This window comes from Dictyostelium purpureum (genome assembly GCF_000190715.1).
Source record: "Dictyostelium purpureum unplaced genomic scaffold DICPUscaffold_31, whole genome shotgun sequence".
NCBI classification, from domain to species: domain Eukaryota; phylum Evosea; class Eumycetozoa; order Dictyosteliales; family Dictyosteliaceae; genus Dictyostelium; species Dictyostelium purpureum.
In genome coordinates this window covers 1-117552 of record NW_003519368.1, presented here as the reverse complement: position 1 = coordinate 117552, position 117552 = coordinate 1, and the positions used below count along the sequence as shown (strand labels likewise).

The window sequence follows — 117552 nt, the reverse complement described above, 5'->3', positions numbered from 1 at the left end:
TAAATAAAAGAAATACAATTTTTAATAAAATTTTTTTATATATTTATAATATATTATTGTATTTTAAAAAGATTTATATATTACAAAAGTTTTTTTATTTTTTTTTAAAACTTTAAACCCATTTGTCTAATTTCGAACCAACTTTTATAGGTTTATTTATGTTATATTAATTTAAACTTTTGGGAATGAGGCCATAGTAGCAATACCACAGTTATTGTTACGGTCTAGTTAAAAAAAAATTAATATTAAAATTAGTATTGAGAGCATTGATGTTTTTTTAAAAAATAAAAATGATTTATATTTACCTTTTGACATTAAAATATAACCTTCGATACCCCAACTGGTACCCCATGAGTTTTTAACGATCCAATAGTTACCTGATGAGGCACCTTCGACAGCAAGACCTGAACCTGAACCTGAACCTGAACCTGAGCCTGAACCTGAACCTGAGGCTGAAGCACTACCTGAAGCTGAGGCTGATTGGGAACCTGATTGTGAAGCACCTGATTGTGAACCTGATTGTGAAGCACCTGATTGGGAACCTGATTGGGAACCTGATTGTGATGAACCTGATTGGGAACCTGATGATGATGATGATGATGAGGTTGATGGACCTGATGATGATGATGATTTACCTGAGGTTGATGGACCTGATGAGGATGATGATGATTTACCTGAGGTTGATGGGGCAGCACCGCTACCATAACCAACAACTAAAACACCGTGATCTAAACTGGTGGTTGAACAGGCTGGTTCATAATAGATACCTGATGAGTATAATTGGAAGGAGTTGTGTGAAGCATCAATGGCAACTGAGACTGGACCAATGTTGGCAGCTGATTCTAATGATGGTTCTGAACCTGAGGTAACATTAGAGTATGATGATAAGGTAGCACCAATGTTGGCTGGGTTGTATTTACAGGTCTTACCGTCTTTGGCGGTGTATGGGTATGAGCTTTCAGTATCAATACCTTTGTTGTTGATGATGTATTCAAAAGCTAAGGTCATTAAACCACCATTGCAACCATTGTTACCGTATGAACCTGAACAATCGATTAAATTTTGTTCTGATAATGATGGGAGGTTACCTTTGGCAATAGCGGTAGCACCTTCAGTTGAACCAGTAGTTGAGAATGACCAACAACCACCACTAATATTTAAAATTTAAAAATATTAATATTTTTTCTTTTTTTTTTTCCAACTAAAAAAAAAAAATTAAACTTACCATTGTTGTTGATTTTTAATTGGGGTGACAGCACCTTTAGTTCTCCAATCGATTGAGGCAGCTGGAGCGGCAAAGATTTTTTCGGTTTCGGTGTTGATGATAGATGAACCATCGAATGGAGTACCTAAATAGATAGATCTGAATTCTTGGTTGGTGATATCAGCAAAAGTATTTAAACCAAGGACGGTTTCACTACCTTTTGAGTTCCATTCTTGAACGTAATCCATGTTGGCTTTGAAGATGTTGTAACGGGCAGCAAATTCTTCTGAAGCATAGTGTCTTTGATTTTGGATCATCCAATTGGTGAAGGCATTTCTGTATTGTAATTCAGAGAATTGTTGTTTGGCGGTAGCAAAGCTAACTAATAATAAGCATAAAAATAATAAAACTCTCATTTTGAAAAATGTGTTTGGTGATGTTGTTGGGAAAATAAGAAAATAAAAAAAAAAGTAAAATTTATAATCGAAAAAAAAAAATAAAAAAAAAAAAACAAAAATTTTATATTTTTTAAACAAAAAAAAATAAAAAAAATAGTTTATAAAATTTGGAATTCCTACTGCTCCAACTTTTCTTTTGATAATTCTCCAACTTGAACGAATTACTTAAATCCCATTTTTATTTTTATTTAAAAATTACGCGATTCCGTTTTTTTAAAAAATTTAAAATAATTTAAAAAATAAAAAATAAAAATAAAAAAAAAATTATTTAAAAAAAAGGATTTTAAAAAAAATCTTCAAAAAAAGAAACTTAAAAGAAAAAAAAAAAAAGTGTTATTACTTTTCAGTGTAAATAAAATAAAGAAATTGAAATTGAAAATGAATTTGAAACATTTTTTTATTATTGGTTTTTTCACCCATCAAAAAAAAAAAAAAAATTTGGTTTTTGTTTTTTTTTTATCTCCTCCAAGAGAAATTTTTTTATTTTAATATCTTTTTTTATTTTATTGATATTTTTTTTTTTTATTTTTTTTTTTAAATTAATTTATTTTATATTTATTTTTTTTTTTAAACATCCTTTGATTTTTTTTTTGAAAATTATTTTCCTTTTCTTTTATTTTAATTTTTTTATTGGAAATTTTTGATATTAAATCAATAAAAATAATCTATATTTATGTTGTATTTTGCAGAGCATTCCATAAAATTATCTATTCCTACAGTTTTGGCAAATTCTCGAGCAGTTTCATAGGGAACCTCTCTCTTTGAGCTATCCGTTTCGACTAAATCTATTTTATTTTTATTATAATACTTTCTTTATAACCCATGTTCGCTTTATAACAGTCATATATTTTTATTTTAAATCCATTGCCATCATCTCGTGGATTTAACATACCATACTTGTTTTCTTTGATTGTTAATACTCCATACATGCTACTACACAAGAACCTATTTTTTTGCCAAATGTTTCTAACATTTAAACCTAATCTTTTTCAACTAATGTTCCCTGAATAAGCTGCATGAAATTCTTCTAATTCTTTTGTAATAAGTTTCTTGTCTACTAAAACTAATTTATATTTTGATGTTGGATCTAAAATAAACTAAAGCACATACTTGTTGCTTGATACCAAGTGTGTGAATATCAATAGAATAACCTTTGGATTGAAAATCCCAGTCAGGAAAGTACCTTTTTAGATTGGATGATGAATTGAAATATAAGAACACCAGAAATCTAATGTTTTTGAACAATCACTGAATGCTATTTTACTTTGAATAAAAAGACAAAGCATTTCTTCTCTCATTTCTAAATTGCAATAAAGAATTTTGATGATTAGCAGCATTAGCCAATATTCTAAATTGTTTTGGCTTTGTGCTTTCTCTTGGTGTTGGTGGTTCTACATCTATATTTGAGAGCATTGAATAAATGATAATATGCTGGTTTTAACTGGCCAACATTAAAAAAAGCTTAATCATATTTTCTAGTAATTGAAATAATTATAATTGGATTCTTTCTGGAGCTAATCAAAGGAGATCGACAAAACTTGTAGATTTTTCTTGCTATTAAACATGGCATTCCTACATCACATGTGTACATTTATAACTTAATTTTTTTATTGAACATTGGACTTACTAATACTCTAGAAAAGGTTAATTCTTCTTTTAATAATTTATATCATTTCCATGGCTTTTCTGTTTGGTTTAATCTTCGTTAGCTCTTAAAATTATTTGTAGGTTCTGAAAAGTTCTTATTAAATTTTCTATAATAGTTGGATATCACCATTGCTTCTTTTTCAAATATTTGAACATTATTTTCACCTTTCTAAACTTTTCTTAAACCGCACACATGTATTATATGTTTGTTTTGAGTCTTGATTTATAAATAATAATATCAAAAGCATAATATCTTCTGAACCTGTAGCAACAATGGAGCTATTAAATTGTAAAATGGCAAAATCGCATGATTGACCTCCAATTTAAATACATGGAACACTATTTTAACCACATTTGCTTGTAAGTGGAATAGCAGCTAATGGAACACCAATACCTTGATATGGAACAGCAACATATTCACGATTAGCAGGTGTTACTTGTACTACCATTAGCTCTAAGATTGGTATAAAATTGACTCTTTTAAGAGGCATTAGCTACTTGAACTGTTTCGCTAGTAGGTGGATCAACAACTCTATTCTTTAAATCTATACCAGAGGTAAATATTAAACTATTTAATCTACAACAATATATTTCCAGCACTTGGATTGAATGCAATGGGATCAACAGACTTTGAAGTATACATGTTTCTTGGGTACAACTAATTTCATCAACTATAATTTTTTTCTAAGTAACAGTATCTAATGGAATCTATAAAAAGACAACTACAGGCAATAAATCTAGGGACTTTTAATTATAATTATTTAAATGACTGAATATAAAGTAAAATAATATCAATTAATATATTGTTTAAAAAAATAGTGAATAAATAAAAATATTTACCTATAGAATGGGAGTTTACAATTGGCATAATGAGCCGTAATGGTACTCTGAAATGTGGGATAATAAAATATAACTGTCACTTTTAATTTTTGGTTTAATTTCTATGAAGAAACCAGTTTGGGATGCAACTGATGATAAAATTGTAATATTTGTTTTAAAGATTTCAGCTGCTGCGACTAAAGTTAAATGATCACCCCATGTACCATTTTTTGACATATTGTTGCAATATTCTTCCCAACTTGCATCATAGACAAAGTCTGATAGGGCGGCACCATTGGGAAGTTTAAATCCTCTATTGATTCTAAGCCAATTAATAATTACGTTTCTAATTAAAGTACTATGGTCCAAGTCACCATAGATTTGATCAGATAGCGAATGCATCTGGCAATTTCCATCACCTGGAATTTCCCTTCTGATCATTAAACCATATAATTGTATACGTTCATTTAAACGTATCTCTGCCATTTGTGATTCACTTAAATTACGAGGTTGAATATTTGATAACCCTCTTGAATTGACCAATGGTGAATCGATTTCCATTGGAACTAAATCATCGTTAATCATTTGTGATGAGCTATATTTTTGTTGTTGTGGTTGTTGTTGCTGATATTGTTGTTGCTGTTGGAGTCTTTGTTGTTGTTGCTGATACTGTTGTTGTTGGAATCTTTGTTGTTGCTCATACTGTTGTTGATGATATTGTTGTTGCTGGAGCCTTTGTTGCTGCTCATACTGTTGTTGCTGATACTGTTGTTGTTGTTGTTGGAATCTTTGTTGTTGCTGCTTATATAATTGTTCTTGTTGTTGTTGTTGATAGAATTGTTGTTGTTGTTGTTCAAATAGGATACGTTCTTGTTGTTGTTGATAAAGTTGCTGTTGATAAAGTTGCCATTGATTTGGTTGTTTATAATGTATCTTTTGTTGATATGCTCTATTTTTTATCTCTTCAAGTCTTTGACGTTCCTTTTGTTGCTGTTCCAAGTATTTGTCATTTGAGATACAGTAATGGCACTTTTCCCCTTTATTAGAGCATTGACAACCATGTTCAATGTTGACTTTTTTGAAAATGTATTTACCAAATAAACATAAAAAAATTACACCAGCAACAAATAAATAAATACACCAGAATAAAAATTCATCCATTTTTGTTAAAAAATAAATAATTAATTAAAATAAAATAAAATGTATATAAGTATAAAAAATAAATTTTATGATTTTATGTAAAAAAAAATTTAAGATGGATGTAAAAAAATGTGTGTGTGAATTAAAACTTTAATTTTAATAAATGAAAAAAAAAAAAAAGAAATTAAAAAATTTTAATAAATTATAAAAAAAAAAAAAAAAATTAAAATTAAAAAAAAAATAAACAATTGTTTAATATAATTATTATAATTTATATTTTATTTAATTTGTAATAGTTATATAGACATTATTTTATTTTATAGTTTTAAATTGAGAATTTTAATTAAATCTATATTTTGATTTGAAAAATTCATTAAATTCTCTTTTAAATGATATCCTGAATACCAAGTTAATTGTAAAAAAAGATTAATATTATTTCTATATTTTGTTTAATACTTTATAAGTTTTATTCTGAACATAATAATTATTTTTTTATAAAAAATATTTAGTTAATAAAAGATTGAAAATTTAATTTTAATTTACTTTAATTTTAATTTTATTATTTTATTTATTTTTGATCTTCAATTCCACCATTATTATAAAAAAATTTATATTTTTTATTAATGATTTTATTTTTTTATTAATAATAATCTAGCTATAGTTATCTTTTATATATTTATAAACAAAAATATTTATTACATATTTTTTTTTATATAAAAAATAATAAAAAAATAGTTTAAATTATATAAATAAAACATTGAGAACATTATCAGAATAATAAATTTTATTTACATATTTTATTATAAAAGAAATATTACAATCATTTATTAGATATTATTATTTTGAAATATATTAAAAAATACCCGTTTTTAATAATTACAATAATTTTTTCACCCATTTACCACTGCATACTATATATTTCTTTCATTTATAATTTAATAAAAAAACAATTTTTTCCCCTATTAGATAATAAACATCAATTACAATATTTTTTATTATTTTTTAAATAATAAAATTTTATTTTTTTTATAAATTTTTCATTATAGCAATTTTTTTTTATTTTTAATTTTTTTTTTTTTTTATTCTTTAAAAATTACACCCTTCAGTTCAATAATGTTTAAAATACTTATTTTTCAGTTATATATTTTTAAATAATACATACAACTCTTTTTACATATAATACTTCTTATTTTCTTTTTTTATGGTGTGTTCATAAATAACTCACCACATTTGTTCAATTCTATAGAAAAGAGTTCAAAATTTAAAGAAAATTTTGTAAGTGGTTCGAGTGGTGGCTCAAGCAATGATTCAAGTGGAAATTCAAGTAGTGGTTCTAGTAGTGACTCAAAAGTAGTAACAAGTGATGGTAGATATAATGGTACATCTTGTGGTAATGCAGTTAAGGCAAATTTTAATAAATAAGTAATTGTAGCACTAAATCAATTAAAATAATATCAGTTTAACAAATATTCGAACATACCCGATGAAAAGATTTAAAATAATTTCTCAAACCATATACATCTAATTATGTTTTTACAAGCTATCAGGGTTTGGATATCCGAAATTAAAAAAGTTGCAAAAAAAGAAATTTTTGGATTAGGTTTATAATTAAAAGATTCAGAATCTAAATTGATTTTGAAAAAAACAATACGATGATATGGCTAAATCATGTGAAGTATTTTTTCAAAAGCTCCAATTTGCAACAATTAGCAATCATCTAAAGTCAAGTTGTTCAAACCACTCAAATGATAATTCAACCAGTAATGGGTCAGAAAAAAGTCCCCAATTAGTTCATGCCCCTATTCAAGCTTTAATAGTTATTCATGTAGCACCTCAGTTATCCTCCTGTGCTTATATCGTTATGAAATAATTTAAGTACAGGAGGTCATTACCGATTCATCAAAATTATAGAAAATAGATAAAAATAATAAAAAAAAAAATAAAAAAAAGGAAAATAATATCTTTATAATTATAATAAATATTAAATATCCTGTAAAAACTAAATAAAATTAAAAATACAAATTTAAATGTTATTTTTAAAAATTTCTTTGTGAAATTACTTTATTTTATATTACTAATATAAAATAGTTAAAAAATTAAAATTATTTATTTTCACAGAAAGAATTTTAAAAATTAATTATTTTCACAGAAAGAATTTTAAAAATTAATTAAAATTTTTTTTTTTTTTCTTCTTTTTCATTTATAACTTTTGCCTTTGTAAAATTTGGATCAATGAAATGATTATATTTCTTTTTTACTACATCAATGTTGATCTTTCTGCGTCTATTGGTTTAAAATTTTTTTTTGTATTCAAAAAAGTTTCGATTATACCCATGTTAAATTCACTTACTGATCGGATACATTTAAGACATCTAATGACTATTTTGTGTTCTCCTACGGATCTAAGTAAAATTTTAAAACTGGAGAGTGATAATGGATAAAAATTGTAAGCTTCATCGAAACAGATTTGACCAGAGAGTTCCCAGATTAAAGTTTCTATCTTGTGATTTTTTTCCAATATGTAACTTTTATGAATTTTTTGAAGCACGTTTTCTATACTTGCAAAGATAAGAGTGCCGTTGGAAAAGTTAACTATAACTTTTGTTCCTTTTGATAAAGATTCTTGGTGGCACTTAATGAAAAATTCAAATGTTGAAACTATTTCATTTATTGGCAAATTATGGAGATGTTTAAGAAAACATACCTGGGCTTGGGAGGCAATATTATATTCTTCTTCCCTATACAACATAGATAGAAACCTATGGAGATGTTTTACACGAGAACTTGCACTGGCGTATTTGAATAGCAAAATGGTTGTTTTGATCGAGTTTTCATAAATTTTTTTGAATGCAGGATGCTCTTTATTGTGTCCCAATTTTCAAATAAGTTGAAATATAAAAAATAGTATTCTAATAAATTTAAAGCTTTTAATTTATTATTATTATTAGATTTTAAATTTAAGTAAACAAATTCCAAATGGACATTTTTGGAAGTTTGTTTACTTTCTTTTTTATTAGCACTATTTCTATAATCATTATCATTAATATTTTTATTATTATTATTTGTTGTGTTGTTATTGTTGATAATGTTAAGGCAAAAGACAAGTAAAACGAAAATGAAATATAAGAAAACTGATAAATATTCCATTTTAATTATATTAATTATATAATGGTGATTGTATTTAATCTTTATAAAATATATTTATTATTATGGAAATTTATTATTTTTAATGAAGAAAAAAAAAAAAATAATATTATTTATAATTATTATTTATTATGTGGTAAAAATTATTCAATATTTATATTTATTATTTTTTATATTGAATATATGAAACGAAAAAATGTAAATAATTTGTTGTAGAAAAAAAAATTTAAAGAAAAAAAAAAAAAAAAATTAAGAGTTGCAAAAAAAGAGAAATTAAAAAAAAAATGAATAAATAAAAAAAAATAAAAAAATTTTTCATATAAAAATGAATAAATAAAAAAAAAAATAATATATAAGTGGGATTTACCACAAAGTGCTATGAGATTTTTTTTGAACATCATAAATAGGCCAATAATAATGATTCTTTGTTTTTAGTCTTTCAATTATTATATTTTATTTTTTATTAATAAAATAATTTTGCATTGATCAAACTCAGCAATATCAAAAAATTCTTTTTTATCTCAATAAGTACTTCAAATATTCATATCTGTATAAGTATAGAAGGTCATTATGGATTTATCCAAATTTATTCAAAGATTAAAGATTTTACACCATATATCAAAAACTCATCATCAAAACATCACATCACCACCAAAAAACAACTAATAGAAGTAAAAACAATTTTTGATCATGCAGTAAAAAACCACCAATTAGATTCACTGGCAAAGCTATAGCTAAACCAATCAATATTTTAAAAACTAAATTATTTATAAATTTAATTAAATAATCACTTAATAAATAAATTTATAAAAATTAATAGTTTTAATAATTAAATTAAATAAATAAAAAAAATTATTTCATAAATATATAATTAAATAAATAAACATATAAAATTTTAATAGATTTTTTTTTAAAATGAATTTAATCTACACCTCATTTTCATTAAAAAAACAGACAAAAGAAATAAAATTCTAATACACAAACATAATAAAAATAATTTTGAATATATTACATTATGTTTTAGAAATAAATAAAATGATCTTTTTATTTTTTATTGCTATCACTGTTGCTATCTTCTTTACTACTGCTGCTGCTGCTGCTGCCACTATCACTATCACTATCTCTTTCACTATCTTTTTTAATTGATTTTATTTAATCATCTTTTCCTTTAAAATCATTTCCTCTTCTGAAAATTCTTTTTTCTTTGATAAAGAAAGTAGTATTACCTCTCTTACAATTCCATTTAGACTTTAATATGTTGTTCATTAGATAATATTGAACATTTACCTCCAAAGATAAAAAAAACAAAATCTATTGCATTATTAACTATACTATCAGTTATTGATTGGTACTAAATATTTGCTTCTTTTACATTCTTCATCCATAACCTTTTAAAATTATTACTAAATAGTTCACTATTTGGTGATACTAATGAGTATGGGGTTGGATATCTGAATGATTCTATAGAGGATGTTGTTGTTTGTGATAGATAGTTTGACTTATAAATTCTTGATTAGCCAACTATAATTGGATAATTGATACTTCCTTTTTCATATTTAATAGAATTCAGCAATAAATGGTAAATCACTATTATTATGAATCTTAAAAGAACTAATTTCACCTGGATTTTGTTTTTTAAATAATATCTTGATACAATGTGAACGAATCTATTGGTTTCTTGTGAAGCGGAATTTCATGCTGGACCATATATTCTAAAAGTTTCCAAACTAAATCAAAATCGGTAACCAAATTAAACGATCTTGAAATTCTTTCTAACCAAAAATTTAAAAATTCTGTTGATTTGTAGGTGGACCCTGGTAATATCTCCTTCATTAGTATTAAATCTCCTGGTTTAGTTTTTGATAAAAATTTAAACCAAACTTCATTATTATTTTGAATAAGCTCGTTGATTTGTTGATCTGCATTTTTTTAATTTTTGAAATGCTTCAACCTTGTTTGTTTCATGTCTAAGAAATGTTACTATTAAATATATTGCTTTTGTCATATGTATCTTTTCTTGCGTCTTCATTAAATCTGTTGTTGGTATATGCTGTGGCTGTTTTAAAACTTCTAAAAGTAATAGTGTAAATGTTTCATGTTCAATTTTTTTGAAATAATTTAGATTATCTGTTTTTTGTGAATGATGACTTTTTGATAGATAGATGTTTTAATATTAAATTATCTACTTTTAAACTTGCTGATTCTTTGGTGAGTGTTTACTATTATCATATTTACTGTTAAAATTAAAATTGTTGTTTGGTGAGGATGATGAATTTTTTTCACTATTATTTGCTACTGGAAGTGTATTTTTAATTATTCCGCTTGTTGGTTTGCTGAATCTACAAATTTTATACATATTATTTTATTGCATATTAAATTTAAAAATAAAAAATTAAAAAATTAAAAAATTTAAAAAAAAAGAAAAAAAAAAAAAAAGAAAAATATTTTGGAAAAAATAAGGCTTAAATATTTTTTAATAAAATATAATAAAATTTGATTTTTTCAAATATTTTATTTAAAATTTTTCTATTAATTGCTAACCACGAATTTTTACTTACCCCTTCAATAAGAATGGTGCAAAGGTTAACACGACTTTTATTAATTTATTTTTAGTTAATAATTTTAGTAATTTTGATTATTTAATTTTAGTTATTTAATTTTTGTTGTATAATTTTTGTTATTTAATTTTTATTTGTAATTCATCGATAGAGTTCTGTAGCTTTCCAGGTGTATCGGTATTTTCACTCTAAATATATCTGAATTCCATATCTTGCTAAACTTCTCTAACCTGTTGACTATCTTCATTTTGTGTGGTGTCGCTGACTAGCTGGATCTTGGTATTGAAGTTTCTTATATATATTTTATTTAAAATTTTATGATGTTTCTGTGTATCCTAATACTGAAAATAGATTGGTCTAAATAGAGTTGATTTGAAAGTTATTTTGTATATTATTTCTAATTAAATTAATTTTTTTCACTTTTATTTGCTACTGGGAGTTGCTTTAATTTCTAGATTTTGTTTTCTAAACCAAACTTAAATAAGGACTACAAAATAATTTTTTTCATCTATTTATATTATTTGATGTTTTACCATATTTACTTGGCCAGAGTAAATTTGAAAATGTTAATCAAATATTTCATTAGATTGAAAAATTTCATTTGAGTTCACTTGACTAATTCATTTTAAGTTGGTTTACAATTATTAATATTATTTTTTTTTTTTTTTTTTTTTTTTTTTAATTTTTTTTTTTTTTTTTTTAATTTTTTTTAAATATAATTTTTTTAAATCTAGAAGTTCTAACCAAAAGGGTTGATATAAATCAAAAGGGTTGATATAAATCTCATCCAACTTGAACAATATTTATAATAGCAATACAAATAAATGTTTCTGTGATTATTATTTGCCTTATGTGATTTATTTTGGAAATAACTAGAATTGGACCATAGGAAATTACTTGCTGGTAATAAAGCACTGTTATTTGTTACTGTAGTTGTGGATGTAGTAGTGGCGGATTCAACATAGAGAATGGTAGCGAGGGGGAAAACAATGAAGAAGAAGAAGATGGTGATGATGATCACAATGGTTATGATGATCATGATCACGATGATGCTGATGACGGTGGTGATTATGATGCTGAAGATGGTGATCACGATGATGCTGATGACGGTGGTGATGATGATGCCGATGACGATGGTGATCATGATGATCATGATGATGATGAGGGGGCTGATTATGATGATGAGAGGGCTGATCATGATCATGATGATCATAAAGGGGCTTACTTCTGTTGGCTCTACTCTACTACTATCTACTTTTCCACCACTGATGGAATTAAAAGAGTCATTACTATTATTTACCGCATCTATTAAATCTTTTCCTTTTCTATAAACACCACCCATTAAATTTAATGTGGCAAAAATGTTGCTATTGTTTTTAATTAAATAATTTGAACTTAAAATACCATCTTGGATCGATTTACAATTTGGGAAATTATTAAAACCACAATCATAATGTTGATATGTTGAAGTTTGGGTATTAATAAAAACTTCACATGTTTCCTCACCACTAGTCGAAAAATTAAAAACAAATATTATTAAAAATAATAATATAAATTTAAGCATTTTGTTTTTTTATTGATATAATATTGATAGGTTATTTTTTTATTACTGTCTCCTAAAAAAAATTATTTTTTATAAAAGATGGAAAAATAAAAAAATATAATAAAATCTAAGACTGACTATATGTAAAGGGAAAAATTAATTAGTATTTATTTTTATCACATATTATATATATATACATATAATTACCTATTTGTTTGTTAGCTTGAATTTTAATTAATATTATTTTTTATTGATTTTAAATAGAGTAATTGAAAATATTATTGAATTTAAAAAAAATATAAAAAAAATATAAAAAAAATTAAAAAAAAATTTTTATTAGTTTCTGTTTAAAATTTGGTGGTAGAGAGTTTTTTTAAAAAAAATAAAGTTTTTTTTATATAGGTAGTTCAGGTTATTACCTTTTTATTTAATTCAGCATTATATATAAAAATATTATTTAATTTGAAAATTTTCTTTTGAATGATATAAACTTTTTTTTTCTAAAACTATTTTAAAAAAAATTAATTAATTTATCATCTATATCAATAAATGATCTATAAAATTTAATTAAATTGTATAGAACATTATAGTATGATTATTAAAAAAAAATTTACATTACAACCAAAAACAAATAAAATAAAAAATAAAAGTAAAAAATAAAAGTAAAAGTATATTATAAATTTTATTAAATTATTTTTATATTGGATTAAAAACTAATTAGTTTATATCAAAAAATATTTTTTGATTTCTAATTGTTTTCTATTCTTATAATGAACTGTTTGTTCTACTTGAGATTCATATAAATTATCTTGTACTATTTGAGTAAAATAAAACCATATCTAAATTGTAATTTGTATTGATATTATAAGGCATTCTTTGTTTAAAGCAATATTTAGCAGATGAATTAAATAAATTTTTTTATTTAACATTCTATATTCATCCCATCTATCCTTTTTGCCTTTGCTTTGGATCTCTTTAATTGTTTCTTTTCGGCTGACCCCTGTCTATGGACTACCTGAACTAATGATACCTGGGCTTTGCCATTAAACTCTGATAAATAATTTGTCACTAACAATTGATAACGGTAAACAATAAACGCAAACTGATATCCACAAAAGCTTTTTTGCTGTTAATGTTCTTTTGAACGGTATAATAATGACCATTTTTACTTTACCTATCTGTAATTACGAATACACTATCGCTTTCATTTTTTTTGTTGGCAAATTCATTAAATCCATTGCCATCGTTTCATGGAAATCCAAAACTTAAGGTGGATTTAACATACCATACTTGTTTTCTTTGATTGTTGACACTCCATACATGCTACAAAAGAAGCTATTTTTTTGCCACAATGTTTCCAACATTTAATCCTAATCTTGTTCAACCAATGTTCCCTGAATGAAATTCTTCTAATTCTTTTGTAATATGTTTCTTGTCTATTAAAACTAATTTATATTTTGATGTTGTTGGATCTAAAATAAACTAAAACATATACTTGTTGCTTGACTATCATTATTACCAAGAAAGTGAATACCATTAGAGTAACATTTAATTTTAGGAAAGTACCTTTTTAGATTGGATGATAATTGAAGTGAAATATAAGAGCACCAGAAAACTAATGTTTTTGAACAATCACTAAATGCTTTTTATTTTGAATAAAAAGACAAAGCATTTCTTCTCTCATTTCCAACATTTCTATATTGTAATAAAGAATTTTTTGATGATTAGCAACGTTTGCCAATATTCTAAATTGTTTTGGCTTTGTGCTTTCTCTTAGTGTTGGTGGTTCTTGATCTATATATTTGAGAGCATTCAATAAATGATAATATGCTAATTTTAACTGGCCAACGTTAAAAAGAGCTAAATCAAGTTTTCTAGTGATTGAAATAATTTTGATTGGATCCTTTCTGGAGCTAAGGAGATCGGAAATACTTGTAGATTTTCTTGCTATTATACGTGCCTACATCACTTGTGTAGATTTGTTTTTGTTGAACATTGGACTTACTAATATTCTAACTTCTTAGTTGGATATCACCACAAAACCATGAAGTTCTTAATTGTAGTCGGTTCTGTATATAAATTTTCGATAGTTTGATACTTCTATCTGAAATTATATAAAACTTTTGTTATGTGTCTTGAATAAATAATAATATCAAAAGCATTCTATCTTCTGAACCAGTAGCAAATTTGGAGCTATTAAATTGTAAAAGATCAATATCGCATAATCGACTTCCAATTTTAATACATGGAACACAGGTTTAAAGACCTTTACTAGGAAGTGGAATATCAGCTAATTGAACACCAATACCTTGATATGGAACAGCAACATATTCACGATTAACAGGCTTTAATTTTACAACCATTAGCTTTGGATTGTATAAAATTGACTCTTTTAACACTTTGAAGACCGTCAACTACTTGAACTGATTCACCAGTACGTGGAACAACTCTATTCTAAAAATCTTTAACAAATATCAAACTAATTTATCTTGACTAACAGATGCATAATATTTACAGCACTTGGATTGAAAGCAATGGATTCAACAGATTTTGATGCATACACATTTCTTGAAGCAGCTAATTGAGCACCAATACCTTGATATGGAACAGCAACATGTTCACGATTAACAGGCTTTAATTGTACAACCATTAGCTTAAATATTTGTTTAAAATTGACTCTATTAACACCTTGAAGACCATCAACTACTTGAACTGATTGACCAGTACGCGGATCAACAACTCTATACAACTAATTTCATCAAATATAAATTTTTTTCTAAGTTACAATTACCAACGGAATCTATAAAAAGACAACAACCAGCAATAAATCTAAGGACATTTGATTATAATTATTTAAATGGCTGAATATAATGTAAAAAATATCAATTAATATATAGTTTAAAAAAATAGTGAATAAATAAAATATTTAAATATTTACCTATGGAAGGGATTTTACAATTGGCATAATGAGCCGTAATGGTACTCTGAAATGTGGGATAATAAAACATAATAGTCGCTTTTAACTTTTGGTTTAATTTCGATGAAGAAACCAGTTTGGGAAGCAACTGATGAAATAATTGTAATATTGATTTTAAAGATTTCAGCTGCTGCGACTAATGTTAAATGATCACCCCATGTACCATTTTTTGACATATTGTTGCAATATTCTTCCCAACTTGAATCATAGACAAAGTCTGATAGGGTGGCACCATTGGGAAGTTTAAATCCTCCATTGATTCTAAGCCAATTAACAATTACGGTTCTAATTAAAGTACTATGGTCCAAGTCACCATAGATTTGATCAGATAGCGAATGCATCTGGCAATTTCCATCACCTGGAATTTCCCTTCTGATCATTAAACCATATAATTGTATACGTTCATTTAAACGTATCTCTGCCATTTGTGATTGGCTCAATTTATGAGGTTGAACATTTGACAAACCTCTTGAATTTACCAATGGTGTATCGATATCCATTGGAACCATCTGGTCATTAATCATTTGTGCTGCACTCTGTTTTTGTTGTTGGAGCATTTGTTGCTGTTGGGGTCTTTGTTGTTGTTGTTGTTGTTGATATAATTGTTGTTGTTGGACTCTTTGTTGTTGTTGTTGTTGCTGATATAATTGTTGTTGTTCGAGCCTTTGTACTCTTTGTTGTTGTTGTTGTTGATAGAGTTGTTGTTGATAGAGTTGTTGTTGATAGAGTTGTTGTTGATAGAGTTGTTGTTGATAGAGTTGTTGTTGATAGAGTTGTTCCTGTTGTTGTTGGTAAAGTTGCTGTTGGTAAAGTCTCTGTTGATATGCTCTATTTTTTATCTCTTCAAGTCTTTGACGTTCTTTTTCTTGCTGTTTCAAGTATTCTATATTGTCATTGGAGATACAGTATTGGCACTTTTCCTTTTTAATAGAGCATTGGCAACTGTGTTGAATGTTGGTGTTTTTTTTGAAAATGAATGGACCAAAATAATATAAAAAAATGACACCAAAACCAATAAATAGAGAAATACATATTAATAAAAATTTATCCATTTTTGTTAAAAAATAAATAATTATTTGAAATAAAATAAAATGTATATAAGTGTAAAAATAAAAAAATAAATTTTATGATTTAATGTAAAAAAAAAATTAAGCTGGATGTAAAAAAACGAGTGTGTGAATGAAAACTTTAATTTTAATAAATGAAAAAAAATTAAAAAATTAAAAAATTTTTATAAATTATAAAAAAAAAAAAAATTAATTAAAATTTAAAAAAAAAATAAAATTGTTTAATATAGACTTTATTTTATTTTTTAGTTTTATATTGAGAATTTTAATTAAATCTATATTTTGATTTGAAAAATTCATTAAATTCTCTTTTAAATGATATCCTGAATACCAAGTTAATTGTAAAAAAAAGATTTAAAAAAAAAAAAAATATTAATTAATTTCAAATATTATTTCTATTTTGGTTTAATAATTTATAAGTTTAATTCTGAATATATAATAATTACTATTTATAAAAAATATTTAGTTAATAAAAGATTGAGAATTTATTTTTAATTTACTTTTTAGTTTTAATTTTATTTATTTTTGAACTTTAATCCCACCATTATTAAAAAAAATTTGTATGTATTATGAATAGTTTTATTTTTTTATTAATATTAATAATCTATCTATAGTTTAATTAGTTTTCCTTTATATATTTATAAACAAAAATATTTATTACATATTTTTTTTAAATAAAAAATAAATAAAAAAATAGTTTAAATTATATAAATAAAACCTAGAGAACATTATCAGAATAATAAGTTTTATTCACACATTTTATTATAAAAGAAATATTACAATCAATAATTGGATATTATTATTTTGAAATATATTAAAAATACCCGTTTTTAATAATTACAATAATTTTTTAAATTTTTTCACCCATTTTCCACTTCATACTATTTATTTCTCTCATTTATAAATTAATAAAAAAACAAATTTTTCCCATTCAAATAATAAACATCAATCACAAAATATTTATTATTTATTTTTTAAATAATAAAAAAAAATATTTTTTATATTTTTTTATTATATTAATTAAATTATATTTTTTTATTCTTTTAAATTTACACCTTTCAGTTCAATAATGTTTAAAATACTTAATTTTTCAGTTATATATATTTTTAAAAATTTATCAATTTATTTTATTTGTTTATTGGTTGATTGAAAATTATTCTTTTTGTTGTTTGAATTAGTATTAAATGAAAACCTTCTTTAGGAGTTTACCAGTTAGTCTATTCAATTCTTTTAATCTTTACATATATCAACTGTGGCATGAGTGGCACAAGTGGCTGGAGTATCTCTTGTGGGCTACTTTTTAAAACTTCTATATTTTTCATACCAATCATTTTGTCCAATAATCTCTTTTAATTTCTAACCCGATTGGAGGTAAGCTTGTGTTGCTTTTAATGGTTCATTCAAATAATCTCCACCTTTAATAAGTTTTTTTTTAATAGTTTTATTTTTTAATATTATTATTTGTTTCTGTTATTTTGAAATTATAAAGAATGATTGGAAAAAAAAAAAAAAAAAAAAAAAAATTTTGAAAAAAATTTTAAAAAAAAAAATTAAATTAAAACCCCACCACACCCTAATTTTCTTTTTATTATAAAAAAATTAATTAAAAAATAGCAAGAACTGTTTAATAAACAAATTTTTGTCTTTTTTTATAAATAAACCGAGAAGGGGTGGAATTTTAAAAATTCCATCAAAATAGCGCATGTGGTCTAGTGGTATGATGCATCCCTGCCACGGATGCGAACTGGGTTCGATTCCCAGCATGCGCAAAATTTTTTTTTAACAGAAAATTATTATCTTCCCGGAGAAGACATTACAACTGTAATGTATTATCATGTAATGTATTCATATGCATTTTAGAATTAAATGAATATTACAGTGATAATTATATCTCAACTAAATAATATATATATATTTTCCTTTATTTTAAATAATTTATTATTTAAAATTAAAAATTAAAAATAAAATAAAAATAAAAAAATTGAAAAATTTAAAAAATAAAATTTTATTTTTTAGTTTTCAGTTTTCGGTTTTAGTTTTCACAAACAAATAATTGTATACTTATTTGATTATTAGAATTATTTATATTTATTATTTATCTATAACTAAAGTAGCTCCATCTACATTACAATCATCAAAATGGCCTCAATTGGTCACTGGACATAACAAGATCAAGAAGGAATATATCAATAAAAAATATTACATACAAAATCCCAGAAGGTCGCAAATCAGATGGAAAAATAAATATGGATTACAACAACACCAGATTTCACAAATCACACTTCCAATGGAACTATAAAGCAATAGATTTCGACTTAACTAGATGTTTTGCTTACAGAAATGCCATAGCCCTGGTATTTCATCAAGTTTGGATTTGGTTATGTAAAGAATTATATGACGATCAAGAAAATACAATAAAAGAACTCGATTATAAGAATCTAACCTCAAAATGGACTAAACTAGCTACTTTAGAATACTTAAAAGGTTTAAAAAACATCAAGGAAAGACACGCTAAACAACCACAAACAATTAGCAACATCAATGAAGAATATAGAAAATTCAAAAGAAGAATAGCAAGAGCATACTTCATCAGCACCAAATCTTTACCAAATATCAACAGTTTAGAATATTTTCTTTAAAAACTTTATAAAAAAACATTAAATAAATTTTACTGATTAATTTAAAGCATTTGCTTTTAATTATCTTCACTTTTAAAAAAAAAAAAAAAAAAAAAAAATCAAAATTCAATTGATTAATTAATTATAACTTAAACAGTCATTTAATCAAACAATTATAATAATTAATAATTTTAAAAATTAAAAATAATTTAATTTAATTTAAAAAAATAAAAAAAAAATTAAATTATAAAAGTAAAAACTATAATAAAAAAAAAAACAAAAATTAAAACAAAATTTAGATTAGAGTTGTTAACAAAAAAAACATTTTCTACTTTTATTTATAATTTTAATTTAAAATATTAATTTAATATTGTCTTTATGTTCAATGATATTGTTATTATGACCAGTAACCAAAATCCTAAAATCGCAATATTTAATTAATGATTTTAATAAATTTAATAGATTTAAATCAATCAAATCATTATTTAATTTAAAAAAACAATTTAAATTTTCAAATAAACAAATAATTTGTTGAAATGAAAATATTTTTAAATTATTTTCATAATAATCAAAACCATAGTCAAAATTTTGATTTGTAATTATTTTAATATTTTTTAATAATGAATTTAATTTTTCATTTGAAAAAATTGATTTTGAAAAATAATTAAAGATTGTTTGCATAAATAAAGTTTTTTTAAAATCCCAATCAACATCATTTAAATTTAAAATAAAATTTAAAAGTTTAAACGATTTATATCTGGAAATTTTGTTTGAGATTAATAGTATATTTTCTTTAATAATTGGTAAAAATTTTTCAAAAATTAAAGCTATTTTACCGAAAGCGTTATTTGGTTGATTAATAATAAAATATTGGCATAAATTACTGATGAGAGACTTTTTAAAAAGTTCTGTATCTATAATATGTAAACCATTTAGATCTATACCTTTTAATAGAGAATAGTTTGATTTATACAACAGATCCTTTAAAAGATGAAGTGAAAAAGCGCCATTATTTATAGATATATCACCAAATAGTTGTAAATGTTGTTCAAATAATAACCTATCTTGGTGTAATAAGAATTCTGCTCCAGTAACTTGAATACCAGTAACTTTTTGATAAAAATGTATATATTTACAACATGATAAAACATCTAAATCTGGGCATAATCTTTTGATTAAACCTTGAGAAACACTTTGAGTGGTAAGCCTCTCTTTATAATTCTTTATAAGCAATTGAAAAATTGAAAACTCCAACTTCCTTCTAAAAAGGTTTGGATGGACTTTATCCAAGAACAGTTCTTTAAAAACCTTTATTAAATATTGAAGTGTTTCTGTATAACCATATTGTATTGCACTACTAAATAATTCTCCATAATTTATATTTATTTTATTTTTTTTATAAAGCTTTAAAGTTTCTACATCACCAAAAAATGCATTGTGAAATCTACTGTCTGTTGGTTTAAAATTACAAACTAATAAATGGTGTGCAATTGGAAACTTTGTATCAAAACAAATCTCTGGAATTTGAAAATTTTTTACTATTGTTGATTGTGACGAAACAAACTCTAAAAGAAATTTTAAATAATCTTGATCAAACAATGTTCTTGCAATATAAACAATGGTTCTGTATAGGTATTCATTTAATTTTTTGATTTTAAAAATTATTTTCTTTTCAACTAAATATTTAAAAGTGTCAAAATTTGTTATACTGCATAAACTTGACTCGATTTTTAATATCTCTCCTTCATTAAAATAATCAATTTTTATATTTGTATATAAACTACCTTCATTGAAAGTATTATTGTAAATACCATTATCCCAAAAATATTTTAAAACATTGAAATTTACAATTTGATCTCTAAAAGTTAATTTGAAACTATCTCTATTTATTACTAAATTGTTTTTAAGTTCTTGAATTACTTCTGAAATTTTGAAGTCATCATTAGTAAATGCTTTTCTAATTACTAATTTTTCATAATTTTCCTTTTTCTTTTGAAGTGTGGTTTTTTAAAAAAAAATTTATACAATTATATTGATTAAGATTCAATATAACCTGAAATATATCGTTCTTTAGCTTTGGGTCAAGAGGTTGCGAAAGCTTTAATAGTTCCTTTAATATATCAACTGAATCATTAATATACAAACTATTTAAAAAGGTGTAGATTTTAAAAACACTATATTCAGGCTTTGATAGGTATATAATATTATCGGATGGTTTCTCTTCTTGTTTTCCTTCTTTATTATTTTGTATTTCTGGGTTTTGTTCATTATAAAATTTTAAAAAATTATAAATTTTAATATTACCCGATGGCAAAGACCAATACAAAACATGATCTTTATTTTTTAAAAACACTGGTGTAAATTCATTAAAAAATAATGAAAATCTTTCAAACCCCAAATCTTTATAGGCCAGCAATTGTTCAAGATCCTCTCTATTTAATTCAATTTGACAATACCAATATTTATTTGTGTTATATTTTGAAATATTAAAATAAAAATTAACAATATCATCAAATAATCGATACTGTTTGGTTTTTAATACCCTTTCAATAGTTGCATCTTGATAACCATATGAATTTATAATTTGATCATATTGATCATAATTATCTTCCCAATTTTCAAATTTTACAAATGAAAATATTTTTTTAGAAATTATAATATTACCAAATATTTTTTTATAAAAAAAATAATTTGTATCCATTATTTATTTATTTATTTATTTATTTATTTATTTATTTATTTATTTATTTATTTATTTATTTATTTATTTATTTATTTATTTATTTATTTATTTTTTAAATTATTTATATAAAATATAATAAAATTAAATTAATTAAAATAAAAATTAAAAATAAAAATTTTTTAGAAAAAAATTTTTGAGAAAAAAAAAAAAATTTTAAAGGAATAAATAATTTTTATTTTTAGTTTTTAATAAAGCATAGTTTTTTTAGAAATAATAGTAACAGTTTTCGTTAAAGAAACTCATTGTTACCAATTTTGATGAAGCAATATTATTTTTTTCAAAAGTAAATGGAGAGCCTATTGTACTATTATTTGAATTTAAATAATTTGATTTGCTTTTATTTGAATAAATATTTTTTAAAGAGTCTAAAAAAAAAAAAAAAAAAAAATTAGTATTTATATAATAAATTTTATTTACATTATACAACTTACCAAGAATCATTTTATATTATTTTTATGTTTGTTATTTGTTATTTGTTTTATTGAATTTTAAAAAAATATTTTTTTTTATTTATATTTTTTAATTTAAAGTGAAAAATAAAATAATTATATTAAAATAAAATCTGATTAAATAGCATTAACAAAATTATATTTATTTAAATAATTAGTTATAAAATAGTTGAAGAGAGATAATAAGATGGTGTTCTTTAAATTAGGATTTAAATCTCGCACACAACCTATTGTTATTTTTTTTTTTTAAAATAATTATTTATAGATTTCAAAAAAAATAAAATAAAAAAGTATGTGTTGTGTGGTAATTTTCTTTAACAATCATTTTGAATTATTATAGATTATCTATATTTATATAAGTTGATGTATAAACAAATTAATTATTTTAGCATTGCACCATATTAATATAGTTATAATAAAAAAAAATAATAAAAACGATTTAAAAAATTTTTATGATTTTGTTTAATTTGAAAGAAAGAAATTTTATTTAAATTTTTTAGAAAATCAATTTGAAAAAAAAGAGATAGAATTAGAAATGACTCTGTAATAATAAAAGAAAGATTATATATTAGTATATGTGGTTAAATAATTATTTTATTTAAAAATAAATATTTATTTTATATAAAAGTTTGTTCAGTGAAAATATTAGATAACGCAAAAAAATCGTGTTTTGTTTTCAAATAAGTTCAAAAGTGTCCGATACTCATCATAGAAAACTTTTATATAATATTAATATTTCGATAGTTTAAATGATATTTACCAATTAAAATAAAGTATAGAAGATGCCATTTGGAAATCTAGCGGATCAAAGAATGATGCGAACTATTAAAAAGAAAAAAAAGAAAATTATATTAGTAAATTATTTAAAAATATTTATACAATTGTAAAAATATAATAAATGTTTTAGATTTTGTCAGAAGACTGTCGTGAGAAAACTATTGAGTAATCACAGAGATCATAGAGCTGAGTATAGATTTACTTCCATCATAAAAATCAAATACATTTATTTTTATTTTTTTATTATTATTTATAATTACCTTTTTTTTTTTTTTTGGCGCGATCCTGGCAGAAAGAGGGGATAGAAAAGAAACTCAAGTAGCACTCATATTTTTAATAGCAAAAATATGTAAATAAAACCCTATTTTAATTTAAAAAAAATATATTAATATTTTGTTTCGAATTTGAAATAATATATTATATGTATATTATTTATTTATTTTTTGTCAGAAGACTGTCGTGAGAAAACTATTGAGTAATCACAGAGATCATAGAGCTGAGTATAGATTTACTTCCATCATAAAAAAATAAATAAATAATATTCATATAAAAAAAATATTTGTTGATGCTTACTTTTACATGTTTTCGTTAATAAAAAAAAAAAAGAAAAAAAAAATTTATTTAACTTTTTTTTTTTTTACGAAAAATAAAAAAAAAAAAATAAAAAAGAAAAAAAATTAGAATTTTTTTTTTTAAAAAAACTAAAACGTTATTTCATATGAATTCGTTGACAATAAAATATAAAAAATATATTTTATGCATTATAATTTATAATTTATTATTAATTAATAAATTTTTTTAAAATTAATGAGGGATCGATAGATGCACCTGGTTGCAAAAAGTTACGACGGTAATATTCACCTTTTTCTCTATTTAGTTGATCGCCATGGCTGAAATGATTAAACCAAATACGTTTGCTATAGTCTTTGGCCAAAAGATAGCTATAATAGGAGGCACCATAGTAAAATAGATGATTAAATGAGGTTAAAAATAGATTTGTAACAGAACCTTGAATACCAATGTTTTGTTGTTGTATTTTACTTAATATTTGGGCAGGTGATATGTTTGAAGGATTACTATCGGTGGTATGGAGACTAAGATCTAATAAAGCTAAAGCGATTTGGTCTTGAGTTTCTAAACCCTCAAATAGGGTCCTGGTTTTTCTGAGATTTGTAATCATTTCATTTGAAATTGGTTTACCAGCAGGATTAATAGCAAATTGCTCGAGTAAATTTGAATTCCAAGGTAGATTTTCCATTAGGGTACTTGGTATTTCAATGAAATCGGTTGGGCCTCTAGTACCACATAAATGTTGGAAATTAGAACGACTAAGTAAAGTGTGTAAGGTGTGACCAAACTCGTGGAATAAAACTTCGACATCACAGTGTGGTAATTTTGAGTTTAATGGGTTTTTAAAATCGTTTTGAATGAATGAACATGTAATTGAACACTTTGGTACATTATATTCGTTGATATCTAAATAGTTGGAGTTTGGTTTTACATCGTCATTATTCTTGAATAGTTTTGAATGTCTTTTATAACCTAAACTGAGTGGATGATTAATACAACCTGGTGATTTTTCGTGATTCTCCCATGGATCTAGATAGAGTATACCCAAGATTCCTTCATCTTTTTTTGATAGTACTAATTTTAATACAGATGGATCCCAAGATTCACCTGGTTCCATTGGAACAATTGTTAACTCTGCACCAAATAAATTGTTTACGATAATATTGAAGCCGTTTATTACATTACCCAAAGAAAAATATTGCGATAGTTCTTCTTTATCCAAAGATTGGCTTTGATAAAAATCTTTGGTCAACAAATTCTTATAAAATGCTAAATCATATGTATATATTAGATTGTTATTTTCATTTTCTGGTTCCATTTTTTTTTTTAATTCGATAAGTTGATTTAATTCTAAATTTGATTTTAATTTATTTGCGTCCGATAGTTCCTATAGTATAAAATAATAATGTTAATAAAAATTTACCAATATATGATGGATAGGATAATCATTATTGTTATATGATCATTACATTTAAGTACTGGTAAACTTGTTGCGGTGTTTTTAATAGTTTGTTTTTTAATTCGTAATCGGCAAAAGTATTGCAACCTAAAGTTTTGGCTAATTGGTAACGCTTTTCCAACATTGCAGTAAGGTGATCAATTACAGGATCATAAGATTTTGACATTGATTGTAATGAATGGGCAGCTGATCTTATCTTTGGATCCGGTACATATTTTAATATACCATCAACTAAATAATCTGTTGGTACAAATGGTACAAAGCCATTGGGCTTTTGTGGTGAGAGTTGTGATAGATAACTTGTTGGTAAATGGTCCTTAATCTTGCTGTAAGGAATATCAATTACAAAATTTGGTGGATATTTATGTACTGTTTTTGAGGACCTCACAAATTCGTTTCCATGGTATAAAATTTCGTCTTTTAATCGCATGATATCTTCTTTTCTATGTGGTAATAGGTTGATACCATTGGTTTCAGATTCTTTAATCATTTCATTTAAAAATAGTTTATGGTCATTTGGAAGTTGGGAGTATTCTGGATGAGATCTAATTGATAGTAACAGTTCGTAAATTTGGCTATTTGCATTGAGTTGGTTAACAGTTTCCGCCATTAGTAAAAACGCCTCTTGTGATTTCTTTTTATGTTGTGGGTTTGGCACTATATTCATTGTAAATTGAGCAGGATCCATCAAATCGCATAGCTGTTGTGATATTTCGTCAACATAATAAAGTGTTTCTTTTAAGTGGTTTACATTAGATTTTATACTAATTTTATTTGGTAGGATCATTTCTTTAATCTCTTGAATTCTTTCATTCTTTTTTTCGAATAGTTCTATCCAACCATTTGGTGTTTTTAATTCTTTAATACCTAATAGACCTACAGATGATGATGATGACGATGATGAGTTGCTATTCCCATTGTTTTTATTGAAAATAAATCTTTTAATATAATTTAATTTATTTATTTCATTTTTGTTATATTTAAATAAATTAAACATATTTAGTTATTATTTATTTATAACAAAACAAATAAATAAACAATAAAAAAAAACAATAAAAAAATAAAATGTGTGGTTATAAAACCAAATATATTAATAATATAAATATAATATATTTGAACAATGATTTTATGAAAATAAAAATTAAAAAAAAAATATTTTAAATTTAAAAAAAAAAAAAAAAAAAATTAATTTAATTTTAATTTTTTTTATTTATTTATTTTTATTTTTTTTTTATTTGTATAATATATAATAATAATTACATTTTATAATAATGGCTCATAAATCAATAAGTTTAAAGCCAATGTTTTCCAATTTAGCTGGTAAAAATCATAAATAAAATATCAATATCCGAATTTGAGGAATATTATTGCAACCCAAAGAGGAGCCTAATAACATCTTCAAAAATTTAATCTTCAGTGCTCCATTAAAAATAAATAAACAAATAAATAAATAAATAAATAAAATAAACTTTAACGAAATAAAAATTAAATAATATGATTATTGATATTATAATATGTATGTTAATACATAATATTTATTTTTAAGATTATTAAATGCTTACTTTTACTATTTCTCTTAAAATATCCATCAAAAAAAAAATTAATCTCAATAGTATCCCATCATCAGCTTAGAAATATTATATAAATCATTTATTCAATATTAAATGGTTATAATTTCAAATAAATAAAAAAATTCTTCGTCATTAGAATTAACTATTCCCTTATAAAAAATTCTTTTAAATAATTTTATTTTAGATATCTTTAGAGTTAGCTCCATAGAATAGCGGCATTTAAATTAATTAAAAAAAAAAAAAAAAATTTTATATAAAATGAGTGTGTTTTTATCGCACCACTTTAAAATATTTTTTTTTTTTATTTTTTTATTTTTTAATTAATATAAATGAATAAAGTGTGATCAAAACCATTCGTTTTTTTTATATAAAACAAAAAGGAAAAAAAAAAAAAAAAAAAAAAAAAAAAATGAAATTTAATTTTTTTTTTAAAATTTTTTTTTTTTTAATTTTTTTTTTTTGATAAATACAACATAATTATCTGTTATTTTTAAATATTAAAACATAAAATAATTATCTATTATTTTTATTTTTAATTTTGACCAATAAAATATAAATTTATTTCTTTTTTTCATTTTTTTTTAAAAATTAAAATTAAAATTTTAAAATTTTAAATTAAAATTAAAATTGTATATTTTATACAAAATTATAATATTAAATTAAAAAAAACAATAATATAATATAAATAACAACAATAAAAAAATAAAAAATAAATAGAAATAATAATAAAAAATAATGGCAGCTACAAATAATGATTCCGCATTTTCAGTAAGAAATTTCATCAGATGCGGTATGGGTGGTGCATTGGGATGTTGTTTTACACATGTTATTGTTGTACCAATGGATGTTGTTAAAACACGTTTGCAAACTGATCCAATAAAATATAATAAAGGTATGGTCGATGGTATGAAAACTATCATTCGTGAAGAGGGTTCAATGATGTTATTACAAGGTTTAGGTGCAACAACAGTCGGATATGCAGTACAAGGTTTCTTTAAATTTGGATTATATGAAGTTTTTAAAAAGAAAATTTCAGCTCAATTCTCTGAAGAGGATGCTAAAGCTTATCGTATTCCAATTTGGGTAACTGCATCAGCAATCGCTGAAACTGTAGGTGATGTTGCATTATGTCCATTCGAAGCTGTTCGTATTCGTCAAGTCAGTGATCCAAAGTTTGCCAGTGGCTTCTTTACTGCATTCACTAGACTCTATCGTGAAGAAGGTTTCAAAGGTTTCTATAAAGGTTTAACACCAATCATTTTAAAACAAGTCCCATACACTGCCTCACAATTTGTAACTTATGAGTTGGCCAACGACTACTTTAATAAATACCTCTATCGTACCAGAGGTCTCACTAGAAACGACTTATCCGATACCCAAAAATTAGGTGTCATCTTGGGTACTGGTGCTATCTCTGGTGTTGTCGCCTCAGTTGCATCCCATCCAGCCGATACTATTCTCTCTAAAATCAACCAAGAAAAAACCGATGGCGGCGTCACAAAAGCCATTGGCAACATTGTCAAACGTTTGGGTGTACGTGGTTTATTCCTCGGTGTTGAAGCCCGTTGTGTAATGGTTACAACTTTGGTAACAGTACAATTTTTAATTTATGATGGTATTAAATTAATTTTTAAATAATAATAATAAATAAATAAACAAGCAAACAAAATAAAAAAAGGTCATAATAGTTAAATACTTTTAAATTAAAAGTGTAATAATAATCGAAAAATAGTTTTTTTTTTTTTTTATAAGTTATTTTTTTAATTTTCTTTATTTTATTTTTTATAGTCTATTTTAATCTTTTTCTTTCTGATACCAAAGTGTTTATTTTTTTTTATTATTATTTATAACCTAAATTATTTAAATGATTTCTAAATATCTTTCTAATTCCCATTTATGAACTTGGTGATTGAATTGTCTATATTCCCATCTTCTAGTTTCAACGAAATGATCAATGAAATCATCACCAAGATATTCTCTTGCTACACTTGATTTTGAAAGCAATTCAGTAGACTCTGCAAGAGATCTTGGTAGTCTGGTTACCATACCTTTTTTATACAAATCATATGAATTACCGACAATTGGTGGTGTCTTTAATTCCAATTTATTGATTACACCATATAAGCCGGCAGCAAATGATGCTGCAATAGCAATATATGGATTAACATCAGATCCAGTTACTCTAAACTCTGATCTTGTTGCTTTTCCACCTTTAATGATTCTAATTGCTACTGTTCTATTATCCTATTATGTGTTAAATTTATTAATACAAATATTTCAATTTATAGTTTAAATTAATTTTATAAAAATACTTACATATCCCCAGGTTGGTGTGGTTGGTGCCCAATAACCATCAACCAATCTTTTATAGCTATTAATAGTTGGTGCAAAGAATGGTAAAAACTCTGGTAACAATAATAATTGACCTGCTAAAAATGATTTGAAAATTTCTGTCATTCCATGCTCTCCTTTAGGATCTTCCGGGTTGTAAAAAAGATTTTTGTTGGTCTTTATACAATTTAAATTTTGATGCATATGGCCTGAGCAACCTGGTAAGTGTTGGAATGGTTTGGCCATAAAACTTGCTAATATACCTTGAAGTGATGCGATTTCCTTGGTTGAGTGTTTGAAGAGAATGGCACGATCTGCAGATTCTAAAGCTGTGGAGAAACGAATTGCTGCTTCATAAACACCTGGGCCTGTCTCTGTATGTAATCCTTCTAATGGAACACCAAAACCTTGAAGTTCGGCCAATGAGTTCATAAATTCAGAGTTTTGACTAGTTCTAAGTAAACTATAACCAAACATACCATTTGAAAGTGGCTCTAGATTATTAAACCTTTTCTCGATTAATGTCTTATTGTTTTCACTATAATTGTACCATTCGAATTCCATGCCCATTACTGGGTCATATCCATTATCTCTGCATTTCTTGATTACCTTTTTCAATAATTGACGTGGACATACTGGAAGTGGTGAGCCATCATTATTTACAAAATCCATTAAAAAGAAAGGTACATTATATTCCCATGGTATAATACGGAAGGTAGAAACATCTGGAACTGCGCCAATATCAGGATATCCGGTGTGATTGCCTGTAAACTTAACATTGTCGTATGCTACATCACCTGAATCCCAACCAAAAATAACACTACAAAACCCTAAACCCTTTTCAATGGATGATTCGAATTTACTCTTGTCTAAATATTTGCCACGAAGAATACCATCAATATCTGAACCTGCAACCTTGACGAATGGAGATTTTGATATTTTAATTTGATTTAATATTAAATCCTCTGGTGTCATTAATTTATCTTTCGAAGAATAACTTCTAATAAAATTATTATTTATAATTCTATTGATATTATGATTATTTTTATACATTAATTTTGAAATATTCATTTTGATATTAACTGATAATAATTATTAATTATATAAAAAGATTTGAAATTAAAAAATATTATTAAATTAAAAAAATAATTAAAAAAAAAAAAAAAAAAAAAAAGAAATAAAGAAAAAAGAAATAAATTAAAAGAAGGGTGATTATAAAAAAAAAGTGGGGTTCGACTTAACAATTAAAACAATTTTAATAGTTAACACACTTCAAATGGTTGAAAAAAACTAAAATTATATAAATAATAAAAAAAAAAGAGATAAAAAATTTATAAAATACAAATTATTTTAAAACTGGTGTGATTACAATAGAAAGAAAAAGAAAAATATATTAATATCAGAAAAAAAAAAAAAAAAAAAGGGAAAAATTAAATTAATTTTTTTTTATTATAAAATTTAATTTATTTTTTTTTCAAATTACAAATAAATCTTTTTTTTTTTATTTTTTTTTTTTTTATTTTTTTTTTTTAAAATGGGTTGTTGTTTAATCTTATTTTAGCTTTTGGTAATCAAGAGTTTTTAAATTGTTTAAATTGAATATATTAAAATGTGATGTTCATTATTATAAATAAAAAAAATAAAAAAAAAATAAAAAAAAATATTAATAATAATAATAATAATATTAATAATAAATTAAGTTACTGTTTAATTATATTTTTTTTTAATTTTTATTTTTATTTTGCTTATATATTAATTTTTAATCTGATTCAAAGGATTTATTTTTAAGTTTTTTGAAAACAAAAAAAAAATTAAAAAACTTAAAATAAAAAAAAAATTAAAAAAAAAAAAAAAAAAAAAAAAATTAAAAAATTTTTTAAGTTTTTGTCTTTTTTTTTTAAATAAATAAATATACACACACAAATTATTTTGAAAAGAATAAATATTGAAAGAAATTTTAATTAGAAATTTTAATTAGAAATAAACTTAACCTTAACTTGTTTTTTTTATAAAATTTTCAAAATTAGAAATAATTAAAATAATATACAAGAATATTAATATTATTAAACGCAAACAATGAATTTTATAAACGATTTTCATGAAATAGAACGAACATCTCACGAGGAAATAATAATGTTAATGACTGACGTTGTCGAAACCTCCAACTATGTTATTGAAACAAGTAACAGAAACTATCAACAATTTAATAACAAAATGAATATATTCACAAAATCTGTCAATAACATAATTACCGATAGTTCTCAATATAAAACACAAAAGTAAGTATTTAAATAAAATATTTCGGTATATAAATTAATCTCAACATTAAGCTCACATATTATATTTTTTTCCCTGAAAACTAAAAAAATAAAAAAATCTTTTTTTTTTTATTTTTTTTTTTTTTTAATTTTTTTAAGGATATATAAAAAAGAAAAAAATTCAACAACAATGCCAAAAAAAAGCTACCTGGGCGAAATATTTTTAAAAGTTTGGAGAAACCATTTCCTTAAATACAGAATATTTTTTTGGTTATCATACAACAGATATATGAATGAGTTTTCTTATAACCAAATTCACAACCCAAACTGGATGATTAGAAATAATCACTACTTTTTGTTGCATGACAAGTTGAAAAATAGTTCAAATAACGACTGGGTACTTCATATGAAGCTATTAAATTTAATGGATCCCTTCGTTATTAGAGAAATTGCAAAAGAACCAAGCCAAAGACCATTCTTGGTATATCTTTTAAACAAATGCCAAAGAAACATATTAATGGTACCCGACATAATAGACGCTGTAGCTGAAGGAGGTCATTTAGAAGAGCTAAAAACAATTCACAATTGGGAAGTATGCTTGAAATGGGGTAACTGGAGAACCACAACCAAAGCTGTTGACTCTGCTTCGGAAAAAGGCCACTTTGAAGTTGTGCAATTCCTTTTGGAGAATAGAACTGAAGGTTTCACTGAAAAAGCACCAATAGCCACCTCAAGAATAGGAAATTTAAAAATTTTACAATTATTATCAAGCTACGGCACCATACCTTACCACAAATGTGTAGAAGAGGCTGCAACCTATGGCCATTTAAATATTATGGTATTTATATTTTATAAAAACATTGGTTTGATGTCACAAATTGATATCGACCCAGAAACTGTCTTGATGAATAGGGACATGGGATTTTTCGATCTTGATAAATTTGAAAAAAAATACAAAAAACCATCCACTAATATTGAGGACGAAAATAAATTAAAAATAACACGCCAATTAGAAAACTTTTCAAAAGAAGAATTAATAGATTATGTTATGAATAATAATAATAATAATAATGATAATAATAACAATAATAATAATAATAATAACAATAATAATAATAATAATAATAATAATAATAATAAAAATAAAATTAGTAGATATAGTAGAACCCCCAAAACAACCGCAGCCTCATCATCATCATCATCATCATCCTCTTCATCCTCTTCATCCACAACACCCAATACTAGTTCACAACAAAAAATCACCCAACAACAAGAAACTTTAGACAGAATCAATGAATATTTAAAATCAAAACAGACAATATCAAAAAAAAATAAAAATAATATATTTTTAGATCAGAAAGTACCAGATATTGAATTATCAACAGCAAATGCAATTAACAACGCATTGGTAAATGGCCATATAGACTGTGTTATATTTTTAGAAGAGTTTTTTAATCAACCATTCGAACTAACAGACGATTTACTTACCGACATTGCAATGAGAGGCAACTTATTAATATTACAGTATCTAAAAGAACATGGTGCTGATATGTCAAGAACATTTGATCCATTATGCTACTCAAATAACTTCAATACAGTCCAGAAGATATTGGAACATCACAGAGATCAATTTTTTATCTCAACGAAATGTTTTGAATATGCCGCAAAAGGTAATCAAACTCTTATATTTATTCTGTTAAATCACTCATTGGTAGAACAAACCAAATATTTTAAACAATCAGAACTAATTTTCATGGAGGCAATGGATGTAGCTGCTAAACTTGGTAATGTTAAATTGTTGTCTTTCCTCCACGCATACTTTAGAGGTGTCACAAACTTTGCAATTTTAAATGCTGTCGAATCTGGTTGTATGGAAACATTGAAATGGGTACACAAATATCGTTTAGAACCAATTACATCACTATCATTAAATAGAGCCTTTGTTCTAAGAGATTTAGAAATGGCTAAATACCTCTTTAAAAATTCAAAATGTCAAATAAACCCATCACTCAGAACCTGGGTCAAAGTTAAAGGTAATTCAAAGCTTGAAAAGCTTTCACAACTCATATGCTTCCACAACAAGATGACTGTTGAAGTAGCACGTCCAGTATTTGTAGCATCACATGGTGTATATAGTGAAAAGTTTAACTCTGCTCTTTATAACAATAACTTTAAAACTCTCCATACATATCAACTAAATAGCGCAACTAAATTCTCAATTGATCCAACTGTTAAATTCCGTGAAGATTTAATGGGTGATCCACTCTACTGCCCAAACTTGCTATGGAAAATCACACCAGATATCTTTTATATGAATTTGTCCATGAAATCAATTGTCATTATTGATATTTATCCAATTCATCAATGCGAAACAATCGAAGAAACACACAGAAAAATAGAAAAAAAAGAAAAAAAACTTCAAGAGAAATATAAAGAATTTGTTCACTATTTAACAACAGTCCTTGAAGATTATTCTGCCGTATTTGTACCAATGGTAATGGTTTATTCACCAACAGCTCCAATGATGCCTTCAAATGAATTTAAGTCCTTAATATCAAAAACCCATTTACGAGACCCATTGGATCCACTTAAAATCAAAGCCTCTTTAGAAAAAGTTTATGGTGAGATAAAATCTGAATTACCAGATCCAAATTTCGATACAGATATAGAAAAAAATAACACCAAATTATTAATGGCACCAACTAAAATCGAAAATTATAATTACCAAGAAAACTCGATTGTTTCAGCCAAAGAAAATAATAATACTTTTGAAATAGAATTTCAATCTAGATTATCTGTGAACAAAATGGTTATAGGCAAAGATATAGAATGTGATTGTAAGGAATTTAAAAAGAAAGAAATTTGTCATCACATCACTTCACTTTTCAGCAAATTAAATATAGAATTTAATCAAATATCATCAATAGATAAAATTAAAGAACATTTCAAAAATAAAATTAACAATAAATAAAAAACTATTTTTAAAAATTTTTATAAAAAAAAAAAAAAAAAAAAATTTTAAACCCAAAATTAAGTTTTTTTAAAAAAAATTGGATTTTAAAAAATAAAAATGAATTTTAACTTTATATTTTGCTGAACTATAATCCTTTATATAAAAAATAAAATAATAAAATCTTTAAATTGATGTATTGTTGTTTTTTTAAAGTTTTTATTTAAAAATGCCTTAAGAAATTTAATCGAATAAACCCATACCCTATAATAATAAAAAAATTGTGTTAGTTTGGTGATAACTTTGTATATGTGTAGAATACAGATAATTACCATATCGTCATCGGATTCTTCTTTCTTTTCTTCTTTCTTTTCTTCTTTTTTGGCAGCTGGGGCGGCGGCAGCAGCGGCTGGAGCAGCAGCTGGGGCAGCTGAAGCTGAAACAGTTAATAATGATTCAACTGATTTTTTGCTTAAAGTTGAAGCGTAGATATCACCTAAGTATTGTGGAACAGTGATACCAGCAGCTTTGGCTAAGGCAATGATGGATGAGGCATCAATATCTTTCTAACAAAAAATTAATATCAATGGATTGATGTGGATAAATGATAGATAAATATATAAATACATACCTTAGCGTCAGATAAGATGAGGACAGCGTAATCACATGCTAATGAGGCGGACATTTTATATGATGGTTTGTGGACCTAACAAAATCTATGTGTTTTGAAAGTTGTAAAAATTTAATCCAATTCAAAAAAAAAATTTTCGCACTCTCATAATAAAAATTTTTTTAAAAATTTAAAAATTTTTTTTTTTATTTTTCAATTTTTTTTTTTCTGAACGTTGGCATTATAAATGGTTAATAAGATATATATACAGAGGAAAAAAAAATATTTTCATATTTGAATTATTATTATTTATTTAATGAATATAATTTGTAGATATTTATAACATTAATGGAAATTTTATTACATTAATTATTTTTTTTTTATTTTATAACCTCCCTCACCCATTTTTTTATTTTTTTTATTTTTTTTTATATTTTTTTTTTAATTTTTATTTGTTTTAAAATATTTGTATTTATTTCTTTTTATACAATTAATGAAGATTATAATGTAGCTTAAATGTCTATTTTATTTATGTTTTTAAAAAAAATCATTAGAATTTCATTGTATTTTATCTATAAGGAAACGATTTTTTTTTCGTTTTTTTTTAATTTTTAATTTTTTTTTTAATTTTTTTTAATTTTTTTCATTTTTTTTTGAATTGAAAATAATAATATAATATTATATAATAACTATATAATAATAACTAATTAACTAATAACAGTCATAGTTTTTTTTTCTTTTGTAGTGTATATGTTATTTTGTTAATTAGTTTATTTTTTTTTTTAATATAAAAAAAAAAAAAAAAAAAAGAAAAAGAAAAATGATTAGCAGAATAACATTCAATAATTATAAAAAAATTAGTAATAATATTAAATTGATTAGTATTAGTAATAATAATAATATTCAAATTCCATCTACTTATCATAATTCAAATTCTAAAACCAAACCAACTAAAGAGTTTTTAGAATATTATAATATTTTAAATAATGATGATTGCTCAACTAATATTAATAATAGATATTATTCAACAAGTAAAACAGAATCCATTTTAAAATTACTTAAAAAGATAATTGGTGGTCACTTTAAAACTATAGATAATAGTAATAGTAATAATAGTAATAGTAATAATAGTAATAATAAATCACCAGAAACCATTGATGAAGAGTTAATTGAAAAAACAAAAGCAATAGCATATAGGTAAATATTCAAGTTATATTTAAATTATATAGGCTATATAATTTAATATTAACATTTGTAATTTATAGAATTTTTTATTCAACAGATCCAAAGTTTTGGGAAGAATATCAACTTACAGAAAAGAAAAGTATTTTAGTAGATTTCGTCGAAGTTTTTAATAACCCAACATTTGAAACACACAGAGTTTATGGTTTTATAATCGATTATCTTTTAAAGAGAAACGAGGAAAAGGAAGCACTTTATTTTTTTAGCAAATTAAAATTACAAACCAATTCAAATGAACATTATTACTATTCTTCTTTCAACACATTCATAACCTACTATGTACAGAACCACAAGAATATAGAAGCACTCAATTTCTTTAGAGATAATATAGTATTATTTAGAGGCTATGTAGAATCAAATTATTTTTTAATGTTTTTGCAAAATTGGTTTCAAATTATCAAAGCACAATTCCAACAAATCAAAAAGACAAATACAGCTGTATCAGCTTCACAACACCAACATCAGCAACAACAAATAATACAGGAACAATATGAAAAGAATTTAGCATTATTAATAAATGAAATTGTAAAGATTATTAAAGAAAATAATTTATTAAATAGAAAGGTATATGAAAATATTATTGGATCATTAATTTACACAAAGCAATTCAAAAAAGGTTTACAAATGTACGAAAATGAATATAAAGAGTATTTATTACAAGAGCAACAGGAACAACAAGAGCAATTATCAAGTGATAATAATAACAATAATAATAAAAATGGCAATAATATTAAAAATAGTAATAATATATATAAAAACAATAATTTTGAAAATGATTTAAATTATTATTTATTTCAATCATTTATTATTAGTGACAATATGGCCAAGTGTAAAAGCCATTTTAAAGAGGTTATAGGTAAAGGTGGGGTTATAAAGCCAATAGTATTATATCATTTATTAAGCTATTCAAAAGACAAAGATAACAAGTTTTTTAAAGAATTAGAGAATTATTTTTTTTACAGGTGCATATCAAATAGAAAGTCATCAGCATTAGTATTGTATTTAGCAAAATCTTTTGAAGATCAATTTACATTTGAAGCAATTTTAAAAAGACTCAAGAGATTAATAAAGGGTGGTGGTCAAGAGCAGAAACTAGCGTTATCAGTTTTCGATTTTACAATTTTACTATTTTTAAAGGGTGCAAGATATGAAGAGGCGTTAAAGTTATATTCAATGAGATTGTTGGATTTCGGTTTAGCTCCAGATGAACATATAGTCTCATATTTTATGGCATATCATATCGAACACTATGACTTCCAATTGTACGACTACTGGGCCCAATTAGCAAAAAGCTTTAATATCGAAATAACTAAAGAGCGTTTCTTATCAGATTTCAATACCTATAGAGAGTATGGTCTTTTAGAAAATTATAACCTTGCCAAATTCTTTTTAAAACTCAGAGTACCAAAAGAAGAAGACCCAGAATATGTTAAATCTTTAGTACCACCCAATAGAGCTTTATCACAATTTAATTTTAGAAACAATTTATGGAAAAGAAAGCCTGATAGCATCGATGAAAATATTGAATCATCACAACTTAGTTTATTATTAAACGAATTAAACTTTGAAGATAGCGCAGAAGATGATGGTATTCACAGTAAAGCAGAACCATTGGGATCAAAATTAATCGATATTGTCAACAAAGTAAAGAATACAAGCGATTTTAGGTTATTTATAAATCAATTCTATGCACCTGGTACCAAATTTTTAAAATCTATAGCGTTTGACCCATTAATTTATAACAGCTTTTTAAGCCCAACAGCCCAACCCAAACTAATAGCTTTTGGATTGGATCTTCTTTACAAAGAACCACAAAGCATTTTCAATTTACCAACTACAACAATGAATATATTTAATTTATTCCTTGGTCACCAACATTTAGATATAGCAAATAGATATTTTGAAAAATTAATTTTAAATCATAATATAATGCATATCGACGATATACCAACCAACAGGGAAAACTACTTAAAAATATTGATTTCAGATAGAGTAATGTCAACTATATTGGAACATTTAAAACAAAAGAAACCATTACAAGTTTATATTTCAAACATCCTTTTAAAGAATTTATTGATCAATTACACTAAAACTCAAATACCGCTCTATGAAGTTCTCTTTTTGGATGCACTACAAAAGATTACCCATTTCAATAAAGAAACCATCATTATATATTTGGATTATTTAATTAAAAAGAAGGAGAAGCAAAACCCATCTATATCAGATTTGGAATTGGTCAAGCATGTTTTAGATATCGACTTTGTTTGGGATTTTTATGATCGTCTCAAATCAGTTCAAGATATATCCTCTGAAATTTATGATAATCAAAATAGTGAAGTTGTCGATATAGAGGGCAATAAAAATCACACAGAACCTATTCAAATTAGATTACCACCCAAAATAAATGTATTACAAGCCACAAATTTACTTAAAAAGATGGATCTCCTCCAACCTAATCAAACTATTTTAATAATCGAAGCACTCTGTCAAAATACCAAATACCTTAAAGCATTAGCTGAATATCTCAAAACTTCAGACTATGAAACCAAAGCCAGTGTATTAAAGAATTTATCTCAAGTCTCATTAAGAAATTTAATAGCTACACAAGGTATAAATAGTGAGAATACTTTATTCATTACAGAAATCTTTAATATCTACCATCAAGTAAACAAATCTAAATCATATAAAAGAGACTTAATTATGTTAATCGAATCAATCAATAGCCCAGATATAAGCTCTATTTTGGATAACATCACTTTAATTAATGAATTTATACCAATTAAATTTTTAAAAGAACCTCCTGTTTATGATGATATGGATAATAGTTTTATTTAATCAAACCAAATGAACAAATGGAAAAAAAAAAATAAAAAAAAAAAATAAAAATTTTATTGATAAATTTATAAATAACTTTTAATTGTAAAGAATTAAAATTTATTTTAAATCAAAAACAACAACAAATATTATTTTCATTCCTTTATTCATTTATTTTTTTTTCGTTTTTTTTTTTTTTTTTTTTTTTAAATTTATTTTTTTTATTTTTTATTTTTCGTTTTTCTAAATTTTTTTTTTTTTTTTTCATTTTTTTATTTTTATTTATATATTATATTTTTTTTATAGTAATAATAATAATAATTAAAAATGGTTAAATCTAAATCAGATTTAGTTAACTCAAAAAAAACAACTCAAAATATAAATAAATCAACCCCAACTGTCAAAATAGTTAATCCATTTGATAGAAAGATTAATAAAGTTAAACATGAAGTTTTAAATCGTAAGGTTAGAGGTGTTGCCACCGATATTGGTCAATCAAGATATAATGCAATTGAAAAGCGTAAAAAAACTTTATTGGTTGAAATGAATCAACAAAAAAAAACAAATAAATTTATCGATTCTCGTTATGGTGAAAATGACCCATCAATGTCAGAAGAAGATAAAATGTTAGCACGTTTCCAAAAAGAAAAAATGGTATGTTATAGCAATCAATTAATATCATTGATCAATTTATACATAAATATTCACTCACACACAAATTCTAATTAAATTTTTTTAAATTTGTTTTTTTCTTATTTTCATTATTTTAGAGAAATAAAAATTTATATAGTTTAGATGACAACGAAGAAAGTCACGAATTAACACATTTAGGTCAATCATTAGGTCAATCATTAGGTGATGGTGTAGTTGCACAAGACGATTATGTAGCATCAGATGACGAAGTTGATGAAGACAACGAATTTTTAAGTGAAAGACAAAGATTTGGTGGTGGTGAAGATGAACAAAATAAAAGAGAAACCCATAAATCAAGTAAAGAAGTTTATCAAGAAATTATAGAGAAATCAAAACAAGGTAAAGCTGAAAGAGCCAGAGAAAAATTATTAAAAGAAGCTTTCTCTAGAGAATTAGATGAGGAGTTTAATTTAATCAGAGGTGATTTAGTATTGTCAAATCAAGTTAAAAACTCTCCAGTTGAAGACGATGCTTTCTTAAAGTTCCAAGCTGAAAGCAGAGCCGCTGAACAAAAAGAAAAAGATTCTGGTTCATCTTCTAAAAAAGAAAAGCATGACGATTTCGATGAATTAATGGTTCAATTACAAGGTGAAACAAGAGCTCGTGCATCTGATCGTACCAAAACTAAAGAAGAAATAATGAAGGAAGAAATGGAACGTTTACAACAAAAAGAAAAAGAAAGACTTGAAAGAGCCAGTGGTGATTATGTCGAATTAGAAAAAGATGCTCAAGATTCTGATAAAAATTTACCAAAAAGAGTTAAAGATAGATTAAAGGAAAAAGATAATAAACCAAAGATGTTATCTGCAGATTCTTTAGATGATGGAAATGAAGTATTAAATGTTAATGGTATTGATACCGTATTTTATAATCCTCAAATTGATTCTGATGAAGAAAAGCAAAGTGGATCAGATGACGACGATGAAGACGAAGATGATGATGAAGAAGATGAAGATGAAGAAAATGAAGAAGACGGTGAGGAACAAGATGATGAAGAAGAAAATGACTCAGATTTAGAAGATGATGAAGTTATTTCAGGTGAAATCGAAGAAGATGAAGAAGAATTAGAACAAGAAAGATTAAAAAATAAGAAATCCAAAAAATCAGAAGAAGAGCCAGTTGAAACTATTCCATATACTTTTGATGTACCAAGCTCAATTGAAGAATTAAACGAATGGTTAGAAAATAGAAATGATGAAGAAAAGCAAACTATTTTAAGTCGTATTAGAGTCTGTAATCATATTTCAATTAAACCACAAAACAAAGAAAAAATGAAAGCATACCTTCCAATTCTCTACCAAAGATTTATCAATACTGCCACTGCTTCAGATGAACATTCAGTTGATTTGAAAGAACTCGATTCATTAAGTACCTATATTTTTGAAGTTTCACAAGACGTCCCAGATATTTCAGGTAGCAGTGCTAAAGAGTTAGTTAACAACACTTATAAACGTATCTGTAAGAAATTAGAAATCCAATCAAAATTAAACTATTGGCCAAATCAATCTGAATTACTTTTAATTAAACTACTTGGTAATGTTTTCCCAACATCCGATTTCCAACATCCAGTTTGTACTCCAGCAGTCGAATCATTAAACTTTTATCTCTCACATTGTCCAATTAAAAATATTAATGACATTGCTTCATCACTTTTCACCTCAAATTTATTATTCTTTTATTTATCAAGCTCAAAGAGATATTCACCAGAAATTTCATCATTATTAATCAGTTTATTATCAACCTTTGTAAATCAAAACCAAACAGTAAATTCAGATCAACAAAATAAAACAAATAATAAAAAATTAACCAAACAACAACAACAACAAGAAAAAGAATTACAATCACAAAAATCAAAACAAAATCAATGGGCTACTATTAATTCAAATATTTTAGTTCCAACTATTCTTTTACCAGAAAACTATTTAAAATTATCACCATCAACTAAATCAGAACCAATTTCATCAATCGAACCAAAGAAACTTGAATTTTCAACTTTATCAAAATCAAATATTCAATTTACAAATTCATTAAAGTATTTATTATAATTTAAATATAGTTTAAAAGTAGTTTAATTTGCTTACTAATACTTTTTATTTTTTTATTTTTATTATAGAATTAATTTATTAAATTATTTGGTTAGTTTTATTGAAAAATATATTAAATTTTATTCAGAAACACAATTTAGCGAATCATTACCAAGTTTATTCAATACTCTTTTATCAATTGTAAACAAATTAGATACCAAATTATATCATAAAGAATTAGCCAGCAAGATAGAATCACTCAGAAACACTATTGAAAAGATTAATAACGAAATTATAAATAATAGAAAACCATTAATTCTTTTAACTGGTAAACCACAACAATTACGTCAATTTAATCCAAGATTCAATACAACATCATTCTTTAATAAAGACCCAGATGCTGAAAGAGCTGAGGCTAAGAAGAAGAAGGCTTTAATCAAGAAAGAAACTAAAGGTGCTATTAGAGAAATCACCAAGGATAATCAATTCATTCAAGCCGAGAAATTCAAGAAGGCCCAAGTAGAAAGAGCTGAAAATGATAAGAAGAGAAAACACATAATGAGCGAACTCCAAAAAGAACAACAAGAGGGTAAAGCTTATAAAAAGATGAAGGATCGTTTAGATGGTCGTATTTAAATAAAATAAATCATTAAATTTAATTGTTATATAAACTATACATTTAATAAAAAATAAAAATAAAAAAGTTAAAAATAAATATATCTTTATTATTTGAAAAAAATTTTTATTTATTTATTGATTATATCTAAAAACAGTATTTTGCAAAAGCTTTAACCCCCATAAAATATAATTTAATTTTAATGATATTTTTATTTTTTAATTATATTTCCAATTTTATAATATTATTTTTTTTATCTTTAAATTTTCGATTGATTCTGGTCCGTAAACTGCCACTATAATTATAGTATTAGCCTTGTTCATAATATGCTGATCTGTTTGCTCTATTCATTTGAAAATTGATTCTTATTTAATTTGATCTTCTACCATCAAACTTTTGAAATATATGATGGTTTACTCTATATTATAAAAGTTTCCATATAAACTGTTTCCTAAAACTGTTTCCTTATAGATCAAGTAGTACGGAATCACAGTGATATTTCTTCGTGATCTATTAAGAAATATCCTAATAATGAAAAAAATAATTAAGTTTAAAACCAAATAAAATGAAACAGTTGATCAATTCGACACTAATTAATCTTTTCAAATTAAATAACTTTTTGAGGGACATATTCAAATTACTATGGTCAATCAGAAATAGTAGGACTATAGAAGAAAAATTTATTCCTAATCTCTCACAAACTTTTTTTATCATCTTAAAGAACACCTTAATTACTTCTTGCTAGTATTAAAATTAAATTGGATTTTTTACAATTTTTATAAAATTTTAATAATTTTATAAACTGACAAAATAATAATCAGATATAAATATAATTTTCATATTTAAAAATCTTTAAAATATCACAGTTTTCAAAAGGTTTAATAAAAATAAAAAGTTTTTTTATACCAATAAGAATTATAATTTTATTATTTAATTTTGTATTTGCAATAAATTTATTTTTTGTTTGTATTAAATTAAATTATATTATTAATTTAATCAATACATATATATGGGAATCCATTTGATTTTAAATCTTTTATTTTGAATGGAAGCTCTGGTCCTGAAAAATTATATTTATTTCCTACTATTATAATTGGACAATCTATTTTATTGGTTCTTTTTATCATTCTTAAATACATTGGTATATTATTAAATGATTCTATATTATTATATGAAAACATAATTATAAATGCAGTGCATTTAGAAATAGTATCTTTTTTGGTTAGTAATTCTCGGCTTTACATATTACGGTTGTATTTCCTCTGTTTTCTATGCTCATAGAACCACCTCTAAAATCATTTTGAATTGATCGAGAATTTTGAAAAACATATTCCATTGGTGGAACACGTTCACCATATACAAAAACAGTACCTTTACCACCACCTTCAACTGTAAACTCTAAATATGTTAATCCTCTTGAAGTTGTTTTCTTAAATTATATTAGTTTATTATTAAAAATTAAATATTTTAAATATAATAAATACCTACAATATTACTTTCTGATTCGTTTGGTTCTGATTAAAAAAAAAAAGAAAAGAAAAGAAAAATAAATTAGAAAAATTTCTGTAAAAATTTTAATAAAAAACAAGAATAGCATACTTATAGTCCAAGATTGGTTCACTTTTCATTTTATATAAATAAAATTAGTTTTTTTTTTTTTTTTTTTTTTTAATTTATAGAGTTTTTATAATTACTTTTTTTCTATAATTAATTTTTTTTATAGAGTTTTAATTAATATATATTTGAACTGGTATTTATATTAAATAATTTTTTTTAAATTTTTTTTTTTTATTAATTTTTTCTAAACCTCCCATAAAACACTCCGTCAACCCCTTTTTTTTTATTATTATCTTCTTTTTTTTTTACTTTTAAGTGAAACAATTTAAAAAATACCCAAACACTTCACCAACTCAATTTTTTTTAGCTTTAAATTTTATCTTCTTTTACTTGTATTTAAAATTAAATTACAATTGGTTAACACAATTTTTTTAGAGATTAAAATTTTTTGAACTTTTACATTTTTTTATTTTATAAAATGTTTACAAACAATCATCTTTATCCAAAAATAACTTTTTCCAATACCCCCTTTAATTTTTTTTAAAAAAAGATAAATAGATAATGAAAAATAAAAAAAGGATATAATGAAAATAAAAATAAAAATTAAAAATTAAAAACAACAAATAACTAATTCATCGATATTGGTAAATAACCAATTCTAATACTGTTCCAAGACCATCATTAACAAATTGATTTTTTTTATTAGAAAATAAAAAATAATAAAAAATTTTAAATAACTTTTATTATGTTTATAAACCAATATAGTATGATCTACCATTAACATTCTGAATTGGAGTAATCTGAGGGGATAATAAACACCATTCGTACCAAACTTTTGTTTTGTTATTTGTTCTCCAGAATGAACATTTAATAGTTGAGTTTTGAGGGATATAAACTGGTTCTTTTAATGGGAAGTAAATTGGGAACCAACTAAACATACCGGTTGAAAAGTTTTTAGGATTTATACTAATATGAACATTTTTATAAAGGCAGCAATCAAAGTAACCAATAAATCCATGACAAACAGTTGATTTTACAGTGGTTTGAAATTCTAGTATTTCTGTTCTAGAGTTATCGATTACTTTATCATAATTTGGATGTTTAAAAGTAAAGAGTGGTTTGGATTCTGCTAATTGATGATAGTTGTGTGGCTTTACTACATAGGGTGTTTCGTAATGTTTTAATTCGCCAAATGTTGAGACCTCATTGTAAAGTTTTGATGAACTAATTGGGGCTATATAAGATGTATACCAACATGGGATACTAATACCTTTATCTTTTTTAAGATATTTTTGTGCACCATCTAAACATTCTGGTGATAATTCGTTATCTCCAAATGAACCTAATAATTCACTAACCATAATATCTGCTCTATACTCTGTATCCCATTCTCTCATATCGCTGTCTATAATTGTTACTAAATCTTCCCAGCCTTCGAGAATAACTCTATTTCTTAAACTAATATAGAAAATAGAAAATGTTAGATAGTGTTTGATAAAATTTTAATCAATTAAATAAAACTAGTAACCTACGTAACAATTGCATTTGGATTTTTTTCAACAGCAAAAACTTTAACCTTTTTTTTAGCCTCAATAGATGCATTAATCGAGCATTTAACTAAAGGACCTCTACCAGCACCAACTACCATAATCACTATTGGGTTATCTTCGGTATAGTCTTTATCGTCTAGATCTAAAAGTGCTTCTCTAACGGCATTTTGGTATTCTCTATATTTAATTGGGTCTTTTTCAAATACTTCATAAGTTTGAGACTCTAAATTATCCATTAATGGTTGAAGTGGAGCTTGAAGGAAATCTAAATATGGCATTTCAAAGTACTCATCTTCGGTCATTGGTTTTTGATTACCATGGAGGAATTTAACATAGGTTTTATAATCTTCTAACTGTTCCATTTCATTACCAGTTACAACATATTGAATATTTAAATTGAAAAGTTTCTTTAGGAATGCTTGATGTGCTCTAGATAATGTTGGATATCCTGCGCTATTGGTTAAGAAAATTGATGTTGGGATGATTACACATTTGATTTGTTCGCCGCACCATTGTTGTAATTGCTCTTTATCTGGTAAATCTGATGTCAACTCTAAAGCTGGGAATAAATTTAAACTGTTACCACATAATGATCTAAAATTGTTCCACCATTCCCATGTGTTATCGACCTTGTCTAATTCTTCACCCTTGATGTACTCTTCTTTATTTAAAAGTTGGGATTTTGGTGATAAAAGGGGTATTCTAATCCAAACCCTCATATTGTGCAAAGAGGATAATGATTGATTAACAGCTTGAGCATAATGTATACTTGAATAGTTGGGTGATGGTAATAAAATAGCTGGTAGTGAAAGATGTGCTGCCCATGATATTTCCTGTTTTAAGGTTTTAATACTATTGACTCTGATGTGATAATCGCTTGAATCGCAATCTACCACTGATTCTGAGACTTTACCAACAACAACAGACTTCCAATAATTTGATGGTAACAATACATCTGAACGTGTAAATGGTGCTTTATTACTAAAAGAATTTCCCAACGATAATGCTGTAAAATCTCTATTAAATCTTGGATGCGAAATTGGTAATATTAAAAAATGGTAATCTAGTTGGTAAGCTCTTTCAATATCATTTAGAATATTTACTACAGTTTCTAACTCAACACCACATGAAAATTCATATTGTGCTGTATTGATTTTTGTAACCTCCATAAATTATTAATAAAACTATTGATTTATTATAAAAATTAAAAATGATCTAAAATTTAAAAAAAATTTTAAAAAAAAATTTTAAAAATTTGGGGAAAAAAAAAAAGAAATAAAAATTAAGAAAAATAAAAAAATAATAATGCATTATGTTTATACTAGATACAGCTTTATTGAATAATCAACTAGAAAAAAAACAACTATTTAAATAAATTTTTTTTTTATTTAAATTGAATTGTTAAAGTTATAAAATTTAAAATATAAAACTACCTATATATCCACATAAAATTGCTGTGACTAATGAAGATAAAAAGTTTACTTGATGATTATCCAAAATATCAGTACCTGAAATATGTCTTATTTTATCAGTTGGCATTACTTTTTTGACATCATTTAAAACTACTTTTCTGTTTATGCTAAGTAATGACAATTGTAAGGTTGCACCCATTAAAGAATCAATTAATGAACCAACCAAACCGCCAAAAGTTGCAAGTAATATAATTGAAATGGTTTGCTGTAAATAACTGAATGAAATTTGTTCCAATTCTAATGGATATCCTCTGTTAAAGAAATAGTTGCAAAAAGAAAAACTAATGCCTATGAATAAACCGCCCATTACACTTGCTATTAAACCTATTAAACTTAAACCACCATTGGTACCCTTTGGTACTTTTTTGCCTGAGGTAATTAAAATTGGTTCACCTTTACTTAAAATACCCAATTCACTTGCCCATGTATCACCATTACAACATGAATAATGACTGAAATCAAATGTGAAATAAATAAATAGAATTAGTATTTTAATTTAAATAATAATAGTAATAATAATACTATAGTTACCCTATAAATGATGATAAAATAAAGCTTGTAAAATAGTCGTATTTGTAATTTATAATTGTGGTTGATCTTGTTGTAAAGAAACTAAAAATAATAGATAAGCAAGTTGCTGTTAAACTATTTGAAAATACTTGAACATAGTTTCTTTGGCCACCAACGGCATGTCCGTCTTCAATTTTCTTTTTAATTGATGATTTATATTTGGTAAGGTATGAAGAGGAGAAATAAAATGAAAGTAAGATAAATGCAAAACTAGGGCCACAATAACATGTGATAATACCTGTGAAAAATGCTGAAATGGCACCACTTTTATTTAATGATCCTTTTCTGTACCCATGAATAGCAAATAATGACACTATTAATATTGATAGAGGTAACCTATTTATTGAGTTTTCTAATTTATTATAATATTCTATCATTCTTTATTTTTTATTGTTTGTATTTAAAATAAATATTATTTTAAAAGATATTATGGTTTATTTCAAACCTTTTTTTATTTAAAAATTAATTTTTAAAATTTTAAAAAAAATAAAATAAAATTTTAATTTAAAAAAAAAAAAAAAAAAAAAAAAATGTTTGAAAATATGGGGGTTTGTCCAATAAAATAGATTAAGCATTTATAATGTTAATAATAAAATGGGAGTTTTTTTAAATGTTTTAAAGATTATGAAATAATTTATTATTCTTTATTTTTTTTTTATCTTTTTTTTTTTTTATTAAAATAAAAAAACTATTTGGATAGAAAATAAAAGGTGGTTTGATAATAAATAATGGAAGAGGTGGTTTGGTAATAAATAATGGAAGAGGTGGTTTGATAATAAATAAGGAAGAGGTGGTGGTAATAAATATGGAAGAGGAATTGTATAATAAATAAAATTTTCTAATGGGAGAAGAAAAAACTAAAGGAAGAGGAAATAATATTGTATGAAGAGGTGGTTTGAAAAAGATAAAGAATTTGAATAATTATCATAAAATTTGAAGAGGAAATGATTATATATAATATTATAAAAAATGAATTAATTATAATACATACATAATGAGGATGGAGCTATTATAGAATATATAAATATTTTTAAATATATACATAAGAATAATAATAGAAGTGGAGGGGGGTGGAGAGAAGAGGATAATGTTGAAAGTAGTGTTTGTGTTTGTTATTTTAAATATTTTTTTCTTGTTTTTTTTTTTTAAATAATAATCGGAAGAAATTGGTAATTGAAATATAGATTGGGTTGGGTAGTTATTCACAGCAAGTGACTCTTGGGGAGTAGTTACGATAACGGCCAACTAAAATATTACCAACAATAACACCAGCAATAACGGCAAAGAATAAAGCAACGTTGAAAAGCATACAAATTAACATTAAAAGATAAGAGCATGTTAATTCTAAACCATGGAGACAACCTCTGATGATATCTCTATAAGAGAATGATGGATAGGAGCCACCTAAGAATGCTGAGTTGATAAGTAAGGCGTTATCATCTTTCTTTGGTTGCCATTTCTTTTCTAAGATAGCTCTTGCAGTTTTTTCGATTTCAAAGAGAATAGCAAAGAAAAAGATAGCAAACCATGTACCAGCAAATTGACCATTAGTTCTTGGGACCCATGATTTGAATAAAACGTATTCGATAATACCAGTGTGGAAGAACATTTTCATTATTGGAGAGGCATTTGAATTTGATTTTTCACAGAAAACACCATTGAGATCACTTTGGGCAAGATTTCCAGTGGATAAACACATTGATTGCCATGCTTTACATTGTGACATATCTGGCATTTGCATACAGAGATCGGAATATACAGTCAAAAGATCACCACAAGTCTTCATTGTTTTACCAGTGCCAACACAATTTTCACAACCATCCATTGCCATTTCAGTACAAATATCTTTAATTAAACCATAGGTAGCCATTGTTGTTGGTAAATTATCAATCATATCTACATCTTTGCATTGATTGACAACTGAACCTGTAGTATTACAAAGTGAAACAAAATTTTTGCAACCACCCATACCTGGCATATCATGGGTGCATGAATCTGCTAAAATTGAGAATGGTTGGCAAATACCAGTTGATAATTTTGCACTGTCACATGATGCTTGAACTGTACAAACTGGCATATATGACATCATTGTACAAAGATTCTTAATATCTGCTGTGGCATTTGCTGCTGGATAAACATAATTTGCGCACTCTGGAGCTGCTGGATCTGTAACACAACCATTATCTTGGCCATTGATTAAATTATTAAAATTTAATAATAAAATTATTGAAAATATTAAATAGATTTTCATTTTTTATTTTATTGGGTATCTGTAAATTATTTTTATTTTTATTTATTATTTATTGTTTAATAAAAAAAAAAAAAAAAAGAAATTTTAAAATAATTATTTTTTTTATTTTATTATTTTTATTATTATTATTTTGGTATAAATAAAAATATAATGGTGTATTGTTTACACGGTATGAATGATAGGTTTAATTGTTGAAATAAAAAATGAAAAATAAAAATAAAAAATAAAAAAACAAAAAAAATTAAAAAAAAAAAATTAAAAAAAATAAAAATTAATTTTAAATAAAATTATTTTTTTTTACTATACAACAAATAAGTGTGTATGTACACACAATAATCCTGGTTTTAAAATCTTATAATTATATTTATAGACAAATAAAGAGTTTATTTTTATAAAAATTTCTTAAACTAATTATTATAAATAATTCAAAAATTAACTCTTTAAGATTTATTAATTCTATAAAATTAGCAATATTGGGTTGAAATAAACGGAAATTATAAAGCTTTAAATGGTAAATAAAAAAATTGTTTAAAAAAAGTGTTTAAAAAAATAAATATAAAAAGAAATTAAAACAATAAAAACATAAAAACAATAAAAATAATAAAAACAATAAAAAAAGTAATAATAATAGTAATAATAGTATTAAAGATAGTTTTAATAAAATGATGACATATGATCACTTGGTTAGTGCAATTTTTTTTTTTTTTTCATTTATTTTTTTAATAAATAATTTATTATAAAAATTTTATTTTTTTTTTAATTTTTTAATTTTTTTTTATATTTTTTTTCTTTTTTCTTTTTTTTTATTTTTAATATATTTTTTTATTTCCTTTTATTTACCTTTTTATTTGTTTAATTAATTAAATCTATAATAATAAATAATAGTAAATATAAAATAGTTATAATAGTTATAGTTAAACAGAAAAAAATAAGATGAGACCAGAAGCTCAAGTGCCTCCAGCTCAAAGACAATATTATGAAGAGTTGTTTTTATTATGTGATTCCGATAAAGATGGTGTTATTGGTTTAACAGATGCTTCATTTTTCAGATATTCAATGTTACCAAATGAAATTTTAAGAGAAGTAGGTTTTTAAATATACTTTATCTATTATAAAGTATTTTATATCGATTGTACATCTAGATACTAATCTTTTTTCTTAATTTATAGGTATGGCAAATTGCAGATGTTAATAATGGTTATTTAAATATTGAGGATTTTATTGTAGCATTAAAGTTAATATCATTAGCACAAATGGGTGCACCAGTCACATTGGAAAGTGTTAAATCAATGCCAGTTGTACCACCTCCCAGATTAAGTGAAGTACCACCAATGAAGAACGATGTAATTATTTATTTTAATTTTATGTTTTTTTTTATTATAACCATATTAACATTAAATAACTATATAGTGGGCAATATCAAATAGCGATAAACAAAACTATATTGATTTATTTAATAAATATGACGATGATCAAGATGGATACATTTTAGGAAGCCAAGCAAAGAGTATATTTTCATCAAGTGGTTTACCAGCCAAAATTTTAGGACATATTTGGAATTTATCAGATTTAAATAAAGATCAAAAACTTGATTGTCAAGAATTTATTATTGCAGCATTTTTAATTAGATCTGTTCTAAAGGGATATGAATTACCAGTTAGAATTCCAGAATCATTAATTACCTCATCACATTATATTAGTTCAGCAGGTGTACCATCCCCTAAAATCCCAGAATGGATGATACCACCAACCGAAAGAATTGTTTATGAAGATCTCTTTAACAAGAATCAACAAAGTGGCTATTTTACTGGTCAACAAGCAAAGGTTTTGTTTGAAAAATCAAATCTTTCAATCCACGATTTAAAGTTAATTTGGGACTTGGCAGATTATAATCAAGAGCAATATTTAGATAAGCAAAAATTTGTCATAGCTATGTTTTTAATTAATCAAAGAAAAAAGGGAAAAGAGCTTCCACAATCACTTCCAAATATTTTAATGGAGTCTTCAAAGAGTAATTTTAATCCAGCTATGTTTTCACCAACTCATCAATCACAGGCATCTGATTCTGACTCAAAATCATCCTCTAATAAGTATAATATTAATCTCAATGACATTGTTGGTAATATTTCAAACCAATCACCAATTTCAAGTGGTGGAGGTAGTGGCAGCATAACAAACAATAACAGTGTTCAAAGTAATAGTGGTGGTTTAAATGTTTCAAATAGTTTAGTTTCGCCACCACCACAACAGTTACAACAACAATTTTCTCAACAACAACTTCAACCACCACCACAACAACAATCACCAAATATTGGCTCTACTCCACAACCACAGGCACAACCAACTTTACAAAGACAAGGCTCATTTACATTTGATAGCAATACAAATTTAATAGCCAAACCACCAGCTAAACCAGGTAGTGTAACTCGTATGAACTCCTTCTCACAAGTTTCACCACAATCATCAGTTTCAAATAGTAGCTATGTACCATCACCACAATCATCACTTAATAATAATAATAACTATGTATCATCACCACAATCATCTTATGTTCAACAACCATCACAAAATATGAATCAGTTATACAGTGATATCGATAAGGCAAAACAAATTTCAGAACAAGAAAAAATTAAACAAGAAGATCTTTCGTTTAAATTTAATCAAGAAGTACAATTAGAGGCAGAATTAAAACAACAGCTTGAAGATGAACAAAAACAATTACAGGTAGTCCAAGAAATGATTAAAACTGAAGAATCAAATCTTCAAATGAAGAAACAATCAAATTCAGAATTAAAGGAGCATATTAACACCACAAGATCCGATATTAAATCATCAAAAGTTCAATTAGAGCAAACTTTATCTTTATTAAAAGAGAAAACAGAGCTTTATGATGAACAAAGAGAACAGCTCAATCAATTAAATGATGATCTTCAAGAAAAACAACAAGAGCTCGAAAAGAATAGAAAAGAATTAGAGTTCCTTTTAGCTTCTATTGAATCAATCAAACAAAATCGTAGCGATGTTAAAAATCAATTGGCCACTATAGCAAAGCTTATCAATGAGTCAAAGGCAGAAATTAAACAATTGGCTGAAGAGCAAAAACAACAAAAACAACAACTGCAACAAGAACAACAACAATTACAACAACAACAACAACAGCAACAACAATTATCTTCCTCCAAACCCTTATCAGCAGTTAAATCTGATGATAATATTTCATTTGCAACCTCTATTGCTCCAGCTAATAATACTACCAGTTCTACCACCACCAATAATGCTACTGGCGATGAATGGGACTTTTTTGGTACGCCAACTCCATCAAGAACTTCAACCTCATTACCAACCTCACCATTTGATGATAAGTTTTCCATACCATTTACTGCTCCATCTACAACAACCAATCCAACCACAACCAATCCAATGAATACCAGTAATAATAGTGTTACTTTTTCATCATCTCCATCTTCATCATTCATTAATGCAGGTAATAATAATGCACCATCTCCAGTTAAATCAAATGTTTCACAATTAAAAACATCAAGCTCATCAGTTGGCAGAAAGTACAGTGGCGATAGCAAAACAATTCCAAATCCAACATTTTCATCAAACGCAGCCACCAATAATAGTGCAAGTGTTAGTAGCAATAATAGCTTCACCGACAACAGTGTTGACACCATGGCAAATGCATTTGGATCAGAACAGTTTTCATTTAGCTCCTATAGTACATCAAAACAAGATCCATTTGGCGAATCAGCTCCATTTGGTGAAGACACTACATCAGTTAAAGATGCTGGCTCAGAAACCTTATCCGAAGCTCATGCCCTTTTCGATAATAAAGATTCTTTATTTGAAACCAATGAATCTTTCCAAAGCTCCAAAGATCCATTTGGTCAAATTATTTTTTCAAGTTTTAATAGAGATTCATTTGTATTTGGTTCATCTAGCGAAAACCAACAAAATAACAGCAATATTATTTCAGAAAATGGTGCATTTAGTCAAACCAACGATAATGATTTCTTTTCTTCAAATAACACAGTTCCAAATAATAACAGTAATGACTTTGATGGGTTTGAAGATTTTGCTCCCCAATCACAAACATTAGATCAACAACCAATTCAACAAGAACAAGATTCACAACAACAACCCGAATTTGGTGTTAAATTTAATGATAATTTTGACTTTGGTAGCAGTAATTTTAATTCATCAAATCTCAATAATGAAAATTTATCAAATGATCCATTCAATAATAGTCTCAATGATAATAATAATAATGATAATAGTAATAATAATAATGATCCATTTTCTCAAGATAACAATGATAATTTTAATACAGCACCACAGAAAATCAAAATCATAATGACCCATTCAAAAGTTTCAGTGATTTTGGCAGCACACCATTCTCATTTAATGATAGCAAATTTAATGATGATGATGTAGTTGGGGAAAACTCACCTTCATTAGAACATATTCCAGTTGGTAATAGTAATACTTTTGGTTTTAGGAATGCTCCATCCCCATTTGATGAATAAATTTACAAAATAATAAAATAAAGAAATTAAATCAGAAAAAAAAATTTATTAATAAAAAATCATCACAAAAATTTGTGGTGTTTTTTTTTTTTTCAGTGATATTATTATATATTTATAGAAATGTAATTTTAATTAATATAATTGTTTATTATTTTTAATTTTTTTATATTATTTTAATAGGATGATTTAAATTGATGTTTTATGAAATACACAAATTTATTTATTCAATAAAAATAAAAATAAAAATTAATTTAAATAAATTAAATTATAAAAAAAAAATAAAAAGAAATTTCTCAACATGACTTTTAAGTTTTTTATATAAAACAAATAATCAAAAAAATAAATAAATAATCAAATAAATAAAAAAATAAAATTTTTTTTTTTTTTTTTTAAAATTTTTTTTTTTTTTTTTTCATATTGATACTATTGACCACCAAAAATATTTTTTGTTTAAATTAAACAGTTGGCATCATCATATTTTTTTGAATGATTCAGATTGCAATGGTTTCTAAAATTGGTATTTTTCATTTTTATTTAATTAAAAAAAATAAAAATTTATTAATTCATTTCCCAAACATATCAGCCACTTTTTATAATAATAATAAAAAAGTGTGTGGTGGGGTTATAATTAAATTTTTTTTAATTTTTTTTTATATTTTTTTAATTAAAAATAATTATTTTTTTATTTGGGTGATGTGTTTAAAAAATAAATTGATGATCACTACTTTTATGGTAGCTACAGATTAAAAATTTACTAGAATGTACAAAAAAGGGAATACCGAGTTTGGATCTAATCTATTATATTTACAAAAGGAAATTATTATAATTTTTATTATTATTAATTAAATTTTTTTTTTTTTATTATTTTTTTAAAATAAATTTCATTGCTTTATAAATTAATTTTTTTTTTCAAATTTATTTTTTTTTAAATTCAAACAATCAATCAAGTAATCATTAAAGCTTAATTTTTTAGTTTAAATTTCATATAATCATATTATTATATTTTTTTTTTAAATATTTTTATATATATATTTATTTTTTATTTAATTTATTTGTATATATTTTACCCTTTTAATTTTACAACAAGTAAATTAAAAAAAATGGGTAATATTTTTTCAAAAAAAGTAAGTATCTCTTATTTAACATTCATTATAAACAAAATAAATATTAAGTATTGTTTTATTTGTATCCAGAATAACCTCTTTGAAAAAAAAGTATGGGCTATGGAGTCCAAAATTGCTAAATTGGAGCTCCAAATAAATAACTCCAAGGCCTTTCATTATAATATTTATAAGAAAGTTTTTTTCTATTTTATTATAATTGAAATCATTTTAGCATTCAATTTATATAACATGGTTCTTTCATCTGACACTTTGTCTGAAAAGGCAAAGTGTTTTGCATTTGATTTATTATTTTCAATGATGTAAGTTGTTCATTTTTAATATATATTAATTTTTGTTTATTATTAATATTAACATTTATATTATAATTTAGAATCTTAATTTTAGTAAATTTATATAGATTTTCATTTGAAAAATTAATAAAATTCAATGAAAAAAAATTAAATGAAATGTATATTGGTCTCGATAAAATATTCGATGAAAGAAAAAAAGAAACTAATTATGACCATACCAAAAAACTTTTAGAGCAATATAAAAGTTTTAAAAATAGAGACCAAGAGGACCAACATCATCAACCACCTCCACCACAACCAACCCCACAAAAACAAGCAACCCCTCAACAACAACAACAACCATTCCCACAACTATCCCAACAACAACCATCCCAACAACAACAACAAGCAGCCCAACAACATCCAACCCAACAACAACAACAACCAACCCAACAGCCAACCACACAACATCCAACCCAACAACAACCAACCACACAACAACCAACCCCAAAACAAACAACCCAACAACAACCAACCACTCAACAACCAACCCAACATCCAACCCAACATCCAACCCAACATCCAACCCAACCAGACCAACAACAACCAGACCAACAACAACCACAACAAAAACCATTCATTTATTTAATTATTTTAAAATGGTGGTTTAAAAAAATGTATTATTGCTTATTTTCCGATACAAATTTACTCTATTTTGAAAATTGTGGACACTGTATCGGAACAATGCCAAGTGAATTCGCCCCAAAAAGTAAGTTTAATTTATATTCTTTAAAATTTTGCTTTAATACTCATACTAATTTTTTTAATAGAATTCCGTTGTATTATATGCGGATATATAAACCATTCTAGCGACATTGGCAGAAAAAAAAATAAAAAAAATAAAAAAAATAAAAAAAAATAAAAAAATAATAATTTAGATAGAGATTATAATTATAATAAATAAAAATTATAATTATAATTCTTTTAATAGTATATATTTCAGTTGTAATAATAATAATAGATAATAAAAATATTAGATAATGCTCAATAGAAATCAAAAAAGAAATAGACTTTAAAGAATTTATCATAACTGTTCAAAATCCACGGAGGTAAAGATCCAATCAGAGTACAAGACCTCTCAAGTAAATCAATACCAATGAATTTTTTCTTTCTAATCAACTATTTGATGAATATCAGACATTGTTCTGGCCAAGCAACTATGGTATCATCGAATGGTTTTAGATCAAGAAAAGATTTATTGGCTCATTAGATGAAATGATTTAGTGGTTCCTATCCGGCAGCATCCCAAAAACTTTAACAACTTAAACAAGCTCTAGTCTCAGCAAATCCGTTATGTGTGTTCAATTGATGGTTTTCCATATGATCACCCAGATTTCATTATTTAAAGAGCTGCTGCTTTTATTGTATTTTTATTTAAAATTTTTTAATCAATAAAAATAAAGATAAAGATAAATTCTTTTATAAAGTTTATTCAATAAAAGTTTGAAATTAAAATTTCACTAACATTCTTTAAAGTTTCAATAATTTTTTTATTTTATATGTTTATTTTTTTTTACATACAATATTTTACTTATAAATATGCATAATAAACTATTTTTAATTTAAAATTTTTTTTTTATATAATTTTAATTTTTGATTATCTTTATCGTTCCAATTTCTTAAACAATAAACATTTTTTTTATATAAAAGATTATCTTTTTTTAAATATTAATTTAAACAATATATTTTATTAATAGTTTTATAATAGAGAAAATTTACAAAAAAAATATTTATTAGTTTTTTTAAAAAAAAAAGTGCAGTATTTTTTTTAAAATTTTATATAAAATAAATAATTAAGTATGGCTGGTATTGGATGTATTATATTAAATTGATGATTTAAATTATTGTTTTTTTTTTTTTTATAGATATATTAGTTTAATAATAGTTTCCTTTTTGATCATTATCAATAAGATGTCTGCAAACAATTCCGAAAACACCACCACATAAATTTATAAATAATAAAATTGCCATTGGTACATAGTATGCGCCTTTACCAGTTGAACAAAGGAACGAAAAGCTGGAGTCTGATTCTTTACCACAATCGACAAGTTGGAGATTAGTTACGATAATTTGTGCAATACCAAATGCTAACATTACAATATTAATAATGGCAAACTGTATAAAAAAAAAAAAAAAAGGAGTTTGGGTTAGTCATATCGATATTTTATACTAATACAATATATATAACAAAAAATAAGCAAACTTACATATAATAAAAGAATTTTGCTCTTTTTAATTGAACCAATAAAACCAAGTATAGCAAGAATGATTAATATAACCGCACTAACAATATAAATTGCAATACCTGATGCAGATTTATCGTCGACAGCCCATTTAAGATAAATCCAATATGGAACAGTAATACCCTATAGAATGTTTAAAAATAAAATATTAATTAGTTAGTTTTATAGTCTGCTGGTTAATGGGCTATTTTAAAAAATCATCAACATACAACTAAAGCAATTGCTGTTATAATAACTAAAATTCTTAAGGGCTAATTCTCCTTTTTTACCCATTTCTATAATTTATATTTGTGTATATGTTTTTAATTTAATTTTATAGTCTGTTTTTTTTTTTTTTTTTTTTTTGATAATGATAATGAAAATAAAAAAAAAAAAAAATAATAATGGTGATGATACTAGTAAAGATTTAATAAATAAATAAACAATTTAAAATAAATAAATATAAATTTAAAATTAATTCCTTTTTTTTATTTGCTTTTTTAAAATTAAAATAATAAAATTTTTTTTTTTTTTTTTTTGTGAGCTATTTAATTTTATTTCTCACTAATCTGTGTGTGGTGGTGTGTGTTATTATAAGTGGGTTATTTTTGTGTGTTGGTGTTTTATGTGTGTGTTATGCTGAGTTGATATATAACTTGGTTGGGATCGTTATAAAATGGTATATTTTTAATTTTATTTTTTTTTTTTGTTTTTTTAAAAAAAAAAAATTTAAAAAAATTAAAATAATTTTTCAATTTTTTTGGTTACACAAGTGTATAAATCAAAAAAAAACTTATTATTTGAAAATCTTTTTTTGTACCGTGACAAAAAAAAAACTCAGTTTGTGTGAGATATTTAAATATATATAAAATGATCAAAAATTTAAAAATAAATAAAATTTTGACAGTTACTCAGAAAAAGTATTTTTATTTTTTTTAATTATTTTTATTTTATTATTTTTTAGTATTATTATTAATGTTTATAAATTATGTGATTTTTATTTAAATTGAAATTATAAAAAAAGTAAAAAAAAGTAAAAAAAATAATGGTTTTTAAATTTAAGAGGGAATAAAATAAAAAATAAAAATAAAAAATATTCTCAAAATAGATTTTATTTGAATAAAAAGTGTTTTAAGATTATTTATCTGAATTTTATGGTATTAAATATTTTTTTTTCATACCTTTTGATAATATTCGTAAATAAACCAATTATTTACTAGATTTAATAGATTTATCTATATCTAATATACTTTTTATTATTTTTTACTTTAAAAAAAGGTAATATTACATAATTCATTGTTAATATTTTAGATACATGAAACTAGATCTTTAAAGGTGGTCGAATGAATATGCAGGAAAGTTAGCCATAACCCAAACAATTTAGCAAGGATTATATAATTGAAACCATTCAACCCAAATAAATAAAAATAAAATAAAAAAATAAATAAAGAAAAGAATAAATTTTATTTAGGATTAGTCCTTTATAATATCATTATCATTGTCATTATTGTTTTTATTATTATTATTATTGTTATTATTATTATTATTTGTTTGATTATTTATTTGATTATTTATTATTGAATTGCTTATAATTTTATTTATTGAATTATTTGGATTGGCTGTTAATAAATGAGTATAAACAATTGATAAAATTTCAGCATCAACTAATGCACCATGCGTTTTTCTTAATAAGAGTTTATTAATTTTTAATTTTTGACTAACTGAATCCAAAGAATAATTTAAACCCATATACACTTTTCTGAAGTATTTCATTGTACAAAAACAAATATGGTCATTATCGAAAGGAATTTTGTAACGTACTAATTCTTGTAACAGCATTCTTTTATCAAATGATAAGTTATGGGCTATTAATGGTGAATCTCCTACCCAATCCATAAAACTACAGAGCATAACTTCTATGGGCGGTGAATATTGTAATAAATAATTGTTTAGTTGATGAATTTCTTCTGCTCTTGGATGAATTTGTGCTTTGGGTTTGGCATAGCTTTGAAATATTACACCAGTTCTACAACCATCTATCAATTCGACAGCACCAATTTCAATAATGCTATCTTCTGCACTGAATCCACTGGTCTCTAAATCGAAACAAATGACCCTTCCTTTAGTAATTGGTTGATCCACTTCCTTAAAACCCTTTAAAGACTCTAACCATTTTAAATCCTCTGCTTTTAAAAAATTCTCTTTGTTACTTCTTTTTTCTTCAAATAATTTTTCGGCTAATTTTGCATCTTCATCAAATGGATTGCTATTATTATTTTTCATCATCCAGTTTGGTAATTTTCTATCATTTTTATTATTACTATTAACACTATTATCGTTTTCAATTTTAATTGTTTTATTTATATTGGTTGAGGTGGTTTCGTTTTCTTTTTTATCAGTTTTTTCAATTACTGGAGAGTAAAATTCATTAATTATATCAGAGTCCAAATCATAATCTAGATTTGTATTATCAATACCATTATCGTTATTATTAGTACTATTATTATCATTATCATTATCATTACTATTACTATTACTATCATCGTTTTTATCTTTATTATTTAGTGAGTTACTGATGGATGATTCATTTTTAATTTTTGGAAAATATAATATTGGGTTATCATTTTCAGTTTGAATTTCTTGTGTATTATCTTGTTGAGTTTCTAATGAACTATTGCTATGGTTTAATATTTTATTATCATAACTATTAATATTGTTACTATTACTATTACTATTACTATTACTATTACTATTACTATTACTATTACTATTACTATTACTATTACTATTATTAAATGAATAAGATGGCGTATTAAATGAGTTAATTTGTTGTGCTAATAATGGAGATGGTGATGAATTTAATGTATTATTGGATATTATTTTATTGTTATCGAAACTATTATTGGCAATTTCTATTTTTGGTTTTTTAAATAACTGATCTGATGCAAAATCTAAAAGGTCGTCATTGTCACTATCCATTATCTTTTTCTTTTTTTTTTTTTAAAAAAAGTGTTTTTATTCCATTAAAAAAAAAATAAAAAAATAAAAATTCAAATATTTTTTTATTTTTTTATTTTTTTTATTTTTTTTTAATTGAAAATTAATTCTAGGTATTATTTATATTTGTGAGATACATTTTTTTATTTTGTAAAAATTTTATAAATATAAAAAATTATTTATTTTTTGAATAAAATAACAAATTTAATGTGTTTTGTTTAAGAAATTTCTTAAATAGTTTGGGGGAAAAAATTAAAAAAAAATAAAATAAAAAAAAAAAAATTTTATTTTTTTCATTTTTTTTCAAAATTATTTTATTTTTAAATTTACAATTTAATAAAAAAATGACAGATAATGATAAAAAACATTCATTAAACGAAAATGGTAGTGAAGACAAAGTTGAAAAATGGATTCCTTTAAAAGAAAGAAAATTAAATCAAATTAAATCAAAATTAAACAATTTAAATAAAGAAAAGGAAAAGGAAAAAGAAAAAGAAAGAGAGAAGGAAAGAGATAATGAAGAACAACTAAACAACAACAATAATAATAATAATAATAATAACAACAACAAAATTGTAATAGAGGAAGTTAAACCGGTTTATCAACAACAGCAAAGTTTATTAGATCAAAAATTCGAAATGATAAAAAAGCAAGAAAATAAAACACAAAGAGAGTTGCAACATGGTATCACATCAATCCCAAATGAAGAAAATCCAACCGAGGACAAGACTGTAGATGAAAAAAGAATTGAAAGAGAAGAAAATGACATTTTAAAATCATTAAAAACATTTAAACCGTTGGTTTCAGTAAAGGATCGTGCAAAAGATATCACCTACACAGAGTCGATGAAGACCTCATGGAGACCTCCGCTATACATTAGAGAAAGAGATGAAAAAGATAATCAAAAAATTAGAAATCAAATGAATATTATAGTAGATGGAGATGACACACCACCACCCATTACAACTTTTAAAGAAATGAAGATACCACGATCAATTATTCAAGTTTTAGATAAAAAAGGTATTAAAAAACCATCACCCATTCAAATGCAAGGCTTACCTGTAGTTTTATCTGGTCGTGATATGATTGGTATTGCATATACCGGTAGTGGTAAAACTTTGGTATTCACTTTGCCAATGGTTTTGTTTGCTTTGGAAGAAGAAAAGAAATTACCAATCATCCAAGGTGAAGGTCCATTTGGTCTCATTCTTTCACCATCGAGAGAGTTAGCAAGACAAACTTATGATCTCGTAAATTCATTCACCGATTCACTTGCAAAAGATGGATTTCCTAAACTTCGTACACTCTTGGCTATCGGTGGTATTGACATGCGGGAACAAGAACAGGTATTTAGAAAGGGTATTCATATGATTGTAGCAACACCAGGACGTCTTTTAGAACTATTACAGAAAAAGAAGATCAACTTTAATCTATGTAAATATTTAGGTTTGGATGAAGCAGATAGACTTATTGATTTTGGTTTTGAAGACGATATACGTTCAGTTTTAGATCATTTTACAAATCAAAGACAAACATTATTGTTTAGTGCTACAATGCCTAAAAAGATTCAAGAGTTTGCTAGAAGTGCTCTAGTATTACCAGTTGAAGTTAATGTAGGTCGTGCTGGTGCTGCCAATCTTAATGTAACACAAGAGGTAGAGTTTGTAAAACCAGAAGCCAAAATAGTATATCTTTTAGAATGTTTACAAAAGACCCCACCACCAGTATTGATTTTCTGTGAAAATAAAAAAGATGTAGATGATATTTACGAATATTTATTATTAAAACAAGTAGAAGCAGTTTCAATTCATGGTGATAAATCTCAAGAAGAAAGAGAAGGTGCAATCAAGGCATTTAGAGAAGGTAAAAAGGATGTTTTAGTAGCTACTGATGTAGCTTCAAAAGGTTTAGATTTTCCCGATATTCAACATGTTATTAATTTCGATATGCCAAGAGAAATTGAAAATTATATTCACAGAATTGGTAGAACAGGTAGACGTGGAAATAAAGGTGTAGCAACAACATTTATCAACAAAACCAATACAGAATCATTATTATTGGATCTTAAATATCTTTTAATTGAAGCCAAGCAAAAAGTACCACCAGCTTTATTAGAAATACCCGACGATAATCAATATCTTCAAAAATTACAGGATCGTAACGATGCAGGCTCCGATGATAGTACCAAAACCATGTGAATATTGTGATGGTCGTGGTCACAGATTAGTAAATTGTCCAAAATTAAAGAAAACAAGCAGGTCCAAAAAGAGAAATTTTTCGGTTCTGGGTGGTGGCGATTGGGTAAAAAACAAATATGTATATTTTTTAAATCATATATAAAATTAAAATTTTAAGATAAAATAAAAATAAAATAAAAGTTTTTTTTGTTTTTTTTTTTAAATATTAATAGTAATATTACCAAATTATTTTTTATTATATTGTATTGATATTTAATTTTTTATTTTACCAAATTGGATTGTGAAATTGTTATTTTTTCCAGTTTATCAACAAATAAATTTAATTCTTCTTCGGTCACACAAAGATTATAATCTAAACCATATAAAAATCTTCTTTCCATTGTATTCAAATCTTTTACACTAAAAGAAAATATATCGGCTATTGTTTTGTTTTGAATATAAAGGCATTCATTCCAAAATTTTAGATTTACAATGGCGCTAATATAAATAAAAATAATAAAAAGTTAGTTTTTATTAAAACACCTTTTTTTTAAAATTTAAAAATAATTACCTTGTTAATAATAAATTAAATATTTGATGGTGATTGATACCCGTTCTTTCAACGAAACGGTCTGAAGAATAAATAATTAAATATAAAATTGAATTTGGTGGAGCACGATGTAATTCTATTAAACTAATAATCATATTAATAATGTCACTAATGGCAACTACCAAATCAACAGTTCTATGGCTTTTGATATAATCTTTGTCATGAGAAACTAACCAAGTAAATATTTTTTTAACTAGTAAAACTCGGCACGACGAGGACCTTTTGTGGAAATCTGCTCTTTGATTTAAAGTTTGGTAAATTCTTGAAGTTGTTTCACCAACAAAATTCCAATTTTCTAATGATAGGATTTTAGGGAATGGTTCGTTTACTTTTGATGTAATTAAATAAGGTTTTTTATAAATTCTTTCGTGGTTTTCAATATTCATTTTATGTTGTTCGATATGTAATTGTATTTTATCTCTTTCCTCTTTAGTTGTTTTAAGTTCGAGTTGAATTTGTTGTTGTTCCAATGTTTTATCTATTAAATCTTTTTCTATAATTTGTATCGAATTTGAAGTTGTAACGCTTGTATGATGGTTTTGTTGAACCACTACCTGTTGAGACTTCTTTACATGTTGTTGTGGTTCTTTATTATTATCATTTTCATTATTAGATGGTTGTAATTTCTTTTGCTGAGCTACAGTTGTTTGTATTTGATGTTTATTTTGAATTTGGTGTTGTTGTAGTTGTTGTTGCTGATATTGCAATTGTCTTTGGCCAGTAGGTATTTCCTGTGCCATTTGCATTGCCTGGTTTGCATTATAAATATTATTTGAAACTGAATTATTATAAATAGATGTCCCATTCCCAGTAGCCTCATATGTATAAGTTACATCTTTGGTTGTTTTATTTTTACTATCTACATTAGAATAATTTTTATTATTACTATAAAGCTCTTGCACTTGTTGTGGTTGTGGGTGGTTTGTTTGCAATTGTTGTTGTAATTGCTGCTGTTGTTGTTGATGAGACAATATTTGCTTTTCCATTTTATTATGAGCCTCCATAACGCTTGGGTAAGAGTTGTGAGTGTAAATATTGTTATTCATAGTTTCGTGTAATTGTAAATTATTATTATTATCTATATAATAGGTAGTGTTATTATTTGGCATTGTTGGCAAACTGTTTTGAAATGTCAAATTTGGATCGTACAAAATGAAATTATTATTATGTGTGAAATTTAAATTTAAATGTTGTTGATTCCGAATGAATGAATTATTATTATTACTAGTACTATAATATGAGTTATAACAATTTTGGGTTGAATTGAGCACTTGTTGCTGCTGTTGTTGTTGTTGTTGCCAATTTATTTGTTGCTGTTGTTGTTGCTGCTGTAAATTAATTTGGGTTTGTAAGTTTGTATTATATTCCAAACTATTAGTTTGAAGTTGAGAATTACTATTTACTAACCAATTATTATTATTTTGAATATACTGTATGTCTTGATTCATTACTATATTTATCATAATTATTTTTAAAATAAATTATTATTTAGTTATTATTAATAATTCTTGTTTTAAAATTATAAAAAATATATTTTTAAAAAAAAAAATAAAAATAGATTAAATTATAAATTACTTTTTTTTTTTTTTTTTTTATATTATAATTATTATTTAAGATTTATTAAAAATAATAATTAATTTATATAAATAATTATGATAAAAACAACAATTATATTATAGTTTACCATTAAAATAATATTATCTGATAGTATATTTTAATTTTTTTATTCTAAACACACAATAAAATAATTAGGTCAATGGAATTTTAAAATACAAAAAAATAAAATAAAAAAAAAAATGAATACCTACATATTTATTTACTTTTAATTAAAAAACTAAATATATATATATTTTATAGAGGAAAAAAAAAAAAAAAAAACAATACTATATTGTTGAAAAATATTAGAAAATTAAAAAATAAAATAAAAAAAAAAAAAATAAAATCAAACAATAATGTTTCAAATTAATTAAAAAACTATAGCTCTAAAATATTTTAGTTTTCATAAAAATATATAACTTTATATCTAGATCATTTTCTAAAATTACTTTAAAAGTATTTTTAGTTTTCATTTTTTCATTTTTAAAATTAAAAATATATCAAATCTAAAAACTAATATTTAAATTTCCTTTTTAAAAATTATTTTTATGTTTTTTTTTTTTTTTCAATTCGTAACCCACACACATTTTAAAAACTAAAATTTTAAAATAAAATATAAAAATAAAATATATTAAAAATTTAAATTTTAAAATATAAAAATTAAATAAATTTAAAATATATATATATTTTTTAATTATTTTTTAATTTTATTTTTTTTTGTTTAAAAACTAAATGAAATTTGTAAAAATTAGTAATTAAATAAAAAATAAATAACTAATAAACTTTTCTATTTTAATTAATAATTAAATTATATTTTATTTTATTTAAACTTTTATTATTCATTTACAATATTCTTCTTTTTATTCATTTTAGTTTCAACAATTTTGGTTATAATCTATAAAAATTTAAGTGGGGGGAAAATAATTAAAAAATTAGTATTTAATTAAGGTATTATTGATATATTTAAAAAAAACTTACAGGTTTTTGTAATGGTAATGGATCAGTGCATCTTTCGGCTATGGTATTTTCGCAGTCTTGTAATAAATTATCAAATGTTGTATTATTTCTAAAAATAAAAAAAAATTTCAAGAAAGGTTAATAAATAATTTTTAAAAAAAAAAAAAAAATATAAATTCTATATATAATGATAATATTAAAAAAACCATACCTTCCAAAGATATCATATAATGATAATCTTAAAAATTGTAAATCGATTTGAATTTGATGATATCCATTTGTGCCAAAAGTTTTTAATCTTAAAGATTCAACAAAAGATTTGAGTGAGATTCTAATTATTGAAATTAAAACACTATAGGTATTAAAATCGACTTGTTCTTGTTTCTTTTCAAAGAGAATTGAAGGAATATTTGTAGTTGTGCTTGATGAATTTCTTCTAATATTATCTGGTGTATTAGTGTTACTATTATTACCACTATTACCATTATTTGAACCAGTTCTACTATGAGATTTAACAGAAATATTTGAACCACTTGAGGCAACAGAACCCATTGGAAGTAATTTTGAAATTTCATTTTGAAGTTTAATAATCTCTTCTAAATAAATATCGATTACAGATCTAACATCTCTTGGTTCTTTTAATACTAACCAATTTGGAATTGATTCTAAACCTTTCTTTAAAATTTTTTCGAGTTTTTGACTAGAGAGACGAGTGAATACAGTTAAAATTGCTTGAGCAGTTTCTTTAATTCTCTTACAAAGATCTGGGGCATTGAAACCAAATACATTTAATTCTTTTCTGGTACCTTGTTTAACGATTGATACAAAGTCATTCATAGTTTGAACTACTTGGGTAATACCTTTTGATTCGATATAAAGACATATTGATGTTAGAACCAAGAGGAAACGACTACCAAATTGTTCACGGTTTGGTGTTGAGTTAATGATATCTAAATACTCTAAAAAGTGGATGTTTACTAAAAACAAAAAGAATTGTTGAGATTTAACTTGAATTTTAGTGAACATTGTGTCATAACTGGTTGATAAGAATTTGGTTTCGGTTGGTAAAAAGAATGGCTTCAAATTATCAAACAATTCAATGATATCGTTGATGATGTCTTTGGATGTGTTGTCTGAAATCTCTTGTAAGAATGATCCCTCTAAAGCTTCATCTTTCTTTTGATTTAATGTTGCATTTAATTTATAGATATGTTCTTTGATTGTCTTTTGAAGTGATTCAAAATAGAAATCAATTTGGTCATGTACTGTAGAATTGATAATATTTATAATCTTTTCTGATGATGATAACTCTGAACCTAATTTCGAGACATCAGAATAAATAATTTCTAATGCAATGATTTTTTCTTTTGGATCTTTGAATGATGATAATTTAGATTTGGCAATTTGAAGATATTTGTTAAATAAATCTTTTGAGAAATCTTCTAATTCATTAAATGAGTTTTGTCTTTCTTTTTTAGAGTCACTTCCATCCAATCTATTAATAAATAATGATTTGAATGATGCAATATTATATGAGTACTCTGAAAGGAAACTTGAATTTAGTTCTTTTATAAAATTGGTAATATTTTCAACTTGTTTATTTTCTAAATTATTTAAAAGTGATAATGTATGATGTTTTCTACTTTCTAAATATTTTGATCTAACCAATTCAACTGGTTCTAATAAATCCATTAAAACTTCTGCTGATTCAACTGCGTCTGTTTGTGATGTCTTAAAAAAAAAAATTATTAATACTTTATTTTTATATATTGAATATTTCTATTTTTTGTTTTTATTACTTACAGATAAACTTGATAGTCTTTCATAAAGTTTTTCCTTCATAGTTTTCATAATTGCATCACATTCATTTTGAATATTTTGAAATGATGGGATGTGACTATATTGCTTTAAAATACCACTGTTACTATTATAATATTTAACTGCTTGATTATATGCCTGCATTGCTAAACAATGATTTAAACTTGATGGTAATGCTGTTAAAAATTGTAACTAATTTTTAATAAGAATTAATATATTGATAAAATAAAAAATTAAACTATATGTATAAAAATAATATAATACCTTTTGTAATAGTTTTTGTAAACCACTTAATTGGTCGATTCTATCTCTTCTTACAGATAAAGTTGAATTAATTTTTTCAGAACAGTTTGTAATCAATTCCATATTTTTTGATAATAACTCCATACCCTCTTCCATATTTTCAACATTTGTTTTCATTTTTTTGATAATATCGGTTGCATTAATAAATTTGGTATAATTATCATAAACTAAAGTCTTCATATCACCATCTAAAGTACGAATTTCGCTGACCATTTGATTATCTTTTTGAATGAGCTGACCAAGTGAACTTGATTTTACGATACTACTGAAATAAGAGTCTAAATTAAATGATGGGCCATCGATATTTAATGGGTCGTTGGCAGATGGATCGGAACCATCACCAGTACCATAATAATTTTTTAAAAGACTTCTAACACGACGAGATTCATTTTTAGGACCACCACTAGATTGTTGTTGTTGTTGTGCTGTAGCTTCTGCCAATGATGAAAATGATCTATTTCCAGTTATATTTGAGTTATTTGAGGACGAAGTTGTGGATGACGAGCCTCTACCTGGTGACAATAAATTGTTATCTGCAAATGTATTATTAAAATCGTTGTCGTCGTCGTCATCCTCGTTCTGTGATTTCATCATTTGATTGGTGTTCATCTTTTCCCAAAATGACTTTAATGAGTCTCTAGCAGAGTGAGATTCATAGTTGCCATTTAAGAATTTGTTCAAACCATTAACATCACCACCATACTCTCTACAAAAATCCTGTGTTCCTAACTTGTAATGTCTGTAATAAAACTTTACTAATTTAGTATCACTAACTAAATGTGACATTTTTATTTCGCTATATTCGTGATATGAGAAAATCACAAAAAAAAACCAATTATAATAAAATAAATGAAATGAATTTTTCTTTTGATTTTTTTTTTATAATATATAAAAAAAAAAAATTAAAAATTTTAAAATTTTTTAATTTTTTTATTTATTTTTTTTTTTTATTTTTTAATTATTTTTTTTTTAATTTTTTTTTTTTTTTTTTTTTTTTTTTTCAAAAAGTCTTATGTCTTTTTATTTTTTTTTTTTGTTTTTTGTTTAATCATTTTTATTCTATTTTAATCTATATATATAAATAAAAACGGAAAATAAAAATAAATAAAAGAAATTTTATTTCTTTTTATATATTATTTATTATAATATCTATCTTTTTTGTTTTTTATTTTTTTATTTTTTATTTTTTTAAATTTAGGCACAAAGCTTCCACATAAAAAGAAATCGTGAAATTTTTAGACACAAAAAAATAAATAAATAAACAAATAAATTAATAAATAAATAAATAAATTTTAAAATAAATAATAACCTATGTTTTTATTAAATAAACCTATATAAATATAAATAATTTTTTTTTCTAAATTAAATCTAAATTAAATTAAATTAAATAAAATAAAATAAATAAAATGATAATAAAAGTTTTAAATAATAATAATAATAATAAAAATGAAAGCGCATATAACGATCATTTATTTTGGAAATTTTATAGAAATAAAATTATTCGTATAATTATATTTAAACATATAAGATTATTTAATCAACATAGACATATGATGGAAATGAAAATCGACCAATTAATGAAATATGAATATAAAGGTAATAATAGTATTAACTTTTTTTTTATTATTTTTTCCATTATTTCATTTCAATTTAAATTTTTAAAAATAAACTATTTTAAAAAATATATATTTTTAAAAAAAATAAAAAACAAATAGTTATTTTTTATAATTTATCATTCTATACTATTTTTTTATTTTTTTTATTTTTATTATTTTTTTGTCACAAAGTACTAACCACCACATATTAAAAAAAAAAATATTATATTTTCATATATTTTTTTTTTTTTATGTAACCCTTTTTTTTTGTTTCATTCATCTCTCTTTTAGATTATATAACATCACTTTTTATTAAAGATAATAATAAAAACCTAACTAAAAATGTTATACCCGATTCAGTTAGAGAGTTGGTCTTCTTTGACCTCTTTAACCAGCCATTAAAGCCAGAGTGTATTCCTAGATCCATCGAGTCTCTTACATTTGGGGATAATTTTAACCAGTGCATAAAGCCATTTGTACTCCCACAAAGTATAGAGAAGCTCCACTTTGGAAAGAGTTTCAACATGCCTCTTTTACCAAATTGCTTACCAACTGAAAATCTTAAACATCTAGTTTTGGGTGAGGACGATTTCAACCAACCAATTAAAATCAATAGCTTACCATCAACAATAGAATACCTTTCATTCTCCACATCATTTAATCACCCAGTTTTTGTCGATGGTCAAAGTATTTTACCTCACAGTTTAACCTACCTAAATTTAGGTGGTCATTTCAATCAAATTATCCCAAAAAATACACTCCCAGGAACCCTCAAAACTATTAAATTTGGATTTCATTACAACAAACCATTAAAGAAGAACTCATTACCATCCAGTATTGAACATATCCAATTTGGTCAATTGTACAATCAAAAGATAAAGAGCAAACGTCTTCCAACTGGCTTAAAGATTCTTCAATTTGGTAAAAACTTTAATCAAAAGCTCGCAAAGAATGTTTTACCATCCGGTCTCGATACACTTGTACTTGGTGAAAATTACCAGCAACCATTGGAAAGAACATCTCTACCAAACAAGATCACTCATCTCATACTAAATGGTAATCTTAATGATAGTTCAAAAAGCTGTGTACCTAATTCTGTTACCCATCTAACCTATATCGGCGCTCAAAAGATTCCAAGCCATATAAAGTTACCAGAATCCATCATCCATCTCGCATTTGGTGAACTTTACAATGATACCCTCGATGAACTTTTTTCAAGAATTCCATCCAGCGTCAAATCTCTATCTCTTGGGTACCGTTTCAATCAAGAGTTTCCTGATTTTAATAATGATATAGATCAAAATGATATAAATATCGAATCATTAACCATTGGCGAATGTTTTAACTGTCCAATCAATAGTTTACCAAAATCAATCAAAACTCTAACACTCAAATGTAAATACTATTACCATCCAATCAAAATGGAAGCTTTGGATTCAATAACGAACCTTTACTATACCAACGAGAAAATTTATGATGTTTTAAATTTAAATGATTTAAAGAATCATAAATCATCATCACTAAAAATTACCAAATTAATTGAAAATTAAACAATCACATAATCACTCAACCAATCAAAAAAAAAAAAAAACAATAATTTAATTTTCTTTTAAAAAAACAAACACACAACCACCCAAACGCCAAACATATAAATTACTATATGGAAATAATATCTTTTTTTTTTTTTTTTTTTTTCCTTAAATTCATCATTTAATTTTAATTTTTATATAAAATTAAACAATCCAAAATTATCAAATAAATCATTTATAAAAAAACCATTTAAATCTTTCTATATATCTTTTTTTTTTTTTTTTTTTTTTATAATAATTATTGTAAAAAAAATTAATTTAAAAAAATATTTTTTTTAATTTTTTTTTAAAATTTTTTTTTAAATTTTTTTTTTTCTTTTTATATTTTAATTAAATCAATAACATCATAATCATCAATTATCAATAAATAATATTTTAATAATAATTAAATTATAAATATTTTATTGTTCATTGTTTTTAGGGGGTTTATAAATAGAAATTTTAGAAAAGGAACAAAAAGCAATATTTACCTTAAAGTAAAAAAAAAAAAAAAAAAAAAAAACACCTATATTAAAAAAATATGGCTTGGGAACAAAAAAAGGGTGATAACTTTATCTTTGTTTATGTAAGTGGTGGATATGTCATATTAGGTACCCGTGATACCACCATTCAATCTTCCTCAGAGTATTGTTCAATTGAAGACTTCATTATTAAAGGCGCATTACAACAAACTGTAGCTCAGGTATATAATCTAGCCATATTTTAGCAAAAAACTATTTTATAATTAAATATTAATAAATATTTGTTTAATATATAGGAATTTGGTGAAAAAACATTTAAAGAAATTTATGATAAAGTAGCAAGAGTTCACCAACAAAGAAACCAAAAAACCTCCTCCCCTCAGGCATCTTAGCACGTTTCACAATAAATAAAAATTAATAGAAAAACAATAATAAATAATAAACAATAAATAATAATAGTAATGGTAATAATAATAAAAACAAATAATAATAAATAATAAGAAAAATAATGATCAATTAATAGTAAAATATTAATTTTAGAAATATTCAAAAAAAAAAAAAAAAAAAAAAAAAAATTTTACAATCCAGTTGTATTAAGTAAAGAATAAAAACACATGTATATTTAACTCTATTTATAACACACGTTTAACAAATAAAAAATTACTCTGTTGGGTGGTTCCTTTTATTTTTTTTTATTTTTTTTTTCTTTTTTTTTATTTTTTTTTTATAAAACCAGATTTTTTTTTTTTTATTAAAAAATTATTATAATTTACATAATATAAAAAATATGGAGGAAGTTAAACTAAACCCATACATATTTAATGATATAATTCCTTATATTATTTACAATGAAATCTCATTTAATAAAATATTGGATTTATCATTATTATCAAAATCTACATTTAAATCTTTTCAAACAAAAATAATTTTAAATAAAAAACTACCACTTTCATTATTTGAATTTATAAAATATTTAAAAATTGATAATAAAAATAACAATAATAACAATAACGACGACAATAATAATATCAGCAATACTTATAACATTAAAGATTGTAATATATATAATTTAAAATTAATTCAATATAAAGAGTTAGAAACCATTAAAATATCAAGTTTACAAGAAAATAAGAAAGAGATTGATTGCATATTGGGGATTAATACAAAAAACACTAATAGTAATGGACAAGTCAAAGATTTTTTAACCAAACATTTAGTAAAATTAAGAAAAGTGGTGGTTGATAATTTATTCATAAAAACTTATCCACCTTGTTTTTCAAACTATGACTACACTTGTAACAATTTTTTCAAAGTTAAAAACTGCTATGTATACTGGGACCACTCCAACCCGCCCCTATCACATGGTGAAAGAATATATGACTACAATGGTTATGATGACTATGATTTGTCATCGCACAACTATTACTTTAATTTTATCACTAATGTAAAACCATCAAAGCTTATAATTGAAACCAGTGTATATAATCCAAATAATTATTTTGAAGATATCCATATTTCAGATCTAGAAACTTTAATATTCGAATGTCAAGAATCAATTAAATCAATTGATTTTGTAAATCATTTTACACCTCTAAAATTAATAGAGTCAATTTTTAATCCAAACAATGATATTGACCTTATGAACGATATAGAACAACTAACAATACCAAAACTAAAAGAGCTATCAATTATTCTAACTCCGTCTGAGATAAATAAACTGTGTCAGTTAGTGTCTAACAACAATAACAAGAACATCTGCAAACTTATACTAAAGTCCACAATACCATCCTATGAAACTAAGAGTGACACTGTTAATAATTTTTATAACCCTTCAAGATTTTTAAAAGAATTATTTTCAAATGGCAACAACAACTCTATTAGAACACTAGGCTTAAATTTATTTAAAATTAATGACCCAATTCATTTATCACCTCTTTTAGAGTACCCCAACATAAACACAATATATTGCGACTCCTACTCAGTAGAACCATTTCTTCAGCATATCAATGAAAATAAAAAAATTATAAAAATAATATATCAAATATCAAAAAACTTATACACCACCGAAAAAGAAGATACCAACTCGAGCAAAAAGGAGCAAAAAAAAAGAATAAATGTAACCCAAATAAAAAATGACTTTAATATTCAAACTAATATATTTAATCAATTTTTTAAAAATAACAAATCTACAAATTTAAAATCAATCACTATTTTAAAATATGGAGAAGGAATAAATAGAAATAGTAACAATGGAAAAATCAATCAATTTATAAAAACAATATCAGATTTATACTGTGCCTCCAAAAACCCAAATAATCACTTTATTTTAAATTTTAAATAAATATAATAACAAAATATTTTAATCTAAATAATAATGCTAATTTTATTTAAATTTTTAAAAACTTTGTATCTATTTTATTCTTCTGGACTATGACCACCTATCTCCTCGGTAATAGTTTGGTTTCTATTTATTGCGTTATTTGGTGAGTTGTTAGAACTGTATGTTTTATCTTCCCTATATTTCAGATCAGCCTCCTTATATAACCTATTTTTTTCTATAAAATTAAATAGTTAATATTCATTAAATTAAAATACTATCTAATAAGATTCTATTTTACCTTTAAAAAACTCAATAAACTCCTTTTCGAATGTATAGATCAAATCTTTATAAAACTTTATCTCGCATTTCGTTTCACCAAAACCATTAATTTTTTCTTTTAACTGTTTAATTATTTGATTTTCTTTAAAAAAACTATTAATATTTTTTAAATTTAAACTTTTTATAATTATATTCATATTTACTATTATTTAACTCCTCTTGTAAACTAACCAATTCATATTTATACCTTTCTACCTCTTTATAATAAAAAAAAATATTTAGTGTTTTATTTTTATTTTAAAATATTTTGAAAATATATTTACCTTCTTTATGTCTTTGGAAATGTTCCATTAATAAATTTACACTACGTATAATTGAGTTTAAATCCTTGTCATTCAAACTAGTTAAGTTATTAATCCTGTTGTTAATACTATTATCTCTTTCCATATTATAAATATAAATATGAGTATAAAAAAATAAAATAAAAAAAGTATTTTATAAAAAAAAAAATAAAAAAAAAATTTTATATTTATTATAATAATTTCTATTTTTATAAATTATTAATTTTATTATAAAAATCAATTAATGATTGATATGTTACTATATTTTTAAAATTTTTTTTTACTTTATTTATTACTGTTTTTAATAATAATTATTAAATTTAATTTTCTTTAACAAAATCTTTTAAGGCTTTGAATGATTCAATGTAATCGGTAACTTTTTTGTTGTGAACATAGTCGTGAACAAAGAAAGCTAAACGTTCATCGACACCATATTGTTGTAAAAGTAATAAGATATTTTCTTGGAATTCTGGAGTAGTACCTGAGATATCTACTGGATTGGTGATATCTTTGAAACCACCTTTGAAGAAACCAGAGACGACATAACTACCGTCGTGTTCGGCATAACAACCAAAGGTAAGTTTACCTTCTGGGTTACCTTTTGGAGTAATTTGAACTTCGAATGGGTGATCGTGTGGGTTACCAGCATCTTCTTCATCTTCTTCACCTTCTTCTTGTTCTTCTTCATTTTCTTCTTCTTCTTCTTGTTCTTCTTCTTCTTCTTCCTCTTCTTCTTCTTCTTCTTCATTTTCTTCTTCATTTTCTTCATTTTCTTCTTGATCTTCTAAATTTTCATCGAAATTTTGTGAATCTTCTAAAGTATCGAAACGAATGCAAATTTCAGTACCATCAGCGAATTTTTTAGTGAGGACGGCATATTCTGGTTCTTTGGTTAATTCAAAACCTGATTCTTTTAAGTAAGTTTCGATTTCTGATGAACCTTCTGGGAAGAGGTTTTGGAATTCAGTCATTTCATTTTCACAAATATTAGCTAATAATGATTTTGGGGTTGGGGTAGCTTGGATTTTGCTGCTATATTGTCTAACTGCGAATTCTTTAATAGTTTCAGTGCTGTATAATTCGGTTCTAATACCATTCATATTTGGTTTAACATTTAAGTGGGCTTTATGTTGGTGATGTGAATCTTTGGCTAATGGTTGAACGGTTGAACCACAACAACTTAAAAGACCAGTTCTTAATCCATTGACGGTTTTTAATGAACTTTTAGCCTTTGAAAAAGTTAAAACAAAATTACCAAGATTTCTACCTAAAGCTGACATTTTATTATAAATTATAGTACTAATATATATTGTAAAATAAAAAAGTAAACTAAAACTTTTTTTTAAAAAAATAAAAAAAAAAATTACGCCAACCTACGAAAAAAAATAAAATAAAAAAAAAAAATAAAAAAATTAAAAAAAAAAATTTTTAAAATATTAAAAAAAAAAAAAAACCTTTAATTAATCATTACCTCACCATTTTAAAAAAAAAAACTTGAATATAAATAGAGTAATTACTGTCTTTTATATCGGTTTTTCCACTAAATTATCATTCCTATACCACATTTATAAATAAAATAAAATATAAATTAAAATAAAAAACTAATTATACCAAATATAATAATGGAAAGTTTAAGTATTTCTGATAATATTGAAGATTCACAACCACATTTAAAAATTGAGAAATTTATAGATATATATGAAGATACAAAACTTTATTTTATGTTTTATATTTTTCAAAATCCAAATTCACCATTGTTTATTTGGGTATCTGATCAACCAAATTTAAATACATTATCAGTTTCAATGAAAATTCCAATGGTATTTATAGAAAAAAAAAAAAAGCAATAAAATATCGATATACTAACTTTTTTGTTTTTCATGATATAGGAAAAACTACCAGTTACATCTGAACTAATAGATTCTTCATTTGGTATTTCAAAAGATTCCTCAATGTCTTTGGCTCAAAGAATAGGTAAATGATCACATTCATTTTATTAACTATTTTCTCAAATCATTTAGTTTATAACTTTACTAATATATCATATTTGTTAACTACTATAGTAATTAAATTTAAAGTTCAAACATTTTTGAGTATAAATATTTCTCAAGAGCTTCCCGAAATGACCCATTATATTGAAAAGAAAATTTTTGAACTTTTGAGCCAATATATTCCAAAATAAATCAAACCACATTAATTTATAATAACAAATAATGAAACCATTTTTATAAAGATATCTTCAAAAGGATAATTATGTTAAAAATAAAAAAAACCCCACCAAAAAAATTTTAAAAATTTTTTTAAAAAAAAAAAAAAAAAAAAAAAATAACGAAAAAAAAAAAAAAAAAAAAAAAACCTTTTTTTGTTTCATTTTTTTTTTTTATTTTGTTTTTATTTTTTACAACAAATAAATATATATATAAATTAAATAATTTTAAAATGTTAAAGCATTTAAGAATTAATAAAGATTTATCGTTAATAACCAATTTATATATTTGTAATAGTAGATGTTTAAATAACAATATTAAATTTAGATCGTTTTCAAATAAAAAAAGCAATAAAAAAGATGATATAATTTTAAATGGAACAATAGAATATGTATCAAAAGAAGATTCGTCAACACAATCAATTAAAATGTTATTAGATGGATTAAATAAGAAACCATCACCAACATCACAGAAAAAGAAATTAGCAAACAAAGACGAAATTATTGAAGAACAAGAAGAAAATAATGAAGACAATGAAGAAGACTTTGATGATAAAATAGAAATATACGATGAAAACGATATGGAAATATTAGATTATTATGGCGAAAATGAAATTATAGAAAAAGATAGAAGATTAGAAAACTATCAACATGACGAAAACCGTATGGAAGGAATGGAAGATTATGTTTTTGACGATGAACCAAATGGATCAAATAAAATAATAAGCACAGCAGACAATAAACAAGAATACGATAATGATAATGATAATGATAATAATAATGATAATAATGATGATAATGATAATAATGATAATAATGATAATAATGATAATATTTATAATAGTAAAAGAATTTTAACAAAAGCTGAAAAAAAAGAAGCAAAAAAGAAATTTGAAGAAAAAATTAGAAAACAATATGGCAGCAAAGCAGAAAAAATTTTATATAATATTCAGATGAAACAAAAATATGGAAATTGGGACCCAAAAAGCAAAATATCAAGAAAAGATATGGACCATTTAAGATCACTTTTTAAAGAAAACCCAGAATACTACACCATACCTGTATTGGCTGAAAATTTTGGAATCACTGAAGGTGCAGTTAGTAGAATTTTAAAATCAAAATGGGAACCCAACAAAGAAAAATTAGAAAAACTCCAAAAGAAAAAAATTGAAGACAATAAAGAAAAATACTCACCATACTCAAAATCAAACAAAGATAAAGAATTAAACGAAATTGGTTTATCCTATCAATCTAAATTTGGCTATAAACCAAAAAAAGAATCAAATAAAATCCCAAAAGTTATACCACACTCAAAACTTGAAAATATTGATATCAATAATTGGTACAATCAAGCCAAAAACTACAACGAATTCAGAATCAAATCATTCAATCCCTCAAATTTAAAAAACAATTTGGAAAAAAAAGAAATTGACATAAATTCAAAAATTCAAAAAATAAAACAAATTGAAAATCTTTTAAAGTCGAAATAAATAGATTTTAAATTATTTTTAGTTTATTCAAAAAAAAAAAAAAACCCAATTATATTTGTTTATTTTTTTATATTAATAAATATTATAAATATTATAAATTTATAAATATTATAAATATTATAAATATTATAAATATTATATCCAAATATATTTATTTTCCTGTAATTTTTTTTTAGAATAGTGTGGAAAAAAAAAAATAATTGAAAATAAAAATAAAAATAAAATAAAAATAAATACAAAAGAATCAATATTAGTTTCTTATTTAATAATCTATAAAAAGAAAAACTGAAAATATATTTTTTTTTAGTTTTTTTTTTTTTATTTTTATTAAATTGTTATGTGAATATTTCATAAGGTATATATTTTTTTTGTGCTCATAAAAAAAATTTTTTTAAAAATAAAAAATTTTAAAAAAAAAAATGAAAATTTTTTTTTTAAAAAATTTAAAAAAATTATTATAGCTTTTTTTTTTTTTTTCTTTTTTCGTTTCAAACCTTACATATAAAAAAAATGGTATGTGGATGTGTATACATAAAATTTATCTCTCTTCATTGTTATCTTTATCTTGTCTCACTTATCTTTGTATAAAGCATGGTATCTTGGTTTATCTATCATTTATCATCAATTATCCATGAAAAAAAAGAGATTTAGATAAAGTTTTTTTTTTTTTTTTTTTTCTATGAGATAGATAAAATCAAAGAAATAAAAAAAAAAAAAAAGAGATAAAAATAATTTTTTTATTTTTTATAATACTTATTAACAATTTTAATTATAAAAACAGAGCTCAAAGAATTTATTCGATCTCCTTCAAGACGATGAAGATGTCGAAAAGACTGGAAAAACTAACACCAAAGCTAATACAGCTTTAAACACTGGTGCCACCACCACCACCACCAAAAAAACCACTGAAAAGAAATCAGATAACAAAGGTATTTAATCATTTAATATTTTATTTTTAAATTTATTTAAAATAGAAAATATAGTTGTTGTTCAAACCAAAATTAAGAAGATCACAAAAAAAAAAAAATAAAAAAAAAATAAAAAAAAGAAAATAGTTTGGTAAAATGGAATATAGCATACAGGTTATATGGGTCATTGGCAACAGAAAAAAAAAGAATAATTTAAAAATATAATAATAATAATAGTAGTAATAATAAAAATAAAAAAACCGAAAATCAAAAAAATATTTAGAAGTACACCACAATAAAATTTTGGAACAACAACGAACGAACAACAATATTTTATAATCAATAAGAGAATATAGTATTAATTGTATATTTTTTTTTTTTCCTAAAGAAAAATCACCAAGAATCGGCGGTCAAAACAAACCACAAAGAAAGATCACCAACAGCACCAACGGTGAAGTCGTCTCAGAAGAAGGTCGTTCATCAACCAAGAGAGACAGCAAAACCCACGGCAGAACTCCACGTACTGACGCTTCTGGTAACATCCGTAACCGTCAATTCGACCGTAAATCAGGTACTGGTCGTCCACACAACGAAAACAAGAAAGGTGGTGCCGGTCAAAACAACTGGGGTAAAGAAGGTTCAGTCGAAGAAGCTGCTGCTCCAGCCAATACCACCGAAGAAAAACCAACTGAAGAAGCTACCATTGCCGTTCCAGCTGTTGAAGACAAAACCATCACTTTAGCTGAACACTTCAAACAATTACAATCCCAATCAGTTGCCCAAGATGCTCCAAAGATCAGAGTTGCTGGTGAAGGTGAATCAACTGCTCAATGGGACGATTTCGAACCACTCGTCAAAGTCAGCCCAGTCAACAAAAAAGATAACAAATCAACCAAAGAAGAAAAGAAAACCAAAAAGAACTTCATCCAAGTTGAATTAAAATCAGGTTCATCAAAACCACAAAACCGTAGAGGTCCAAACAAAAAAGCTCAAGCCCCAGAAGTTGACGAAAAATCTTTCCCAGCTTTATCAAAGGCTTAAATTTGGTTTCATTTGTGAATAATTTTATTAAACACAACAGTCAATCCTTTATGCTCATATAAAAATTTATTTTTTTAAAAATAAAAAGAAAAAAAAAAAATATATATAAAAAAAAAAAAAAAAAAAAACTAGTTTTTTTAATGTGTTTGTTTTATTTATTTTATTTATAAAAAATTATTTTATTTAAAAGTTTTTTTATTAAAAATTTTATTTATAAATATATTTATTGTGTATATATTAATCTAAAGAAACTTTATCTGATTCTGCACCATACAGTAATCTTAGTTTCTTAAGATTATCAGATTCTTCTTTTGGTCTATCATCAGATGTTGCAGTTGTGGTTGTTGTTGTTGTTAAATTTGGATCTCTATCTCTGCTGTTGCTTCTTGATCTTGATCTTTTTTTACTATATTTGTCGTCTTCGTAACGATCTGTTCTTCTGTCATCATAACGGTCATCTTTTCTGTCACTATAACGACCATCTCTTCTGTCATCATAACGGCCATCTCTTCTGTCATCGTAACGATCATTTCTTCTGTCACCATAACGGTCACCATATCTATCATCTCTTTTGTCATCGTAACGATCATTTCTTTTATCGTCATAACGGTTGTCTCTGTAACGGTCACCATATCTGTTATCGTTATAACGATCTTCTCTTCTGTCGTTGTATCTATCATAACGGTCCCTATTGTTGTTTCTGCCTCTTTCATCCCTAAACTTCTCTAGTTCGTCTCTATAGGGATCACCACTACTATAGTTATTGTTATTATTATTGTTTCTATCATTCTCTCTATCTCTACTGTTTCTATCATTCTCTCTGTTTCTATCATTCTCTCTCTCTCTACTGTTTCTATTACCTTTACTATTATTACTATTATTGTACTTTTTATTTGGTTTATTTAAATTATTTTCAATTTCGTATTCTTCAATTTTTTTATCTAAATCTTGTTGTATTTTGGTTGGGATTCTTGGTAATATGGTACCAGAGAATTTATTTTCTTTTAATAAATCCAACATTAGTTTTTGGATTGTAACCTCTGAGTTCTTTGAAATTAATACTGTATCGTGGTCATCTAAATAATCTATATACCATTCCCAAATCTTTGAGGGTGGATATGAATATCTTAAATATAATATACCTATTCCTCTTGCATATGGTGAGTCTTGACCTAATAATCCCTCCATTTGTTTGACTGTTAACTTCATTAAAAAAAATTTGTATAATAAACAAAATGCTGTTGAAGGGTTTTTAGTATTTGAGATGTATGGTGATAAACAATCGACATTCTTTTTAATTTCATCTAAAACTTCGTGATATGTTTTTTTTGAACTATAATAAATAAATAATAAATAAATAATAATTAATAGTTAATATCTATATTACTAACATTACAATAATAGGATAAAAATAAAACAATAAATTAAATTTTACCAATTTATTCTATAATAGTAATAATATAATTGATTTTAAATAAAAGAGAACAAGCTTTTTAATATTTCTTTTTTTTTTTTTTTTTTTATTTTCTCTGTAATGCTATCTAACAATACTTACTATAGGTTTTTAAAATATAAAGAGGACTGAATATTTGATAACAATATGTTATCCAAGTTCATAGTTTTTTCATTTCCATGAATTTCTAATATATTTGCCATTTTAAATTGTATATATAAATTGTATATAATAATGAAAATAAAAAAAAATAAAAAAAGAAAACTGTTGAATTTTTTTAAAAAATTTAAAATTTTTTTTTTTTTTTAATTTTTAATTTTTAATTTTTTCCTTTTTTTTCCTTTTTTATTTTTTATAAGTAATGAAAATTCATCAAAGAAAATGAAGGTATTTAATAAAAAAAATAAATAAATAAAAATAAAAATATATGAAAAAAAAAAAAATAGAATAACTAAAATATCAAAAATTGGGTATTAATTAAGAATTGCTCAATTTGATAATCAGGTTAATTTGGATAGTAATTAAGTTTAACTGGAAGCTATTCAAGGTTGTGTTTATTTATAAAAGAAATTGGTAGCGCCAAAAAAAAAAAAAAGTGAAATTATGAAAGTGGGGTAAAACAGAAATTAGGGAGGGGGAACAATTTTATTTAATTATGTTAAATAGTCAAGGTAATATAGTTCCAAATGAATGTATATAGCAAATTTGTTATAACTTTTTAAAAAATATTAGGAATCTTTATTTCTTTATTCTTGGCACCCTTTTTTTATTTTTTTTTTATTATTTTATATTTTTTTGAAAAAATTTTTTTTAAATTTTTTTTTTTTTTAATTTTTCATTTTTTTTAAAATTTTTTTACATTTTTCAAAATAATAATAATTTATTTTTTGATCAGGTGAAACCGTAACGAAGAATAAGAAATAAAGTGTTAAATCGGAAAACCAATATAAATTCTAAATAATAACATACACTTTAAAATCAAAAATAAAATTTTTTAAAAAACAATAAAAAAAATAAAGTTACGGTTTTATTAACAAAATAATAAATATACAATAATAGAACAATAGAAAAACAGTAACTAGCATATAAATATATAAAATAAAATGGATCAAGAATCAGTTGGATATTGTAATAACCCCGATTACTTTATTCCTCCAAAAGGCTCATTAGACGAATTATACAATCCATCAAAATTAACAGACGATATTAAAGCTGTGGAGGTAAATACAACAACTTTCTAAATTCTTTTAAATAAAAAAAAATAATGAATATTAATATTATGATTCCTTTAGGAAAAATGGAAATTGGTACCAGCTTTTTTAAAATGTAGAGGTTTAGTTAAGCAACATATTGATTCATTCAACTTTTTCGTTAATGTGGAAATGAAGAAAATTGTCAAAGCAAATGAAAGATTAACAACTGAACAAGATCCATCATTTTTTGTAAAGTAGGTGGTTATTGGGAAAATTTTTATTTTTTTTTTAAAAAAATATTAATATTTTTTTTATAGATTTGTAGATATTAGAGTAGGTTCACCAATTTCAACAGAAAATGACGATTTTGATTCATCACAACAAACACCACAAAAGTGTAGATTAAGGGATATGACTTATTCAGCACCAATTTTAGTAGATATTGAATATACTAGAGGAAAAACAGTCATTGGTAAAAAAGATGTTCATATTGGTAATATACCAATTATGTTACGTAGTTCAAATTGTGTTTTAGCAAACAAAACTCACGAGCAAATGGCTTTACTTGGTGAATGTCCAATGGATCCAGGTGGTTATTTTATTGTTAGAGGTGTAGAAAAAGTTATCTTAAACCACGAACAACTTTCAAAAAATCGTATCATTATCGAAACAGATTCCAAACGTAAATATAATTATAATTTTATTTAAAGAAATATAAAAAAAGAAATTCTAATAATTTTAAAATTATTCATTTAATTAAAGATTTACCATCCGCACAAGTAACAAGTAGTACACATGAAAGAAAATCTAGAACTACTATTACATTAAAAAATGAAAAGTTATATTTAAAACATAATACTTTTGGTGAAGATATACCTGTTGCTATTGTTTTAAAAGGTATGGGTGTCGAAACTGATCAAGAAATGGCACAATTAGTTGGTAGTGATGATGTCTTTTTGGATGCCATTGCTCCATCACTTGAGGAGTGTTCTAAATGTGGTGTTCATACTCAAGCTCAAGCATTGGATTATTTAGGTAGTCGTATTAAAGTTTTTAGAAGACCATATGGTGTACAAACAAAGAAAACCAAATCAGAAGAAGCACGTGATATTTTAGCAGGTGTAGTTTTAAATCATGTTCCAGTACGTCGTTATAATTTCCGTCTCAAAGTTATCTATATCTCTTTAATGATCCGTCGTATTATTATGGCATCAAAAGATAAAGGTTGTCTCGATGATAAAGATTATTATGGTAATAAAAGAATTGAGTTATCAGGTCAATTAATTTCATTGCTCTTCGAAGATGTTTTTAAGAAGTTTTTATCAGAATTAAAGAAATCAATCGATCAAGCTATTGCCAAACCAAATAGAGCCGAACCTTTTGATTTCCCAAAACTTATCAGAACTGATACTATTACAAATGGTTTTACACATGCAATTTCATCTGGTCAATGGAATCTAAAGCGTTTCAGAATGGAGCGTTCTGGTGTTTCACAAGTACTTTCTAGATTATCTTATATTTCATGTTTGGGTATGATGACTCGTATTCAAAGTCAATTTGAAAAAACTCGTAAAGTAGCCGGTCCACGTTCACTTCAGCCATCACAATGGGGTATGCTTTGCCCATCAGATACACCAGAAGGTGAAGCTTGTTTAGACCCAAATACAATTATTCAGTTATCAAATGGTAAATCAAAATTAATAAAAGAACTTGTAGATGGTGATGAAATTATTACAGTCGACCCAATTACAATGGAGCAACATACAACAAGAATTTATTCACATTTTATTAAAAAATCAAAAGATTATGGTAAACAGCTTTTAAAGATTACAACTATTACTGGTAAAGAAATCATTTGTACAGAAGATCATAGATTTTTAACAAACCAAGGTAGTTGGAAACATTCAAAAGATTTAATAAATGATGAAATTTATATTTTAAGCCAACCTTTAGCAGAGATAAGCAATAATAATCAAGATACTTTTGAAATTTTAAATGAACATATTTTACAAGAAAATCAAATTTCAAATGAAATTATTCAAGATTTAAAAAATAAAAAACTATTACCATTATTAAACTCAAATTTAAATCAATTATTAATTATTTCAAGAATATTAGGTTCTATTGATAAATTTGGTCAAGATGCACGTCAACAATTACCAATTATTCAGTTCCAATTTAATTCAATGCAGGATTTTAACAGGTTATTACAAGATATCAATACTTTAGGCTTTGATAACCCAACCTATACATTAAATTTGGAAGAAATTACATTAAATAGCAACAATAACAACAACAAAAATGTTATCATCGATTTTATTGGCACATCATTTGTTTATTTTATCAAATCATTATTACAATTAGAAAAAGGTTGGATTGAAAAATTAAATAATCAATTAATTACACAAGAATTTTTATCAAGCTTTATTAGCAATCCAAATAGAATTCATTTCAACTTTGAATTAAATGAAAATAATCAATTTAAATTATTATTAAATTATAAACAACAACAACAACAACAACCACAACCACAACAACAACCACAACCAAATAATGAAATATTCAATATTAAATTATTAAATCAATTATTAAATCAATTAAATATTCAATCAAATGAAATTGAAAATTCAATTATCATTCAAGAGAATCAAGATATAATGAAATTTGTAAATATTTTTAACTTTAAATATAATGCCAAAGAGAATACCAATTTAATTCAAATTAGGGAATATTTAAATTATTTAAATTACCAAAACATGAAGCATAGCCAGCATTCACAACTATCAACAGAAAGAATTATAGATTTTAATAGTTATTTCAAAAAATTAAAAGTTAGAAACAATTGTTTAGCAATTTTAATCGATAGAATTGAACCATTAAACTTTGAACAATATCCAGAAATTTCAGATTTTACAACCGAGTCAGATTATCACAGTATGATTAGTAATGGCTTTATTACCCATAATTGTGGTTTGGTAAAGAATTTTGCATTAATGACCCATGTTACTACCGATGATCCAGAAGGTCCATTACTCAGATTAGCATTCAATTTGGGTGTTCAAGATATTCTTTTAGTTACTGGTGAAGAGTTAAATAGTAGAAATGCATTTTTAGTACTTTTAAATGGTCAAATTATAGGTATCCATAACTCGCCAGATTATTTTGTAAATACACTTAGAAAAATGAGAAGAGCCGGTAGAATCCGTGAGTTTGTTTCAATTTGTAAAAACGCTGCTCAACAAACCATTAATATTGCTTGTGATGGTGGTAGATTGTGTCGTCCATTAATTATTGTAGATAATAGGGTTCCACGTCTTAAACAAGAACACATCGAAGACTTGAAGGATGGTTTACGTACTTTTGATGATTTTATTAAAGAAGGTATCATCGAATATTTGGATGTAAATGAAGAGAACGATTCATATTTAGCCTGGAGAGAACTTGCAATTAAACCACATACTACTCATTTAGAAATCGAACCATTCACTATGCTTGGTTGTGTAGCTGGTCTTATTCCATATCCTCATCATAATCAATCACCACGTAATACCTATCAATGCGCTATGGGTAAGCAAGCTATTGGTGCAATCGCTTATAATCAACTCACTCGTATCGATACTCTCTTATATCTTTTAGTTCATCCACAACGTCCACTTTGCCAAACTCGTACAATCGAACTTTTACAATGGTTTAGATTACCAGCTGGTCATAATGCTACTGTTGCCGTTATGAGTTATTCAGGTTATGATATTGAAGATGCTTTGGTAATGAATAAAGCCTCTTTAGATCGTGGTTTTGGTCGTTGTATCGTATTAAAGAAACAAGTTACCTCAATTAAGAAGCATGGCAATGATACTTCAGATCGTATTTTCCCACCAACTCCAGACAACTTAAGACAATCGAAATTTGCACTCTTAGATAGTGATGGTATTGCTAAACCAGGTGAACTTGCTCAAAAAGGTCAAATTCTTGTTAACAAATACTCACCAATGAATACTGTAGATCCAGCTCCAAACCCAGAATTAATCCCAGATAGTGCCTATAAATCATCCTACATGGGCTATAAATACGAAAATCCAGCTTTTATCGATAAGGTTTTATTAACCAATGGTGATGATGATCAATTACTCATCAAACTACTTATGAGAAGTACTCGTCGTCCAGAATTAGGTGACAAGTTTTCATCGCGTCATGGTCAAAAAGGTGTTTGTGGTATCATTGTTAAACAAGAGGATATGCCATTCTCTGATTTGGGTATTTGTCCAGATATTATTATGAATCCCCATGGTTTCCCATCTCGTATGACTATTGGTAAAATGATTGAGTTATTGGCTGGTAAAGCTGCTGTTCTTTCTGGTAAGTTTGGTTATGGTACTTGTTTTGGTGGTGACCGTGTTGCCAATATTTCAAAGGTACTCATTTCAAAAGGTTTTAGTTATGGTGGTAAAGATTATGTTACTAGTGGTGTTACAGGTGAACCATTAGCTTGCTTTATCTTTTTTGGTCCAATTTTTTATCAAAAACTTAAACATATGGTTATGGATAAAATGCATGCTCGTGCTAGAGGTCCAACTGTTACTCTCACTCGTCAACCAACTGAAGGTAGAGCCAGAGGTGGTGGTCTTCGTTTAGGTGAAATGGAAAGAGATTGTCTTATTGGTTATGGTGCTAGTGCTCTTATTATGGAAAGACTTATGATTTCTTCTGATAGATTTACTGTTTATTGTTGCAAAAAATGTGGTTTCTTGGGTTATGAAGGTTATTGTCAATATTGTAAGAGTAGTGTTAATGTTTCAACAATTCAAATTCCATACGCTTGTAAATTATTATTCCAAGAGCTCCAAGCTATGAATATCGTCCCTCGTCTTAAATTAATCGATTCATAAAAAAAAGAAAATTAAATAAATTATATTATTTTAAAATATATGAAAAATATATAATAAAAAAAAATTAATTTTGTTTTATAAAAATATGGCTTTATTTATTTTTAAAAATTAATAGGTTTTATCTATTGTTATAATAACTATAAAAAATAAAGAAAATTCTGTTAAAATATTAGTTAAAAAATAATTTTAAATATTTACCTTAATATCTTTTGATGTTAGTTATCACCAAAAAATAAAACTCCTTTTAAAACAATAACTGATTTAAAAATAGGTATTGGTCCAACCAAAGTGTAATCTCCAGAAGGAAATGATTTACATCTTTTATTGTCATCTCTTTAACCATCCCGAAGCTATATTAAAACTTTTTTCAATTGCAACCATATCTTTTTTTCAACCAAAAACCTCAACTCTCATTTGAAGAAACTCTAACTTCACTTAATTTAATAAAATTAATTAGATTGATTTATTATTTACAAAATTTAGAATCTAATGCATACCTTTTCATTGAGCTGCTATATTTTTTTTAAATGAATGAAATTAAATGAAAATATTAAAAAATTAAAAGTCGGTAAAAATTTTTGAAATATTTACAATTTTAATGCAGATTTTTTAAAATTGGGCTTCTATGAAACTTTGGGGATCTAGATAGGATTTTTAATTATTCCTATTTGAATATAATTGAATGAAGGTAGGATAGTGCTTCTATTCCAAATACTTTTCTAATAATAGATTTAAATGATTAAATTGAAAACATATTCAAATGATTACTAATAGTTATTAAAGATTTTTTATAAAATATAAGACCAATAAAAACCTGTAAAAACAAAAAATATAAGATTAAATATATATTTAATAGTAATCTTTAAAAATTACATTTATCCCTTTTAAATTACTAATTAATTAAAAAAATTGGTTTTTTAACCAAATAATAAAAACATTCATTTAATTTTTTTTTAATTTTTAATTTTTTTTTTTTTTTTTTTTTTGTCACCGAATTTTATTTATTTCATAAAAACATCATCATTCTTACTATTGCGAATATAAGGGTCAGAAAGAGCTACTCTTTCCTATTTTATTTTATTTTCTTTTATTTTTTTTTTTATTTTTTTTATTATTTAGTTTATTTTTTATTTTTTTTATTTTTTTTATTTATTATTTTTTTTTTTTTTTTATTAAATTAAAAAAAATAATCAAATTATTTAATATATATGGATAATATTTGTTTTGTTTTATTTTTTTATTTTTTTTTTGTTATCAAAGAATTAAAACAATTGTAACCCTTGTTTTCTAGAAATATTTGTAGGTAAAAAAACAAAAACCCACCGCAAGAATATATTTTTTTGTTTTAATTTTTTAAATTTCTTTAAAAAATAATAATTTATTAAAAAAACCATACAGATATTTGTCAATTTAAAAAAAAGCACTTCACCATATGCGGAGTGCGGCAATCAAAAAAAATAAAAAAAAAATAAAAAAAAAATTATAAATAGATTCAAACATAAACTGGTTAATATTTATTAAAAAAAAAATTAAAATAATAAAAAAAATCTTTTTTTTTTTTTTTTGTTTAATAATTATTATTACAAATATATTTTTTTTTTTTCTTCAATTTTATTTTATTTTATAGCAAATTTAAATATTTTTTTTTGTTTCCTATTTTCTTTTTTCAAGTTCCTATTTTCTTTAAATTTTATATCTAATAATTTTTAATATATTTTTTTTTTGTTTTATTTTGCTGTTTATGTTTTTTTTTTTTTCCTTTTTAAAAGAATTTCAAATAAAAAACAAATCTTCCCCCTCAAAAATAATTTATTAAATAATAAAATAAAATAAAATAAAATAAAATTTCAAAATAAAAAAAAATTAAAAAAAAAAAATTAAAAATTTTAAAAAAAAATATATATTTTGTTTATTCTTTATTCTCTTATTCAATATTTACAATAAGTTTTTGTTTTGATTTGTGCACCATATACACAACCCACACATTCCCACTCACAACCACACAAACACACCAATTTTTATTTATTTTTTTTTTTTAATATTTTTTTATAAAAAAAAAAAATATTAATTATATAAATTATTTAAAATAATTATATTAATATTAATTATAATATAAAATAAAATGTCAGAACACAACAATATTATATATTCACCAAATTCAAAAGGTACATCAGCTGATATAGGAACAACTATATCCTTTACCGATATTAGTAATAATAATAATAATAATAGTAATAATACTAGCAACAGTAATAATAGTAATAATAATAATAACAGTAATAAGAGTGGTGGTTTTTTTAAATTATCATCATCACCAAAAAAGAATTTTACAACTACAACTACAACAACTACAACCAATACAACCAATAGTTTATCACCAAATATTTTAACAAGAAGCAGAAGTAACAGTATGAATAGTGGAGGAACAGCACATGTAATAAGTTCAAGAAGTAGAAGTAATAGTGTAAATAGTAGCAGTGGTGTTGAAGCTGGTAGTAGTCATACTAATAATAATAATAATAAATCACAATCAACATCAAACAATACAGCAATGTTCCAAAAAGAAAAAGTTGTAAAATTTAATACACCAAATATGTCACCAGAGACACTTAGTGGTATCGGAGGTATAGGTGGATATGGAATATCATTCTTTTTGACATCATCTCCATCACCAAATACTTATTTTAATAATAATAGCACATCAAATAATTTATCAAATTTTTCATTGCTTGATGAAGGCTACATGGATAATATTGTTTATGAACACTTAAAAGATGTTACAACTTTATCAAAACAAAGAGAAATATCACTACTATGGAACAACACTATAATACCACCAAATAGCACACAGGCAAGAAAAGATTTAAAATTTTTAGTTAGAAAGGGTATACCCGATAAAAAGAGAGGTATAGTGTGGCAAGCAATTGTGGGCACCAAAGATGCTGACGAAGATCATTGCTATAATTCCGCCTACAGCTCTAGTTTTGGTGAAATTGTAGACCCTAATATTCGTAATATACCGGCATTCGGGGGTGTAGTTTCCCCATCGGACCATTTGTTAACCGAGGCGGGTGTAAAACAGGTTAAATTCCTATTAACTTTAATTCATACAAACTCAAGTGTAGAGTATTGCCCACAATTACCTGACCTTGTACATATTCTCCTCTCATTTATGTCAGAAGCCAATGCCTACACAACTGCCTCCTTAATGATTAAAGATTCCGAAGAGGGTTCACCTTTCAAATGCCTAAATCTGGATAAAAAAGAATGTGCAAAATTTGTATTATCATTTGACCACCTAATAGAAATTCATTTACCAAAATTACACAGACGTAAGTACCTTAAATAATATTTATTTTTTTTTCTGATTTTTCATATGCAATCGTTTTTTTTAGTTAAATTCAAATAATATCAAGAAAATATATTTCAAAATTAAATTAAAATAATAATAATAATAATATATAAAAGTATTAAAGTCTTTTTTTCTTGTTTATCACCCCCTAAAAATTTACACACAATATTTTTAACACCAAAATTATTTTTTTTCAATTAATCAAAACAAAAAAAAAATATCTTTTTTTTTCAAATAATTATTTTTTGTTAATATTTTTTTTTTTTAATTTATTTTAGATATGCTTTTAATTGGATTGACAAATTCATTTGTTTTTTCCGATGAATGGTTTTCAAGATTATTTGTATCATTTTTACCATATACAACAGTACTAAGAATTTTCGATGTATTTTTAAATGAGGGCTATAAAGTATTGTACAGAATTGGGCTTGCTCTTTTAAAGACTCATAAAAAAGAGCTGAAAAAGAAGACAACAATGGAGAAATTTTTAGCAACTTTAAAATCTTTAAATTCAAAAATGTATGATGCTGAAGCATTAATTAAAACTGCTTTTGAAATCTCATTAAAAAGAAGTCATTTGGAAGATATAAAAGTTAAACAAGATCACAAAGTTAGAGATGTTCCCGAACCAGTTCCAATTTATTATAGATCTAAAATTTCAGTACCTTCTCAAATTTTGGATACCGATGATGTAAGTATTATTAAAATTATTTATAGTAATATATTTTATAGGGTATTAATAGTTTTTTATTTAATTTTATGTAGTTTGAATTAATTTGGGCATGGTTGCCAGCAAGATTATCAATATCAACACCAAGATTATTATTTAATTCATATTCACATGGTTCAAATCTTAGATTACTTTACGAAAATTGCAATGAAAAACAACCATTATTAATAGTATTAAGATCAAATAATGGCTCAGTATTTGGTTTTTTTACTGATGACGAATTTAAACCAAAAACAGGGTTCGGAAGTCACAATTGTTTCCTTTTTACCTTAAAGCCACATGTTCATGTATATAGGCCAACTGAAAAAAATCAATTATTTATGAATCTAAAAGAACAATCAATTTCAGTAGGTCAATCAAAGTAAGTAAATCTATTTTAATTTTAAAGTATTACATCTTGATATTAATAATATATTTTAGTTTGGGTGAAATTGGTTTACATATCGAACAGGATTTAAATGGTAAATCACACTATACAGAAACTTTTGACAATCCATGTTTAAATTCAAATGACGAAACTTTTCAAACTGTTGTATTAGAAGCATTTTTAATCGAATAATTTTTTAAATTATTTTGTGTATATAGTAATGTAATAATAAAATAAAGAAAAAAAAGAAAAAAAAAATATTTATTTATTTTTTAAAGAAAAAACAAATCATTATCGCTTATTTTTATTTATTTTCTTTTTATTTATTTAAAATTTACCAATATTCTGGTTTTGTTATAAATCTAGATAATGCAAATATTAAACCGTGTGAGTAAATATGGTCACGATGTAATATTGAGTTTGTATAAACACCCATGGCACCTTCGTTTGATCTTATGTCAGTTTGTTGGGTTAATTCATCCATGATAACTGCAAGTTCTTTTTTATTTACAATGATTTCGTGCATTACTTTTGGTGGTAATTCGAATCTAGCAGTTGAGGCAATACCAATATTCTCTGGGTCATCACGTGAAACTACAGCGATCCAACCACACTCATACCATTTATCGACTGGATCTTTAATATTATTTACACCACCTTCCATTCCAACACCAAATTTAGCTTCTGGTACTTTGATTAAAGATTCTTTAGCTCTGTTAATTGCACCCTTAATACATTCTTCATCAGACATTGGTTGATCTGATACTAATGATGCTGCTTTACATCCAACAATTGTAACTTGACACTCTTTAAATGCTTGATCAAATCCTAATTGTGCTGCTCTAATTTTAGCCTTATTTTCACTAAAATTATAAATGGCATTTCATATAAGTAAGAGATATATGTGTTTTGTTTAATTTGACTTACCTTCCAATTGCAACAATCATTTTACCAAGACTTTTCATTAATTTATTAATTGAAAATTAATTACCCGTTTTTTCTCAAAAAAAAAATAAAAAAAAATAAAAAAAAAATAAAAAAAAAAATAAAAAAAAAAAAAAATAAAAAACCATATTATATCTAATTTTTTTTTTGTATAAACAAGTAGATTTTAAAAAGATTTCAAAAAGATATAGACCAATCAAATTAACTTTAAAGAAGCCACAGATTTCAAATGCTCATCAAATATTAAACACATTTTTTGTCAATTGACAACAATATATAAATGATTGTTGTGCTTTATAGACTCTTTATTGAGATGTTTGACTATTGATTGAGCTTCTCCTACAATCAGACTATTTGTGTTTTTGGGATTGAGGTCTAATTTTACTTTGAGTTTGGATCAAGGACATTCCTTTAAGGTTTTTTGAATTTTATTTGTTTTGTTAATTCTTGCTTTTCCCAAACAAAAAATTTGGGTTTAATATAAAAAAAAAAATAAAATTAATTATTTTACTTTTTTTTTTAATTTTTTATTTTTCCTATTTTTAATTGTTTATTTTGGGTTAAAGGATAAATTTGATCAAATATGTGTAGTAATTTTATAATTATTTTTTATAAATATTTAAAGCAGGTCTAATTCAAGACAATTTGTCTCTTTTATGTAAACTGAATAAGGGTTCCATATTTACAAAATAATGGATATGTTGGGTGTTTTTATGTGTGTGTGTGTGTGTGTGTGTTTTTTTTTAGATAAAAAAAAATTAAAAAAATTATAATAAAAAAAAAAAATTTAATTTTTAATTTTTAATTAAAAATTATAATAAAAAAAAAAAATTATATTATATGCATATATACACATATTATATAAACACACTCACACGCTCACACTAACACACATTCAAATTTATATCTATAATAATATTATTAATTTATATTTATATATTATAATCACTACTATTACTAGTACACTAAACTTATTATTAGTAATCTTTAATTTAATTATCATTATTTAATTCAATTTAATTTTATTTTTTTAATATTTTTTTTTTTTTGTATAGTTTATTTATTGTTTAAAACAATATACAATTTTAAACAATAGTTATTTTTATTTCTTTTTTTTTCTATTATATATATAAATAAATAGTAAATAATAAATAAATTATAATAAATTATAATAAATAATATTTAATATTTATAATAGTAATAAAAACAATAATAATTATAAAATAGTTTTAAATCAATAGTATAGAATGAATATTTTGATAAAATCAGAATTAGGAAATGACAGAAGAAGATTCAGATTAAAAGAGTGCAGTTTTTCATGTTTATGCTATACCTTAACCTCAATATACTCACTTTATTCAGATGCAATATATTCCATCTTTTATCTAGATAATGAAAATGAATGGATAACATTGGCCTCGACTGATGATTTAAAAGAATCCTATTCTTTATGCCCATCCCTTATTAGAATCAAAATTGTAGTCTTAGATATTAGTTTAAATAATAACAATAATGGTAATAACAACAATAATAGAATAGAAAACACTAATTCCAATAATAGTAATAATAATAACCCTGTAAATAATTTAAAACAATCCTTATATAATCAATCCTCAAATAACCTAAATAATTATCAACAACCAAATAATAATGGTTTTAGAAATGTAAATAACAACAATAGTAATATTAACAACAGTAGTAATAATATTCTAAACAACAATATGAACAAACAAGTTATCGATATCGCATCACAACTTTTATTAAATGATAATATTAGAAGTCAGATGAATTCTATATTATCTGGAACATTATCAACATTTTTGCCAGAAATTTTAGAAAAAACAATTCCACACACAATTCCAATATTGGTCTCAACAATCTCACAATTAAAAGCAGAATCTGAAAACAACTATGACGAACCTTCGTTTTATAAAAATAAAGACAAACATTACTCATGCGAAGATGAAACCAAACATATAAATTTAAAAAATGCAAATAAAAATATACCAACTTCAAAATCATCTTATGAATTAAATAATCAAAAATCAGGCAACAGTTCAAATAAACCTCAGCCTTTGCAGCCCAATATAATGTCGCAATCATCACCAAATTTAACATTCTCCTCCTCATTAAATAATATAGGAAATGGTATGGAGCCTATTGAAATTAATCCAACATGTAGTAGCAATATTACAACCTCAACTTCACTTCCACCAACTCCCACTGCATCAATGATCCCATCTGCCCAACCTCTGTCATCTACATTTGGTTTCATCCCATCCCCAAGTGCAAGCAACAATAATAAAGATAATATATCTCAAAGTGTTCCTTCATCTGTAAATACAAGAAAAACATCAACCCCTTCACCAATCGGATTCTTATTTAAATCTTCAATAACTCCAACTTCTAGTAATTTACCTCCTTTCCATCCACCAAATACACCATGTTCAACACCATTAGATGGAAGCTCCAACAATATTAATTCAGAATCAACTCCATCAACTACCTCTTCATTTTCCTTTAGACCAGTTTCACCGACAAATATTTCATCACCCTCGTTGGAAAACTCAAATAGCTCTTTAAATGGTTCAAATAGTAACAATAACAATAACAATAATGAAGTATCACCATTAAAAAAGAAATTTAGATTTCCATTCTTTTCATCAATTTTAAGTGGAAGCAATTCAAGTACAACAAATCTTAATAGCTCTACCAATACAAGCAGCACAAATTTGACACTTAAAAAATTAGAGTCTCCAGAAATATTACCATTAGAATCACTAAATTTAGATAAACCAAATACATCAACCACAAATCAGGAGCCTACACTATCATCCTCATCAAATGATATCACAAATGATAATTTAAATAATAATAGCAATGGTAATCACGAAGACAAGTCAAACTATCAATTAATTGAACCATTGCCATTAAGTGTGCTTGGGGATATTGGTACATTAATTATTGGAGATTTACATGTCAATAAAAATAATGAAAATGACAAAAAAATCAATCTAAATAATAGTAATAATAATATTAATAGTAATAGTATCAATTGTATAGATAACAATAGCATTAGTCACCAAAATCATAATTTGGATGAAGAGTCAGAAGATGAAATTTCCAGAGAAATCAATTTAAATGAACACAAAAAAAATTTAAATAATATTTTAGATAGTTTAAAAATTCAATCTGATGACTCCATAGTTATTCTTTCACCAATAACACTATCATCATCCTCAAGTAGTATTACAAATAACAATAACAATAACAATAATAGTATAGCAACAAATGATGAAAAATAATAATTTATCCTTTTATTTTTTTTACCATCGTTATCATTACATTAACCAAACAAAATATATATTTATAAATTAATTTTTTAAATAAAAAATAAAAAGGAAACTTTTTAATTTACAAGAATATTATAAAAAAAAACATTTGACTATTTAAATTTTAGTTTAGTTACTGTTTAGCCATAATTATAATAAAATTCTCACACAATTAAAGATAATATTAATTTTTTTAATTTTATTTTTATTTTTTTTTAATTTTTTAAAATTTTTTTTTTTTTTTTATTTTTGAAAAAAAAATGTTTTAAAATCATTTTTTTTTTAATATTTCTCGAAATAAAATGTCATCAAGTAATTTAGAACAAGTTACCAAAGAAGTCGAAAAAATGGAAGTAAACCCAGCCGCTGTCGAAAAAAAGGAAAAGGCTCCAAAAGAAAAGAAAAATAATCCAAGAGCCTTAAAAACACCAAAAGGTACCCAAGATTATAATCCATCACAAATGACAATTCGTGAACAAGTATTTGATACCATCAAACAAGTTTTTAAGAGACACGGTGCTGTTACAATTGAAACACCAGTCTTTGAATTAAAAGTAAATATCCAAACAAGATTAGCGATTAACAAGTAACGAAAAATAATTTATTAAAATAATTCATTATTATTTTTTTAATTAGGATACTTTAACAGGTAAATATGGTGAAGATTCAAAATTAATTTATGACTTAGCAGATCAAGGTGGTGAAATTTGTTCATTAAGATATGATTTAACAGTACCATTTGCTCGTTATGTTGCAATGAATCGTGTTCAAAATATTAAAAGATATCATATCGCTCGTGTTTATCGTCGTGATAATCCAGTTATGACCAAAGGTCGTTTCAGAGAATTTTATCAATGCGATTTCGATATTGCCGGTGAATATGATGTTATGGTACCAGATGCAGAATGTCTTCGTATTATTTGTGAAATTTTAGATCAAGTTAAAGTTGGTAAATATGTTATTAAATTAAATCACCGTAAACTTTTAGATGCAATTTTTGCAATTTGTGGTGTTCCAGCTGATAAATTCCGTACAATTTGTAGTGCAGTCGATAAATTAGATAAATCACCATGGGATGAAGTTCGTAAAGAAATGGTTGAAGTTAAAGGTTTAGATGGTGCTATTGCTGATAAAATCGAAGAATTTGTTAAACTTAGTGGTCCACCATTCGAACTATTAGAAAAACTTCGTACTAGCGGTATGTGCGATTCAAATAAAGATGCTGTTGATGCTCTTGCCCAATTAGAAACCCTCTTTGGTTATCTCGAAGCTTTAGGTTGCACCGAACGTATTTTATTCGACTTAAGTCTTGCCCGTGGTCTTGACTATTATACCGGTATCATTTATGAAGCCGTTCTTACTCAACAAGATCGTGTCGGCTCTATTGCTGCAGGTGGTCGTTACGATGGTCTCGTCGGTATGTATGGTAAAAAAGATGTTCCAGCTGTAGGTTTTTCAATTGGTATCGAACGTATTTTCACCATTTTAGAGGAAGAATATACCAAAAACAAATTAAAGATTAGAGAAAATCAAACTCAAGTTTATGTTGTTCAAATGGATAAAGAATTATTAAAGGATCGTCTCAAGATTTGTTCAGAACTTTGGAATGCTGGTATCAACGCTGAATTTGCCTATAAAGTTAATCCAAAAGTTGCTCCACAATTAAACAGTGCAAATGAAAGTTTAACTCCATTAACTATTTTAATCGGCAAAACTGAAATTGAAACCAATACCCTCTCTGTTAAGAATATGAAAGATAGTAAACAAATTTCAATTCCACGTGAAAATTTCACTGAAAAAATTAAAGAATTATTAAATAATTTAAACTAAAAAAATAAACTAAAATAATAACTTTAAAAATATACAAAAAAAAAATATAATCTTATATTTTAAATTATTTTATATATTTTGTTTTTTGTATTTTATTTTTATATTTATAAGAAATTTGCCATATATATATATATTTTAAATCAATAGTAATTCATATGGATAAAATTATCATATTTTGGGGTTTTCAAATAAATATCTAATCATGAACATAGTATATTTATCTTTTTTTTTTTTCATTATTAATTCCTTAAAAAAAATATTATAATAATATTTTTTTTTTTTATTTATTTTTAATTTTTTTTTAAATTTTTTTAAATTTTTTTTTAATTTAATTTTTTTTCTTCATCATCACTTTCTCAATTTTTTTTTATTTTTTCTTTCTATATTTTTTTTTTTTTATTTTTTTATTTTTTTTTTTTCTTTTTAAACAGATAAATATAATTTATCAACTTCTAAGAATACATATCCAAAATGTCATTCTTTTTAGGTCAAATCTATGAAAAATTCAGCAATTTAGATAAAGATATCAGATTCATGGCCACCCATGATCTCTGTAATGAATTAGAGAAAGAAAATTTTAAGTTGGACCCAATGTATGATGGCAAAATTGTTACTAAATTATTAGCCCTTACTGGTGATTCTGCAAATAATGTTCAAGAAAATGTTGTAAAATGGTATTTATACTTTATATTTAAAGTTAATTTAATCTTTTATTTACTTACAATAAAATTTAATTGCTTTTGATTTTTTTCTTTTACAGTTTAGGTTTATTAATTAAAAGAGTTAAAGATACACAAGCTACAGAAATTATTGAATCATTATCAAAAAATATTTTAGAAGAGTCATCAAAAGAAGATTTAGTAGAAATCTCATCTATTGGTTTAAAAACTATTATTGCCAATTTACCAGCAGAAGGCAACCAAATTTCAGGTTTAGTTATTAAAATTTTAACACCAAAGTTATTAAATGGTATTGATAGTGTAGGTTATAATTTAAAATTTTTAAATCTCAAATAATTTAATTAATAAATATTTTTATTTATTTTAATATTTTAATATTTTAGGCAAAATTAAATGATAAAAATGAAATTAAAATGTCATGTTTGGATATTTTAAATGATTTATTACAAAAATATGGTTCTTTTATGGTTCAAGATTTAGAGACTATTCAAAAAGTTGTTTTACCAAAATTAACAGCAACTAGACCAGCTATTAGAAAGCGTGCAATTTTATGTTTAGCCAATATAGCCGCTTCATCAACAGATGCTCTTTTCAACAATCTTATGGAGTTTATTATTAAATCAATTGAAGATACCAAAAAACCAGAAGTTAGATTCAACGCCGATCATATTGGTACTTTAATTCAAGCCATTGGTGCCATTTGTAAGTCAAGTGGTTATCGTTTAGGAAAATACCTTCCAAAATTAATGCCATTTATTATTGACTATTGCAACATTGCCTCAGAACAACATGAAGAACTTAGAGAGAATTGTTTACTCTGCTTTGAAGCCATCATTGAAAAATGCCAAAAAGATGTTACACCATATTTAGAAGAAATTATTACTCTCTCAGTTAAATACATCAAATACGATCCAAACTATTCTGATGATGGTGACGATGAAGAAGAAGAAGAAATGCAAACTGATGAAGATGAAGAAGAAGAGGAAGAAGAAGAAGAGGATTTAAGTGATGATGACGATATTACTTGGAAGATTCGTCGTTCCTCATGTAAAACATTATGTGCCATCATTTCAACTCGTCCAGAATTAATTTTAACTTTATTTGAAAAAGTTGCTCCAATTCTCTACAGTCGTTTCAAAGAACGTGAAGAAAATGTTCGTCTTGATATTTTTACAACCTATGTATTACTCTTAAAACAATTAAATAAGAAATTAGTTAATCCAAAAGCCAAAGAAGTCCTCGAATCTCAAGTTCCCAAATTAGTTCAATCAATTAGCAAATCATTAGTTGATAAATCAATTAGAATTCGTGTTGGTGCCATTGCTTTACTCAAAGAATTGGTTTTAGTTATTCCAGGTTCATTAACTAATCAAATTAATCAACTTGTTAGTGGAATTAATTTATCATTGGGCGAAAAGAACACCAATTCAAATTTAAAAATCGAAGCTTTAGTTTTATTAAAACTTTTACTCACCAACCACCCAGCAGAATCATTTGAATCACACGTTTCCTCATTAAGCGGTCAAATTGTTAAATGTATCAATGATAGCTACTATCGTATTGCATCAGAATCTCTTCGTGTTTGTCAAGAATTTGTTGTAGCTTTAGGTAAAATCCGTCAAAATGTTGATAGTTGCAATAAAATTATTCAATCATTATACAATGCTACCTTTACTCAATTAAAGGCTCAAGATATTGACCAAGAAGTTAAAGAAAGTGCCATCTCTTGTACTGGTACAATTATTGCTTTATTTGGCGATCTCATCCAAAATGAAATTCAACCATGTCTTTCAATTCTTTTGGATCGTCTTGATAATGAAATTACAAGAGCAGTCACTGTTAAAGTTTTATCTCGTATTGTTAATAGCTCAATCAAAATTGATCTCTCTTCAATTCTTCCAAAATCAATTGAATTACTCTCAACATTCCTTAGAAAGAACAATCGTGTTCTCAAACAATCATCATTAGTTGCTCTTAATGATATTGTTAAAACTATTCCAAACGCTCTTCCAATTTCCTTACTTCCAAATATTCTCAATGAAATTTCATCATTAATTAACGAATCAGATCTTCAAATTACCCATTTAGCATTTGTTTTCATCCAAAATCTCTTAAAATCAAACTGTGAAAAAGAAGCAGCTCCATTAGTCAATGATAAATGCATTCCACCAACTCTTGTTTTACTTAAGAGTTCACTTTTACAAGGTGTTGCTCTTGAATCACTTTTAAATCTCTTTGGTACTATTGTTCAACTTAACCAACCAGGTATGACATTCGATGACCTTTTAACTCTTTTATTCAATACTGCTGCTGATATCAAACAACCAGTTACTCGTCAATCATTCAATTCAATTTCTCAATGTATTGCTGTAATTACCGTTAATACTACAGCCGAAAAGAGAAAGAGTACCATTCACAACCTCATCTGTAATTTATCTTCAGTTAATGAGCCATTAGTTTTACTTTCACTTGGTTGTCTCGGTGAAATTGGTCGTCGTGTTGATATTCACGAAAATGCCAATCTTCAAGAACAAGTTTACAAAACATTTGAAGCCAATAATGAAGAAATTAAACAAGTCGCTGCTCTTTGCCTTGGTGATATCGCCGTTTGTAGTTTAGCCACCTATCTTCCATTCATTTTAGAACAAATTAAAAACCAACCAAAGAAACAATACCTTTTACTCCATTCACTTCGTGAAACCATCGTTAAATTAAGTCATAGCGAAACTGGTATTAAAGCAATTCACCCATATATTCAACAAATTCTCCCAATCCTCTTTGACAATTGTGTCAACGAAGAAGAAGGTACTCGTAACCTTGTTGCTGAATGTTTAGGTAAACTTTCAATGCTCGAACCAACTGATATCATTCCAAAATTAGTAGAAAAGATTACCTCATCATCACCATTAGAACGTTCAACCATTGTCACATCCATTAAATTCTCAATCATGGAAAATAAAGCTACCGTCGATAAATTCCTTGCTCCACAAATTCCACAATTCTTTGTTTTATTAAATGACAATGATTTAGTCGTTAAACGTTCAGCACTTTTATCACTTAACTATATCGCTCACAATAGACCAACTCTCATCCGTGAAAATCTCACCACCTATCTTCCAATCTTGTACAACAATGCTAAAATTAAACCAGAACTTATTCGTGAAGTTGATCTTGGTCCATTCAAACATAAAGTTGATGACGGTATTGAAATCAGAAAGACTGCTTTCGAATGTATGTATACTCTTCTCGATACTTCAGCTGATAAAATCGACGTACCACCATTTATTGCCTCATTATGCGATGGTCTCAAAGATACCCAATACGATATCAAACTTTTATGTCATTTAATGATCATCCGTTTAGCTAATGTAAATGGTTCATCTCTCCTCGAAAACATCACCACACTCTTGGATCCACTCAAAGTTATCCTTACCACTAAAGTTAGTGAAACCGCTGTCAAACAACAAGTTGAACGTAATGAAGAATGTATTCGTTCAGCTTTACGTGCCGTAGTTGCTATCTCAAGAATTCCAAATAGCGAATCCATCGTTAAATTTGAAGATTTTGTTAAAACTGTTATCCGTTCAACAAACTTATATTTACAATATAATGCTATTCTTTCCGAAGATAATACCAATCAAGACTCAATGGACACATCAAACTAAAAAAAAACTATAAAACTATAAAACTAAAAAAAAAATATTTAAAGTATTTATATTTTATATATTAAAAAATAAAATAAAATAAAATAATATGTATTAAATAATAATGAAGATATTTGTTTTTGTTTTTTTTTTATTAATTAATTTACAATTTATTTTATTTATTTAATTTGGTCGATTATTTACCAAAACCACCACGACATGATGGTGATGGTTCTGTTTTTTCTTGTTGTTTTTTCCATTGAGTTGGTGTTCTTGATGTTATCGATAAAGCATGGATTTTAGAATTACCTATATAATTTGTTAAAATTGTATTTACTAAACGATGTTGTTCGATCATAGTTAAACCTTCGAATTTTTCGCTAACTATTTTAACTTTAAAATGTGATTCGCTACCTTTTTTAAATAAACTATTAATAAAACTATTATCTTTTATATAATTTAAAGTTAAATTACCTTTTGGTACATTATGCATATAACTTTCGTTTATTATTTCTAAAACAATTGGTTTTAATTCTTCTTCTAATAATTGTTTGATTTCATTTTCGATTGACATTGTATTATTATTTGGTAAATAAAATAATTTATGATAAAAAAAAAAAAAGCAAAAATTTTGAAAAAAAATTTAATAAAAATAATTTTGGTATTTATTTTATTTTGTGTATATTTATATTTAAATAAATTTATTTAAAGTTGCATAACAAGTAAATGTTTGGATATCTATGTGTACATTTATTAGAAAAAATTTTAATTAATTTTAATTTTTAATTAAATTTTATTTTATTTTTTTTAATTTCTTTTTTTTTTTTTTTTTTTTTTTTTTTTTAAAATTTTTTTTTTTCTTTTTTTTTTTAAATTCAAAATTTTTTGCGCCAAAACTATTTTAAATAATAATCATTCTGTATTTTCTTTTTTTATTTTTTATGTATATATATTAAATTTAGAAACAAAAATGAGTTATAAAAGAAATGTCACAAATAAACCTGGACAAGGAAACGAAAAAAAATTAAAAACACAAACACCTACACAAACCTATAGAGGAGAAGATGAAGAAGAAGAAGAGTTTGATGACGAAGAAGATGAAGAGGAAGAATTTGATGATAAAGAAGATGATGAAGAAGAAATAGATTACGAAAATGTTGCTATAGCAGACTCAATGGACCTCGATATTCAAGATGATGGATCAAAGCAAATTACATTATGGGCAAGAAATCCAATTCCATCAGATTTTTCGCCAAAAAAAGACTCATTAATATTTCAACAATTAGAAGTAGATTATGCCGAAATTAAAGAACCAGTACCAGGTATGCCAGGTCCCTCTGTTGGTCCATTACCAGTGGTCCGTTTATTTGGTGTTACTAAAAACGGTAATAGTGTATTGTGTAAAGTTCATGGTTTTTTACCATACTTTTTTATTAGCTGTCCACCTAATTTTACACAATCCGATTGTAAATCTTTTAAAAAAGCTTTAAATGTAAATATTAGTATAATATAATAAGTATAAAAAATATAATCATTAATTTATATTGTTTTATTTTCTAAAAGGATACTATGAAACTCAGTTATAATTCTAATGAAAAAGAAGTTGAAGATATTGTCATCTCAATTAGAATTGTCCAAAAGAAATCAATTATGGGTTATAATCCAAATCCTTTAACAGACTTTATTGAGATTACATTAATTCTACCAAAATTCGTTACAAGATGCAGAGATATTCTCGAAACAGGTAAACATCGTTTTGAAATTCCAGGTCAGCCATTTAGACAATATCAAACCTACGAATCAAATATACCATTTGCTTTAAGATTTTTAATTGACAAGTAAATATAAAATTTTTTAATTTTTATAATTTATAAATATTAATATTATTTTTTTTTAGAAAAATTCCAGGTTGTAGTTGGATTGAATTACCAGCAAATAAATATCAATTTTCAGAAAATCAAGTCTCAACATGTCAAATTGAAGTTGATATCTCGTAAGTTACTTTATTTATTTAACATCACAAATTTATATTAATTTTTTTTTTTTTTTTTTAGAAATAAGGAGTTATTAAATTATAGTGATGAATCATTTGCACCATTTAGAATTTTATCATTCGATATTGAATGTGCAGGTAGAAAAGGTTTTTTCCCAGAACCAGAAAAAGATCCAGTCATTCAAATTGCAAATATTGTAAAGAATCAAGGTGAAAGTGAGCCATTCATTAAAAATATTTTTACATTAAAAGGTTGTTCAAGTATTGTAGGTGCTCACGTTATCTCACATAAATGCGAAAAAGATATGTTAAAAGAGTGGAGAAAATTTTTAATCAAGGTCGATCCAGATATAATCATTGGTTACAATATTGCAAATTTCGATCTTCCATACTTAATTAGTAGAGCTAGAACATTAAAGATCCCAGAGTTTGCACTTTTAAGTAGAATTAAAACAACTATCTCCAAAATCAAATCAACTCATTTCTCTAGCAGCAACTTGGGTACCCGTGAAAGTAAAGAAGTATCAATGCCAGGTAGAACTCAATTTGATTTAATGCAGGCCATTCAAAGAGATCACAAATTAAGTAGCTATTCTCTCAATAATGTATCAGCACACTTTTTAAAGGAACAAAAAGAAGATGTTCATTTCTCCATTATTTCAGATCTTCAAAATGGTACCGATGATGATCGTCGTCGTTTAGCTGTATATTGCATTAAAGATGCTGCTCTCCCAATGAAACTTTTAGATAAATTAATGCTTCTTATCAACTATACTGAAATGGCACGTGTTACTGGTGTTCCATTATCTTATCTTTTGGGCCGTGGTGAAGGTGTTAAAGTTTTATCACAATTGTATAGAAAAGCTATGGTCGAAGATTTCCTTATTCCAACTTATAAAGTTACAGGTAAAGCTGGTGAAAAATTCAAAGGTGCTGTTGTTATTGAACCAAAATGTGCATTCTACGACACTCCAATTGCAACTCTTGATTTTACATCTCTATATCCATCCATTATGATGGCCCATAATCTTTGTTATTCAACTTTATTACCAGCAGAAGAGGCTAAAAAACTTCCTGCTGATGAATATACTGTCACTCCATCAGGTGACCACTTTATTCTTCCTCACAAAAAGAAAGGTTTACTCCCTAGAATTTTAGAAGAACTTTTATCTGCAAGAAAAAATGCTAAAGAATTATTAAAAAATGAAAAAGATCCATTCAAAAAAGCAGTTTTAGATGGTAGACAATTAGCACTTAAAATTTCTGCAAATTCTGTATATGGTTTTACTGGTGCACGTGTAGGCAAACTTCCATGTGTTGAAATTTCACGTAGTGTAACTTCATTTGGTAGAGAAATGCTTGATACAACTAAAAAGATCGTTGAAGAGCGTTATACCATCGCAAATGGTTATAACCATGATGCTGTTGTAATTTATGGTGATACCGATTCCGTAATGGTTAAATTTGGTGTACCAACTGTAGCCGAAGCAATGGCATTAGGAAGAGAAGCCTCAAAAGAAGTTACCAAGCACTTTATTCGTCCAATTAATTTAGATTTCGAAAAAGTTTATTATCCATATCTTTTAATGGCTAAAAAGAAGTATGCTGGTCTTTTCTGGACAAAACCAGATATCCACGATAAAATGGACGTTAAAGGTTTGGAGACTGTGCGTCGTGATACTTGTTTATTAGTAAGAAATGTAGTTAGCACCATCTTAAAGAAACTTTTAATAGAAAAAGATATCAAGCAAGCAGAAGAATACACCAAAAGTGTTATTAGTGATCTTTTACAAAATCGTTTAGATCTTTCAATGTTGGTTATCACCAAAGCTCTTTCAAAATCTCAATATAAAGGTAGAGTTATTCACAACGAATTAGCCCAAAAGATGAGAGCTAGAAATCCTGCAACTGCCCCAAATCTTGGTGATCGTGTCCCATACGTAGTTATTCAAGGCTTAAAGGGTGCACCAATTTATGAAAAAGCCGAAGATCCACTTTATGTTTTAGAACACAACATTCTTTTAGATACTCAATACTATTTAGATAAACAATTAAAAGCTCCTCTTTTACGTATTTTCAAGCCACTCTTACCAAATCCCGAACAAATTTTTGCTGGTGAACACACTAGAACTATTGCTCAATCAACCCTTTCATCAACCAACAATCCTTTCTTTGGTACTTTAGAAAAGAAAAAAGTCTGTATGAGTTGTCCAAACGAATTGACCAGCGAAGAATCCACAGTTTGTAAAAATTGTAAACATAAAGAAGGTGATCTCTATCAAACCTCTTTAAATAATGTCACCAAATTAGAAAACAAATTTGCAGAATCTTGGACTCAATGTCAACGTTGTTCCGGTAGTCTTCATCAACCCGTTTTATGTTCAAATCGTGATTGTCCAATTTTTTATATGAGAACTAAAGTTCAAATCGATTTAATTGAAGCAAAGAAGACTTTAAATAGATTTAATGTCGAATGGTAATAATAATAAAAAAAACAACAAAAAAAAAAGGCAAAAGTAAAATAATTCGTTTATAATTAATATAATAAATATAATAAATATTTTTTTTTATTTTTAATTAAATAAAAAAAAAAATTTTGGTTTAAACCAAGAGATTTTTAAAAAATAAAGAATTTTGGTGTGGTGCAAAAATAACAGAAGTTTTTTTTTTTAAAAATTATTTTTTGTTGATCCTCCATAATTGAGAAAATCTTAATTTCTTTTTCAATAGCAACAAAATCTTTGAAATAGTTTTTTTTTTATAATACATTTTTTTTTTTTTAACTATTACATCATTTTTTTATTTTTTTTATTTATTGTTATAAAAAATTATATTTGTTTTATATATTTATTTTTTATATTGCCACCAATTTAAGAAATAATAATTATTTTTAGGGTGATAAAAAAAAAAGGTTTTCTCGCATAATCAAAAACAATCAAACATATAAAACAATAACATCACACATACAACACAAACACAGATAGTCTATAAATACCAATCATAAATAGTATAACATATCAAAACAAAAAAAATACCCCACCTATTATAATAATTTTTATTTTATTTTTTTTAATTAATTTTTAAATTTTTTTATTTTTAATAATAGAAATTTTTCTTTATTTTTTTTATCAAATTTTTAAATTTTTTATCTCTATAAAACAATAAAATATTTTTATCTATTAGTTTTGGAATTATTATTACTTATTTTATTTTATTTTTTTTTATAAAAAATTAAAAAAAATTTAAAAAAAAATTAAAAAAAAAAAAATTTAAAAAAAAAACCTTTTTTTTTTTAAAATTTTATTATCTATAATTTATTTAATCATTGATTAATGGTTTAAAAAAAAAATAAAAATAAAAATAAAATAAAATAAAAAACAAAAAAATATAAAATTACAAATAGTTTCAATTAATTATAGAAACAATAACACCAACAATAACTACAACTGCAGTATTTTATTTACATATTAGAAAACTTAACATTTTAATATGGAACAACCACACGAATGGATAAAAAAACATTTTGGAACACCTCCATTTTGTTATTTATGCCATCAGTTAATATGGGATGTTGGTAAAATTGCCTATTGTAAGTAAATCTAATTTAATTAAAATAAATAATTATATATTTACCATTAATTTTTTTTTTATTAGATTGTAAAATTTGTCATTTAGCATGTCACTTAGAATGTAAAAATTCAAGACATTCACACATTTTATCATATTGTAGTATAGTTAAACACGATTGGAACAAAGAAAATTTTGAATCTACAATGCAGTGTAATGGTTGTAATAATTTTATATTTTCATCAAAGGCTAAACCAACTGGGTATGGTTGTTCAAAGTGTAATTTAAAAGTAAGTAATTTAAAAATTTATTATTTTTTAAAATTTTGAAACAAATATTTAAATTTTTTTTTTTTAAAATTATTCAGTGTCATAAAAATTGCAGAAACCTAACAAATAAATGTGAATCATATAAATCATCAATATTAAATACAATAAAGAAATCAAAAGATTATGGTTATGGTTTAAGTAAAGATAAAGATAAGGATAAAGAAAAAGAAAAAGACGAGTCAATTAATTTTGAAAATATGACATTGGGGGGAAATGAAAGTGGGCTAACTGCATCAGGCATAAGATTAACAAAATCTATCCAACTTTCACAATCCATAAACCCGATAATATTTCCATCTTCACCATCATCATCATCAATATTATTAACCTCCACTTTTGTAAATAATAATAATAATAATAATATTGGCACGGATAATAATAGTAATCTTAATGTAAATAATAACCCAAAAACTCTTTCAAGATCAGTAGATCACTCACACTATTTAAAAAATAAATCACCTTCTAATAGTTTTGGTAATTTAAAAGATCTTTCTTCACAAGCTTTACAAAATATACAAAATAAAGATAAAGATAAAGAAAAAGAGAAGGAAAAAGAAAAAGAAAATTGTAATAATAATAGTAATAGTAATAATAATAATAGTAGTAATCATTTAGATGAAAATTTAAATGATTGTATGTACGAATTAGAAAATATTGGGTTAGTAGATTTACCACATCAAAAAAATTTATTTTTAGAGAAAATTAAAAACTTTTTATATGGTTTATCATTAAAATTAAATCAAACAATACCTACAAATATATCAACCTCCGCTCCAACAGCGGTTACAAACACCACAGCCACTATTACAATGACACCAACAATAAACGAAGAGAATAACAAATTAAATTCATCAATACCGATTATAACAACCACTTTTGTTGATCAAAACGAAGAAGAGCAACAACCAACTCAATCACAGCCACAACAGGAACAAGAACAAGAGCAAAGTCCATTCAATATAAATTTAATAAAATTCAAAAGTATTTCTGAACTATACCATTTTGAAATGATTTATTTTGGAAGAATTAGAAGTCAAAAGCAATTTGAATTATACAAAACTCAAATCGAATACTTTTTATTATTATATTCAAGTCAATGGGAGGAAGATAGCGACCCAATATTTAGATTAGCAATGGACCTTTATAAATTTATTTCAACACATTATCGTTTGGATCCAGAAAATATATTAATGGGTATGACCCCAAGTAAAGATATTCAACGTCGTGCAAAAAAGTATTTTTATGTCAATGACAACGAGGCTAATAATAACAGCAACAGCAATAAAAAGAACAAATGGGACCTAAGAATTTCAAGATCATCTTTAATTTCACACATAGAAAGTTGGTCAAATATCGAAAATAAAGAATTACTTTTTAAAACTGTTAAAGAATTTTCAAAACAATTAGAAAGTGAAAAGTTTAATGAAGGTGATATTATAATTGCGAAATTACCAAAGGGCTGGATACATAATAAAAACAATTATTATACCCAATCAATACCACAATTAAGTTTATTACAACCACCTCAACAACAACAACAACAACCAAATAATTTACCACCATCATTTTTAAATAATGTTTCAAGTAACTCTTTAGGTTCATTATCATCATTTTCAAGTTCAGCTTCACCAAATTTAAAATCAATTCAACAAAATAACCAGCAACAAAATAATTATAATCAACAAAATCAACAAAACAATAATATATTATTGAATGATCCAAATCATCACGAATTTGATGAAGGTTCCTTTATTTTGGGTAGATATATTAAAGAAGCGGATCCATTAGGCTTAAATTGTTTTATTTATTTACAACCTGACGAGACCCATCCAATCAAAATTCCTTTATCCCGTATTGTATCATTAAAAGCATTAGATATAACTTTACCAACCGATGCATCAAAGTCTAGAATTGAAAGATTAATAACCAATCCATTCGACGCTTTCACATCAGAGCTTAGACAGGCAATAAAAGATACATTAAAATCACGTCTATTGGAACGTGGTTATGATGTGGATTTAATAGCCCAAACCCTTCATTTCAATGGATCAAAATGTGTATCGTTAGAAGATTTAGAGAATGTACGTAGAAAACTCTTAGCTATCGAGCATGAATTCCCAAGCTATTTAGAATCAATTAATCAATTATCATATCAACATATTCAACATTTTTCGCAATATTTAAAAAAAATATTCATTCAAGAAATTAAAGGACAACATAATTTATTTTATAATCAACAAAAGCATCAACAACAACAACAACACCAGGACTTATTAGCTCAACAGGAAGAGGAGTTATCGGTATTTGTAAATGAATTTAATCAACTTATTAACCATCAACCATCAATCATTATCAATCATCCACAACCAATCTCAGCTACATTATCATCATCATCATTAAATTCTTTGTTTGATAACTATAATAACAATAACAATGATTCATTTAGTTTAATTAAAAAACAATATATAAAATTTAAACCATATTTACCAACACTTAGAATGATGATAAAAGATCTCGAAAATGAAGGTAAAAAATATAGTATTAGTGCTAAAGATGCTCTTCAAGTATTATTATCAGAATGTGACTTGGCTATCGAAACAGTTTTAACATTTAATTCAAAGATCACAGATGGCTCAAAAAAGAAAGAAATTACAAATTGGTATTTGCAATTGATCCGTGACTCAATCGATTCCTATATTCGTGGTTTAGGTTATGACCCACATGCCCTACCAGAGAACTATATTGACGAACCACCCAAATCCCTCTCAAAAGTACGTGAAAATCTTCGTATTATAAATATTGTCTTAAAACCTCAAACCATATCAGAAATGGATCAGAGATTAAATAGTTTAATTATACCATTAAAAAAGAAGATATATCATTCATTGGACGAATTTTTATTTTCAGCAGAGATATTACTAAATGATAAATTACGTGAAAATAAATCTTTATTTTCTTCAAATTTAGAATTGGTAAATGAAATTTTCGAAAAAGAAAATGATGGCTCAAGATTTTATTACATCGAAACAGAAGCTTTAAAACCAATTATAACATTTTTAAAATCAATTTATAATAATACACCTTCAACTACAAATCCCACCAACTGCAACCAAAGTTTATCATCACCACCGCCAGCAACTTCAACCTCATCCTCATCGTCGGTATCCCCAATTGCTTTGAATAATGTAAAAATTAACTCATCACCAAGCAATTCGTTTACAAATTTTAGTCTTTCTTCACCAATTGATCAAAACAATCCAAATCATTCAAACAACCCCACAATGGGCCATTATCAACAAAAACATCAACAAACTGTAGGAAATTTATTAAAATTAATTTATTTGATCGAAGATATAATATATATAAGAGATATGAAGTATTTAGAAGAAAAATTTTACAACTCTCAAATTTTAATGGAGAAAACAATGATTTCTCAAAACGATTTAAAAAACAATCAATCGTTATCTCAAATTGTTCCAATAACAGGTTTGGTATTTAGTAGAATTTTACGTTTAAAACATGAATTAAGAACAGTTTTAGAAGTTTGGGATATAAAGTTTGAGCAAAAAATAAATAATAACGGTTTAAATGGTAGTAATAATAGTAATAGTAGCAATGTTAGTAATACCAGTAATATTAGTAATGTTAGTAATGTTAGTAACTCACCAAATTTATCTAGCCAAAATAATCAAAACAATCACACCCCAATTAGTAATAATAATGGTCATATAAATCATAGTGTAACCTCACCAAAGTATCATAATATAATAATTGGTAAAAAAGATGATTTGTATATAAGTAATGTTAATCATCAACTAAATAATTTAGATAAAGATTAATAAAACAAAATAAAAAAATTTATTTATTATAATTCCAATAAAATTAAAAAAGATTCCCCATTTTTTAAAACTTTTTTTTAAAATTATAAAAAATATTTTTATAGTTTTTTAAAAACGAAAAAAAAATCAATTTAATTTATTTTTTTTTTTTTTCTTTTTAATTTTTTTATTTTAATATAATATTGCATGTAATACAAATACTATTTTTTTATAATGTTAACTAAAATAATAAAGCCACATATTAAAATCAATAATGTATATTCATATTTAAAAGGAGCAGATAAAACAACACACTTGGTTTTAAGTAAAAAATTAAAATTTACAAAACCTTTGACAATCACCCAAGAAACATATAAAAGAAGATTATTTTTTGCAGCAACCAAATCATTTTTTAATCAAAAGACAGGAAGATTTAAAACAGGTTTATTACCAATTATAGAATCTCATTTAAAAGAATTAGAATTTAATTATGAATATTCAGATGAGCGTGAAGTTTTACCAGAATTATTTGAAAATTGGGATCAAATAAAAGATGAGGGAGAAGAGTTACAATCAAAAATTATAGACTCTGATTTTTTTATTGAAAAAAATGTAAAATTACATGACTATCAAGTTGAGGCTGTTAATTTTGCACTATCCAATCATAGAGGTATTATTAAATGTGCAACGGGGGGTGGAAAAACTTTAATTTTAGCATCAATTATTAAAGCATTAGGACAAGGGTAATAATAAATAAATAATAAATAATAAATAATAAATTATTTATAAAATTAATATATTAAATTTTTTATAGAGTAAAAATTATAATTATTGTATCAAAAAGAACATTGGTTACACAGATTTATAATACATTAAAAGAATTGGGAATTAATAATGTTGGAAGAAACTCTTCAGACTTTAAAGAAAGTGGTAATATTATAATTTCAACAGTAAAATCAGCCCATAAAATTGAAGAGTTTTGTAAACAATCCAAAGTATTGATTGTTGATGAAGTGCATGAATTTACAGGTCCATTTGCAAATAAAGTTTTTGATTTATTTGAAAATGCATATTGCAGATTTGGTTTTTCAGCAACTCCTTTTAAAAACGATGATCATGTTCACAACCATATCTTAACATCAATTTTTGGTACATTGTTATGTGATGTAAATACCAAAGCCTTAACTAAAAGTAACTATTTTAATTACTATCCTTTTTCTTTTTATTTTCTAATATCTTTTTTTACAAACTAAAAAAATTATTTAGTAAATATTTTATCGAATGCAATTTTACATTTTTACCCAATTAATGCACCCAAACTAAGTAAAGCACTGGGTTACCAAAAAGCTGAAAATTTAATAATGATTGAAAATGATCATTTTAATCAATCAATTGTAAAATTAGTGGATTCAATTAAAAATGGTAGAGTTATGATTTTAGTAAAAAGATTAACACATGGTGAAACTTTAAATAAATTAATACCAAATAGCTACTGGGTACAGGGAAATGATGATCAAGAAACAAGAGAGTATGTCATTAAAAAACTACGTGATTCACAACCAGATGAAAAGGTGGTTGCAATTTTCTCTTCAATAGGAAATGTTGGTATAGATGTTAAAATCCATCATTTAATTAATGCATGTGGTGGCAAGGACCCAAACATGACAATTCAGAAATTAGGAAGAGGTTTAAGAAAAGCTGACGATAAAACCCACTTAGATTATCACGATTTCAATGTAACTATTTTTAATTTTTAATTTTTAATTTAGTTTGTTATAAAATATTAATTTTCTTTTATTTAAGTTTTCATATTCAGTAAATAAATCTCTAAATAACCACTCAGAATCGAGAATGAATACTTTAAGAAATGAAGGTCATAATATAGTTTTGGAAGATCAATTGATTTCAATTTAAATAATAAATAAAATTTTAAAACAAAACTTTATTAAATAGGTTTTTAAAATTATTTTATAAATATTTTATTTAATTTTCTATTTAAGAAAAGGCTGGTGATTGTGCACTGAGGTTATTTTCTGAAGAGCTATTTGTTTTGCTTTGGACAGAGCTTGATGATTTATCTCCAAACGATCGCGAATCTTCACTTAATGATGTTTGTGTTTCTGATGTTTCTGATGTTTCTGGTGTTTGTGATGATTTTGATGTTTCTGATGTTTCTGATGATTTTTCTGATGTTTCTGATGTTTCTGATGATGTTTCTGATGATGCTTCTGATGATGTTTCTGACAGATCTCCCGAGGAAATTGCTGGTTTTTCATTTGATGAATTTTCGATTGATGATGCAGCTGAATTTTCATTTGATGAAGATGACTCAGTTGGTGCATCAACTGATGAGGATGAAGCTGATGTTTCAATTGATGATGATGATGCAGCTGAGTTTTTGATCGACGATGATGAGGATGGGGCTGATGAAGCTGATGTTTCAATTGATAATGATGAAGCTGATGTTTCAATTGGTGAGGCTGGGTTTTCAATTGATGATGATGAGGCTGGGTTTTCGATTGATGATGAAGCTGATGATGCAGCTGAGGTTTCAATTGATGAAGATGGGGCTTTAAATGATGAAGAGGTTGATGCTGAGTTCTCAATTGATGATGATGAATCGGGGGTTTCGATTGATGATGAAGCTGATGAGATTTCAGTTGATGATGAAGCTGATGTTGATAAGGTTGATGATGAAGTAGATGATGAAGAAGAGTTTTCAATTGATGATTCATTTGGGATATCAATTGATGATGATGCAACTGAGCTTTCAATTGATGATGATGCAGCTGAGCTTTTGGTTGATGATGATGAAGCTGATGATGAAGCTGGTGACGAAGCTGATGATGCAGCTGAGGTTTCAATTGATGATGCAGCTGGGTTTTCCATTGATGATGATGCAGCTGAGTTTTCAATAGGTGTGGCTGGGGTTTCAATTGATGATGATGAAGCTGATGGTGCATCTGGGGTTTCAATTGATGATTCATCTGGGATATCAATTAATGATGGTTCATCTGGGATATCGATTGATGATGAAGCCGATGATGAAGAGGAGTTTTCAATTGATGAAGCTGGTGATGAAGCTGATGGTGAAGCTGATGACGAAGCTGATGTTTCCATTGATGAAGATGATGTAACTAAGTTTTCTATTGAGGATGTTGCAGGAATTTCGTTAGATGATGAAGCCGAAGTTTCAATTGATGATAAAGCTGATGATGCAGAGGTTTCGATTGATGAAGATGAGGTTGTGGTTTCAATTGATGATGAGGAAGATGAAGCTATTGCCTCAATTGATGAGGATTCAGCTGAGTTTTCAATTGATGATGATGTAGCAGGGGTTTCGATTGACGAGGACTCAGCTAGGGTTTCTATTGATGAAGATGAGACTGATGTTTCAATTGATGATGAAGATGATGATACTGCTGAGTTTTCGATTGATAATGAAGCTGATGATGCTTCGATTGTTGAGGACGATGACTCAGCTGGGATTTCAATTGATGAAGCTGCTGAGTTTTCTATAGAGGAAGATGATGATGCAGGAATTTCGATCGATGAGGCTGAAGATTCAATTGATGAAGTTGAAGGGGCTGAGATTTCAATAGATGACTCATCTGAGGATTCAGCTGATGAAGATGACTCAATTGAAGATAATGATGATGCAGCTGGGGGTTCAGTTGATGATGAGGTTTCAACTGATGATGATGTAGGTGTAGTTTCAATTGATGATGATGAAGCTGAGGTTTCAATTGACGATGATATTGCTGGTGCCTCAATTGACAACGAGGTTGATGCTTCGATTAATGATGAAGCTGATGATGATAAATCTGATGATGGGGCTGATGAAGCTGATGAAGCTGATTTTTCAATTGATGATGATATTGAAGATGATGATACAGCTGGAGTTTCAATTGACGATGATGTGGCTGATATTTCAACTGGTGATGAGGCAGGGGTTTCAATTGATGATGATGAATCTGATGATGATGTTACAGGTGGTGCTTCAATTGATGATGAATCTGAAGATGATACAGCTGGGGTTTCAATTGATGATGATGCCGATGTTTCGATTAATGATGAAGCTGATGAAGCTGATTTTTCAATTGAGGATGATGATTCAGCTGAGTTTTCTATGGATGACGAGGCCCCAATTGATGATGATGTAGATGGGTTATCGATTGATGATGGAGCTGAGCTTTCGATGGATGATGATGCAGCTGAGCTTTCCACTGATGCTGATGATTCTGACGATGATGATTCTGAAGTTGAAATTGAGCTTTCAATGGATGAAGAAACTGAAGTTGATGATGAAGAATCAACTGAGCTTTCTATTGAGGATGATGAGGCAGCTGGGGTTTCAATGGATGACGAGGCTCCAACTGATGATGATGCAGATGGGGTTTCGATTGATGATGATGCAGCTGAGCTTTCAATTGATGATGATGCAGCTGAGCTTACAACTGATGCTGATGATTCTGGAGTTGAAATCGAACTTTCAATTGAGGATGAAGATGATGAAGCCAAAGAAGAAGCCGATGATGCATCTGAGCTTTCAATTGATGATGATGAGGTTTCGATTGATGATAGTGAAGCTGATGATGAACCCGAAACTGAGATTTCAATTGATGATGATGATGAAGTTGATGAAACCGAAGCTGAGCTTTCAATTGCTGATGAAGCTGAGGTTCCAATTGATGATTCATCTGGGATATCAATTAATGATGGTGCAGCTGGTGTATCAATTGATGATGAAGCGGGGTTTTCAATTGATGATGAAGATGAGTTTTCAGATGATGATGCAGCTGAGCTTTCAGTTGATGCTGATGCTGATGATGATGAAGCTGTTGATGATGCAGCTGAGC

General features: G+C 25.1%; 43 protein-coding genes across 43 annotated transcripts; 21 read left to right on the top strand and 22 right to left on the bottom strand.

The window, feature by feature from the left end:
- Nucleotides 1-171: 171 nt before the first annotated feature.
- Nucleotides 172-1620, bottom strand: DICPUDRAFT_28222 (uncharacterized protein; the record flags this gene model as incomplete). The annotated part of the gene is made up of 4 exons (XM_003284734.1): nucleotides 172-224; nucleotides 306-452; nucleotides 702-1150; nucleotides 1226-1620. The coding sequence occupies 4 exons, from the start codon at nucleotides 1618-1620 to the stop codon at nucleotides 172-174; spliced, it is 1044 nt and encodes a 347-aa protein (XP_003284782.1).
- A 2544-nt stretch (nucleotides 1621-4164) lies between these two features.
- DICPUDRAFT_148621 (uncharacterized protein) lies at nucleotides 4165-5289 on the bottom strand (the record flags this gene model as incomplete). The annotated part of the gene is made up of 1 exon (XM_003284733.1): nucleotides 4165-5289. One exon carries the CDS (start codon nucleotides 5287-5289, stop codon nucleotides 4165-4167), a length of 1125 nt encoding a protein of 374 aa, XP_003284781.1.
- Nucleotides 5290-7525: 2236 nt separating this feature from the next.
- DICPUDRAFT_75754 (uncharacterized protein) lies at nucleotides 7526-8415 on the bottom strand (the record flags this gene model as incomplete). Its single annotated transcript, XM_003284732.1, has 2 exons — nucleotides 7526-8006; nucleotides 8045-8415. 2 exons carry the CDS (start codon nucleotides 8413-8415, stop codon nucleotides 7526-7528), a joined length of 852 nt encoding a protein of 283 aa, XP_003284780.1.
- A 1632-nt stretch (nucleotides 8416-10047) lies between these two features.
- Nucleotides 10048-10768, bottom strand: DICPUDRAFT_148617 (uncharacterized protein; the record flags this gene model as incomplete). Its single annotated transcript, XM_003284731.1, has 2 exons — nucleotides 10048-10331; nucleotides 10648-10768. 2 exons carry the CDS (start codon nucleotides 10766-10768, stop codon nucleotides 10048-10050), a joined length of 405 nt encoding a protein of 134 aa, XP_003284779.1.
- A 215-nt stretch (nucleotides 10769-10983) lies between these two features.
- DICPUDRAFT_75752 (uncharacterized protein) lies at nucleotides 10984-12282 on the top strand (the record flags this gene model as incomplete). Its single annotated transcript, XM_003284758.1, has 2 exons — nucleotides 10984-10994; nucleotides 11904-12282. The coding sequence occupies 2 exons, from the start codon at nucleotides 10984-10986 to the stop codon at nucleotides 12280-12282; spliced, it is 390 nt and encodes a 129-aa protein (XP_003284806.1).
- A 1846-nt stretch (nucleotides 12283-14128) lies between these two features.
- DICPUDRAFT_75751 (uncharacterized protein) lies at nucleotides 14129-16542 on the bottom strand (the record flags this gene model as incomplete). The annotated part of the gene is made up of 4 exons (XM_003284730.1): nucleotides 14129-14460; nucleotides 14786-14879; nucleotides 15029-15254; nucleotides 15470-16542. 4 exons carry the CDS (start codon nucleotides 16540-16542, stop codon nucleotides 14129-14131), a joined length of 1725 nt encoding a protein of 574 aa, XP_003284778.1.
- A 2984-nt stretch (nucleotides 16543-19526) lies between these two features.
- Nucleotides 19527-21876, bottom strand: DICPUDRAFT_148613 (uncharacterized protein; the record flags this gene model as incomplete). The annotated part of the gene is made up of 2 exons (XM_003284729.1): nucleotides 19527-21139; nucleotides 21201-21876. The coding sequence occupies 2 exons, from the start codon at nucleotides 21874-21876 to the stop codon at nucleotides 19527-19529; spliced, it is 2289 nt and encodes a 762-aa protein (XP_003284777.1).
- A 2049-nt stretch (nucleotides 21877-23925) lies between these two features.
- Nucleotides 23926-26170, bottom strand: DICPUDRAFT_96831 (uncharacterized protein; the record flags this gene model as incomplete). The annotated part of the gene is made up of 2 exons (XM_003284728.1): nucleotides 23926-25101; nucleotides 25184-26170. 2 exons carry the CDS (start codon nucleotides 26168-26170, stop codon nucleotides 23926-23928), a joined length of 2163 nt encoding a protein of 720 aa, XP_003284776.1.
- Nucleotides 26171-27479: 1309 nt separating this feature from the next.
- On the top strand, nucleotides 27480-28382 carry DICPUDRAFT_28225 (uncharacterized protein; the record flags this gene model as incomplete). The annotated part of the gene is made up of 1 exon (XM_003284757.1): nucleotides 27480-28382. One exon carries the CDS (start codon nucleotides 27480-27482, stop codon nucleotides 28380-28382), a length of 903 nt encoding a protein of 300 aa, XP_003284805.1.
- Nucleotides 28383-28506: 124 nt separating this feature from the next.
- Nucleotides 28507-30050, bottom strand: DICPUDRAFT_53182 (uncharacterized protein; the record flags this gene model as incomplete). The annotated part of the gene is made up of 2 exons (XM_003284727.1): nucleotides 28507-28988; nucleotides 29061-30050. The coding sequence occupies 2 exons, from the start codon at nucleotides 30048-30050 to the stop codon at nucleotides 28605-28607; spliced, it is 1374 nt and encodes a 457-aa protein (XP_003284775.1). The 3' UTR covers nucleotides 28507-28604.
- A 1101-nt stretch (nucleotides 30051-31151) lies between these two features.
- DICPUDRAFT_96829 (uncharacterized protein) lies at nucleotides 31152-34328 on the top strand (the record flags this gene model as incomplete). Its single annotated transcript, XM_003284756.1, has 2 exons — nucleotides 31152-31354; nucleotides 31493-34328. 2 exons carry the CDS (start codon nucleotides 31152-31154, stop codon nucleotides 34302-34304), a joined length of 3015 nt encoding a protein of 1004 aa, XP_003284804.1. The 3' UTR covers nucleotides 34305-34328.
- A 148-nt stretch (nucleotides 34329-34476) lies between these two features.
- Nucleotides 34477-35010, bottom strand: DICPUDRAFT_96828 (uncharacterized protein). Its single transcript, XM_003284726.1, has 3 exons — nucleotides 34915-35010; nucleotides 34616-34849; nucleotides 34477-34547 (listed from the first exon to the last, which is right to left on the bottom strand). Exons 1-3 carry the CDS (start codon nucleotides 34966-34968, stop codon nucleotides 34527-34529), a joined length of 309 nt encoding a protein of 102 aa, XP_003284774.1. The 5' UTR covers nucleotides 34969-35010; the 3' UTR covers nucleotides 34477-34526.
- Nucleotides 35011-35713: 703 nt separating this feature from the next.
- On the top strand, nucleotides 35714-38970 carry DICPUDRAFT_148605 (uncharacterized protein; the record flags this gene model as incomplete). Its single annotated transcript, XM_003284755.1, has 2 exons — nucleotides 35714-36090; nucleotides 36123-38970. 2 exons carry the CDS (start codon nucleotides 35714-35716, stop codon nucleotides 38968-38970), a joined length of 3225 nt encoding a protein of 1074 aa, XP_003284803.1.
- A 306-nt stretch (nucleotides 38971-39276) lies between these two features.
- On the top strand, nucleotides 39277-42302 carry DICPUDRAFT_148604 (uncharacterized protein; the record flags this gene model as incomplete). Its single annotated transcript, XM_003284754.1, has 3 exons — nucleotides 39277-39603; nucleotides 39720-41674; nucleotides 41756-42302. 3 exons carry the CDS (start codon nucleotides 39277-39279, stop codon nucleotides 42300-42302), a joined length of 2829 nt encoding a protein of 942 aa, XP_003284802.1.
- A 2286-nt stretch (nucleotides 42303-44588) lies between these two features.
- On the bottom strand, nucleotides 44589-46558 carry DICPUDRAFT_28207 (uncharacterized protein; the record flags this gene model as incomplete). The annotated part of the gene is made up of 2 exons (XM_003284725.1): nucleotides 44589-45297; nucleotides 45372-46558. 2 exons carry the CDS (start codon nucleotides 46556-46558, stop codon nucleotides 44589-44591), a joined length of 1896 nt encoding a protein of 631 aa, XP_003284773.1.
- A 247-nt stretch (nucleotides 46559-46805) lies between these two features.
- Nucleotides 46806-47808, bottom strand: DICPUDRAFT_86423 (uncharacterized protein; the record flags this gene model as incomplete). The annotated part of the gene is made up of 2 exons (XM_003284724.1): nucleotides 46806-47313; nucleotides 47393-47808. The coding sequence occupies 2 exons, from the start codon at nucleotides 47806-47808 to the stop codon at nucleotides 46806-46808; spliced, it is 924 nt and encodes a 307-aa protein (XP_003284772.1).
- Nucleotides 47809-48629: 821 nt separating this feature from the next.
- DICPUDRAFT_17426 (uncharacterized protein) lies at nucleotides 48630-49607 on the bottom strand (the record flags this gene model as incomplete). The annotated part of the gene is made up of 1 exon (XM_003284723.2): nucleotides 48630-49607. A coding segment is annotated over one exon (978 nt), but the record flags the coding sequence as incomplete, so codon positions are not given.
- A 1008-nt stretch (nucleotides 49608-50615) lies between these two features.
- On the top strand, nucleotides 50616-54401 carry DICPUDRAFT_148600 (uncharacterized protein; the record flags this gene model as incomplete). Its single annotated transcript, XM_003284753.1, has 4 exons — nucleotides 50616-50765; nucleotides 50852-51025; nucleotides 51093-54115; nucleotides 54392-54401. The coding sequence occupies 4 exons, from the start codon at nucleotides 50616-50618 to the stop codon at nucleotides 54399-54401; spliced, it is 3357 nt and encodes a 1118-aa protein (XP_003284801.1).
- A 910-nt stretch (nucleotides 54402-55311) lies between these two features.
- On the top strand, nucleotides 55312-57111 carry DICPUDRAFT_75738 (uncharacterized protein; the record flags this gene model as incomplete). Its single annotated transcript, XM_003284752.1, has 4 exons — nucleotides 55312-55335; nucleotides 55405-55634; nucleotides 55706-56373; nucleotides 57068-57111. 4 exons carry the CDS (start codon nucleotides 55312-55314, stop codon nucleotides 57109-57111), a joined length of 966 nt encoding a protein of 321 aa, XP_003284800.1.
- Nucleotides 57112-57327: 216 nt separating this feature from the next.
- Nucleotides 57328-58270, bottom strand: DICPUDRAFT_91384 (uncharacterized protein). Its single transcript, XM_003284722.1, has 3 exons — nucleotides 58117-58270; nucleotides 57872-58030; nucleotides 57328-57779 (listed from the first exon to the last, which is right to left on the bottom strand). Exon 3 carries the CDS (start codon nucleotides 57756-57758, stop codon nucleotides 57540-57542), a length of 219 nt encoding a protein of 72 aa, XP_003284770.1. The 5' UTR covers nucleotides 57759-57779; nucleotides 57872-58030; nucleotides 58117-58270; the 3' UTR covers nucleotides 57328-57539.
- A 1089-nt stretch (nucleotides 58271-59359) lies between these two features.
- Nucleotides 59360-60865, bottom strand: DICPUDRAFT_75736 (uncharacterized protein; the record flags this gene model as incomplete). Its single annotated transcript, XM_003284721.1, has 1 exon — nucleotides 59360-60865. One exon carries the CDS (start codon nucleotides 60863-60865, stop codon nucleotides 59360-59362), a length of 1506 nt encoding a protein of 501 aa, XP_003284769.1.
- A 656-nt stretch (nucleotides 60866-61521) lies between these two features.
- On the top strand, nucleotides 61522-63223 carry DICPUDRAFT_28243 (uncharacterized protein; the record flags this gene model as incomplete). Its single annotated transcript, XM_003284751.1, has 2 exons — nucleotides 61522-63040; nucleotides 63066-63223. The coding sequence occupies 2 exons, from the start codon at nucleotides 61522-61524 to the stop codon at nucleotides 63221-63223; spliced, it is 1677 nt and encodes a 558-aa protein (XP_003284799.1).
- A 118-nt stretch (nucleotides 63224-63341) lies between these two features.
- Nucleotides 63342-65118, bottom strand: DICPUDRAFT_148594 (uncharacterized protein; the record flags this gene model as incomplete). Its single annotated transcript, XM_003284720.1, has 2 exons — nucleotides 63342-63558; nucleotides 63632-65118. The coding sequence occupies 2 exons, from the start codon at nucleotides 65116-65118 to the stop codon at nucleotides 63342-63344; spliced, it is 1704 nt and encodes a 567-aa protein (XP_003284768.1).
- A 983-nt stretch (nucleotides 65119-66101) lies between these two features.
- On the bottom strand, nucleotides 66102-69130 carry DICPUDRAFT_75733 (uncharacterized protein; the record flags this gene model as incomplete). Its single annotated transcript, XM_003284719.1, has 5 exons — nucleotides 66102-66161; nucleotides 66245-66332; nucleotides 66435-67954; nucleotides 68027-68233; nucleotides 68306-69130. 5 exons carry the CDS (start codon nucleotides 69128-69130, stop codon nucleotides 66102-66104), a joined length of 2700 nt encoding a protein of 899 aa, XP_003284767.1.
- A 296-nt stretch (nucleotides 69131-69426) lies between these two features.
- Nucleotides 69427-71515, top strand: DICPUDRAFT_45704 (uncharacterized protein). Its single transcript, XM_003284750.1, has 2 exons — nucleotides 69427-69940; nucleotides 70231-71515. Exons 1-2 carry the CDS (start codon nucleotides 69751-69753, stop codon nucleotides 71487-71489), a joined length of 1449 nt encoding a protein of 482 aa, XP_003284798.1. The 5' UTR covers nucleotides 69427-69750; the 3' UTR covers nucleotides 71490-71515.
- A 533-nt stretch (nucleotides 71516-72048) lies between these two features.
- DICPUDRAFT_148591 (uncharacterized protein) lies at nucleotides 72049-72381 on the top strand (the record flags this gene model as incomplete). Its single annotated transcript, XM_003284749.1, has 2 exons — nucleotides 72049-72210; nucleotides 72286-72381. 2 exons carry the CDS (start codon nucleotides 72049-72051, stop codon nucleotides 72379-72381), a joined length of 258 nt encoding a protein of 85 aa, XP_003284797.1.
- A 395-nt stretch (nucleotides 72382-72776) lies between these two features.
- DICPUDRAFT_75731 (uncharacterized protein) lies at nucleotides 72777-74330 on the top strand (the record flags this gene model as incomplete). Its single annotated transcript, XM_003284748.1, has 1 exon — nucleotides 72777-74330. The coding sequence occupies one exon, from the start codon at nucleotides 72777-72779 to the stop codon at nucleotides 74328-74330; it is 1554 nt and encodes a 517-aa protein (XP_003284796.1).
- A 74-nt stretch (nucleotides 74331-74404) lies between these two features.
- On the bottom strand, nucleotides 74405-75035 carry DICPUDRAFT_75730 (uncharacterized protein; the record flags this gene model as incomplete). The annotated part of the gene is made up of 4 exons (XM_003284718.1): nucleotides 74405-74544; nucleotides 74608-74730; nucleotides 74792-74845; nucleotides 74912-75035. 4 exons carry the CDS (start codon nucleotides 75033-75035, stop codon nucleotides 74405-74407), a joined length of 441 nt encoding a protein of 146 aa, XP_003284766.1.
- Nucleotides 75036-75249: 214 nt separating this feature from the next.
- DICPUDRAFT_86418 (uncharacterized protein) lies at nucleotides 75250-76209 on the bottom strand (the record flags this gene model as incomplete). The annotated part of the gene is made up of 1 exon (XM_003284717.1): nucleotides 75250-76209. One exon carries the CDS (start codon nucleotides 76207-76209, stop codon nucleotides 75250-75252), a length of 960 nt encoding a protein of 319 aa, XP_003284765.1.
- A 342-nt stretch (nucleotides 76210-76551) lies between these two features.
- On the top strand, nucleotides 76552-77111 carry DICPUDRAFT_75728 (uncharacterized protein; the record flags this gene model as incomplete). The annotated part of the gene is made up of 3 exons (XM_003284747.1): nucleotides 76552-76749; nucleotides 76819-76903; nucleotides 76993-77111. 3 exons carry the CDS (start codon nucleotides 76552-76554, stop codon nucleotides 77109-77111), a joined length of 402 nt encoding a protein of 133 aa, XP_003284795.1.
- Nucleotides 77112-77368: 257 nt separating this feature from the next.
- On the top strand, nucleotides 77369-78625 carry DICPUDRAFT_75727 (uncharacterized protein; the record flags this gene model as incomplete). Its single annotated transcript, XM_003284746.1, has 1 exon — nucleotides 77369-78625. One exon carries the CDS (start codon nucleotides 77369-77371, stop codon nucleotides 78623-78625), a length of 1257 nt encoding a protein of 418 aa, XP_003284794.1.
- A 510-nt stretch (nucleotides 78626-79135) lies between these two features.
- On the top strand, nucleotides 79136-80574 carry DICPUDRAFT_75726 (uncharacterized protein; the record flags this gene model as incomplete). Its single annotated transcript, XM_003284745.1, has 3 exons — nucleotides 79136-79138; nucleotides 79407-79554; nucleotides 79922-80574. The coding sequence occupies 3 exons, from the start codon at nucleotides 79136-79138 to the stop codon at nucleotides 80572-80574; spliced, it is 804 nt and encodes a 267-aa protein (XP_003284793.1).
- Nucleotides 80575-80811: 237 nt separating this feature from the next.
- DICPUDRAFT_86417 (uncharacterized protein) lies at nucleotides 80812-82230 on the bottom strand (the record flags this gene model as incomplete). Its single annotated transcript, XM_003284716.1, has 3 exons — nucleotides 80812-81416; nucleotides 81450-81907; nucleotides 82130-82230. The coding sequence occupies 3 exons, from the start codon at nucleotides 82228-82230 to the stop codon at nucleotides 80812-80814; spliced, it is 1164 nt and encodes a 387-aa protein (XP_003284764.1).
- Nucleotides 82231-83130: 900 nt separating this feature from the next.
- Nucleotides 83131-88106, top strand: DICPUDRAFT_53172 (RNA polymerase III, second largest subunit; the record flags this gene model as incomplete). The annotated part of the gene is made up of 4 exons (XM_003284744.1): nucleotides 83131-83247; nucleotides 83320-83474; nucleotides 83538-83902; nucleotides 83983-88106. 4 exons carry the CDS (start codon nucleotides 83131-83133, stop codon nucleotides 88104-88106), a joined length of 4761 nt encoding a protein of 1586 aa, XP_003284792.1.
- A 2122-nt stretch (nucleotides 88107-90228) lies between these two features.
- Nucleotides 90229-92747, top strand: DICPUDRAFT_148582 (uncharacterized protein; the record flags this gene model as incomplete). Its single annotated transcript, XM_003284743.1, has 4 exons — nucleotides 90229-91438; nucleotides 91737-92149; nucleotides 92224-92549; nucleotides 92609-92747. The coding sequence occupies 4 exons, from the start codon at nucleotides 90229-90231 to the stop codon at nucleotides 92745-92747; spliced, it is 2088 nt and encodes a 695-aa protein (XP_003284791.1).
- A 142-nt stretch (nucleotides 92748-92889) lies between these two features.
- DICPUDRAFT_148581 (uncharacterized protein) lies at nucleotides 92890-93520 on the bottom strand (the record flags this gene model as incomplete). The annotated part of the gene is made up of 2 exons (XM_003284715.1): nucleotides 92890-93418; nucleotides 93483-93520. The coding sequence occupies 2 exons, from the start codon at nucleotides 93518-93520 to the stop codon at nucleotides 92890-92892; spliced, it is 567 nt and encodes a 188-aa protein (XP_003284763.1).
- A 1062-nt stretch (nucleotides 93521-94582) lies between these two features.
- Nucleotides 94583-96805, top strand: DICPUDRAFT_96821 (uncharacterized protein; the record flags this gene model as incomplete). The annotated part of the gene is made up of 1 exon (XM_003284742.1): nucleotides 94583-96805. The coding sequence occupies exon 1, from the start codon at nucleotides 94748-94750 to the stop codon at nucleotides 96803-96805; it is 2058 nt and encodes a 685-aa protein (XP_003284790.1). The 5' UTR covers nucleotides 94583-94747.
- Nucleotides 96806-97134: 329 nt separating this feature from the next.
- On the top strand, nucleotides 97135-98662 carry DICPUDRAFT_148579 (histidine-tRNA ligase; the record flags this gene model as incomplete). Its single annotated transcript, XM_003284741.1, has 2 exons — nucleotides 97135-97386; nucleotides 97469-98662. 2 exons carry the CDS (start codon nucleotides 97135-97137, stop codon nucleotides 98660-98662), a joined length of 1446 nt encoding a protein of 481 aa, XP_003284789.1.
- A 471-nt stretch (nucleotides 98663-99133) lies between these two features.
- On the top strand, nucleotides 99134-103007 carry DICPUDRAFT_148578 (uncharacterized protein; the record flags this gene model as incomplete). Its single annotated transcript, XM_003284740.1, has 3 exons — nucleotides 99134-99336; nucleotides 99423-99642; nucleotides 99726-103007. 3 exons carry the CDS (start codon nucleotides 99134-99136, stop codon nucleotides 103005-103007), a joined length of 3705 nt encoding a protein of 1234 aa, XP_003284788.1.
- Nucleotides 103008-103182: 175 nt separating this feature from the next.
- On the bottom strand, nucleotides 103183-103560 carry DICPUDRAFT_28210 (uncharacterized protein; the record flags this gene model as incomplete). The annotated part of the gene is made up of 2 exons (XM_003284714.1): nucleotides 103183-103400; nucleotides 103461-103560. 2 exons carry the CDS (start codon nucleotides 103558-103560, stop codon nucleotides 103183-103185), a joined length of 318 nt encoding a protein of 105 aa, XP_003284762.1.
- A 600-nt stretch (nucleotides 103561-104160) lies between these two features.
- On the top strand, nucleotides 104161-107459 carry DICPUDRAFT_28208 (DNA polymerase delta catalytic subunit; the record flags this gene model as incomplete). The annotated part of the gene is made up of 4 exons (XM_003284739.1): nucleotides 104161-104488; nucleotides 104587-104824; nucleotides 104884-104979; nucleotides 105041-107459. 4 exons carry the CDS (start codon nucleotides 104161-104163, stop codon nucleotides 107457-107459), a joined length of 3081 nt encoding a protein of 1026 aa, XP_003284787.1.
- A 1009-nt stretch (nucleotides 107460-108468) lies between these two features.
- On the top strand, nucleotides 108469-114607 carry DICPUDRAFT_86409 (uncharacterized protein; the record flags this gene model as incomplete). The annotated part of the gene is made up of 7 exons (XM_003284738.1): nucleotides 108469-108568; nucleotides 108634-108836; nucleotides 108914-109595; nucleotides 109656-110459; nucleotides 110499-112665; nucleotides 113362-113363; nucleotides 114510-114607. 7 exons carry the CDS (start codon nucleotides 108469-108471, stop codon nucleotides 114605-114607), a joined length of 4056 nt encoding a protein of 1351 aa, XP_003284786.1.
- Nucleotides 114608-114688: 81 nt separating this feature from the next.
- DICPUDRAFT_148572 (uncharacterized protein) lies at nucleotides 114689-117393 on the bottom strand (the record flags this gene model as incomplete). The annotated part of the gene is made up of 2 exons (XM_003284713.1): nucleotides 114689-117239; nucleotides 117302-117393. 2 exons carry the CDS (start codon nucleotides 117391-117393, stop codon nucleotides 114689-114691), a joined length of 2643 nt encoding a protein of 880 aa, XP_003284761.1.
- Nucleotides 117394-117552: the final 159 nt, after the last annotated feature.

Coding starts and splice junctions, on each gene's coding strand:
- DICPUDRAFT_96828 (XM_003284726.1), bottom strand. CDS start 34,968: ATGTCCGCCTCATTAGCATGTGATTACGCTGTCCTCATCTTATCTGAC. Junction 34,850..34,914: donor TCATCTTATCTGACGCTAAG/GTATGTATTTAT, acceptor ATTTTTTGTTAG/AAAGATATTGATGCCTCATC. Junction 34,548..34,615: donor AAGAATCCGATGACGATATG/GTAATTATCTGT, acceptor TTATTATTATAG/GGTATGGGTTTATTCGATTA.
- DICPUDRAFT_91384 (XM_003284722.1), bottom strand. CDS start 57,758: ATGTTAGCATTTGGTATTGCACAAATTATCGTAACTAATCTCCAACTT.
- DICPUDRAFT_45704 (XM_003284750.1), top strand. CDS start 69,751: ATGATAATAAAAGTTTTAAATAATAATAATAATAATAAAAATGAAAGC. Junction 69,941..70,230: donor AATGAAATATGAATATAAAG/GTAATAATAGTA, acceptor TCTCTCTTTTAG/ATTATATAACATCACTTTTT.